Genomic DNA, 144,179 nt, shown 5'->3' on the forward strand with positions numbered 1-144,179 from the left:
AGAGGAAAGAGGGAGGAGCTCTCTTTCCACACCGTATGAGGATAAGGAAGGAGGCCATCTGCAAGTCAGGAATAGAGCTGTCACCAAGAACCAAATATGCCAGCACCTTAGAATTCCCAGACTCTGCCACAGTGAGAAAATAAATTTCGGTTGTTTAAGCTCCCCAGCCTAAAGTATTTTATTACAGCAACCTGACACAAGTACGTTCCAGGTACTATTGTGCTGTTAGGCTCCGAAAATACTTGAACTTCACACACCTGGGAGACAACACAGCCCCAAAAGAAAAGCTTTCCTGCACCTGCTGCTAATCCAAAGCCATAGCATGTTGCACAACGGCAATGCTCCAAGGCCCGGAGAGACAGCCTGGGCTGCAACCCCCACAGTGACACCTTGCTGGGGCCTTCTCTCTCTCTCTCTACTTGTATTTATTTCCACTTTCATGACACTTCCTCCAACAAGCTGGTCAATTCCATTCATCTCAGTCCTCTTGACTGGACTCTACTCCACCTTGATTCCTTGATGGGCAGTGGAGCAGAGCCAGTAACAGTATGCGAACTGGGCTCGGGTGGCCAGGTCTGGGATCGCAGCTTATGTGAATATTCCTAAGCCTCAGTCTTCTCAGGTAACAGCACTTATTCACATGTGGTTGTAGTGACCACTGCATAAGGCAATTTATGAAAAGCGCTTAGCACAGCCGGGCTAATCTGAAGCCCCCAGACGCGTGCTAGCTAGTCTCACTCCAGAAGCGCTTGGGGCGTCAACTACAGGTCCCACCCTCCTTGGTAGGCCCTTACCCCTCCCATTGGTTTCTAGCCTGCCAATCATGCACTGGCCCCGCCCCCCGTTCCAGAACGCTTTCCCGCTCCCGACTCGCCCTGCCCCTTTGCACTACAGCCCGCCGTGTTTGCGTTTCCACCAGCGCGTGCCCTCTCTCCTCTCGCTTCGCCTTCTCACACGGCACCACGCTCACCGTCTTCGCCCGAGGGACTGCTTCGCGAAGTCCAGGCCAGGGAGGAGTTGAGGAGTCTGAGCATAACGCTACGGAATTTGAAATCGCGGCGCCTCTCCCTCTACGTCGGCCTCTGGGAGGAGCGTGCTGCGTTGCCACGCCCCCGCACCACTGCGCCTGCGCACCCCTGAACTCGAAGGGGTGGGTGGGAGTTGGTCTCCTTTTGCTTCACTGCGCTTGCGCGGCAGACTCAGGGCTGGGCTTTTTTTCTGGCGCTGGGAGTCCTGGTCATGACAGACCCCTAGAGGCTGTGGTCTGAAATGCTTGCTGGGTTTTGGCCCTATCGCTTCAAAGCTCCACCTCCCTCCTCCACCTCCCCCACCCCCCACTCCTGGTATGAAGCCTCTAATTTAAGAAGCACCATTGGAGAAATAGAAGATGATAAGACATGAAGGTAAGTCGGGTCTGGTGGTAGAAGACTTTAAACAGCAAAATAGTACACTTAGACTTCATACTTGTTAAAAACAAACAAAATTCAAGTACATTTGGAGATCTAATTGGCTTTTTTAAACAGTTCTTGAATCCATAGCATCCCATGTAGGAAGCATAGGGGAGCTCCACTAAGTTAAACAAAAGAAAGGATTTTAAAGACAAAGAAGACTTTAAAAAAAAAATGAATTTGGGGGCACCTGGGTGGCTCAGTCGGTTAAGCATCCAACTTCAGCTCAGGTCACGATCTCACGGTCCGTGAGTTCGAGCCCCGCGTCGGGCTCTGGGCTGATGGCTCAGAGCCTGGAGCCTGCTTCGGATTCTGTGTCTCCTTCTCTCTCCGCCCCTCCCCCATTCATGCTCTGTCTCTCTCTGTCTCAAAAATAAATAAAAACGTTAAAAAAATTTTTTTTAAAAAATGAATTTGTTAGCAAGGAATTTCTTTAGGCAAGGTTGCCCACCACCATTCCCTTCCAACTGGAGCAGAAGGAGTATATCAGTAAATTTCCTAGTGGTTGACCAGGAAATTCCATGCTGACTAGTTAAAGGTTACAATTCCTGGAGGTTGAAACTGCAGTTAGGGTAGGTATTGAGTCTTGGTTTACTGACTTGGCCTAAGTGATGCATTTTGGGCCTGTGGTTTTCTTTTTAACATACTGTAGGCAATTTGCAAGTCACTAAAATGTTTTTAAACACAGAGGTTAAGTTGCAAAGGCAATGTCTTGGAAATATTAAACTGGAAGCAGTATGAAGGTGATGCCAACAGGCCAGGTCCCGGGACTCGGCAGTGCTGGCGGAGGGGCGGGGGGGAGGGGTGTCTTATTTGGAGGTTCTAGCAGGGGAGTGCAGCTACTTGTATACCCTTGACCGAAGAATGGTCCTCCTCTATCGGGGAAGGTTGTCCTCGTCGACCAAGCACGCATGCAAACTGGTGGAGCCACTCTGGAAAACAGTGTGGAGGTTCCTCAAAAAATTTAAAAATTTAAAATAGAACTACCCTATGACCCAGCAATGGCACTACAAGGAATTTATCCAAAGGATACAGGAGTGCTGATTCAAAGGGGCACATGTACCCCAATGTTTATAGCAGTACTATCAACAGTAGTCAAAGTATAGAAAGAGCCCAAATGTCCATGGATGAATGGATAAAGAAGATGTGGTTTATATATACAATGGAATACTACTTGGCAATGAAAAAGAATGAAATCTTGCCATTGGTGACAACATGGATGGAACTGGAGGGTATTATGCTAAATGAAATAAGTCAGTCAGAGAAAGACAGATATCATGTGTTTTCATTCATACGTGGAATTTTGAGAAACTTAACAGAAGACCATAGGGGAAGGGAAGGAAAAATAAGTTACAGAGAGGGAGGCAAACCATGAGACTTTTAAATACAGAGAACAAACTGAAGGTTGATGGGGGTGGGGAATTGGGACGGGGGGGAAATGGGTGATGGGCATTGAGGAGGGTACTTGTTTGGATGAGCACTGGGTGTTGTATGTAAGTGATGAATCACGAGAATCTACCCCTGAAGCCAAGACTACACTGTATACACTGTATGTTAGCTAAGTTGACAATAAATTATTTAAAAAAAAATCAAACCTGAGCCAGCAGGAAATGAAAGCAGAATTTATTGAAAGTATAGAAAGAGTACAGTTACAGACAAAGTGTCTGGGAGACTCAGAAAGGAAAGGAGAGAGAGTCTGGTCTATGTTTGGGGTCTGGGTTTTTATCCAGGAGTGTGGTCTGTTGTACGTGTCCTCAGGCATCCAGGAACCGGTTAGAACAAAGAGGAGGGCCCAAGTGTTATTACGTGGAGCCAGAGGGTCTTGGTGTCATGATGTCTAGTGCCAGTGGAACACATAGGATGGCTTCCTCCCGTCATTCATGCCTGGTCCTTCCTTAGATGTTGTCTCTTACGAAGAAGACATACATTATTTGCACTATGAGGCATGTGTAAGGTGGGGGTGGGTGCAAGTCCTAGCAAGAATAGAATCAGGAAAAGGAGAAAAAAGCAGATTTTTATGAAGTCCTTCAGTTTCCCTATCTCAAAGGGTGTTTAGGAGGGAGAGAGACCAGAAGCAAGCAAAGAAGCCAGGTTAGGTAGAAAAGCAGACAATGCAATAGGGACATGGACTTCAAGAGTGCCAGCGGTAGGAACGGAGGGGATGGAGGCAGTTACTGCTAGGCCATAAACCTGCATGTGACCCTCTGTCTTCCCCTCATCCTCACTCTATGGCTTATATACAAGATTGACACTCCTAATGTTGGACCCTGGGCTTTGTCCCAAAGGTAAAATCAAGACTGTTAGCCCTATGTAGACCACCTCTGCATTTCTTATTAAATAGCCTTAGATGGTGCCATTCACTGAATTAACTCCAAGACCTTCTTAACAAACTCCTCCCAAACTCAAATCCAGGGAGAAAAAATTGCCTATTCACGTACAAATACATTTTCTATAACTCAACAGTGATAGCTGCTTAAGCCCATTATATATGCCTTTTTGCCTCTGCTGCTAATAACCTCAAAGCTATATGTGTGCTATTTTAGTTTTTCATTGACCAGCATTTTTTGATACTTTTCTTTTTCTGTTCTTATTACTTCTTGATCATTTTAAGTCCATGCTCTAGTAAGTCAGACCATCTGGATTCAGATCCCTGCTCCACTATTAACAACCTCAATGAACTTGCAAGCTGTTTAAGCACTCTGAGCCTTAGTGAGCCTCAGTTTTCTCAGCTCTAAAATGGAGATAGTGACAGAACCGACCTTACAGGATTCTTGTGAGATAAGGTGCTAAGGTACCTTGCATGCCACATTATAAAAGCTCAACAAAGGTTAGCTGTTACTAATATTAATTTAGCATTCCTGTGCTTTTTTTTTAATGTTTATTTTTTGAGAGAGAGAGACAGACAGAGCACAAGCAGGGGAGGGGCAGAAAGAGAGGGAGACACAGAATCCAAAGCAGGCTCCAGGCTCTGAGCTGTCAGCACAGAGCCCGACACCGGGCTCACAGGGCTCAAACTCACACAGACTGCGAGATCATGACCTGAGCCAAAGTCGGACACTTAACCCACTGAGCTACCCAGGCACCCCTAGCATTCCTATGCTTTTATTTTAAGTTTCCTTAGATCCCCTGTAGATACAGCTGTGCTCTAAATCTAACAGTAAATAAATAAAATCTAATAATAAGTAAACTTGGGTCCTAAGTGTAAATCAAATTTTGAGATTTAGGCGTTTGGCAATTGGAAGTAGAGCAAAAATGAGGAGGTCAGGAGTAATGATGCATTTTGAAGGGGGATAGGAATATTCTGTCTTTGTTATGCAGTTTCATGGGGTACACATTAGTTACATGCCATGCTTCAGGCAGAACCAGGATTTCTCAAAGGCATCTTTTTTCCAAGGTATAGCCTGGCCTTAACATTCATCCATTCAGTAAATACCAACTGAGCATCAGTCCAGAAGCTGAATTATCTTAGTAAACTCAGAAAGTGTCAGATAACTGGGACACCTGGGTGGCTCAGTCAGTTGTGCCCAACTCTTGATTTTGGCTTAGGTCATGATCTCCCTGTTCATGGGTTTGAGCCCCACATCAGGCTCTGCATTGACAGTGTGGAGCCTTCTTGGGATTCTCTCTCTATCCCTCTCTCTCTGCCCCTCACCTGCTCATTCTCGCTCTCTCGCTCTCTCTCTCTCTCTCAAAATAAATTAAAAAAAAAAAAATGGGGGCGCCTGGGTGGCGCAGTCGGTTAAGCGTCCGACTTCAGCCAGGTCACGATCTTGCGGTCTGTGAGTTCGAGCCCCGCGTCAGGCTCTGGGCTGATGGCTCAGAGCCTGGAGCCTGTTTCCGATTCTGTGTCTCTCTCTCTGCCTGTCCCCCGTTCATGCTCTGTCTCTCTCTGTCCCAAAAATAAATAAACGTTGAAAAAAAAAATTTAAAAATAAAAAAAAAATGTCAGACTACAAATGCATGGTCACTAAATTTACATCCATACCAATGGATTCCTTTATAACAGAGCTATTTCCAGTGAGTGGAAGCTAATTTATCTCTTTCTATTCAGGAAGCCAATGTGAATTGGAAGATTTCTTGGTAAGCATAGAATCAGAACAAGGAAAACATAGAAATTTGAGTGAAATGTATCACCTACTTACTGGGAAAATCCCATGAAATGTGCCTGTCATCTAAGAGAAAAACTCTAGAGACCAGATTTCTCCCATCCCCAAGAATCCATGTGCCTCTCCTGGAACAGTGGAAGATGAACCCTAATATTATTTCTCTGAGCCCTAGTTTATTTGATTACTATGTCCAGTGCATATCTAGGTGTATGACTTTTCCTCATTAAGCCACACTCTCGTGGACATGGGATACACTCTGTTTCCTTACATAATAGGTTGATCTAATTCATTGGACTGAATTTATAGGCTACCCCATCAATGTTTCCATGAGGTATTCAGCAGTGTTTGAAAATGGAGGACTAGAGTTCAGGAAAGGGATAGAAGCTCGGTATATGGATTTGATCACCCCTGGGTAAAAGAACTAAAGCCTTGGTAAGTGATAAAATTTCTGAAGATGTGAACAGTTAAAATGCAGGGGGGAGGGGAGGCATTGACATGCAAAAAATGATGTCTGACCCTTACCTTATACCATATATAAAAATTAACACAAAATGGGGGCACCTGGGTGGCTCAATCAGTTGCACATCTGACTTTTGATTTCAGCTCAGGTCATGATGCCAGGTTCATGGGATCAACCCCTGCCACACTTGCTCACTCACTATCTCTCATAAAAAAAAAAAAAAAAAAAAAAAGTTAAATTTTAACACAAAATGGATTTAAATGTAAAAGCTAAAAGTATAAAGCTCTTAGGGGCGCCTGGGTGGCGCAGTCGGTTAAGCGTCCGACTTCAGCCAGGTCACGATCTTGCGGTCCGTGAGTTCGAGCCCCGCGTCGGGCTCTGGGCTGATTGATGGCTCAGAGCCTGGAGCCTGTTTCCGATTCTGTGTCTCCCTCTCTCTCTGCCCCTCCCCCGTTCATGCTCTGTCTCTCTCTGTCCCAAAAATAAATAAACGTTGAAAAAAAAAAATTAAAAAAAAGTATAAAGCTCTTAGAAGAAAACAGAGGGGATTTGGATTTGGCAATGATTTCTTGGATAGGATACCAAAAGCATAGGCGCAACAGTAAAAATGGATAAATTGGACAACAATAAACATTAAAACTTCTGTGCATCAAAAGACACAATCAACAGAGTGAAAAGGCCACCTACAGAATGAGAGAAGATATTTGCAAACCATGTATCTAATAAGGGGCTAATATTTAGCATATGTAAAGAACTTCTGCAACTTAACAACAGCAAAGACAAAACAGCCCAGTTAAAAAGTGGGCAAAAGGAGGGGTGCCTGGATGGCTCAGCTGGTTGAGCACCTGACTCTTGATTTTGGCTTAGTTCACAATTTCATGGTTTGTGAGATCGGGCCCCATGTTGGGCCCCTCAATAATAGCATGGAGCCTGCTTGGAATTCATTCTCTCTCTCTCTCTCTCAAAATAAATAAACTTTATAAATAAGTAAAGAAATGAAGAAAGAAAGAAATAAAAATGGGCAAAAGGATCTAAATAGACATTTTTCCGAAGACAAGATATAGTTGGCCAACAAGCACATGAAAAAATCCTCAATATCATTCATCACAAGGGAAATGCAAACCAAAACCACAATGACATACCACCTCATACCCATTAGGATGGTTACTATAAAACACACAGGAAAATAACAAGAGTTAGTAAGGGCATGAAAAAATTGGAACCTTTGTGCACTGCTAGTGGGAATGTAAAATGGTGTAGCTACTATGGAACACAGTATGGTGGGTCCTCAAACAATTAAAAATAGAATTAGCATATGATATAGCAGTTCCACTTCTGGGTGTCTACCCAAAAGTGGTGAGAGTAGGGAGTTGAACAGGTATTTGTACACGTTTATAGCCACATTATTCACAATAGCCAAAAGGTTGAAGCAGCCTGTGTCCATCAAGAGATGAATGAACAAAATGTGGTATTTATATACAATGGAGTATTTTTCAGCCTTAAAATGAAAGGAAATTCTGACATCTGCTACAACATGGATGAACCTTGAGGACATTATAGTCAGGGTTATCCAGAGAGATTCAATAGGATGCATATAGCAAAAGATTTATTTTAAGGAATTGGCTCACAAAGTGGAGGCTTTGCAGGCCCAAAATCTGGTGAGGTAAGCCAGCAGGCAGACTGGAGACTCGGGGAAGAGTTGCAGTTCAAGTACAAAGGGTGTCTGCTGGCAGAATCTCTTGCTCTGGGAATCCGTTGTTCTGTTAAGGCCTTCACCTGGTTACATGCATTATGGAGAATAATCTGCTCTACTCAAAGTCCACTGATTTAAATGCTAATCTCATCTAAAAACCACCTTCACAGAAACATCCAGAATAATGTTTAATCAAATATTTGGGAACCATGGTCCATCCAAGTTGACACATAAAATTAACCATCATATCATGATAAGTGAAGTAAGCCAGTCACAAAAAGACAAATACTGTATGATTCCACTTAAAGGAGGTACCTAGAGTAGTCAAATTCATAGAGACAGAAAGTAGAATGGAAATTACCAGGGACTGAGTCGAGTGGGAAATTGGAAATTATTGTTTATTGGGTATAGAGTTTCAGTTTTATGAGAGGAAGAGAGTTCTGGACATTGGTTGCCAACAAAGTCAACATACTTGACACTAAACCATACACTTAAAAATGGTTAATATGGTTAATCTTATGTTGTATATATTTTACCACACATTTTTTTAAAGAGAAGAAAACAGCAGGGAATGACCTTTAAGAAATGGCCACATTGGGGGAAAGGAAGGTGAGAGATTGATTAACTAGAAGAGTAGAATGCAAATTAGGGCCACCACGGAGCCAAAAGAGAAAATGATAAAAAATATTGGATACAGCAAGGTCAAGAAGGACAATAATTAGAAGGAAATTCCCTGGCAACTTAATAAGGGAGAGTCAGCACAGTAGTTTGAACAAAATCACTTTGCAAGGGTTAAGAAAAGTCTAAATGATGAGAAGGCTGGAGGAGCAGAAGTGCTCCACCCGTTCAAGGAGTCTGGAGGGGAGGAGACAAGGGGGAGATGCATGCTGGAAGGCAGAAGAAGGGGGAACCATGCAAAGGAAGACAGGGGTTGCTGATGTAAGGACCAAGTGAAAGGGCAACTCTTCCCTCTGCCATTGACCAGCTTCCTCTGCCAGGTAGCCTGATTTGGGCAAGATCTCCCTCAAATACAAGACTAAGGGCCCTACAGAATCCTGATACAGGCAAGGCAGCTGTCTTAGTACAGAATGGGCAGCCAGGGAGTGGTGGCAAGAAGTAGAGATCATGACAGGGTTGGGGGTATCCTGAGAAGTCCAAGTTTGAAGGAAATTGCAGTGAAAGTCAGAAAGCCAAAAACAGAACGAAAAGGTAGGCCAAAGGCCAGTGGGGCAAATGCCAATACACAAAGCAGGGAAAGTCTCAGTGCTTGGGTTCAGAAGCTAAGTCAGAGTAGTGTTTCTCCTTTAAAGTTTAGTTCTTCTGCCAACTCTCACCAATCACACCTATGTCATCCCAAATTGTTGATGCTGCTCTACTCATTCAGAGGAGACTGCCTAGTGTTAATTAGGGTTCTCCAGGGAAACAGAACCAATAGGGTGTGTGTGTGTGTGTGTGTGTGTGTGTGTGTGTGTGTAGAAAGAGAAAGATTGATTTAAGGAATTGCCAATTATGGAGGCCAGCAAGTCCAATATATATAGGGTGGCCCATTAGGCTGGAGACACAGGGAAGAGCTCATGTTCCAGTTCAAGTCCAAAGGTCATCTGCTGGTAGAATTCCTTCTAGCTCTCAGGAGGTCAGTTTTGTTTTATTTTAAGTTTATTTATTAATTTTGAGAGAGAGAGAGAGAGAGAGAGAGAGAATCCTAAACAGCCTCCATGCCATCAGCATGGAGCCCCTCATAGGGCTCAGTCTCACAAACCATGAAATCATGACCTGAGCCAAAATCAAGAGTCAGATACTTAACCAACTGAGCCACCCAGGCGTCCCAGGAATTTATTCTGTTCAGGTCTTCAACTGATGGGATGAGGCCCACCCACATTATAGAGGGCAGTCTGATTAACTTATTTACAATTGCAATGTTAATCTCATCCAAAGGCATCCTCATAGAAACATCCAGAATAATGTTTAACCAAATATCTGGGAGCTATGGCTCAACCATGTTAACACATAAAATTAACCATCATACCCAGATAATAATTATAGCCATTAGTAAACACTTATTTATATACAAAGTACACAGCCATCTCCTTTCAGTCCATAACACCCATAAGGTAAGTTTGATATTCTCATTTTTAAATAGGAGGAAAACAGTTTTAGAAAGATTTTATCTAAAAGTTCATAAAATTCAGAAGCAATCAAAACCATTCTCATCATGGTTAACTTCAAAGAAATTAATCAATTTGACCAGAGTGGGAACTAGTTCTTTGGTCTTTCCACATCTTTCAAACTTCAAAGAACCAAGTTCCAATACCTAACTGGCATGACCTTTGTCAAAAAAAAACAAACAAAAAAAATCATTGCCCTCTTACTTTGTGCCTGGCAAACTGCTAAGCACTTCATATTCATTACCCTCTCTAATCCCTACAGCAATGTTGAAAGTTTAAGTAAATCCATCAAGATTGGGTTTTGCCTGTGACAAAAAACTCAAATAGCATTGGGTAAGACAGATAAAATTTTACCTCTAACCCTCCAACCCCCCAGATAAAGTCTGAAGGTATCCAAACTGGTAAACAGCCCTACCGTCATAACTGGCCTAGGTTTTTTCTATCCTTGTGTTCTGCCATCTTCAGTGATCACTTCCTCCTGATGATCTGTGATAGCTATTTAGCTCCAACCATCATGCCTACGTTCCAGTCACCAGGGAAACATGACAAAGATGGATGGGCCCCTGCCCTTGAAGAACATGTCTTGGAAGTCATATATGCTACTTTCTCTTCCACCCACCTGGGTGGGTCAGACCTAGCAGCAAGGCAGGATAGGAAACATATTCATTTTTCTAGGCAACCAAACACACAGTTAAAAAAAAAGAAGGGGAGAAACAATACTGGAGGATCCACAGACAGTATTATCAAGGCCATTTCTAGATGAGACGTCAGACGCACAGCAGTGAAGTGCAGAGCTCTGAGGTAGGATAAAAGAACTAGTCACTAATAATGGTTATGTGGGAGAGGGAGCAAGGATTCAAGTCTGAGTTTTAGAGTGATTTTTAAGTGTTGTTTTCTAAGTTAACTTATTTTGAGAGAGAGAAAGAGCATGAGCAGGAGAGAGGTAGAGAGAGAGAAGGATAGAGAGAATCCCAAGCAGGATCTGCACTGTCAGCACATAGCCCGATGCAGGGCTCGAACCCATGAAACTGTGAGATCATGACCTGAGCCCAAATCAAGAGCCAGATGTTTAAGTGACTGAGCCACTCAGGCACCCCAAGTGTGTGTGTGTGTGTGTGTTTTAATTTAAGTAATCTCTTCACCCTACATGGGGCTTGAATTCACAACTCCAAGGTCAAGAGTCACATGCTCTTTCAACTGAGCCAGCCAGGCACCCCTAGAGTGATTTTTAAAAACAAATTAGAATGGACTCAAACTTATCCCCACAAGAATGTCACTTACTCTGTTGCAATCTGATGTGCTTTTTTAAGTGAGAGAGATGGGGCTGGTGTTACTGCCACTCCACTGCTTACACCCACAGCCTACCTTTTTCTGTTCCAACCTGAAATCTGAATGTGCCCATATAAGTGTGTCAGGCCTGGGAATTTCATCCAAGGTGTGAGGCGGTGGGGGGCAAAGGATCAGAAACCAGGGGGTGTGCTGTTCCACCATCCTACTCCTCTTCACTCTCGTCATTTGGAATTTTACCTGAAGGTTGAAGGAGATACAAAGCTGTCCCTGTCACTCAGGTTTATCCCCAATCCCCCAAAACTAGGATGAAAGTCACCTTGTCTTAGGATGAGAAAATAAGTTTTATTGACAAATGTATATGCTGATAGCCAACAATCCCCTAGGGAGAGACACATACTGTGCCTTCTAGGATCAAAACCGCCTCCTTGGGTTTAATCCCAGGTAGCCCATCCAGTTGGAAAAAGGTAGGAGAGCTACTGTGAATCAAAGTACTGCTTATCTGGACAACAAATGGAAAAGGCTTCAGTCCCAGAGCAATTAGGTGCAACTTATTTAGGGGCAGGCCCAGCTTCTGTAGGTGGACTTTCAGATGTTGGGACCTGTGACCATATTGATTATTTATCTGAATTGCCTATTATGAGTGGAGTAGTTTTCACCCTCCTATTGTGCCAGTTGCACAAGGAATTTAGAGGGCCTCGAAGCCAATTCCAGATATTCTTTTTCTGATTGTCATCATCATCTCTTTCCCGTTTGACAGTCTTAAACAGTCGCTTCTTTCTTTCTGAGGTTTTCATGCCAGTGACCTTGAAGATGTTATTGCTCAGCTGGCTCATCCTGGAAGCAGAGATAGACTCGGGATTAAGATATTCATCAAGGTTTTTCAGGGTAGTAGTGACCAAAGACCGGATAGATTCCACAGGATCATTCCTCAGACTTCCAATAGCTGAAACCAGAAAGGAGGTCACCTCAGATTCTCAATCTCCAAGGATGCCATTTTTTTCCACCCCACATGCCAGGTTATTATTCTATAACTTCATTTAGAATAATTTTTGTCACTGTAAAAGTAATACTTCTTTTACTGTAGAAAAAATGTTTAAATAGAAATCATTTTTTTAAAGGAAAGAAAGAAAAATCACTCACCCCTCACCCAGAGATAAGACTGTTAATATTTTTGTTCCTATCTTTGCAGTATATATTTTTTAAGTAATCTCTGTGCCCAACATGGGGCTCACACTTATGACCACGAGATCAAGAGTTGCACGCTGTGCTAAGCCAGCCAGTCACGCCAGTAGTATTTTTTTAAATACCGAATATGGACACTTCTTTTTACAAAAATATGATTTACATTTTTTTCTTCCCACAAAATATTCTGCTATACACCGTAATATCCAATCACATGATTCTATCATAATTTCTTTGATGAACTCTCTATTAGTGAATAATTAGGTCATTTGCAATTTTTCACTGTTATAAACAATAACTATTAATTCTTTCAACAGCTGTTACTGAGCGCTTACTATCCACTCAGGTGCTAGGGATACAGTGGTGAACAAGAAAGATTCCCCACCCTCAAGAACTTAACATTCTAGTGGAGGAAAGACAAAACAAACAAGCAAATGTAAATGAAGTATGAGGAAGGGAATTTAACAGAGTAATGGCAGTGAATACCTGGGAAGGAGCTCTTTAGATAGGCCAGTCAGGGAATGCCTCTCTGAGAAGGCAACATTTGAGCTGAGAAGTAAGAAGCTACATGAAGAGAAAGGGCAGAAGCACTCCCGAAGGTTGAAGGTTGGGATGGGGGCTTCTATTCACAATGTAGAAAGTAGCCAGTGTAGCTGCACCTTCTAGTGGGGGGGGGGGGGGGGATGGTGCTATAGGCTAAGGGTGGAGAGACAGTCAGAAACCAGATCAGTCAGGGCCTCGTGGCCAAAGGTAAGGGACCAGACTTCCACCTGAAGAACAATGGAAAGCCACTGAAGGGTTTTAAGCAAGGGGCAACATGATTCAATGTACATGTTTCAAAGAGAATCTGGCTTCTGTGTAGAGAAGAGACAGGGGTGGGGGTTGTTAAAATGGTCCAGTTAGGGAATGCCCTACAGGGGGGCTTAGATCCAGGTGGGAACAGAGGGATGGAGACTGGAAATTACTTAGCATGCAAAGAATAAAGAGAATAGGACAGGTGTTGGCTCAAAAGGGCCTTCAAGCCCATCAAAGTCTGCTTCATGTTGTTCTCATTTGTACTTAGCACAGGCGGAAGAACTGGGCTCAAGCTACACAGTAAATACATAAATCCTGTGAAGAGCCATCTCATGATCACAAGGTTTGTTAGGCACTAGATATGGGTGTAAACGTAACCGGAATTACTTTTGTTGGGGAAAAAAGTCCCTCCTGTCTACATCATTTAGGCAGTCTTTCTGAGAGGCTCGCTGGGATGAGGAAGGCAGTTCTCTGGTATGCTGAGGAGTCTAGGGTATTCATTCTAGGTGTACCTTCCCTGACATGCTCCAGTCACTGGGAATAGGGCTCTACTACCCAGTAGAGACCTCAGTTGTAAAAAAAAAATGAGGAGAAGGCAATAGAGGTACAAAACATTAGGGTCAGAAGCCAGGGTTAGAGCCCTAATGGGACAGATGCTGCTACCTGGTCACTGGGGCACAGGAGAAGGCATGGCTACTCTTAACAGCAGCTAACAAACTCATTCTTCCTTGACCAGAACTCTGAGCACCCTCTCTGCCAGCTGCTTCTGGCACCCTGCCTGGCCTCGGTCCAGAAGACTAAGCCAACTCAACCCAAAGGTTCTGTGGGACACGTCTGTGCCCAGCAAAGCACAGGTCTTTACATGCATCTGTATCTGATACTTAAACAATGTTTAAGATCAGCACTATTATCCTCACGATACTGATGAAGAAACTGAGGCACAGAGACAGTAAATTGCTCAAATTCACACGGCTCGTTATCAAGAGAGCCAGTATTTGAAACTGGGCTAGCCGACATTGGAGCCTGTGTTTTTCATTACACATTGACTTGGAAGAAAAGACCCTTAAAACTCATTTACCTCACCACTTTTTACTCTCTAGATAAAGAGCAGTGAATAAGCCAGAAAGGAAACAAAAACTTGTCTTTCTGCAGTGCCTGCTAGGCATTTCCTCTGAAAGATGAGCCACCATCCCTTTATTTATTTATTTATTTATCTTTTACATTTATTTATTTTTGAGAGACAGAAAGAGACAGAGTGCAAGCAGGGGAGGGGCAGAGAGAGAGGGAGGCATAGAATCAGAAGCAGGCTCCAGGCTCTGAGCTGTCAGCACAGAGCCCGACACAGGGCTTGAACCCATGAACTGTGAGACCATGACCTGAGCTGAAATCAGACGCTTAACCGACTGAGCCACCCCGGCACCCCATAGCCACCAGCCCTTTAAAAGCAGCATATCCAGAGTATTAGCTCGAAGCAGGTCCCAGGAAGGTAAGTGGGGTCCAACCAGAAGGCAGGTCCCTGAGGACAAGCATGTGCAGCACTAGAACAGTGACAACAGCAAAGCTGTGGCACTCGTGTCAGGCCGTTCTGACACGCACACCCACTCTTGTGTACACAAGGACCCACACACAGGGGCAGGGCTGTAAAAGCCAACATTCTCTCCATCTTGTCTCTGCATCAAAGGAAGCAAACTATGGCATGGAAGAATTCAAGCATCATTTCCATTTGGCACTGGAATGAATCACACAGGCACCACTTAGCACAAGCACCCTGAATCCTTCCCACCCCACCCCCCACCTTGGAGGAGTTGAGAACTGTGTTTCCTGAAGTATCCCTACCACCCACAGCAAAGTCCTAAATCCTTACCATGGCCAAAAAGGCTGGCAGGATTCTGGCCCCACTGCTGTTCTCTGAGCTCATCTCCTGTTCTTCCTTTTGCTCACTCCACATGAACGCGCTGACTTCTTGTTCCTCCTTGAACATGCCAGGTGCTCTTCCCTCAGCTACTCAGATGGTTCACTCCCTCACTTCCTCCAGGTCTCCGCTCCAATGCCTCTTATCGGTGGGGGCACCCCTGCCCCGCCCTCTGACCCTTGGATCCCTGGTCCTGCCTCACCTTCTCCATAGTGCCTATCTAACACATATGTACTTGGTTAGGGCTTCTCCCCTACCCCACTGGAAGGAGTGCTGTAGCAGGGTGGGGACATCAGTTTTGTTCGCTGCAATTTCCCAGGGCTTAGAAGAATACCTGGTAGACAGCAGGTCTTTAATAATTAAGAAACTAATTTAATTGAGAGCAAGTGCAGAAGTACCTCCTATAGCAAACATAGGTATAGCTGTTTGGCTATTTTAGGGACCAAAGGATTTTGCAGGGGAGGTAAAATTTCTCTTCTGATATACGTTGGGAATCTCAGCTCTTCTTCCTCCACACCCCAACTCCTGTTCCCTCTTTTTCAGGACTTTGATGAAATTAAAGGACAATGGAGTGAGCATTCATTAGTGCAAAGGTCCCTGAATTTGGAGGCACCTGGGTGGCTCAGTCAGTTAAGCGTCTGACTTCGGCTCAGGTCATGATCTCACAGCTCACGGGATTGAGCCCTGCATGGAGCTCCATGCTGACAGCGTGAAGCCTGCTTCAGATTCTCTCTCACTCTCCTTCTCTCTCTACCCCTCCATTTCTCTCTCTCAAAATAAATAAATAAATAAATAAACTTAAAAAAAAAAAGTTCCCTGAATTGGAAATTCTAGCTCTGGCTCTCCCAGTAATTCACTTCTATGATCGTGGACAAATGACTCAGCCTCTGAAATTAGGAGGGTTAGAGACTGGGACTAGGAAACACTTCTCTGAAGTACCCCTAACTTCAGAGGCAGAAGAGAATAAATGCGTAGCCTCAAGGGTCTGGATGAATTACCTCAAATCTCATATACTCCACAAATCTTTAGAACCTCTTTATCTTAAAAATTCATGTATAATTTGCATTCTACTCCAAAACATGTCTATTATTAAAACAGTTGTTTAATGTTTTAATTTTTAAAAGAGTATCATTTAGAAATATATACTAAAATATTTATAGATGAATAATATGAAGTCTGAGGTTTGGCTCAGAATAAGCTGGCAGGGAGGGGTGTAGGTAGAGAAACAGAGGAAACAAGGTAACCATGAGTTGATACTTGTTGAAGCTGGGGGACAGGGTTGGAGGGTTTATTATACTATTTGCTAGATTTTTTTTTAATGTTTAGCTATTTTTGAGAGAGCAGGTGGGGAAAGGGCAGAGAGAGAGAGGGGGACAGAGGATCAAAAGCCGGCTCCATGCAGGGTTCAAACTCACAAACTGTGAGATTATGACCTAAGCCAAAGTCAGATGCTTAACCAACAGAGCCACTCAGGTCCCCTATTTGCTATGCTAAAAACTAAAAGAAAAATCTTAAATTAGCTGGAGAAAAGGGATAGATTAACCTGCAAAGGAACAAAAATTAATGACAGCAGGCTCCTTTTAGCAGCAAAGAAAGCCAGAAGACAGTAGTATATCTTCAAAGTGCTGAGAAATAAACTGTTGGTCTCGAATTGTGTCACTATTAGGGGCACCTGGCTGGCTAAATCAGGGGAGTATGTGGCTCTTGATCTCCGGGTTGTGGGTTCGAGTCGCACATTGGATATAGAGATTACTTTTAAAAAATAAAATCGTTAATTAAAAAAAAAGAATTGTGCCACTAGTAAAGCTACCTTGCAAGAATGGTGATAAGAAAAAGTCATTACAAACAAGCAAAATCCAAGAGAGCATAACATCAAGATACTAGCACTAAAGAAACTTCTAAAAAGTGTACTTCAGGATGAAAAAAAATGAAGGATGGTTAGAGATAGAGAAAGGAATGGAGAGCATATAACGCTGCAGTAAGCCCTCGCTGTTTGTATAATGTAACAACAAGAATCATAGTATCTAAGTTCTGGGTTATAAAAAAAAGGAACTAAAATATTCAATAACAAAAGCCTGTAAATTGGGAGGGGTGGTAATTGGAACTCATGTCAACACAGGAAGGAAGGTTAAAATGTTTTACTCTAAACCCTGTTAAGCTCAATATGCATGATAAAAGCCTACTCTCTGGTATCCAGCCCAGAGAAACACTTACACCTGTATACAAGGAGACATATGTGTATACACATATACACACACACACACATACACACACACACACACACACACACACACATATATCTGTTGCAGAAAGTTATATATATATATGCATATATGTATGTATGCATATATATAACATTGTATATCCTATAATATATTACAGTATATATTATATGTTACATAACATATATATTCTATGTGTACACAGCAAAAGCATACAAGACTACATAACAAACAGGGGAAGAGGGTAGAGGAGCCAGACTTGAGGGTGAATAGAACTTTACCCCCCAAAAAAGAACTTTACCCTTATCAATAATGTTCCCTTTTTTTTTTTTGCAAACAGACTACATTCATGCATTTCTTCTGTAAATAAAAATTAACTTTAAAATATTTTTACTGCAATAAAAAAGAGCACAAAACTGCAAGTTCTTTAGGGGACAGGGGGTGTCTCCCTTGAACACCACTGTAGCATCAGCAACTGACAGCACATGATAAATTTTGAGGGACTAGAACATTTTGGTTAGCCTTGTTTTTCTCTAAGCAGCAACACAATGGATAACTTGTTTTCTTCCTCCTACTTCTCCCCATTTTCTCCTTGTCCATATAACATTTATAGTGGTAAAGACATACTTTATTTAAAGTAACAAAACATGTCCTTAAGGGATTCCCCTTTCTGTCTTGCCCCATGCCTTGTGGTACCCAGAACCCAGGTACAAGGCCCGGACTCACCATTCTGTAACAGCTCCACATCATCCTCGTGAATTCGTTTCATGGTTAACCTCTTAATTGTTAATCCTAAGGATAGGACAGATGTAAAGTCCTTTCAGAATTCCAGACCTTTGGGCCACCCTTTCCCCCCCTCTAGCGAACAAGGAAGTGTGTAAACCAGTTCTAGCAAGAAATGTTTCTCCAAGATTCCCTGTGGCCCACGTGTCAGTATTCTAGTGAAAGAGCAATGCTCAGAGCAGCTGTGACCCAGGAAAATGTTGTTGGCAGATGACAAGTAGGGCATGAATCCAGGGTGTCAAACTCCATGGGGTTCCCACACCAATTGGAAAATGAACAAAGGGCATGAGGCAACTAACTAATCTGCAAAAATAAAATATGCATTGTCAGTAAACATGGGAAAAATGTTTAATCTCACTACTGGTAAAAAAAAAATATTAATCAGAACAACAGCAAGCTACTCTTTTCACCTATCAAATTGGTAATGAACGTTAAAGTACTACCCAGGGTTAGCAAATATCTGCAACATGGATACATACATGCAGTACTGGTAACAATGGGAAATGATTGCAACTTTTTAGACGGCAGTTTAAGCACCAAAATCCTTAAAATTGTGCCTACCCTTTGGGCCAAGCAATTCTACTTATTAAGAAATTTATCTTGGGGCGCCTGGACGGCTCAGTCCATTGAGCATCCAACTTCAGCTCCGATCATGATCTCACACTTCTTGGGTTTGAGCCCCGTGTCCTGCTCTGTGCTGACAGCTCAGAGCCTGAAGCCTGCTTCAGATTCTGTGTCTCCCTCTCTTTCTTCCTGCCCCTCACCTGCTCGTGCTTTCTCTCTCTCAAAAACAAACATTAAGAAGAAAAATTTTTTGAAGAAATTTATCTTAAAATAATCATGATGGCATGTAGAGATTTAAGCACTGTCTCTCTGCTTATAAAAAACAAAAGATGACACAGTCTCAATATTCAAAAATAAGAACTGGTTAAATAGTTTCATAAATCTACCTGTAAAATGGAATTAATATTATGCAGTGATTTAAAAAAAACGTTGAAGGGTATGTAATGGCATGTATTTGTGATAGGCAAGGGAAAAAACAGTATACCAAACTTCATGGTTTTTAAAATGGCTATGTGTGTGTGTGTGTGTGTGTGTGTGTGTGTGTGTGTGTGTGTAGTATATTCTTAGGGGAAAATTCTAGAATGTTAGCAGTGGTTAAATCCAAATGGTAGAATTTCTGGCATTATTTATCTTCTTCTTTTTTGCCAATCTGAATTTTTTTAAGTTTTCTAACACAAACACACACTGTACTGCTATTATAATTTGAAACAAAAATATTTTTGAAAATCCATGGGGTTCCAGTGGAAGCAATACTTGTTTCCTTTTCAAACATGTATGGTTCTTTTCCCCACAAAGCAGAGTGCAGTCAGTGTGAGTGGACCCACACAGAGTGGGGCAAAGGCACAGAGCCTTCTCTTCTTCCTCCAGCCTTTCTAACATGGATTTCTTTTCATGCTTATTTATTTATTTATTTTGAGAGAGAGAGAGCCGGTGAACTGTGGAGAGGAAGAGAGAGAGGGAGAGAGAGAATCCCAAGCAGGTTCTGTTCTGTCAGTACAGAGCCAACATGAGGCTCTATCTCACAAAGAGTGAGATCAGGGCCTGAGCCCAAATCAAGATTCGGATGCTCAACTGACTGAGCCACCCAGGTACCCCTCTAACATGGACTTTGAGCCTGGGTCACAGGATAGCCTCTCTAATCAGGTCAGAGCTAGGAAAGGAAGTGACCTGTTTCACAGTACCATGGTTCTGGCTTAGCCCTTGTGGAAGGTCAAGGAGGGTCCCTTGCTGAAGACAAGAGGGAAAAGCTGCCAGGAGGAAGCATCTTACCTATGAAGTTGATGGCAGCTTCCCGTAGGAAGGACTGAGGGCTCGTCAGGAAGTCGAAGCTCTGGGACAGAAACTCCCCCACAAGCTGTATTTTTTTTGTGCCCACCTGCGGAGCCAAAGAGGGGTAGTGCTGACCAGGAGCTGGGGGGGGGGCGGCGCCTGGGAGCACTACTAGAGGTCCCCTCACCCCCCTCACCCTGTCCACAAGCAGCACTGTTCTGTCTTCAGTCAGCTGAAAGAGCTTCAATCTGGAACCTCAGAGATCCCTACCCCAGTGACAGGGCAGACTTAGCAGGAAGTTCATAAAGAGGATTTTGCTGCTTCACACCAACATGATAAGGGGAAACACAACTGGTGTGGAGCCAGGAGACCCAGGGCTGAATACTGACTCTGACACTGGCTCCAGTTTTCTTTTCTTTTTTTTTTTTTTTTTAATAGAATTTGTTGGCCAGTTGGCTAACGTACAGTGTGTAGTGTGCTCTTGGTTTTGGGGGTAGATTCCCGTGATTCATCCCTTACATACAACACCCAGTGCTCATCCCAACAAGTGCCCTCCAAAATGCCCATCACCAACTTTCCCCTCTTCCCCACCCCCCCATCAACTCTCAGTTTGTCCTCTGTATTTAAGAGTCTCTTATGGTTTGCCTCCCTCCCTCTGTTTTAAACTATTTTTTCCCCTTCCCTTCCCCCATGGTCTTCTGTTAAGTTTCTCAAGTTCCACATATGAATGAAAACATATGGTATCTGTCTTTCTCTAACTTATTTCACTTAGCATAATACCCTCCAGTTCCATCCATGTTGTTGCAAATGGCCCGATTTCATTCTTTCTCATTGCCAAGTAGTATTCCATTGTATTATACCCCATCTTCTTTATCCATTCATCAGTTGATGGACATTTGGGCTTTTTCCATGATTTGGCTATTGTTGAAAATGCTGCTATAAACATTGGGGTACATGTGCCCCTATGCATCACCACTCCTGTATCCCTTAGGTAAATTCCTAGCAGTGCTATTGCTGGGTCATAGGGTAGATCTATTTTTAACTTTTTGAGGAATCTCCACACTGTTTTCCAAAGTGGCTGCAACATCACTCATCATCAGGGAAATACAAATCAAAACCACATTGAGATACCACCTCACGCCAGTCAGAGTGGCTAAAATTAACTCAGGAAACAACAGATGCTGGTGAGGATGTAGAGAAACGGGAACCCTCTTGGTGGGAATGCAAACTGGCTTCAGTTTTCTGATCTTTAAGAGTGGATATATAAGACCTGCCCATCCTTCCCAGAATTGCAAGGCTCCAGTGGGATAATTGATATAAAAGTGCTTTGTAAACCTAAAGTGGTCTACCTGTGTAAGGCAATAAGAACCCAAGTCCATAATATTAAAATTACTGATGTTAATTCCTAATCTACTTGCTTAGCCCTTAAATATTTACTTTTCAACAAGGATTCCTGACCTCATCCCTATTCTTGACTTCGTAGGAGCCACAGACCCTAACACCATGACCACTAAAGCCCTGATGACTCCTGCCTGTATCTCTTCCTGCCAAGTGTCACCAGAAAACCTCTGCCCCATTGCCATCTACTACCCTCACATGACCTCCCTAGCCTCTGAAAGCAGACACTGGGATGCTAAGAGAATCAAATATGAAGAACCAAGGACTGGCCTCCCAAATGTGTGTTCTCAGATTTTGCTGATGGTGAAGAATGAGAATTGAGGAAGAAAGAATGTATCTTCTGTCAGCCCTCCCCTCCTTAGCCTCTTAGCCTGCCTTTGGGTTCCTGACATGAGTATTGTGGCCTGGCTTCTCAGAGACCCTCACTCACCAGGTACTTGCACGTTTCTTCCAATACCTGGATGTGATCACTGAGGGTGGTGTGCTGGAATGTCTGTGTGAGTGATGACCAGCCAATCACCTTAGTCCACTCAGTCAGGGCCCCTCCACAGGCCTATGGGATGGAGAGAAGGGGATCCCCAAAGCCTCACTCCTATGGCTCTGTGGAGCCAGGGCAGGAGGCTAAGTGGAAGACCATGAAGGTAGCCCCCAGGGGGCTCAGTTGAGGGTTTGGAGCTGGAATCCGGTAAAACGTGGGACCTTGTTCAGGACATGGGACATAAATAGCTTCAGGGAACAGAACCATATCAGGATGAGATCAATAGCACCCAAAAGAGAGGGTGAAAGTGCTCAGAGCCAGCCCCGAGGATGACACCAAAGATGTGGACAGGAAATGTACAGCCAAGGCTGGGCTCATGAAATAGAGTCAAAGGGAAGGGGGCTCTGCTCTAACAAAAAAAGGAGGGGTGGGAATCTGCCAGGACAAAGGTCGCCAGTACCTTGACTACCTCGGTGTTATTATCCTGAATGCTAAGCAGCAGCGGGACTAGAAAACTGTAGATCTCTCTTCGGGTGATGGCTCCCGGCTTGAATTTGTGAACTCGATGCAGCATGTGGCCCAGGGCAGAGGTGGCCGAGATCTTCACCAGGTCCCTCTCCTGCCACGAAGAGCAAAACGGAGATGGGCGGCTGTGCTTTCCCTCTGGCCCTGCCTGGCCTGGCTCCCTACTCCCACATCTCATTTCCACGTCCAAAGTACCCTGATGGCACTGTGTTTACCATGTAAAGGCAACACGGTTTGTGTATCTGAGTAATTCTCTTAGAGTCCAGAGCTAGTAAGTCCCTCTGTTAAGGCACAGGCTTAGAGAAGCCAAGATCATAGTTTCAGTTCTGCCCTGGGTCACAATGACAGCTTAATTTCTCTTCTAAGGATTTAGCTAAGGATTTGGCTAAAATTTTAGCCAAATTTTTAAAAATACCTATAGCTATCCTAGTTATACTGTGAATAAAATTGTTTAAATCGATATTAGCTTGTACTAATTAACAACGGTCATAAACAGCTAAACTGTACACTTTCAAGAGTATATTCTATGTTAATTGAACAAATGCTTATTGGGTAGCTCTCAGGAGCTAGGCATAGCACCAAATAACAGAGATGTGGTGGGACAAAACAGATAGTCCCTGAACTTGTAGGGTTTGGGAAGCAGACATTTTAACAAAATAGATATACATGTTGTTATTTTTTGCACAGTGAACATAATAACAAAACAGATGATTCAGTGTTAGTACTTTAACTAAAAAGTATCACAGGCAGTTTGGCTCAAGATCAGTGATTGAGTACTGCTTCACTTATCCCTTCCTGCCCCAAATCCCTGAAAGAAATAGTAGAGACATGTCTCTTTAAATCCATAATGGTTCTGAAATAGTAGATGGGATCCTCCCTGACAGAGGACTAGAATGTCCCTGAAATACACACAGCAGACAGGATTGGAATTAAAGTTGAAACCACAGCCCGAAGTGTGGGCAAGAACAGACTGCTGGAGGAGGTGGGCATGTTCTGGGAATGCTCCAAGCTTAACAGCTCTGAATGTGAGGAGCAGAAGCGGATGCTGGGCAACTGACAGGGTGGTCATTTGGAGAGGGGTAGTCCAGGGGCACAGCACAGTGTCTCCTTCCGTGCTGCCCTCCCAGTATCCTCCTTGCTAAATAGCAAGCAGGAGGGAGACATACCACCCCCACAGAGCAGGGAGTATGCTATCTCGACCAGAGAGAGGGGATGGGGCCCTGCGAGTCTGGCAACACCCAGGAAGAACAGGGAATCCCACAGTCAAAGACTGGCTATTGGTGCATCCTACTGGCCACATATCCCTGGACACGTCCCACAGTTACTGAAGCCAGGCTGCAGTCATAGGTATTACTTTCACAGAGGGCTGGCCAAGAGTCAGTAGTGTAAACTTTCCAGAACTCACCACCAAGACTCACCAAATGTTCACGAAAACCAGGACCACAAGAGAAACAAACAAAAACCTGCACCACCCGAGGATACAATTAATAATACAATGTAGGGGCGCCTTGGTGGCTCAGTTGGTTGGGCGTCCGACTTCGGCTCAGGTCACGATTTCACTGTCCGTGAGTTCGAGCCCCACGTCGGGCTCTGTGCTGACTGCTCAGAGCCTGGAGCCTGTTTCAGATTCTGTGTCTCCCTCTCTCTCTGCTCCTCCCCCGTTCATGCTCTGTCTCTCTCTGTCTCAAAAATAAATAAACGTTAAAATAAATAATAAATAAATAAATAATACAATGTAAACAAAACCTTAGAGACAGTATAATAGAATCATCCAGAAGATTTTGTAATATCTATCTATATCTATCTATAGATAGTTTGAAATTATAAATAAATGAGTAAATAAACTTTGAAATTATAAATAAATGAGTAAATAAATAAATACAGGCAAAAGTAAGGTAGTGTCTCTATAGAACAATGTAATAGCTATTCAGATACCACACCATCAACTAGAAGAGAAAAATAAAGAGGAAGGACCTGCTTCATAAAAAAATATTAAATAAAAATTCAATAGGTGGGTTGGATAGCAGAATAACCACAGCTAAAGTGTGAGTTAGTAAGAGGAGAATCAGCCCAGAAATTCTTCCAAGGTGGACAAAGAGATGGGAAATATGAAAGAAAAATGAAGAAACACGGAGAATAAATCTAAAGAAATTGCAAAGGACAGAACAAAAAGAAGAGAAAAAAAGAGGATATAGCAACAAAATAATAGAAGAAAATTTTACAAATGGTAAAACAACAGAGATTTACCTAAGTTCCTCTGGCTAGGTGAATCATAAAAGCAGCACCAGGAACCCAGATCCTATGACCCGAGGGTCAGTGTTCTTTTCATTCTGGCAGATTGTCATTGTGTACATGATAACCGTTTACTATTTCTTGATTAGACCATAAATCTCAACTTTCCATTCTAGCAATATGGGAGAAAAGATAACCTGATAACTTTACCACTATAAATGCCTTTAAATGCTAGATAATAAATACCCCTAAATTTAAAAAAAAATTTTTTTAATGTTTATTTATTTTTTCAGAGAGAGAGAGAGAGAGCGCGCGCGCGCGCATGAGTGGGGGAGGGGCAGAGAGAGAGGGAGACCCAGAATTCGAAGCAGGCTCCAGGCTCTGAGCTGTCAGCACAGAGCCCAACGCGGGGCTCGAACTCAGGAACTGCGAGATCATGACCTGAGCTGAAGTCAGACGCTCAACTGACTGAGCCACCCAGGTGCCCCTACCCCCCCCCTAAATTTTTTAATGTATAGCTAAGCTTTAAGGAAGTAAGAGAGATTCCCAGAAGCCAAAGATGAAGAGGTTCCTGATGCTCCAGCTACTGTGGGGGTAGGAGGATGCCACCAGTCTCAATAGCTGAGGGGCACATCTGTTCATACCAGCTGGTCTCCCTGGCTGGCCCACAAGGAAACCAGAAACTGGGAAGCAAGCACCCTGGGCAGACAGCTCCAAGAGAAGCCCTCTACTTAATGCACGAAGTTTCTTTTTCTTCCCTTGATTCTCTCATGTCACAGTTCCAAAACAAGCCCCATGGGAGTCTATAGGAGCCAAAACTCTGAGGGAGGGGAAGCTTACTCTCCATCTGAAGGAGCTGAGACCCCAAGAGGATGGATAAGCCCCCATTGCTTTATTTCCTCTGCCATCATGCCACTTGGCCCCGTTGTGGGCACATAGAGGTGCCTGGCACTGCAGAGTAACTAAAGTACCAGCTTTCTTGTGAGACAACTGGAAAAAGGGAGCCCCAAAGAACTGTAAAACCAGAGAGGTCACAGAGAGGGAGGAGCTAGGGAGAGTGACCCTATAAAGTTGTTTATGAACTCCTGTATTCACTCCATGCATAGATCTGACCCTAAACCACATACCATAGACTTTGAAAACTGAACTACAGGACAGACAACAGTCCAGGTCCCAGGCTGAGATGTGAAATGGATTGGTATTGGTGTAGGCAGTTCAGATTCCTGAGCCTTTGAGTCCTTTTGACAAGGTTCCTAGCATTCTAGGGTTCCTGTGTTATCTGGGAGAAGGGTAAAGTTGTGACTTGTCTCCCCGACTTCACTCCAGAACCAATTTCATAGCAGGGTGCCATTTTTTTTTTCCTTCAGTGGCTCCTGGTGAGAGAATGGGTAGATAACTGTGTGCTAGGTCTGTCTGTAATGGAGAATGCACTGGGGACAACCCTATGCATGGCTTCAGGTAGCCAAGTATCCTTTTTGCTACCCCTTGGTGACTTCAGCCTTCTGCCACAGTCCCACAGCCCTGCCCCAGTACCCTCCGCTCAGTTTCCAGGGCTCATCCTCAGTCCCAGCCCATACTGTTTCCAACTGATCCTAGGAACTTTGGCCCGTACATCATTGATGAGTGGACGCAGCTGCTTGGAGATGCTGCAAAATACCACCTTGGTGTTCTGTTGCTTCCCAAAGCAGATGATGTTCCGTAGGCTCTTTACTGCCTGCATTGTCACTCGTGCCTCATTCTTCAGGAAGTCTCGCAAGAATGGAACCTGGCTCTTCAGAGATTCTGACTATTTGGAAGAAGGCAGAGATCACTCACCACCTGAGGATCCTGCAACACCCTAGGGACAGGATTTTTAGAAAACAGTGCCTAAGAGGAACAGACATGGGGAATCTGAGGGCCAGATGTGCCCAGGAAGTAGAAGGCTGGTGTTCACAGGGTTTAGGAGGTCTGATGGCCAGTCTATGTAAGTCTACAAACTGGATGTTGTGCTGTCCTTGGATGAGAGGTTGGGGAATGTACTATGCCCTGGGTAACTAAGAGAACCAAGAGGTAAGCCCAATTCTTCAGGGAGTAGCACTCGATTCCCATTTGGTCCTCCCCACTCTTACTTGTCCTGGGTGCAATGCGAGGTTACTGATTCCACGGAGCCCAACTTCTTTCATAATGATGTTGGGCTCGTTGGTCCACTTGATTAGATTGCCCAAAAAGTCTTGCCCCACAGTCTGAGCCACTGATCGGTGCCAGAGCAGCTGTGGGTATGAAGAGACACAGCTATGGATGGAGAAAAGGTTATAAGTACCCAGTACTCCCTCAGTCCTCCCTTAGATCCCATACTCAGGTAATGTGTGTGTCCAGTTGAGCACAGTGGTAGATCTGTATACACGGGGTGGAGACTAAGTTTAGGAGGTAGAGGATAATGCTGAAAAGGTTTGAAGTTTGAGTCAAGTGCTAGGATCCATGGATCATTCTGGAGCACAAGCCGCTGGCCCCCTCCTCAGGCTTTCCTGCCTCCTTTAACCAGGCACCTGAAGTGCCAGAGAAGGGACCCCACTTTAAATGACTTAAGATTATCCTTTCTCTTTCTGGGGCTAGTTATTTAACATTTCCGTTAAATGTTCCTCAGCCCAGGATATGAATGGCTCAGGCTGTGGACCTTTCCCCACGCTTCACCTGTGCATAGAAAGTCCTGGCCAGAATCCTCCTGTGATAGTTGGAGCTATAGAGGATGTTCCTGATGAGGTTGAGGATTCGATGCAGGATGGCAGGTTCACAGTTCTTCACAATGCCACTGGGGTGGGACACAGGAAGCCAAGAGTTGCTGGGGGGGGGGGGGCAGGTGGCAAGGGACCAGCATGCATGGAACAGGGAAGACACGAAGGCAGGAGACCAAAGGATTGGGAGGTGGGGAAGGGGCCACTAAAGGCTGGCACTAGAGCAGTACTAGGGTTACTGGGGAAATAGCCTCACCTTGTCAGGTCCATGATCCCTATGTAGTAAAACTTGGGGCTGGACAGAAGGTCCCAGCAGTGATGCTGATTTGCATAGACCACCACTCCTTCATATGCAGCTGCCACGAACACCAGCTTCACTACCTCCAAGGCACAACTGAAGGTCACCACCATTGGGTGTGTGAAAAGAAAGGGAGAGAAGGATGAACAAGGCATTATGCCCCGGTCTGCATCCTGTGCTTGCAAACCAGGAGACAGTTTCCTGCTTGGGGAGCTGGGTTTTCCTTTCCTGCTGACAAGAATCAATGGCTCTATGAAAGCCATTTCCAAATGCCCATCCACTCCCTCAACTCTGGCCCTCATCTAACCACAGAGTCCTATGAAAGAGACTAGAGAGATATCTGAGTGCTATGGTTTTCCAATTCTGCTCTCTGGGGCACAGAATGGGGTTAGGATATCTCTTCAACTCCACACCCACCTAATCAGTATGTGGTTTTATTTGGTTTTGGTTTTATTTGTTCTCATTTTATATAAGATTCCATATGGATAGAATGTCCTGAGGTTTAAAAGAAAAAAAAAAAAGCATGACAACCACATATTTAGGAGTCCAGCCCCCATTTTTGAGATGCGAAAACAGAATTCCCAGTTGTGACTTGTGCAAGACAGCAAAGCTAGTGACAAAGCCAAGTCAAAGGCAGATTCAAATGCCACAACAGCATGGAGAGAATGACAAAGATGCGGGCTTGCCCTACCACCTACCATCTAGTTGAATCTCTTCATGGGCAGTTATGAATATGGGCATGAACTACTGAGTGAATCAGCTGAAGAATGCATACAAGAAGATGATAAATGAGAAGCTTGAAAATATGTGAGAATATTCTAGCACATGTGACCACAGTATGCACACCCGTGTTCTGTCTCCGCTCTTCTGTTCTCTTCCTTGGCATTCCTAGGGGGCCAGCATCCAGTTGTCCAGGGCCCTCTGGAATGGACTAGTCCCAGCTGACCGTCACAAGGCTGTTGGGCTTACCTAGTAGGATCAAAGGGCTTGCTTTTGCGGCCTGGGCCCTCCTCCCTGTTGTAGACCACCATCTTCTGGGGGACATTTTGTTCAATCACCCAGTAGAGATGATGCAGTATAGCCAGCAACAGCCGGGGGTAGAGCTCCTGGACAGCCTCCTGGCACAGGGACCCTGACAGCATCTCACACAAAGCACATGTCACCTGGCAGATGGTGGATGAAGACATAAAATGGTCCCACAGCCCCACACACTGAGTCCCACACCCTGCCCTCCCTATCACTGCCCAAAGGGCACAGCTCACTCTAACTCAGGCTTATAAGAAGCATCTAAGAACTGAAAGCCCACCACTCTTCCCTAGGAAAATAAGGGGGCCATACACAGGCAATCTGCTTTCTCTTCACTCTCTTGACATCAAAAACAAAATTGGAAGCAACTCTAACATTTTTAGGAGAAAAGGATTTGGGGAATACTTTGTCCATCCCTGGTAACCAAACCTCTTCTGCCTCTAACCCCCATGCCACACCCCAGCCCCTGGGAAAAGGAGTACCAGCCCCAAAATCAGGAGACAGAGAAAGCTGCTTAGCTTTAAACATCAGTTTCCTTGTCCATAAAATGGGATCAATCCCTGCTCTCTCTGCAACATGCAGTTCTTAGATATACAGGTACCAAGAGGAGGTACAAGTGTAAATCGAATGTACAGTATTAGTGACTGCTCCTCTAACACCTGCTCCCACCCTGCAGCTCTTGACCTTCAGCTCTGCCCCCAAGTCCCAGAACAGGAAGTCCTCGGCTCCCCTGCTCCCATGCTGACCGCCACAGGCTGGAAGGCCATCTCCCTAGATTCCTCTCTGGAGTGGAGCTTTTCCAGGATGCCTATGAGCAGCTGCAGGACGCTGATTGTGGTCTCTCGCCGGGTGCCAAATGCCTTCCAAAGGGCCAGATTGGTTCTGCGGGACCCAGGGGCAGCTATGTCACAGGCCCTGGTGACCAAGCTCCTAGGATTAGTCTGGTCTTGGGCCTTTGAAGGGCCAGTTCTCAGGGTCTAGACTTGGCCAGAGAACGCAGACAGGAAGTGTGATTGGTGTTAAAGAGAAAGCATCCCAATGCATTGATTTTTGGGCTGGGCTTGGGCTGAGGCAGGGGAGGGTGTACTGGGCTGGAGACTGTGTTCCCGGGCCATGAGAGGGGTACCTGTCCCAAGGCAGGGTCTTGTTGAGCAGCATGGGCACAACCCTGTGGGTGTTGTTGCCAGCCAGCAAGCACATGGCCCGCATTGTCTCCTCCTTCGTGTTGGGCTCCAGCTGTAAGTTGAGCCGTCCCACAATCCCCTCCACAATTTCTTCAATCTATAGGGAAGAGCCAAGAGTCTCAGCAAGTGTTTCCTTGCTACCTTCCCCCTTCCTTCCTACCTACCAACTCCCTGACTCAAGGGGCTACTTGCAATCCTGCCAGTGACTCTTAAGGCAGAATTCTAGGGTGCCAGAGGCTGGACCAGCACGGGTGACAAAAGGAACTCCAGAAGCTGGCACCAATGTCCACTAGGACAGATGTCTGCCTGCAGCCCAAAGTCCAGAGAGTTACTCCTAGGTGACTCAGGAGACACCAAAGGCTCTGGAAGGGAGACAAAAGCCCTATACACCCTTCAGGGCTTCTTCTCCCCACTGAGATCAACTTGAAACCCCTGAAACTGCAGGAACAGTTGGCATTGGATGTGGGGGTACCATAGACTCTCATCTGGCCCTTAGATTCCTAGTTTATGGCCCGCTGCCAAGTCCGTTTTATTGTAATACCTCAAGGACACCCTCAGAAGTATCCTTCCATTTCTGGCACCTAGGCCAGGCAAGCCACATAAGTGAGTGAAGGCAATAGGTGTCAGGGGATTCAGAGATAGGAAGGTCTAGAGAGCCCGTGCCATATATAAAAGGGACAGTGGCCACACAAAGAATTGCCCTATGTGACCTCATTTAAAAGTTTTTCTCAGTGAGGCGGGAAATGTGGATTTTTAGGCAAAACCTTCCTGTTTGTACACATTATCCTGAAAGAAAATGTACTCAAAGGTCAGTCATTCCATGAGCTTGCTAGTTTGTAATCCACAACCTTACCTTCACAGAAATCTAAGCCCCCTGACCACCCCCTCCCTGGGAATCAGAGTGAATCCCCCCTTCAGTGCTTCCTTGTGCTTCGGCCACTAGGCCCTGCAGCTGCCCACACCACTGCTTGTGGTTGTCTTTCTCTGAAGAACCAGCCCTGAGCTCAGAATTACAGATGTCCGAGCTCAGTGGGACCACAGAGTAAATTCAGCCCAAGCCTACATGTTAGAGGTGAGTGAATTAAGGCCTACGAGGAAAGGGACTTCCCAAGGCCCTTCAGCTGGTTTGGAATAGAGCCAGCAGAGAGCCCAGGCTCCTGGCGTGCATGACAGAGCTCCCACCACAGCACCACACTACCTTTATCATATCTCTGCCCCGTTCTTTCATGACAGCACTCATCAGCTGGGCTGCTGCCAGAGACACCGTGGCCTTGCTGTCAGTCAGACCCTCCATGGCCGTCAGCACCAGGTGGGTGAGCTGCATCTCAGTGAAGTACTCTGCAAATGCCTGTAAGGGTGGCATCAGGCCGCCTGCACCCAGGGCCTCCTGCTTGAGGTAGCCTGTGCCATCCTTCCTGGTTGGGGTAGGAGGAGAGACCTTCTCTTGGGAACATGATGTGCTTTTGTCCTAGGCCTGTGCTGTCTGCCTAGCTCCTAGAAGACCCTTTCACTGGGAACAGAGTCTTTGGGAATGGGAGGGAGAAAACACTGACCTCAGATGCACCAAGGGGCTCACAGGTCAGGGGCAGAGTGCTGGGAAAGAAGGGCTGAGACCAAGATCCTTAATGACATGTGTTTGAGGCATGGGCTGAGTCTACAAAATCATCATTAGTGTGAAGCAAACGCTTCTGGGTCACAGGTAAGAAAGAAGGATTAGGACCCATGATGCTTAAGAGGGAGCATACTGTAGCATGTTGAAAATTTCCCCAAAGTAAAAGTTCACAATCAGCAATGGAATGGGAAAGGGGATGGAATAAAGGAGTCCCACCGCAGGAGTCTATAATATGATGTAGGTTAGAGGCCCAGGCTCTTCCCAGTTTGTCTCTGGCCCTGCCCTCTCACCTTGGCAATCTCAAAGGTGTTGTTATAGAACACGTTGGCACTATAGACTTCACTCTTGCCCTCTTCTTCCCATAAGCCCTGTTTTTTCCTTTGCATCTCTGAAACAAAGACACCCGACCCCACCCCTCAGACACTCGAAAGGTGTCTTAGGTTCCCATCTGCCCAACCCAAACCACCTACTGCACTAAATCAGCTTGGGAAGATGTTTATCCCATGGGGAAGGGGAATGGGCTGTAAGATAAGGAAAGGTGAGAGCTAATGTCAAAGGAACCCCCATGTTGCCTGCCTCAGAGCAGAGACAGAATAGGGTCAGAGTATGGTGCTCAGCCAGAGGGGGAGAAACTAATTCAAAAGAACTGTTTCCTGAGTAGCTATTTTGTCCCAAGAGGGTATAGGTAGATGTCTAGGGGCAGGTTCCTCATTGGAAATGAGGTTGCTCAGGTAACTTCCTAGCTCTCACTCTTCCAGAACAGTATGTGGGTGGATGGCCAAACCTAAATGGGAGGCCAGAGCAGAAGTGAAAAGAGGAGATTCTCCCTACGCTTTTGCAGCAGGAGGATACGGTAGAGATTGTAGACTGCCTGTGAAGACAGGAAGCAGATGTTGTCCACTGGGTCCTGGCAGCGCATGGCCAGCAGCCTTACCAAGCACCCCAACCGAGAGAACTTGATCTCCACCTGGACAGGAGAGCGGGAAGTCACAAGTTATCCCAGCCATTCCCTTAGGCTGAGTTCAAACGAGAGGAGGCGGGGATTCAGGAGAGATATGAAAGGAAAGACTAGGTGAGGTTAACGGGAATGAAATTAGACAGGTGGGTTGTAGCTATTAAAAACTTGTGGGATCATAGTTTTGGAATGACCTTACACTGTCCCTCTTCTTTGCCCCTTGATATTGCACTCATTGTTCAGGCCTAGCTCAAATGTCTCCTCCTCTATGAAGCTTTCCCTTCACTTACACTTCATTTGTGTTTTGATCTTTTATTCCTCCTAGATTTGATTTGTACTTTCGTAATCGCCTTCTATTTAAGTTTGTTCTATGCATGCTTCTCTCCCCAGTGGACTATAAGATCCATGAAAATAGAAAAACTGTCTTGGTCATCTATGTATCCACTGTAACGCTTAGCATGGTGCCTGGTGAGTATTCAGTAACTGCTTGTTGAGATAGCTGGAATCAAACTGAACCAAGTGAAATGGAATTGAATTGGTGGACAGGGAAAAAGACAAAGGGAGGAAAGAGAGAAGGTGGGGTGAGGGTGAGTAATTGAGGCTAGGTAATATGTGACCAAGTTTGACATAAGGGTACAGATGAGGGCCCACACTCCAGGGCAGGCTCCTGCTCACTCCAAAGTTGTTCCATTTTGCAGTGAAGCCAAGAATACGGGCAGCACACCACATGGCCCGTTCCCTCTCATTGTCGTTCTGGGAATTCAGCCATATGTTCAGATGCTAGAGGAAGAAGAGAATGAAGGGAGAGACCTGTTAAGCTGTATTCTGGAGGGTAGAAATGTAACCTGAGCCTGGCTTCTGCACAGGATCAGGACAAGACTTCTGAGAACAGGACTTCTTTTGCTATCAGGCAGGTTATATGTGGCTCTGGCACCAGAAGCCCTCATACCTCCAGCCCCCAATTTACCTTATCTAAGTGCTAGAAACACCCTCATTTAACACCTCCTTTTTTTTCAAATTAAATCAGTGGCTCTCAAATTATATTGACTATTATTCATTTCAATGGGGGTCAGTGTCCCCCAGGGTCCCCCAATAATGTTTTCCCAGTCTTCAATAGAAAGAGAACTTGGTAGTAACAAAAAAGAGTCACTATATTCACAGATTCCTAGCTGAATTATGTATAAACCTGCTTGAGAAATATAATTATGGATGATTCCTATTTGAAACATAGTATGTCAGTGTATCACTATTGGTAAATTATGGACCCAAAATACCACCGATCCAAAGACGCATTGTCAATCTACAATAATCAATCTGATATTAATGGAACTAAACAAACAGCAATTTATAACTAAAAAAAAGAAGGGCAACAGATGAAAAATCTACAAGCAATGGAAGAGAATACTGATGCTGCATTGATAAGAAAACAACATTCTTCTTGAAGATTGGAAGAATTCTAGTGGGAGATCTGCAAGTCTTCCTTGCAGCCAGACTCTGATGAAATAGCCCCGTGCCAAGACTGTGATCTCTAAATACCATTTTTCACTAAGAGGAATCATTGGTCATTGGAGAAACGGTTTATCCCAGGAATGAGACAGGACATATACAAGATAATATACTGGAGAGCAAGGAAGCCATGAAAGACTATTGGCATTATATTAGAGGGATTCAGGAGCTAACCTGAAGAGGCTCCCATTGACCAAAGAAGGGACAATTTAAGCATCCATAAGAATAATAGTTGTAATTGATCAAAACATATGAAGCATTTAAAAATCCATTTTAGGGGCGCCTGGGTGGCTCAGTCGGTTGAGCGTCCGACTTCGGCTCAGGTTATGATCTCGCAGTCTCTGAGTTTGAGCCCGGTGTTGGGCTCTGTGCTGACAGCTCAGAGCCTGGAGCCTGCTTCGGATTCTGTGTCTCCCTCTCTCTCTGCCCCTCCCCTGCTCATGCTCTGTCTCTCTCTGTCAAAAATAAAATAAACATTAAAAAAAATTTTAATTCATTTTAAATTTATATGATACTAGAGAAATAACCCTCACTAGTTATCTTTGGATGACTAGGAAATAAATACTTACATTACCTTGACAGCTAATGAAGGGAAACCAGCATTTATCTTGTCTTTCCTATATGAGCTATACCTCAAAGTAACCAAACAGCTTATAAAGTTGATTTCTCTTTATAGAAGAATTCCAGGTAAAAATAAACAAGGAATGATAGAATTACAGTGTCATCACTTTGCAAAAATAATAGAAGTATATTGACTCAGTGGACTACTACATAGCAATAAAAAAATGATCTGATGCTACATGTAACAACATGAGTGAATCTCACAGATAAAATGTTGAAGCAAAATGATATAGACAAAAAAAAGTACATACTATAAAATTTCATTTATGTGAAGTTTAAAGAACAAGCTAAACGAATCTATGGTGATAGAAGTCAGAATAGTGGTTATCAGTGGTTATTCACTGGGAGAGGAAACTTTTGGGGGTCTTGGACATGTTCTATATCCTGATCTGATATTTACACAGATACATACATATATATACAAACATATATACATATATACATGTATATATGTATATATGTAAGAATGTATCTAAGTGTACACTTAAGACTTGTACACTTTATCATAGCAAGTGATATCTCAATAACAGGTCTTTTTTTTTTTTAAAGAATGTCACCAGTTCTCAGCCATTAGTGAATCTAAGCAGTGATCATCAAAAGCTCTAAACACCACAAGACATCATGTGGCTGTTGATAGAAGAAGACAACACTACTTGTGAAGTAATCTTGCCAAAAATTGATCAGGTTCATGATCTAGATCCAACAATTACAATTAGAATCTAACAGATTCTAGGTCTCGCAATTTATAGGACAGATTTAGGGGCGGCTGGGTGGCGCAGTCGGTTAAGCGTCCGACTTCAGCCAGGTCACGATCTCGCGGTCCGTGAGTTCGAGCCCCGCGTCGGGCTCTGGGCTGATGGCTCGGAGCCTGGAGCCTGTTTCCGATTCTGTGTCTCCCTCTCTCTCTGCCCCTCCCCCATTCATGCTCTGTCTCTCTCTGTCCCAAAAATAAATAAACGTTGAAAAAAAAAATTTTTATAGGACAGATTTAGACAGAGGAGTTTATTAAGTGGCCCCAAAAAGATGTAATTAGGACAACCCAGAATGTGGAAAATTTAGAGAACAAATGACTAGGTTTCTTCAACAAATAAATTTCAAGGAAAAAAATGATTGAAGGGCAATATATAGATTAAAAGAATTAAGAGACAGGGGCGCATGGTGGCTCAGTCCGTTAAGTGTCCAACTTCGGCTCAGGTCATGGTCTCATGCGGTTCATGGGTTCCAGCCCCATGTTGGACTCTGTGCTGACAGTGTGGAGCCTGGAGCCTAGAGCCTGCTTCAGATTCTGTGTCTCCCTCTCTCTCTCTTAAAAATAAACATTAAAAAAAATAAGAGAGACAAACCAACTGACTGGGATGTGTGAATGTTTAATGACACCAAGAAATGAAATTACTTTCTTTCATCAGTGTTTTATAGTTTTCAGAGTACAGGCCTTTCACCTCCTTGGTTACGTTTTTTCCTAAATATTTTATTTTTACTGCAATTGTAAGTGAGATTGTTTACTTAATTTCTCTTTCTGCTACTTTCTTATTAGTATATAGAAATGCAACTGATTTCTGTATATTAATTTTGCGTCCTGTAATTTTGCTGAATTCATTTATCAGTTCTAGTATTTTATTTTGGTGAGGTCTTTAAGGGTTTCCATATATAGTATCATTTCATCTGCAAATAGTGAAAATTTTACTTCTTCCTTCCCAAATTGGATGCTTTTTATTTCTTTTGCCTCTCTGCTGTGGCTAGGACTTCCAATACTATGTTGAATAAAAGTGGTGCGGGTGGATATCCTTGTCTTGTTCCTGATCTTAGAGGGAAAGCTTTCAGTTTGTTACCACGGAGTAATGTTAGCTGTGGATTTTCATATATGGCCTTTATTATATTGAGGTATGTTCCCTGTAAACCTACTTTGTTGAGAGTTTTTATCATGAATGAGTTTGTGCTTTGTCATATGCTTTTTCTGCATCTATTAAGAGGATCATATGGTTTTATCCTTCCTTTTATAAATTAAATCTTGCCATTTGCAACAAAATGGATAGAGCTAGAGAGTATTATGCTAAGTGAAATAAGTAAGTCAGAGAAAGACAAATACTATATGATTTCACTCATATGTGGAATTTTAAAAACAAAATAAACAAAAAGGAAAAAAAGAGAGAGGGAGGCAAACCAAGAAACACACTGATGGTTACCAGAGGGGAGGTGGATACAGAGATGGGTAAAACAGGTGATGAGGATTAAGGAGGCATTTGCTGTGAAGAGCACTGGGTGTTGTATGGAAGTGCTGAATCACTATATTGTACACCTAAAACTGATACTATACTGTGTGTTAACTAATTGGAATTTGTTTTATTTTATTTTACAGTGTATTTATTTATTCTGAGAGAGAGAGAGAGGGAGAAAAGGGGAGGAGCAGAGAGAAAGAGAATCCCAAGAAGGCTTCTCACTGACAGCGCAGAGCCTGATAATGGGGCTTAAACATACGAACTGTGAGATCATGACCTGAGCTGAAACCAAGAGTTGGACGCTTAACTGACTGAACCATCCAGGAGCCCCTAACTGGAACTTAAATAAAAACTTTTAAAAAATTGAAATAAGGGGCACCTGGGTGGCTCAGTTGATTGAACGTCCAACTTCAGCTCAGGTCATGATCTCACGGCTTGTGAGTTCGAGTCCCCCATCAGGCTCTGTGCTGACAGTGTGGAGCCTGGAGCCTGCTTCAGATTCTGTGTCTCCCTCTCTCTCTGCCCCTCCCCCACTCACACTCTGTCTCTTTCTCTCTCTCTCACTCAAAAACAAATAAACATTAAAAATAAATAAATAAAAATTTAAAAACTGAAATCAGTCTCCCAGAAATAATATATACTAATCAGAAGAGCACCCTTTGGGGGCACCTGGGTGGCTCAGTTGGTTAAGCATCCAACTTCGGCCCAAGTCACGATCTCATGGTTTGTGGGTTCGAGCCCAGCATCAGGCTCTGTGCTGACAGCTCAGAGCCTGGAGCCTGCTTCAGATTCTGTGTCTCCCTCTCTCTCTGCCCCTCCCTCGCTCATGCTCTATCTCTTAAAAATAAATAAACATTAAAAAGAAGAAGAACAACAACAACAACACCCTTTGGAAATTTCAAAGGAGTCAGACCTTGTGGTATATAATAAAAAGGATACATTGCCTTTCAAACTTATCAAACAAATTGATATTTTTTTCATTTCTTTGAGTTGCTAAGTATCATAGTAACTTTGTAGCTATCCTGCTGGATTACAAACAAAAACTCTGTGTGGTGGAATGGAGGGATGAATTTACACTAAAATGAAGTAGACTCATTCTGATTTATATGTAATGCACTAACGACACCAAAATGGAAGAAGCTAAGTGAATGCCAGTTATTGTTAAGCAATTTTATGGCCACTAACAGATGTTTCCAAAATGTAATTCTCCAAAGTTCCAACGGGGCACATTCTAAAGAATACATCTTGCATGAATTATCTTTTACATAAATGTGTAATTAGCAAGGTTTAACAATGCATATGATTGAACCCTGCAGCATGATCTGTACTTGGCAATATTGTCAACTCAAATTACTGTGATTCTTGTGATATTAATTAGGTGATAAATAAGCAAAGTGTTGCTAGGGAAAATAAAGTTTTCTATCTGAAAAAAAAAGTAAAATCATGTAAAAAGTATGTCTTGACCATAAAGGAATTAGACCAGAAATCAATAACCACAAGAGAATAGAAAATTCTCCAAACATTAGGAAATAACACGCTTCTAAATAATCCATTGGCCAAAGAGGAAGTTTTGAGAGAGATTACAAAATATTTTGAACTGAAATGATATTGGAGGTATATAATAAAATGTACAGGATGCTGCGAAAGTAGTGCTTAGAGGGAAATTTAGAAAACTAAATGTTTATATTAAAAAAGGAGAAAAAAAAAAAAAAAGGAGAAAAGGGGCACCTGGGTGGCTCAGTCGGTTAAGCGGCCAACTTTGGCTCAGGTCATGATCTCGTGGTCCATGAGTTTGAGCCCCGCGTCGGGCTCTGTGCTGACAGCTCAGAGCCTGGAGCCTGTTTCAGATTCTGTGTTTCCCTCTCTCTGACCCTCCCCCGTTCATGCTCTGTCTCTCTCTGTCTCAAAAATAAATAAACGTTAAAAAAATTTTTTTTAAATAAAAAAGGAGAAAGGGGTGACTGAAATGGCTCATACACTGGATTTCTGTACCATCTCCACTGCAGGAGGAAGTATAGGTGGCCTGATCCTTAGCCTCCAAGTGTCCCCTTCCTTCCCAGCAGTTGAAGTCCTGGGTTCCCTTCTTCCTGGAGGTATATTTTAGAGGATTGCTGGGAAGATGGCTCACCTTGTTTCACAAATACAACTAGATAACACTCACCTCAGTGTAAATAACCTAGAAAATGACCTGAAGGCTGGCAGAACAAACTCCACAACTAAATGTAGAAGAAGAGGGTAGGAAGGGGAGAGAGGTGGTGAGGAGCTAAACAGAGCTGGGGGACTGTCTGCCGAGAGGCTCATAGGCACAGGCAGGGGAGAGAAATAGTCTATCGATCTGGGAAGCCCACACAGTGAAGACAAATCCCTTTAACATTTGGCTGTGAAAACCAGAGGGGCCAAATTTCATCAGTTCTTACTGATGAATCCAGCAGACTCAAAACCTGGAATTTTATACATCAGCAGGCTTGGCTCTGGGAGAGCTGAGAGGGTGAGAGGAAACTGAGTCCCTGCCCTTAAAGAGACAGCACAAAAAAACAGCCCTTCAGAGATACAGCATAGAAGGAGCAGTTTGAAAAACATCTGGGGCATATGGCAGGGAAAGTTGTTTACTAATCTCAGAGTATGTCCTGGAGGGACAGAGATTGTTGGGAAGCTCCTCCAAGAACAAAAAGGAGCTGGCAGGTGCCCATGCCCCAGCATAAACACACAGCCATCTGTGGGAACCAAGGCAGCACCAAATCTCTACCTAACTTGCTAATACCATGAATCCTACACTGCCCCTCTCACATCTGCAGATCCATCCTCTCCAGCCAGGCCTGCCCTAGTCCCTGCACTGTGGGACCCCTCCCCCAGAGGACCAGCACACAAACCTTGCTAACACTGCACTTCCTGTCCCAAAACACACTGCAGATCCACCCCCTCCAATATGCTCTTGCCCTGAGCCTATCCAAAGCAGAGCCACAAGCCTAGCAGTGTGCAAGCAGCCCCAACAGGGACCACCACCACTCCAAAGTGACTCCTGCCCTAGGAAGAGGGAAAGATAACCAGACACACCAATCAAACTACTATCCCAGCAATGGGTTGGGGGCTAATGGTTAGCCCATCTAACTACAGGCCCTGCCCACCAATAAAACCTTCTTAGGGACAACCCAGGGAAAGTGCCTTGCAGTTTGGTGCTATTGTATTTCTGGAAAATGTCTGCTCTGACTCAGCTGAAGCCCAAGTTGGCCCCAGACTGATACACTAACCACACAGGGACCAAACTCTGCCTTCAACAAGCAAAGAAAGCCACTGCAGATGATTGGATTGAAGGCAAGAGTGACTCAGCCACAATAGTCGGGTGCACACATCACACATAGGAGACACCCTTGAAGCACCAGGTTCTGGTGAACAGGAGATGTTGCACCTCAGGGCACTACAGGACCTCTTCTTCACAAGACTACTACTTTCAAGAGCAGGAGATGTAGCTGACTTTCCTAACACAGAAACAGACACAGCGAGTTATATACAAATGAGGAGACAGAGAAATATGTCCCAAATTAAAGAACAGGACATAATTACAGAAAGAGACCAAAGAAAAATGGAGATAGGTAATATGCCTGATAGAGAATTTAAAGTAATGCTCATAAAGATACTCACTAGACTTGAGAAAAGAGTGGAAGACATCAGTGAGACCTTTCATAAAGAAATAAAAAAGAAGTAATTAGAGATGAATAACACCATAGATGAAATTAAAAATACACTAGAGTGTATTTAATAGCAGACTAGGGGAAGCAGAATAAAATTGGTGACCTGGAGGACAGAATGATGAAAAATAATCAGTACAAATGGGTAAGAGGGGAAAAAAATTATACAAAATGAAAATAGAATAAAGGAACTCAGTGACAACATCAAATGTAATAACATTTGTATTATAGTAATCTCAGAAAGAAAAGAGAGAGAAAGGGGGGAAGAAAATTCATTTGAATAAATTAATAGCTGAAAACTTACCAAATCTGGGGAAAGAAACAGAAATCCAGATCAAGGAGGCACAGAGATCCCTCAACAAAATCAACCCAAGGAGGTACACACCAAGATACATAGTAATTAAAATGGCAAAAGTAGTGGTAAAGAGAGAATTTTTAAAACAGCAATAGACAAGAAAAGTAACATACAAGGGAAACCCTATAAAGCTATCAGAGTAGTTTTCAGCAGAAACTTTACAGGCCAGAAGGAAGTGGCATGATATATTAAAAATGCTGAGAGGAAAAGATCTGCAGCCAAGAATGCTCTATCCAGCAAGGCTATCATTCAGAATAGAAGGAGAGATCATTTTCCAGACAAAAAAAAGTTAAAGGAATTCATGACCACTAAACCAGCCCCACAAGAAATGTTAAAGTAGACTCTTTGAGTGAAAAGGAAAGATCATAAGTAAGATCAAGAAAAGTAAGAAACACAAAAGCTGTAAAAATAAGTATATTTGAAAAAAAGAGTATATCTGTAAATCAGTCAAGGGACTCACAAAATAAAAGGATGCTAAATATGACACCATATACCTAAAGCATGGTGGGGAAAGCAGTAAAGAATAGGTTCAAACTTAAGCAACCAACAACTTAATATAGACTGCTATATGCAGATGTTATATACAAATCTAATGGTAACCACAAATCAAAAACCAGTAATAGATATGCAAAAATAAGGAGAAAAGAATCCAAGTATACCACTAAAGAAAGCCAACTTATTATGAGAGAAGAAAGCAAAAGAAAGGAACAGAGAAGAACTACAAAAACAACCATAAAACAAGTAACAAATGACAATAAGTACATAACTATCAATAATTACTTTGAATATAAATGAACTAAGTGCTCCAATCAAAGATATAAGGTGATAGAATGGTTAAAAAAACAAGAGTAGGGGCGCCTGGGTGGCTCAGTCGGTTGGGCGCCCGACTTTAGCTCAGGTCATGATTTCGCGGTCATGAGCCCACGTCCGGCTCTGTGCCGACAGCTCAGAGCCTGGAGCCTGCTTCGGATTCTGTGTCTCCCTCTCTCTCTGACCCTCCCCCATTCATGCTGTGTCACTGTCTGTCTCATAAATAAATAAACGTTAAAAATAAAATTAAAAAAAAAAACAAACAAGAGCAATTTGCATGCTGCCTATAGGAGGCTTGAGACTCATTTCAGACCTAAAGACACATGCAGATACAGACTGAAAGTGAAAAGATGGAGAAACATTTATTATGTAAATGGATGTGAAACAAAAGCCAGAGTAGCATACTCATATTGCACAAATTAGACTCTTGTGTGTGTGTGTGTGTGTGTGCGCGCACCCGTGCGCACAAAATAGACTTTAAAACAAAGATTGTAACAAGAGGCAAAGAAGGACACTATATAATCACAAAGGGGACAATCCAACAAGAAGATATAACAATTGTAAATAGTCATGCACCCAACATGAAAGCATCCAAATACATAAAACTGTTAATAACAAACATAAAGGAAGTAATCACTAGTAATACAATAAAAGTAGGGAACCTTAACACCCCACATATATCAATGAACAGATCATCCAAACACAAAATCAACAAGGAAACAATGGCTTTGAATGACACACTGGACAAGATGGATTTAATAGATATATTCAGAACATTCCAGGGGCACTTGGGTGGCTCAGTCAGTTAAGCGTCTGACTTCAGCTCAGGTCATGATCTTACAGTTCATGAGTTTGAGCCCCACATCAGGCTCTGCACTGACAGGAGTCTGCTTGGATCCTCTGTCTCCCTTTCTCTCTGTCCCTCCCCTGCTTGTGCACACGCTCTGTCTCAAAAATAAATAAACATTTTTAAAAAGAACATTCCATCCTAAAACATAAGAATACACATTCTTTTCAAGTGCACATTGAACATTCCCCAGAATAGATAACATATTAGGCCACCAAATAAGCGTGAACAAATTCAAAAAGATTGAAGTCATACCATGCATCTTTTCTGACTGTAATGCAACCTCAAGAAAAAATCTGGAAAGAGCACAAATACATAGAATTTAAATAACATGCTACTAAACAATGAATGATTCAACCAAACACATGGAGACAAATGAAAATGAAAATGAAAATACAATGGCCCAAAATCTTTGGGATGCAGCAAAAACTATTCTAAGAGGGAAATTTATATCAATACAGACCTACCTCAAGAAGCAAGAAAAAAAATCTCAAATAAACAACCTAACCTTACACCTAAATAAGCTAGAAAAAGAACAAACCAAACCCCAAAACCAGTAGAGGGAAGGAACTATAAAGATTAGAGTAGAAATAAATGAAATATATATAAAAAACAAACAAACAGTAGAACAGATCAGTGAAACCAGGATCTAGCTCTTTGACAAGATCAACAAAATTGATCAACTTTTAACCACATTCATCAAAAAAAATTTTTAATGTTTTTCAATTTAAGTTTTAGTTAGCATACAGTGCAATGTTGGTTTCAGGAGTAAAATTCAGTGATTCATCACTTACATACAACACACAGTGCTCATCACAACAAGTGCCCTCCTTAATACCCTCACCCATCTAGCCCATCTTCTACCCACCTCCCTCCATCAACCCTCAGTTTGTTCTCTATCATTAAGAGTCTCTTAGGAGCGCCTGGGTGGCTCAGTCGGTTGAGCATCTGACTTCGGCTCAGGTCATGATCTCACAGCTCGTGAGTTCAAGCCCCATGTCGGGCTCTGTGCTGACAGCTCAGAGCCTGGAGTCCACTTCGGATTCTATGTCTCCCTCTCTCTGCCCCTAATCCACTCGCATTCTGTCTCTGTCTCTCTCAAAAAACACATTAAAAAAATCTTTTTTAAAAAAGAGTCTTTGTGGTTTGTTTGCCTCTTCTCTCTTCCCTCCTTTCCACGTGTTCATCTGTGTTGTTTCTGAAATTACACACGAGTGAAATCATATGCTATTTGTCTTTACCTGATTGACTTATTTCACTTAGCATAATACATTCAAGGTCCATCCATGTCTTTGCAAATGGCAAAATTTCATTCTTTTTGATGGTTGAGTAATATTCCACTGTGTGTGTGTGTGTGTGTGTGTGTGTGTGTGTGTGTGTGTGTGTGTACACCACATCTTCTTTATCCATTCATCAATTGATGGAAATTTGGGCTCTCTCCATAGTTTGGCTACTGTTGATAATGCTGCTATAAACATTGGGGTGCACGTACCCCTTCGAATCTGTATATTTTTGTATCCTTTGGGTAAAAAACTAATAGTGCAATTGTTAGATCATAGGGTATTTCTATTTTTAGTTTTTTGAGGAAAAAAATTTTTAAGAGAGAGAACTCAAACAAAATCAGAGGAGAAATAACAACTAACACCACAGAAATACAAAGGACTGTAAAAGAATATTATGAAAAATTGTATGCCAACAAATTGGACACCTTAGAAGAAATGGATAAATTCCTAGAAACATATAACTCCCAAAACTGAATCAGGAAGAAACAGAAAATTTGAACAGACCGATTACCAGCAATGATATTGAATCAGTAATCAAAAACCCCTAACAAATGAAAGTCCAGGCCAAATGGCCTCACAGGTGAATTCTACCAAACATTTAAAGAAAATATTCCAAAAAATAGAAGAGAAAGGAAAATTTCCAAATTTATTACATGAGGCCAGCATTACAGATACCAAAACCACTACAAAAAAAAAAAAAAAAAAAGGAACTACAGGCCAGTATCTCTGAATATAGATGCAAAGATCCTCAACAAATATTAGCAAACTGAATCCAGCAATACATTGAAAAAAATCATTCACTATGATCAAGTGGGATTTAGTCCCATGATGCAAGGATGGTTCAATATTTGCAAAAACATGTTTTCAATAAGACACATTTATTCAGCATCATGATCAGACAATTACATTTAGCAATCAGCAGCATGAGTACAAAAAAAATCTACATTAAAACCCTTTGTTTTGAATCCTTTTACTTTGCACAGAACAGAAACTAAGATAACCTGTTATACAATTAGTCACAATACAGTCCTTGAGTTTTTTGTCCATACACATGAATTTGTCTAAAGCATGTCTGCTTTATAGCAGCTAGGCCCTGCCATCACTATGTTTGGCTGAGTTCACAAATCTGTTATAACCTGTAGCTTCCTTGTCACTTCTCTGGCTCTCCTCTCCTGCTAAGCTTTGTTTTCTGGAAGTAATTAAAACCATCTGCCACTACCATAGCTACCGCTGCTGCTGGAACCACCATAGCCACCTTGGTTTTGTGGTTTGGCAAAGTATTGGCCTCCACCACCACAGGGGCCAGAGCTTCTGCCTCCAAAACTTCCTCCTTTCATGGGTCCAAAAGTTGAAGATTGATTGTTGCAATTGCCAAAATCATTATAGCTTCCACCACCTCCAAAGTTGCTTCTATCATTACCAAATCCATTATAGCCATCCCCACTGCCACCATATCCACCACCACCTCGACTGCCACCAAAGGCACCTCACCCATAACGTTGTCATTCCCACCAAAACCACCTCCACAACCACCACCAAAGTTTCCAGAACTACTCTGACCTCTTTGGCTGGATGAAGCACTAGCCACCTCTTGCTTAGATAGAGCTTCCCTTACTTCACAGTTGTGGCCATTCACAATATGGTATTTTTGAATGACAATCTTGTCTACAGGGTCATGGTCATCAAACGTTACAAAAGCAAAGCCTCTCTCTTTGCCACTGCTTCAGTCAGTCATGATTTCAATCACTTCAATTTTCCGATACTGTTCAAAATAATCTCTTAGATGATGTTCTTCAGTGTCTTCTTTAATGCCACCCACAAAAATCTTTTTCACAGTTAAGTGGGCACCAGGTCTTTGAGAATCTTCTCTTGAGACAGCCTTCTTTGGTTCTACAACTCTTCCATCCATCTTGTGTGGCCTCACATTCATGGCTGCATCCACCTCTTCCACAGTGGCATATGTGACAAACCGAAAGCTTCTGGAGCTCTTGGTGTTTGGGCCTCTCCTTACCACACAGTCCATAAGTGTTCCCAATGCTCAAAATGGCTCCTCAGACACTCATCAGCTGTTTCAAAGCTCAAACCTCTGATGAAAAGCTTCTGCAGCTGTTCAGGCTCTTTGGGAGACTGACTTAGATATGATGGTGGTGGGAGGGGAGACTTCAACAATGCTTACTCCCAATATTTGCAAATTAATCAGTGTGATACAACACATCAACAAGAAAAAGGATAAAAACCATATGATCATTTCAATAGATGCAGACAAAGCATTTGACAAAGTATAACATCCATTCATGACAAAAACCTTCAACAAAGTAGGTTTAGAGGGAACATATGTCAACATAATAAAGACCATAATTGAAAAACCCACGGCTAACATCATATGCAATGGTAAAAAACTAGGAGTTTCCCCTTAACATCAGAAACAAGACAAGGATGTCTGCTCTCACCACTTTCATTCAACATAACTACTAGATGTCATAGTCACAACAATCAGACAAAAAAAAAAAGGAATAAAAGGCATCCAAACTGGTAAGGAAGAAATAAAAGTTTCACTATTTGCAGATGACATGATACTGTATATAGAAAACCCTTAAGACTCTACCAAAAAAAAAAAAAAACCCTACTAGAACTGATAAATGAATCCAGTAAGGCTGCAGAATACAAAATCAATGTACAGAAATCCATTGCATTTCTATACACTAACAATGAAGCATCAGAAGGAGAAATTAAGAAAAACTTACATTTACAATTGCACCAAGAATAATAAAATATCTAAGAATAAACTTATCCAAGGAGGTAAAAGACCTGTACTCTGAAAACTATAAACTACAGATGAAAGAAATAAAAAACAACACAAACATATGGAAAGATATTCTATGCTTATGTATTGGAAGAACCAACATTGTTAAAATGTCCATACTACTCAAAGCAATCTATAGATTTAATGCAATCCATATCAAACACTAACAGCATTTTTCACAGAACTAAAACAAAGAATCCTAAAATTTATATCAAACCACAAAAGATGCCAAATAGCCAAAGCATGCTTGAAAAAGAAAAATAAAAATTGAAGTATCTTAATTTCAGATTTCAAGCTATACTACAAAGCTGTAGTTATCAAAACAGTACGGTACAGGCACAAAAATAGACACATAGATCAACAAAAGAGAATAGAAAGCCCAGAGATAAGCCCACAATTATACAGTTAATTAATCTTTGATGAAGGAGAAAAGAATATGCAATAGGGAAAAGATAGTCTTTTCAACAAATGGTATTGGGAAAACTGGAGAGCAATGTGGAAAAGAATGAAACTGGACCACTTTCTTATACCATATATAAAAATAAACTCAAAATGGGTTAAGGACCTAAATGTGAGACATGAATCATAAAAATCCTAGAAGAGAGTACTAGTAGTAATGTCTCTGACGTCAGCTATTACAATATTTTTCTAGATATGTCTCCTGAGGCAATGGAAACCAAAGCAAAATTAAACTATACCAACAAAACAAAACAAAGCAAAACAAAACAAAACAAAAACAAAAAACAAAACAAGCTTCTCCACAGCAAAGGAAACAATCAACAAAACTAAAAGGCAACTTGTGGAATGGGAAAGACATTTGCAAATTACATATCTGATAAAAGGTTAGTCTCCAAAATTTATAAAGAACTTATACAACTTGATACATACAAAAAACAAATAATCCAATGAAAACTGGGAAGAAGACATGAACAGACATTTCCCCAAAGAAAACATGCAGATGGCCAACAGACACATGAAAAGATGCTCAAATCACTCATCATTAGTGAAATGCAACTTAAAACTACGATGAGATATTACCTCACACCTGTCAAAATGACTCAAATCAAAAAGACAAGGGGTGCCTGGGTGGCTCAGTCAGTTAAGTGTCCAACTTGGGCTCAGGTCATGATCTCACGATTCCTGAGTTTGAGCCCCTCATCGGCTCTATGCTGACAGCTCGGGGCCTGGAGCCTGCTTCGGATTCTATGTCTCCCTCTCTCTGCCTCTCACCTGCTCATTCTCTCTCTCTCAAAAATAAATACATATTTTTAAAAATTAAAAAAAAAAGACTAGAGACAACAAGTGTTGGTGAAGAAAGGAACTCTCAAGTACTGTTGGTAGGAATGCAAATGGGGGTAGCCACTGTGGGAAACAATATGAAGATTCCTCAAAAAATTAAAACTAGAACTAACCTACAATCCAGTAATTACAACTGGGTATTTACCCCCAAATTACAAAAACACTAATGCAAAACGATATACACACCCTTATATTTATTACAGTATTATTTACAATAGCCAAATTATGGACATAGCCCAAGTGTCCATCAATAGATGAGTGGATATAGAAAATGTACGTGTATATGTATATGTATATGTATATGTATATGTATATGTATATGTATATTTATGTGTGTATACACACACACACAATGAAATATTATTCAGCTGTAAAGAAGAATGAAATCTTGCTATTTGTAACAACATGGATGATCTAGAGTGTATAATACTAACCAAATTAAGTCAGTCAGAGAAAGGTAAATACCATATGATTTCACTCATACATGGACTTTAAGAAACAAAATGAGCAAAGGAAAAAAGAGAGATAAACCAAATAACAGACTCTTAGCTATAGAGAACAAACAGATGCACACCAGAGGAGAGGTGAGTGGGGGGATGGGTGAAACAAGTGAAGGGAATTAAGAGTATACTTCTCTTGATGAGAACTGAGTAACATATAGAAGTGAATCACTATATTGTATACATGAAACTATTATAACAATGTATGATAACTATACTAAGTTAAAATAAAATCAAAAGGAGAAAGGTTTCAAATTAAAAATCTAAGTTTCTACTTTAAAAAAAAACCTAGATAAAGTGAAATAAATTCAAAGCTAACAGAAGGAAGAAAATACTACAGATAATAGCATCAAAGAATAAAATCGTAAACAAAAACATAAAGATATGAAGAAAATTAATAGAGAAAAAATGAAACAAAAAGTGGTTCTTCAAGGAGGGCAATAAAACTGATAAACTTCTAGAAAGATGGACAGAAGTAAAAAGAGAAAAGGCACAATAATGAAAGAAAGTTCACATTAAGAGCATAATAAGAGAATATTACAAACAACTCTCACATAAATTCAATAATTTAGATGAAATGGAAATTGACCAATTTTTCAAAAACTAAAACTCCCAAAAATGAAACAGATAACCTGAATAGTCCAAAACTATTTTTTAAATTGAATGCATAGTTTAAATACTTCCCCAAAAAAGAAATCTCCAGGTCAAGATGTTTTCAATGGTGAATTCTACCAAATACTTAAAAAGGAAATAACATAGATTATACATAGTCTCTTCCATAAGATAGAAGAAGATGCACTACCTAGCTCATTTTATGAGGCCAATCTTAAATTGATAACAAAATCAGACAAAGACAACAAAAAAGGAAAACCACAAGTCTGTCCCTCAGGAACATAGATACAAAAATTCTCAACAAAATATTAGCAAATTAAATCCAACAAAATATAAAAAAAATAATACACCATGACAAAATGCAATTTATTCTGGGAACACAAGACTGCTTCAGCACTTGAAAATCAATCTAATCTTCTACATTAATAGTCTAAAGAAGAAAATCAACATGATCATATCAATTGATACAGAAAGAGAATTTCACAGAATTCAGCATCTATTCATATTAAAATTTTTCAGCAAACTAGGAACAGAAGCAAACTTCCTAACCTCATAAATGACACCTACAAAAAAATCTATAGCAAATATCATACTTAGTAGTGTATAACTGAATGCCTTCCCACCAAGACTAGGAATAAGGAAAGGATGTCTACTCTTAGCACTCCTATTCAATGTCATACTGGAAGTCCTAGCTAGTGCAATAAGGCATGAAAGTGAAATAAAAGGTATAAGATTTGAAATGAAGAAATAAAATTGTGCCTATTTATAAATAAGATGATTTCTACATAGAGAACTCCAAGGAATCCATATACCAAAAAAGTTCTAGAATACAAGTCAGTATTCAAAACTCAACTGAATTTCTATATGCTAACAATGAACAATTGAAAACTAAAAATTGTAAATAGTTGCAATTACAGTATCTCCTCAGAATGAAATACTTAGGTATATACAGGTTCTTCATGCTGAAAACTACAAAATGCTAGTGAATGAAAAAGAAGATCTAATTAATAAAGAGACATAACATGTTCATGGATTAGAAGACTCAACATAATAAAGCTTTCAATTTTTCCCAATGAATCTATCAATGTAATGCAACTCTATAAAAATCCAGCAGGATGTTTTATAGATATAGACAAGTTGATTCTAAATTAATATGCAAAGGTAAAAAGAAGAAGAAAGAGAAATTACATTATACAATTTTAAGACTTACTCTGAAGCTAGATTAATCAAGACAGTGTGGTATTGGTAAAGGAATAGACACAGAAGTTAATAGAACAGAATACAGAGTCCAGAAATAGATCTATGCAAATATGGCCAATTGATTGTGACAAACGTGTAAAGGCAATTCAATATATAAAGGATAGCATTAGAAGAACTGAACTTTCATGTGCAAAAAAATTGAACTTCAACCTAAAGCTCATACATTATACAAAAATTAATTCAAAATGGATCATAGATTTAAAGTAAAATGTAAAACTAAAAAGCTGTTAGAAGAAAACATGGAAGAAAATATTCATGACCTAGTTCTTAGATATGACACCAGTCATGATTCCACAGAGAAAAAAATATAAAATGGACTTCATCAAAATTTAGAATTTTTGGGGGTGCCTGGGTGGCTCAGTCAGTTAAGCGTCCGACTTGGCTCAGGTCACGATCTCATGGTCCATGAGTTCGAGCCCTGCGTCGGGCTCTGGGCTGATGGCTCAGAGCCGGGAGCCTGCTTCCGATTCTGTGTCTCCCTCTCTCTCTGCCCCTCCCCTGTTCATGCTCTGTCTCTCTCTGTCTCAAAAATACATAAACGTTAAAAAAAAATTAAAAAAAAAATTTAGAATTTTTGCTCTGTGAAAGACCCTGTCAAGAGAATGAAAAGACAAGCTACACATAGCAAACCATAGATATGACAAGGGACTTTTATCTAAAATATATAAACAACTCTCAAAACTCAACAGTAAGAAAACAATCCCATTAGAAAATGGGCAAAAGACATGAACTGATATTTCATCAAAGATGTATATAGCAAATATGCACATGAAAATATGTTCAACATCATTAGCCATAAGGGAAACATAAATTAAAACCACAGTGAGGTAAAATTTAAAAATTATACCAAGGATTTTATTTTCCAGCAAGGATGGGAAGAAACTAGACATCTCATACATTGTTGGTAAAAACATAAAATGAATGGTTCAGTCACTCTGAGAAATAGTTTGGTAATTTTCTGATAAGACTAAACATGTACTCACCATGACTCAGCAATTACACTCTGGAATATTTATCCCAAACAGTGAAAATGTATATTCACACAAAAGACTGTACATGAATATTTACAGGAGTTTTTTTCATAATTGTCAAGAACTGGAAACTACCCAAATGTCTTTCAATGGGTGAACGGCTAAACAAACTCTAGTATCCATACCACGGAATACTACTCAGCAATAAAAAGGAATAAACTAATGATGCAGACAACAACTTAAAGGATCTTAAGAGCATTAAGCTAAATGAAAGAAGCCGATCTCATAAAATTTTATATACTATTTGATTCCATGTGCTTAACATCCTCAAAATGACACAATTACAGAGATGGAAAACAGATTAATGGTTTTCAGGGAACAGGGACAAAGCAGGAGAAGATGTGACTATAAAGGGGCAGTACAAGAGTTTCTTTTAGTGAGGGAACATCGTATATCATGATGGTGGTGGTGGTGGTTTCACAATTTATACGTGAGACCAAATCTCATAGAACACACAAATAAGTATGTATAAAAACTGGCCAAAACTGAGTAAAGTCTGTAGCCAAGCAGTAATATACCGACGATTCCCTGGTTTTGATAGTTATTACTGTTATATACGATGTCACCATTAGGGGAAGCAGGGTAAAGCATTCAAGGGACTATATGTACTATTTTTTGCTACTTCCAATGAATCAACAATCATTGCAAAATAAAGTTAAGAAGAAAACTAGCAGTAGGGCGCCTGGGTGGCTCAGGCGTTTAAGCATCCCACTTTGGCTCAGGTCAGGCTCAGGTCATGTTCTCAGTTCACAAGTTCCAGTCCCATGTTGGGCTCTGTGCTGACAGCTCAGAGCTTGGAGCCTGCTTCAGATTCTGTGTCTCCCTCTCTCTCTCTGCCTTTCCCCCTCTCGCATTCTGTGTGTGTGTGTGTGTGTGTGTGTGTGTGTGTGTGTGTGTGTCTCAAAAATAAATAATCATTTAAAATTTTTTTAAAAAGAAGAAAACTAACAGCAAAATGATTGGAAACAGCCCAATGTCCGTCCATAGGGAACTGGTTGAGTAATTATAGTATATCCACACAATGTATAAAAACCACAAAGAAAATAAGGACTGTATCTGTGAACTGATTGTGGATAAGAGAAAAAAGTAAGATCCAGAGCAGTGGATAAAATGTGCTACCTACAGCACAAGAAAGGCAGGAAAATAATAATAATATATCATAAACACAGGTTTGCTTATTTTCACAATAAGAAAGACAGGAAGGTCAAACCAGAAGCCATTAAAAATGGTTATCTACAGGGGATAAGTGGGAATGAGGTTAAGAGAATCAGAGTAGGAGCAAGAATTCTTTGCATGAAACATTACAAAGTTTTAAGTTTTATTCTCTTTAATTAAATAAAAGAAAGGAAACCCTAAAATTTAACACAAATAAGTTTAAATTATCCCAATTTGATAATATAATCATATAGAAAATAATTATTTCAAGTAGCTTTTGAGCACAATAGTCTGACTATATTCCTTAGTGATCTATATTTTGACAACAAAAGAAACTACAAAGAAATTTTGAACCTCATGTGGTAGCTGGGGAACAGGATATTAGGAGAAGGCCAAAATATGATGACGATAGTATAAAGTAAATCAAATCAATTAAAAGACAAAATTTATTTTTTATTTTTATTTTTTAAATATAATTTATTGTCAAGTTAGCTAACATACAGTGTATACAGTGTGCTCTTGGCCCAGTGCTCATCCCAACAAATGCCCTCCTCAATGCCCATCACCCATTTGCCCCACTCCCCTATTCCCCCCATCAACCTTCAGTTTGTTCTCTGTATTTAAGAGTCTCTTCTGGTTTGCCTTCCTCTCTGTTTGAAACTATTTTTCCCCCATTCCTTCCCCATGGTCCTCTGTTAAGTTTCTCAAATTCCACATGAGTGAAAACATGATATCAAAAGACAAACAAATTTTAAATGAGCAGATGAGCCAAGCACTTTGTAAACATTATCTCATTCAGTTATCAAAATGACTGTGTTAACTACTGTCATCTCATTTTCTAGGAGAAAACTGAGGCAGATGGAAGTTAAATAATTCCCCAAGGCTATACTGTTAAGAGCAGAATCAGAATCTGGAATTGCAGCGTATGGCAGTCAAGAGCCCATGCTTTTAACCTTTAGCTCCCATGAGGGAGCAGAGGGAGCTGAGAAAGATGACCACAGCAATGACTGAAGGGGAAGAAAGAAGAAGGAAAAGATGTCCTCCAAAGAGCAGACCAATGTTATCTGGATCCTAGCTCTGGTTATCCTTTCCCTAAAAGGTCTGAATCCAACCTTCATCCTCAGACCTCTTACTTTTCCCCCCAACTGTTCTGCTGTTCTATTCCCAACTGTACTGCATTGATAGAGTCCCCCCCAAATTCATGTGCACCCAGAACATCAGAATGTGACCTTGTTTGGAAAATAGTCACTGGCAGATGAACTCAAGTAAAGGTGAGTGCATATTGGATTTGGATTTGGATAGGCCCTAATCTTATGACTCCTGTCCTTATTAAGAAGAAAAGACAGAGAAACACACACACACACACACACACACACACACACACACACACACACATATCCTCCTGCACCCCACAAATGCCCTGTGAAAATGGAGGCAGAGATTGCAATGGTAGGTCTATAAACCAAGGGACACCATGGGCCACCAGGAATCACCAAAAGCTAGGAGGGATGCATGGAACAGGTTGTCCCTCAGAGCCTCCAGTAGAAACCAACCCTGCTGATACCTTGATTTTGGACTTCCAGCCTTTACAACTGTGAAAGAATATATTTCTGTTGTTTGAAGCTACTCAGTTGTGGTACTTTGTTATGGCAGCCCTAGAAAACCAATACACCAACTTCAGGGGCTCCTTCCCACTGACCTCCAAACAGTACTGGATATGAGAAGGCATCTCAACAATAAGTGTCTCCATTAGCCTTAGGAGGGATTGAAGGGTCTCCATGAGCAAATCCTGAGGGAGAAAAGAGAGATCTCAAAGACTTGCTGAGCTATCAGTCCCACCCTTCCTTCTAAACTTAGCTCAGTGCTCCAGCTCTCCCAGGAAGCCTTCCTTGGGAAGTTCTGCTCCGCAAGTTTCCCCCTAACATTTCAAGTGCCACTTGTCCATTGCTAACTTGAAGAAATTTTTCTGTTGTTTTCAGCAGAGCACAAATATCTGCTTGATACACGGTTTGTCCTAGTGGATGGGGAGATCCCAGCTTGCCCCAAACATGGGGAAATCCTGTCAAAACCTTCCCTCTCTAACCAGAGCTACACTGAATAAGGCCTCATGGGGGTACAAGCATAGGAAACCGACCTCAGCTTTCTCTGTATGTACCAGTCCTTCCTTCATAACATAAATAAATATAAACTGACAAAGAAGGACCACCAGACATCTGATGAAAAGGCCCAACTAAACAAATAGACCAAATGGTCCTAAAGAAAACCAAACTAATTCAGTAAGTAATAGAAACCTTCATTTTTAAAAATTCTTATTAATATCCTCAAAAAAAAGAAGCAGGAGATTGTGGTATCAGTAAAACAAGAACAATCAGTCAAAATAAAGGAGTAATCAGAGAACATGAAAGAATTCCTAGGAACTAAACATATAAATGCAAATTGGAAAACTGGATCCCTCTTCCTTCCTTCAAGGAAACACTACAGACCCTGTGGGAAATGGACTCAGCTCTCTTGCTGACTCTCTTAACTTATTTACCCATGGGCCTTTAGTAAAATCACATTTGAAACCTTCCCGTCTGGTTTCAATTGTACAACAGTAAAAGGTAAAGAATTGAGTGTCCGCGTCTGGGCCAGAATATTAAAGTGGTGACAGTGGCAATCAATGAGTGCTCTCAAGAAGGAAGTACTTCTCATGAGTAGTGTTCAGACTATATGACCTAGTAATCTCTGATGATTATTATGTTTTTATCAAAGAGGTCCTTACATATAACTGCTGAACTTATACTTCTCATCCTCTCAAAAGTAAAAAATAAAAACAAAGAGACAAACATCAAAGAGTTAATTACTGGGGCGCCTGGGTGGCGCAGTCGGTTCAGCGTCCGACTTCAGCCAGGTCACGATCTCGCGGTCCGGGAGTTCGAGCCCCGCATCAGGCTGATGGCTCAGAGCCTGGAGCATGTTTCCGATTCTGTGTCTCCCTCTCTCTCTGCCCCTCCCCCGTTCATGCTCTGTCTCTCTCTGTCCCAAAAATAAATAAACGTTGAAAAAAAAAAATTAAAAAAAAAAAAAAAGAGTTAATTACTTCAGTGGCCTGGGCTTCCTGGGAACTGGATGCCTCCTTCTGCAAATCCTCTGTGGATGGCAGGCATAGCACACTCTGAAAACACGTTTGGAGTAGCTCTGTTCTTTCTTCCACCTCTGTGAGGGGATGGAGCTTCCTAAGATCCAGGAGGAAGGAGCAAAAATGTAACCAGAGAGTAATGGCCAGGAATAACCGCTGAGGAAAATAAGAGAGAGGTGGTGGAGACAGAGGGAGAAGTGGGAGAAAGAAGATACCAAAAGAAAAGGTAACCAAAAGAAGAAAAGGAGGAAACAGTAAGAAGTTTTAAAATGCCAGGAATATGGAAAGAAAGGGATAAAGGGAAAGAGGAACTATTACAGAAAAGGGTACTAATATTTGGGGATGATATATTACTGTTTGGTTCCCCGGATATTTTGAGGGAATGGGGGAGGCAGTCAGTGATGGAGATGGAGGTGTTTAGTCAGGGACATCCCTGTGAGCAGAAGAAAGACTGGACCAGAAACAACAGCAAGTGCCTATAGAAGATGGGAGAGGTGGTCTCTGCCACATGCTCCAAAAATCCCATCCAAAAAATCTTGGTAAAAAGAGGTGGCATACATTGTCCAACAGATGTCTACAACTGCCTGGGGCCCCCATACTAAAAGCAGAGCAGAAAATAAGGTGGGGATAGATTAGGGAATAAAGAACTGAAATCCAGTCAGAGGAAGGAGGACAGAATGGCTGGAACATTGTTACCTGAAATTAGTGATGAAGTTCATTGCCTTCTGCCTAATGGAACTGGAGATGGAATTCAATGGCTCCTCCCTGATTAACTCCTGTAACACACCCACCCCAATCCCCCACCCCAGAGAACAAGAGGATGTGAATATATCTTTCTTGCCTTCCTCCCCCTCCTCCCACCCAGGCTGTATTCACAGGAAACTGGGACCTAGAATTTTCAGAGACTTCCAAAGACTCTGAAGGATAGCACATCTCTCCTACTCCCAACCATACCTTCCCCACGGCACTCACCCCTACCTTGAGAATGGGAAAGGGAACAATAAGGTAGGAAAAAACAACCAGAAAATCTGGACTTTTATCCTCCAGGCCTAGTCTAGGAGCACTGCCAATGGTTTCCATGAATGAGGACCCATCCTCCCTCCTCTGTGCATTTCTACCTCCATCCTCCTGAGTTGTACTTACCATCATAAAGGTTACAATTTCTATTTTCTGAGGGAACTTGAATTGAAAGGCCATGGGCTGGCTGCTCAAGATGTTTATTAGCTTGGTCAGGGCATCCAGGTACTCCAGCTTCAGGTTCTTATCCTGAACCAACCAGTATACTCAGAGATTTCCAAGGTAGGAATGATCCTGGGGCAAGGGAAAACTACCTACACAAAATCTGGGAGATGAGGTGCTAAGGCTTCCTTAGGCTAAAACCCTGCATCTTCCTTCTGAGGGCAGCTTAGGAAAGCAAACCTCCCAAAGCTTCCATGTCTCTTAAGTTATTGTCTTTTTACCAAATAAGTTCTTCCGAAGGATGTCTAGTTGGATGGTAAATGAATAGGGAATGGGAAAGGCTTCTTCTCCTACCCTAGGGATATATGCTCTGAACAAATGGCAAAGGCAGAAAAATTATTTGGGACTCCCTCTTACCTCCCCTGAAACAACTGTGATCGCCCCACCCCCGAGTTCCATTCAAGGCCAGGCATCATTTTCTTGGAGGGGAAGGGCCAAAAAAGGCAGGGATGGGACACTGGAGAAGTGGAGAAAGCAGGAAGTACCTTTTCTACAATACAGTTGCGGTAGTGTTGCAGGACAATGGCCAGGATGTCATCTAAATGCATGAAGATGGCTCCCTTGCTCTCTGAAATAATCTTGCTATAGCTTAAGTAGATGATGTTACAGACCAGTCCCCATTCCCTTTGCTGATGTTCCTGTAGGGGGAAGGGGGAAACTTGCCTTCTCTTCATCTTATCCTCCTTGGCTGATGGGGAAATGGAGGTTCAGAGAGGAATGGATTGCCTGCATGACACGGAAGGGAAGATGGGGCTGTGGAATGGTGAACAGCTGGGAGGAAGGTGGTGCAGCTGGTGATACCAGGGCCTGATTCACGGCATAAAGGAGCACGGGAAAGGGACAAGAGGATGAAACTTCCCCACCGATGGCCGGAGGGAAATAGAAACATTTATAGGTGGGTCAGCACACCTCAGAGAAGTGGGGAGTCTGGGGTGACAGGGATGCCTTGGAAGGCTTTGTGTGGGAGGTTGGCAGAGCTCCCAGGAATGCCATCACCTTCATCAGTTTGAGGATGGATGATGAGTTCTTGTCAGTGAGTATAGCACTATATGCTTGCAGTTGGTCCAGGGTTACCTTCAGATGTTTCATGGACACGATACTGAGCGCCACAGCAATGCCCTGTAATAGGAATAGCCTCAACCTCATGCCCCAGCTCAAAGTGAGCCAGAACTTTATGTTCTCCCAGAACTATAGATTTAGAGAGAGGAAGAGAGAGGAATGGGAAAGAAAATAAATGGAAGGAAAATTTGGTTCCTCTGATTCAAATTACTTAAAATCAAGGGGGAGAACCAAAGTCCATACAAGAAATAATTTAAGAAGCAAATTACAAGAAACAGACTCTTAACTATAGAGAACAAACTGATGGTTACCAGAGTGGAGGTGGGTGGGAGGATGGGGGAAATAAGGGATGGGGATTAGAGAATACAGTTATCATGATGGGGGAAAAAAAGAACTCTAAAAGATGATTGATTGATTGATTGATTGATTGATAGATAGATGATAGAGTGGCACAGAGTTTATAAAAATTCAGGAGTCCTCATTTTTGTATTTTTCATACTAATTGACAACATCCAGAAAAGCCCTTCCTGAATATCATGGAGCAGAGGAACACCCCCCACACATACCCTGCCATAATATTTATGAACTGTGGGCCCTCATATGTACATGAATTCATTTGTGGATTCAGTAGAGTTTTGGTGCCTAAGGCATGGGGGTGGGGAAGCAAATTAACTCAGATTATGAAAAATTAGAGTCACAGATTTACAAAACCTTGGGATTATCAAATCCAACATTGCAGAACAGAGAATACTTACATGCACTAGTAATTCAGAGAAGGGTGGTAAGGAGGGGGCAAAGGGGAAGAACAAATCCAAGGCACATTATTGACAGGATTGGATCGATAATCAGAGAAGAAACAGAAGAGAGAGACAACTAACAGACAGTGCCAATATTTCTAACCCTGAATAACAGGAAACAGCAGTAACTGACCAATAATGGGAAGGTGGAAAAGGGGGGCCTGTCTAGAGTTGGGGAGAGAGGAATGAGGAACGTCCTGCATGTGTTTTGTAGGACATAGAAGGACAACAAAGTGAAAATGCTATCAGTGGTTAGTGGATCTGGGAACAGATGACTGAGTGGGAGACAAGAGCAAGGGAAACTTGGGGATTCTATAATTCCTGCCAGGAACAGCATTTAATGTAAATCCCTCTGCCTCATAACAGGCCCTTTGACTTAAGTGTCAGCCAAGTGTCTTCCAGAGCTTATTCAACAAGGATATCTGGGCACAGAGCTAAAGGAACATCTAACACAGACAAGCAGGTGCCAGCTATTTGCCAACTGGCTTGTTTATGCAGGACAGGCCACCGTTAAGATTCTGCAGTAGAGGAGGCAGAGTGACAGGGACCTGGGGACAGTTACAGTTGCTCCAGGACACAGATCTTCAAGAAAGGCTGAAGTATTAGTGGGACTTACAGACTTTTGACCTCCAAGTAGATGAAGGGAAAATTTTGCCTAGTTGTAAAGCAGGGACTAGTTGAACATCAGAAAGGGGGTTTATTCTGTCCCTCTTCTTAGGCCATCCCTTATCCATGGCTTCCAGTCATCCTGGTCATTCATCATCATCATCATCATCATCCATCATCATCTTCTTCATCACTGACATCATCAGAGTATTTACTGCTTAGTTTTTACCAAACTTAACACATGCTATCTCACTGATCCTAACCCTAAAGATTTGAGGTAAATATTACCAATCTTATTTTACAGAAAGGGACAATATAATTGTTCCCTAACGTAGCCATCCAGCCCAGATCTGAGCTCCAGATCTACATGGCTACTGAACATCTCCACCTGGCTATACCAAGGGCACCCTTTTCTCTCCTGATCAAAAACTGAATGCATCATCTTCCTCCCCATTTTGCCCTGCATTCCTGGTTTCAGTGAAGGATACTATTATCCTCCCAGCTGACCATGCCAGAAACCCAGGAAACATCCTGAACATCCTCTTCCCTCTTATCTTTATCCTTTGTATCCAGTCTGTCCCCAGGTGACAGCAGAAGGGTCATTTTCACTTCCCGTCAAAGAATTCTGCATTCCAGTCCCACCACACGACTAACAGTTCTGTAGACATGCCCCCAAAAGTTCTTGCTCCTGAGTCTTGTCTTGGAATATTATGTCAAGTGAGAATACCCACTTCACTCCTTCTCCTAATCTAGACCCAACTAGCCCAAGTCCCCACCACCCCACACAGCCACTGTATGTCTCTGTGACCACTCATGTAAGGCTATTCTGTGTAGTCGCTGTTTTCTTCCTATATGTGTCTGTCTCTTCAACGATACTGTTTGCATCTTGGGTTTGGTAAATACCTGATGATATAGTCATGATGATGGTGGATGTTCTGAGAATCTGGCAGGGAAGAGGCATTGGAGAGGGGAGGCCTGAGAACATGGGTACCAACTCTACCAGTAACCAACACCTAGAGAGTGCTTGTGTGCCAGGCATTGTTCTAGGAGCTTTTAATTTTTTTTTTTCAACGTTTATTTATTTTTGGGACAGAGAGAGACAGAGCATGAACGGGGGAGGGGCAGAGAGAGGGAGACACAGAATCTGAAACAGGCTCCAGGCTCCGAGCCATCAGCCCAGAGCCTGACGCGGGGCTCGAACTCACGGACCGCGAGATCGTGACCTGGCTGAAGTCGGACGCTTAACCGACTGCGCCACCCAGGCGCCCCTAGGAGCTTTTATATATTTAATCCTTAAAACCATCCTTTGACACACATACTCTGTGGTATTCCCACCAAAATACATAATCCAAACCTAATCATGAAGAAATATGAGACAAACCAAAAATGCCATATGTTCTACAAAATAAATGGTCTATACATTTAAAATGTCATGACTGCCTTTTGCATCTTTCCCAGACCCACGCCCTGTGGAGACATTCTCTTCCCCCTTTGCCCCCTGTCTGGGCTACATCTGGCAGGAGGCTTCTTGGAAGTTGACACATCATCCCTAGGTACAAAGGAATCAGATTTCAGGAAGATCAATTCAAATATTTGTTTGGCATTTAAAGGAATTTCAAGAAAGTTGTTACAGCAAATACTTGGCACACAGGAAGAGACAAGCGACACGCACTCAGAGACTCAGAAAAAACTTTCTTTCACACCAGTGCCAGCCCAGCAGAGTCCTCTTCAAAGGTTGAGCCCCCCAGCCCTGGTGCTAGCCTACTTTTATGCCTGACCAGCTTTCAGGGCTGAATGAGTGCCCAATTTGCCCTTTAAAACCATCTCAGCCAGAGGAGGGAGGAAGATGGCGACGTAGGAGGACACTGGGCTCACCGCATCCTGCTGATCACTCAGATTCCACCCACACCTGCCTAAATAACCCAAAAACCCACCAGAAGACTAGCAGAACAGATTCTCCAGAGCCCAGCATAGACGAGAGGCCCACAGAATTGGGTAGGAAGGGCAGAGAGGTGATGCGCGCTACACGGACTGGAGGGAGGGAGCTGGGACAGGGGGGCAGCCCACCGGCCAAGCAGAGCCCCCGAGTCTGGCTTGCAAAAGTGGAGGGGCCAGACGGAGTGTGTTCTGACAGCAAGTGGGACTTAACATCTGGAAGGTTATAAGTTAACAGCTCTGCTCAGAGAGCGGGAGGGCTGGAGGACAACGGGAGGGAGAGCTGTTGAGCCCCAGACGAAAGAGCTCAGCTTGGTGGGGAACAAAGGCACTTGCCAGCACCATCTCCCTCGCCCATCCCCCAGCCAAAATCCCAAAGGGAACCAGTTCCTGCCAGGGAACTTGTTTGCACCACGCAAACACCCAACACTGTGCTTCTGCGGATACATCCCTCCTGCGGGTCTGACTCCCTCCCAGTGCCACAGGGCCCCTCCTGAAGTGGATCACTGAAGGAAAAGTGAGCTGAGCCTGCCCCTCCTACCCCTGTGCACCTTGCTGATCTACCCCAGCTAATACGCCAGATCCCCAGCACCACAAGCCTGGCAGTGTGCAAGTAGCCCAGATGGGCCACGCCACCCCACAGTGAATCCTGCTCCTAGGAGAGGGGAAGAGAAGGTACACACCAGTCTGACTGTGGCCCCAGCAGTGGGCTGAGGGCAGACATTAGGTCTGACTGCAGCCCCGCCCACCAACGCAAGTTTTTCAAGAGAGCACAGGGGAAGTGCCCTGCAGTTCCACACCACTCCAGGGACTATTCAAAATGACAAAACGGAAGAATTCCCCTCAAAAGAATCTCCAGGAAATAGCGACAGCTAACGAACTGATCAAAAACAATTTAAACAATATAACAGAAAGTGAATTTAGAAAAATAGTCATAAAATTAATTGCTGGGCTTGAAAACAGTATAGAAGACAGCAGAGAATCTATTGCTACAGAGATCAAGGGACTAAGGAACAGCCAGGAGGAGCTAAAAAATGCTATTAATGAGCTGCAAAATAAAATGGAGGCAACCACAGCTCGGATTGAAGAGGCAGAGGAGAGAATAAGTGAACTAGAAGATAAAATTATGGAAAAAGAAGAAGCTGAGAAAAAGAGAGATAAAAAAAATCCACGAGTATGAGGGGAAAATTAGAGAACTAAGTGATGCACTAAAGAGAAATAATCTACGCATAATTGGTATTCCAGAGGAGAAAGAGAGAGGGAAAGGTGCTGAAGGTGTACCTGAAGAAATAATAGCTGAGAACTTCCCTGATCTGGGGAAGGAAAAAGGCATTGAAATCCAAGAGGCACAGAGAACTCCCTTCAGATGTAACTTGAATTGATCTTCTGCACAACATATCATAGTGAAACTGGCAAAATACAAGGATAAAGAGAAAATTCTGAAAGCAGCTAGGGATAAACGTGCTCTAACATATAAAGGGAGACCAATAAGACTCGTGATGGACCTCTCTACTGAAACTTGGCAGGCCAGAAAGGAATGTCAGGAAATCTTCAATGTGATGAACAGAAAAAATATGCAGCCAAGAATCCTTTATCCAGCAAGTCTGTCATTTAGAATAGAAGGAGAGATAAAGGTCTTCCCAAACAAACAAAAACTGAAGGAATTCGTCACCACTAAACCAGCCCTACAAGAGATCCTAAGGGGGATCCTTTGAGACAAAGTACCAGAGACGTCGCTACAAGCATGAAACCTACAGACATCACAATGACTCTAAACCCACATCTTTCTATAATAACACTGAATGTAGGGGCGCCTGGGTGGCTCAGTCAGTTGAGCGTCCGACAGCTCAGGTCATGATCTCGCGGACTGTGAGTTCAAGCCCCACATCGGGCTCTGTGCTGACAGCTCAGAGCCTGGAGCCTGCTTCAGATTCTATGTCTCCCTCTCTCTCTGTCCCTCCCCTGCTCACATTCTGTCTCTCTCTCTCTCTCTCAAAAATAAAGATTAAAAAAATTAAAAAAAAATAACACTGAATGTAAATGGACTAAATGCGCCAATCAAAAGACATAGGGTATCATAATGGATAAAAAAAACAAGACCCATCTATTTACTGTCTATGAGAGACTCACATTAGACCGGAGGACACCTTCAGATTGAAAGTGAGGGAATGGAGAACTATTTATCATGGTACTGGAAGTCAAAAGAAAGCTGGAGTAGCCATACTTATATCAGACAAACTAGACTTTAAATTAAAGGCTGTAACAAGAAATGAAGAAGGGCATTATATAATAATTACAGGGTCTATCCATCAGGAAGAGCTAACAATTATAAATGTCTATGCGCTGAATATGGGAGCCCCCAAATATATAAAACAATTACTCACAAACATAAGCAACCTTATTGATAAAAATGTAGTAATTGCAGGGGACTTTAATACCCCACTTACAACAATGTATATATCATTTAGACACATGGTCGATAAAGAAACAAGGGCCCTGAATGATACATTGGATCAGATGGACTTGACATATATATTTAGAACTCTGCATCCCAAAGCAACAGAATATACTTTCTTCTCGAGTGCACATGGAACATTCTCCAAGATAGATCACATACTGGTCACAAAACAGCCCTTCATAAGTATAGAAGAATTGAGATCATAGCATGCATACTTTCAGACCACAATGCTATGAAGCTTGAAATCAACCACAGGAAAAAGTCTGGAAAACCTCCAAAAACGTGGAGGTTAAAGAACACCCTACTAAAGAATGAATGGGTCAACCAGGCAATTAGAGAAGAAATTAAAAAATATATGGAAACAAATGAAAATGAAAATACAACAATCCAAATGCTTTGGGATGCAGCGAAGGCAGTCCTGAGAGGAAAATACATTGCAATCCAGGCCTATCTCAAGAAACAAGAAAAATCCCAAATACAAAATCTAACAGCACACCTAAAGGAAATAGAAGCAGAACAGCAAAGACACCCTAAACCCAGCAGAAGAAGAGAAATAATAAAGATCAGAGCAGAAATAAACAATATAGAATCTAAAAAAAACTGTAGAGCAGATCAACGAAACCAAGAGTTGGTTTTTTGAAAAAATAAACAAAATTGATAAACCTCTAGCCAGGCTTCTCAAAAAGAAAAGGGAGATGACCCAAGTAGATAAAATCATGAATGAAAATGGAATTATTACAACCAATCCCTCAGAAATACAAGCAATTATCAGGGAATACTATGAAAAATTATATGCCAACAAACTGGACAAACCTGGAAGAAATGGACAAATTCCTAAACACCCACACACTTCCAAAACTCAAACTGGAGGAAATAGAAAGCTTGAACACACCCATAACCAGCGAAGAAATTGAATCAGTTATCAAAAATCTCCCAACAAATAAGAGTCCAGGACCAGATGGCTTCCCAGGGGAGTTCTACCAGATGTTTAAAGTAGAGATAATACCTATCCTTCTCAAGCTATTCCAAAAAATAGAAAGGGAAGGAAAACTTCCAGACTCATTCTATGAAGCCAGTATTACTTTGATTCCTAAACCAGACAAAGACCCAGTAAAAAAAGAGAACTACAGGCCAATACCCCTGATGAATATGGATACAAAAATTCTCAATAAGATACTAGCAAATCGAATTCAACAGCATATAAAAAGAATTATTCACCATGACCAAGTGGGATTCATTCCTGGGATGCAGGGCTGGTTCAACATTCGCAAATCAATCAACGTGATACATCACATGAATAAAAGAAAAGATAAGAACCATATGGTCCTGTCAATCGATGCAGACAAAGCATTTGACAAAATTCAGCATCCTTTCTTAATAAAAACACTTGAGAAAGTCGGGATAGAAGGAACATACTTAAACATCATAAAAGCCATTTATGAAAAGCCTACAGCTAACATCATCCTCAATGGGGAAAAACTGAGAGCTTTTTCCCTGAGATCAGGAACACGACAGGGATGTCCACTCTCACTGCTGTTGTTTAACATAGTGTTGGAAGTTCTAGCATCAGCAATCAGACAACAAAAGGAAATCAAAGGCATCAAAATTGGCAAAGATGAAGTTAAGCTTTCACTTTTTGCAGATGACATGATATTACACATGGAAAATCCAACAGACTCCACCAAAAGTCTGCTAGAACTGATACATGAATTCAGCAAAGTTGTAGGATACAAAATCAATGTACAGAAATCAGTTGCATTCTTATACACTAATAATGAAGCAACAGAAAGACAAATAAAGAAACTTATCCCATTCACAATTGCACCAAGAAGCATAAAATACCTAGGAATAAATCTAACCAAAGATGTAAAAGATCTGTATGCTGAAAACTATAGAAAGCTTATGAAGGAAACTGAAGAAGATATAAAGAAATGGAAAAACATTCCGTGCTCATGGGTTGGAAGAATAAATATTGTCAAAATGTCAATACTACCCAAAGCTATCTACACATTCAATGCAATCCCAATCAAAATTGCACCAGCATTCTTCTCGAAGCTAGAACAAGCAATCCTAAAATTCATATGGAGCCACAAAAGGCTCCGAATAGCCAAAATAATTTTGAAGAAGAAGACCAAAGCAGGAGGCATCACAATCCCAGACTTTAGCCTCTACTACAAAGCCGTAATCATCAAGACAGCATGGTATTGGCACAAAAACAGACACACAGACCAATGGAATAGAATAGAAACCCCAGAAATAAATCCACAAAAGTATGGCCAACTAATCTTTGACAAAGCAGGAAAGAACATCCAATGGAAAAAAGACAGTCTCTAACAAATGGTGCTGGGAGAACTGGACAGCAACATGCAGAAGGTTGAAACTAGACCACTCTCTCACACCATTCACAAAAATAAACTCAAAATGGATAAAGGACCTGAATATGAGACAGGAAACCATCAAAACCCTAGAGGAGAAAGCAGGAAAAGACCTCTCTGACCTCAGTCGTAGCAATTTCTTACTTGATACATCCCCAAAGGCAAGGGAATTAAAAGCAAAAATGAACTATTGGGACCTCATGAAGATAAAAAGCTTCTGCACAGCAAAGGAAACAATCAACAAAACTAAAAGGCAACCAACAAAATAGGAAAAGATATTTGCAAATGACATATCAGACAAAGGGCTAGTTTCCAAAATCTATAAAGAGCTCGCCAACCTCCACACCCGAAAAACAAATAATCCAGTGAAAAAATGGGCAGAAAACATGAATAGACACTTCTCTAAAGAAGACATCCGGATGGCCAACAGGCACATGAAAAGATGCTCAATGTCGCTCCTCATCAGGGAAGTACAAATCAAAACCACACTCAGATATCACCTCATGCCAGTCAGAGTGGCCAAAATGAACAAATCAGGAGACTATAGATGCTGGAGAGGATGTGGAGAAACGGGAACCCTCTTGCACTGTTGGTGGGAATGCAAACTGGTGCAGCCGCTCTGGAAGACAGTGTGGAGGTTCCTCAGAAAATTAAAAATAGACCTACCCTATGACCCAGCAGTAGCACTGCTGGAAATTTACCCAAGGGATACAGGAGTACTGATGCATAGGGGCACATGTACCCCAATGTTTATAGCAGCACTCTCAACAATAGCCAAATTATGGAAAGAGCCTAAATGTCCATCAACTGATGAATGGATAAAGAAATTGTGGTTTATATACACAATGGAGTACTACATGGCAATGAGAAAGAATGAAATATGGCCCTTTGTAGCAATGTAGATGGAACTGGAGAGTGTTATGCTAAGTGAAATAAGCCATAGAGAGAAAGACAGATACCACATGTTTTCACTCTTATATGGATCCTGAGAAACTTAACAGAAACCCATGGGGGAGGGGAAGAAAAAAAAAAAGAGGTTAGAGTGGGAGAGAGCCAAAGCATAAGAGACCCTTAAAAACTGAGAACAAACTGAGGGTTGATGGGGGGTGGGAGGGAGGGGAGGGTGGGTGATGGGTATTGAAGAGGGCATTTTTTGGGATGAGCACTGGGTGTTGTATGGAAACCAATTTGACAATAAATGTCATATATTAAAAAAAATAATAAATAAATAAATAAAATAAATAAAATAAAATGTCAAGATCATGAAAGACAAAGACTGAGGAACTGTTCCATATTAAAAATTGTTAAAGATAATTGATAAATAAATGCACTATTTGATTCTAAATTAGATCCCAGACCAGAGGGGGGTAAAATGTTTTTCTTCTGCTCTAAAAAAATGTTGGTGGGACAATTGGCCTTTTTCATAGATCAGCTGTATAAATTAGATAATTAGATAGATAATTTGCTAGTACTGTAGCAATGTTAACTTCCTAATTTTGATCACTGTGCTTTGATTATATAAGGGAATATTGTTATTTTTAGGTAGTACATCCTGAGGTATTTAGGGGTAAATATGCATGCATCATGACTGCAACTTCCTGAAGTGATTCAGAAAATAAAATAATAATAGTAAGTAACTTGCCCAAGGGCACACAGCTATAAAGTGGTAGAGCTAGGATTCCAGCCCAGGTTGTCTAGCTTGCCAGGTCCCAGCTTTTAACCACTTTGTCATCCTGCCTCTTAAAGTAAAAATGCTCCCCCCACCCACCCTGCTTTGCCAGTTCCTCCACCTCACCTCCCTCTCCTGCAGCTCTTCATGGACAGTTTGTAGGATGGTGGAGAGCATCATCTGCACCATTTTTATATTCCTCGAGGTCCGCAGGGTGAAGCCAAAGAATTTGTATAGAAAAGCCTAGGAGAGGTGAAAGGGTAGAGGTGAAAGGCTATGCATAGCTTGGAATAAGCTTAGGGTAGCCTGGGGAATAGACATTTCCCAAACTGGCTTTGTAACTGTCAGCCAGCACCTTCCCCCAATGCCCCATCCTCCACACAGGCCCTCTTGTTCTGGCGGGGGGGGGGGGGGGTGGCATCTGGATAAGGTAGTAATCCTACAGAGTAGGGACTCAAGCTAGAGTTAAGAGAAAGCTGTATTTCTAATTTCTCAAACTCTTAGGGTATGGATCATCCCTTTAGGGACTTTCCCTGATCCACATACTTCCCATTTCCAGCTAGGAAATGAAAAGTTCCTTACTTCAATGTTTTACAGTTTTCACCTCCTTGGTTAAGTTTATTCCTAGCTATTTTATTATTTTTGGTGCAATTGTAAATGAGACTGTTTTCTTAATTTCTCTTTCTGATGCTTCATTAAGTGTATAGAAATGCAACAGATTTTTGTATATTACTTTTGTATCCTTTACTGATTTCATTTATCAGTTCTAGCAGTTTTTTTGTGGAGTCTTTAGGATTTTCTGTGCATAGTATCGTGTTATCTGCAAATAGTGAAAGTTTTACTACTTACTTGCCAATTTGGATGGCTTTTACTTCTTTTTCTTGTCTGGTTGCTGTGGCTAGAACTTCCAGTTCTAATGTTGAATAAAAGTGGTAAGAGTGGACATCCTTGTCTTATTCTTGATCTTAAGGTAAAAGCTCTCAGTTTTTCACCATTGAGTGTGATGTTAACTGTAGGTTTTTCATATATGGCTTTCATTATGTTGAGGTATATTCTCTCTAAACTTACTTCGTTGAGAGTTTTAGCCATGAATGGATATTGTACTTTGTCAAATGCTTTTTCTGCATGTATTGAGATGATCATATGGTTTTTATCTTTTCTTTTGTTAATGTGATGTATTGTTGATTGATTTGTGAATATTGAACCACTCTTGCATCCCTGCACTAAATCCTACTTGATCATGGTGAATGATTTTTTAAAATGTATTGTTGGATTCTGTTTGCTAATATTTTGTTGAGCATTTTTGCATCCATGGTCATCAGAGATATTGTCCTGTGGTTTTCCTTTTTTGTAATGCCTTTATCTAACTTTGGTATCAGGGCCACAAACAAATGGAAAGATCTTCCATGTTCATGGATTGGAAGAACCAATATTGTTAAAATGTCTATACTACCCAAAGCAACCTACAAATTTAATGCAACTCCCATCAAAGTACCAACAGCATTTTTCATAGAAGTAGAACAATCCTAAAAATTGTGTGGAATTATAAAAAACAAACAAGCCAAACCAAATAAAACAAAACCCTGAATAGGCAAAGCAATCTTGAAGAAGAAGAACAAAAGGTATTACAATCCCAGGTTTCAAACTTCACTACAAATCTGTAGTAATCAAAACAGCATGGTACTGGCACAAAAAGAGACACATAAATCAATGGAACAGAATATAGTCCGGAAATAAACCCATGCTTTTATGGTCAATTAATCTATGACAAAGGAGACAGAAATATACAATGGGAAAAAGTCTCTTCAACACATGAAATTGGGAAAACTGGATAGCTACATGTAAAAGAATGAAACTGAACCACTTTCTTACACCATACACAAAAATAAAATAGGTTAAAGACATAAATGTGAGAGTTGGAACCATAAAATTCCTAAAAGAAATAATAGGTAGCAATTTCTTTGACATCAGCCATAGAAACATTTTTGTAGATAGGTCTCCTCAGGCAAAGGAAACAAAAGCAAAATTAATCTACTGGAAATACACCAAAACAAAAAGTTTCTGCAGAGTGAAAGAAACCATCAACAAAACAAAAATTCAGCCTATTGAATGGGAGAAGATATTTGCAAATGATGTATTTGGTAAAGGGTTAATATCCAGAATATATAAAGAACTTATACAACTCGACATCAAAAAAGCAAATAATTCAATTAAAAAATGGTCAGACGACCTGAATAGACATCTTTCCTAAGAAGACATATAGATGGCAAGTAGACATATGAAAAGATGTTCAACATCACTAATTATCAGGGAAGTGAAAATTCAAAACCACAAAAAAATATCATTTTACACCTGCCAGAATGGCTAAAATAAAAAACACCAGGAATAACAAGAGTTTGTGGGGATGGGGGGGGGGGGAGGGGAGAAGGAACCCTTGTGCACTGTTGGTGGGAATGCAAACTGGTGCAGCCACTGTGGAAAACAGTACAGAAGCTCCTCAAAAAATTAAAGATAGACTAACCATATGGTCTAGTAAGTCCACTCCTGGGTATTTACCGAAAGAAAATGAAAACACTAACTCAAAAAGATATATTCACTCCTATGTTTATTGCAGAATTATTTATAATAGCCAAGATATGGAAGCAACACTGTCCATTGATAGATGAATGGATAAAGATGTGGAATAGAATATTACTCAGTCATAAAAAGAATTAAATCTTGCCATTTGCAACAACATGGATGGACCTAGAGGGTATAATGTTAAATGAAATAGAGAAAGACAAATACCATATGATTTCACTCATATGTGGAATTTCAGAAACAGAACAAATGAACAAAGAAAAAGGAGACCAACAAAAAAAACAGACTCTTAAACACAGAGAACAAACTGCTGGTTGCCAGAGTGGGGGTGGGTGGGTGGACAAAGTACACTTATTGTGATGAGCGCTGAGAAATGTATAGAATTGTTAAATCACTGTATTGCACACCTGCAACTAATACAACACTGTATGTCTATTATACTTGAATGAAAAAATAAATTAAAAAACAACAAACAAAAAATAAAATAAATTTTGATAACAAAGTCTCACTTGAAAAATTATAAAAATAAAAACAGTTCCTTAAATTTGTGTAATTTTAAAATTAACATAGCATAATCGAAAAAGTATCTTTATGTAATGTTTATCTCTCCCTCCTCTGAATTTCAGTAGTCTTTATCCCTGCTTACTGTGCATTGCCTTTGTCTACCTTGTAATACTCATATTTACGTACTCACCCACTTTCCTGCCTCAGGGTTTCTATATTTCCTATTTCTCTGTCTGGAATCTTCCCTGGGCTCTTCAAAATGCTGTTTCATTCTCTTTCTGATCCTGGCTCAGTGAGCCTTCCCTGACCTCCTAAATTCCTCTCCAGCTCACCATCCTGCTTCTTTCGTTCAAAGCTTCATCACAGCTGCTAATTATCTTGTTAATGTATTTGTTAGGTTAGTTCTTAACTTGCCCCATGCTCTCATCTCCAATGAGAATAAAGCTCAGGAGCAGTGCGTGTCTGGTTCATTGCTCAACTCCAGTGCTAACACAGTGCCTGACACAGTAGACAAATAGGGTATACCAGATGTTCAGTGAATGTTTCAACTCTCCCCCTAAAACCTCCTGTCTGTGGGCACCTTTTCTTCCCCTAGCAGATGCCTTTAGTGCTTTGGCCAGACTCAAGGGTTCCTTCCCTTCCCTGACTGCAGGCGCCATCATGAGCAGTTCCTACCTGCAGCCTTTTTGGGCCTCTTTGCCTGGAGGTGCCTGAGAGTTACATTCTTCTCTCTCCCATCCCTGCCCCATACCAACTATGGAAGTGACAGAGAGGTGGAGGGGTGGGGAAGTACAAAAGCCCCCCTCACCTGTCTCTAACAGGGTAGACTCTGCAGTATAGTTTCCATCCAGGGCTCCCCATATCCTTACTTAACCTCTCCCCTTCGTATCATGCTTCCTTTACTTTATCAGCTTCTCCTGAGAGCACTTTCTTGCTAAATCACTTGACAAGGACCCCCACCTTAGGCTCTGCTTCTATGAAACCTGACCTAAGGTAAACTGCTTCTCTGCTCAGCTGACAAATGATTACTCTTCCCAGACCTATTTATTCTTCTCTAGAGTGATGATCTTCTCAGTTTTCCCGGGACTGAGGTATTTCCTAATATGCTGGACTTTCAGAGCTGAAACCAGAACAGTCATGAGCGAACTGAGATGGTGGACTGCCTTTGAGAAAGCTTCTCTGGCCAGTGCCCACAGGCCAAGTAAACAGCTGCCCTCTGTGTTCCCAAGCAAACAGTGCACATTTTGATCCTGATGCTTACCACACTTATTGTAATTGTCCACTCTGTCCTCTGTTTGCTCAAGCAGACAATGATTTCCTGAAGGCAGAGTCTGTGTCTTTTATATGAGTACTCTATGCCTGATTCATGCCTCCTGTGCTGTGAGCATTTAGTACATATTTTTAATAACTTTATTGATAAGATCAGAATTCCTGCTTGCTTCATTTTACCACCCACGAAACTTTGCATATAGCAGGTGCTTCATAAATATTTATTAATAATTAGAGAGCTAATAATCAGTCTTGGAAATAGGGCCTCTTCCCTGGAGACCCCCCAAAGCCCAAGTAAAGTGTTGCTCAGTGATAGGAAAATAAGATTAAAAATCAAGAAACCTGGAATCAGGTGCCAATTTTACCTATAATTTGTGTAAAACTCTGAGTCCCTCTGGATTGAACTGTCTGGTTATTTGGTCTGTTGAATTTACAGAGCAACTGCACAGATGTTGTTGTCTATATTCACCCACTCTCCTGTGCTGTAGGAGTTATTGCTACTTCCCAAGTGAGTCAACTGAAATTTCACGAAGGCTGAGACACCTGACCCAGATTACACCCGGAACACAGGAAAAGCCGGGACAGAAACAAAGCCTTCACCAGCACAGACCTTGAACTCTGTGAGCAAAGGAGCCCTTCCTCCTTACTCAGCTCTGCAGCCCCAACATCATGCACAGTGCCTGATCCATGGTATGCCCTCAAATATTACTTGAATTAACTTGCTTAAATGTGACTGTTAGGTCAATAATCTTTCCACTGCACCCAAATACCAGATCTAATCTGTTACTTCTGAACTACTGGGAGGTTTAATTAAGACAACAAATGGCAAAGTTCTTAATAAAACCCAAAACACTAAGCAAATGTAAGACACTGATATTTCTGCTGTTCCTGTGTGACCACCAGCTCCATGTCCTCCCCAACCCTCCCTTCCCCAGGACCAAGAAACATGGGTTTGCTTTTCCCCCAAGACCTGTACTTCATGTACATTTCTGTATTCCCTCCCCCCAAGCTCCACCCCCCCATTTGTCTCTTTGCAACTACCACCCCCAGCCGTGTGGTGTGCCATGCACGCAGACACACACACACACACACACACACACACACACACACACACCTACCTTCTCCTCCTCATCATCATCGCTGAAATAATTTATCCTCTCCAAGACAACCTTAATGAGTTGCTCCAGCCAGCTGTCATCATCGATAGCCAATAATGACTGACTTGAAAACTGAGTAAAAAGGGAGAAAAGGACCACACAGAGCAGTGGGCGGGATTTTCTGCCTCATGGAAGTGGGTCAGAAAGAAGCAAGAGACAAGGGGACATGGTCTGTAAATATGAAAAAAGAGCTCAAGAAATGGGGAGGAGCTGAAATATACAGAGGGTGTTAGTCAGGACTGAGAATGACAATATAGCAACAATGATGGTAATGCCAATTATGTATGTGAAACTATAGTCTACAAGGCTCTCTCTCTCTCCTGTATTATCCTATTCAATTATGAGAGATAGGAGTTATTTCTATTTTACAGATGAAGAAGCTGAGGCTGGAAAAGGCTAAATAACTTGCCCAAGATCACAAAGCTAGGGCCCCATTTCCTTACTCTCTCTTGACAGTCGGACTTTGAGGGTGTGGAAGGTAAATTAAGGTTTAGGATATAGTCAGAGACTCTGATGCAGAGGCCAGGAGCCAAGGATTCCCCAGAAATAGGTTTTCTTGAGTAGGGAGGTCTCTTGATCATGTCTCAGTCTCTGGGGGGTCTCCCTCAGGATCCTAAGGAGGAGAAAGAAGGCAAGTGTGGAGGGAGGAATGTCTCATACGGTGCTCACCTGGAGCAGCCTGCCTTCCCACTCCTCCTGATTCAGGCTCTTCTCAGTGTGATCTAGGAAAGGAGAAAGCATGATCTGCCCGACCAGAAGGCCCCAGATAGGGAAAAAGAACCAACATCTGGACACTATTCCAGGGGCCTTATGCCCATCATCGCATTTAATTTTCACCATGACCCCACAATATAACTATTCTCCCACTTTACAGAGGCTCCAGGAAATGTATGACTTTTCAAAGGTCAAACGTACCCAGCAGGCAAGTGTTAGAACAAGGATACCAACCTGGGTCTCTCTGGTTCCAAAGCCCACACTCTTCCCTGATCCTCTGCCCACAAGAAGGGGTATTCTGGGAACTCTGGAGCCACAGAATTCTGGACTGCATATCTACTCAGTGAAGAACATGGTCCAAGAAGCAGACCTACCCAAATGGCATCTCAGAAAGACAGAGAGACTGGTCCTGGTTCTCCTCACCCCAAGGAAGATCCATCCTGTACCTCGGGACTTCATCTCTTCTGGAGTCTGCCCCCCTGCCCCAGCTCCATTTCTCCCACCTTGCAGCCAACCCCTCACCATCCAGCATCTGCAACATCTGTGGGATCTCCGTCATCCACAGCTGGCCCACATTCGAGTTGATAACGGGGTGCAGGGAGGTGATAGGATGCAGGGCATATAGTAGCCTTAGAGAGCTTACACCAAACTCCCCTTCTCTATAGGGCTTCAGGGAAAACATCTGAGAAACAAGAGAAGCGAGCAGGAGGCAGAGAATGGATTTAAGGGAAAAGAAGGAAGAAAATAAGAACAAATCCATTGAATGGTAGAGCTGAAGCTTAGACCTTCCCATTCTTTTCCACCTGTGAACTACATGTTCTGCAAGATGCTCTCAAAACGTTGCCTCCTCTGTGATGCCTTCTTTGATTCCTGGAGACCAAATCAGCCCATCACTCTTCTAAGATCCCAATGCACCCCATGTATTCCTCTACTAACATTTATCACACTGCATTATGGGTAGTTATTCCCAGGCTTGTCTTTCCCACTAAGACTGTGAACACTTCAAGAGCAGTTCTACACCTTGTCTTTCCAAGTATACATAATGTCTATAACATAATGTCTGGGCAAATAGAGAAACTCAAAACATACTTGCTGAGAAAATGAGATCCAGAAAGCCATGTCTAAGATCAACAGAGAACAGCTCACAATAAGGCCACATAGAATACAGGCCAGGTCTTCTCCAACCCACATTCCTTCCCTCCTCCAAGCTGTTTGGCCTGGATCACCTCTCCCCAAAGTCTCTATGATCTTTGGCCCTACCCTTTATTCCTTGCCCAGCACAATGCCTGGAATAGAGTGGTACTCAACTATTTGTAGAATGGGGAGATGGACGGATAGATGGATGGATGGAAGGATGGATGGTAAGGTAGTATTCATCCCATTCATTCATCACTTACCACAAGATGGGTCAGGAGTTTCTGTGGGGAGATGAACTGGGTAGCTGAGTTAAAAGAGGATAAGAGAATAGGACAGAGTCAGTGCCAGCTCCAGGATGCCCAACCTCCAGCCCCCCATTCCCAGCAGCCCACCATCCATTCTTTAGTGGAGGACAAAAAGCAAAGTGGAGAGTGAGCATTGGTGCCACTGCCATGGGGATTTTGACATTTTGACTCAGCCTCAAAACAAACCATTTCCAGCAGAAAACAGATGCGTGCGCACACGCGCATGCACACACACACACACACACACACACACACAGAGGAATATTATTCAGCTATAAAAAAGAATGATTATCTCGCCATTTATGACAACATGGATGGACCTAGGGGGTATAATACTAAGTGAAATAAGCACAACAGAAAAAGACAAATACCATATGATTTCACTTTTATGTGGAATCTACAAAACAAATCAAATGAACAAAGAAAAATAGAAACAGAAACAGAATCATAAATACAGAGAACAAACAGATGGTTGCCAGAGGTGAGAGATGGGCAAGATAGGTGAAGGGGATGAAGAGGTACAAACTTCCAGTTATAAAAGAAATAAGTCATGGGGATGAAAAGTACAAAGTAGGGAATATAGTCAACAATATTGTAATCATACTTAATGGTGACAGATGATAACTATACTTATCATGGTGAACATAATGTATAGAATTGTCACATCACTACATGGTACACTTGAAATTAATACAACACTGTATGTCACCTATATCACAATTTTAAAAGTTTTTTTTTTTTTTTGATAGAGAGAGAGAGAGAAACTAGGGAAGAAAGGCTGCTATGTCAGCCTGGCATTGTCCAGCCAGAGCATGGTGAATGGTCATTACCCATGAGTGTATTCTATTAGTGGACACCTTGAAAACATCTCCCACTATTCTAAGTTGTAATCCAGGTATACATTTTATTGAGTGTAGACTTTCATATTTGAAAATCCTAGGTCCATATTTTAAATATCTATTGTTCATATGGATTATAATCAGAACTCTCAACACTGGGAAAGTAATTTGTTACCTTTCCACCTTTTAAACCCTAATAAAGAATGCTTATTTTCCAAACACACAAGCACACATACATACCCCAAGTAATGTGCTGAACAGATATCCTCACCCCAACTCTGACTCCCACTGGGACTCGAGGTCAAGAAGGGGTGAACAAAGAGTAATGCTCAGAATCGGGGCAAAGGGTCAGGAATGTCTGTGTACACATTACTTTGTAATTAACAACAATATTCTTACATCTCTACTCCAGTGTTTCAAGATGAGGAATAAAGGCAAGAAGGATTTGTGTCTGGGGTTGCCTGTCTCCCAGAGAAATCCCCTTTTCATTCATGTGAAGGGCCAAATGGCATCAATCTGCTGTGCTAACCCTTTGCCTACCTCCTCCATCATGGCTCAGGCTCACAGCCATAGCCCTGCAGATCTGCACCCTGTCCCTACACCCACCGCCCCTTCAGAATCTCACCCTGTCTCCTGCCCCCACTCTCCCTGCCTGTGGCAGCCTGTGCTTTCACAGTTAACCTCTCTCCACAGTCTTCCCCACCGTGTACTTACGCCTGAGGTGAAAGCTGCTGAGGTAGGGAACCTGGCCCAGGGAACGGGCCCTCAGAGCCATTTTCGTGGCCATCTTACTCAGGGGCACGAAGGCCAAGGTGTTGCTGGGCTGGCATACCAAGGTGATCAGTTTGGGCAAGGTTACCTAGTAAGATGTGGCAAGGGATTCAATGTCAAGCCCCAAATTAGCCCCAACCATAAGTTCTCCAACCCCATGGCTTTGTCTTCCTTTCCTGGAGGGGCATTTGAGACCTTATATACACAGTCTGCCCATTCCCTGCCCTTCCCTCTCACCCTCTTTCCCTTTCCACTCCATGTTGGTAAAACATAACCAAGGTCCTGATTAAAATTACAATAGGAAGGACTTGATTAGATAGAGGGGCTTCTTGAAATTTGGAATTGTGTGACTTGTAATCACCTTCACTGGGGAACATCCCAAGGGTAGAAGACATGCTAGTGATCAGGAGACAGCTTTGCTGGGAGAGGGGGACTCTGGGAGGGAGAGTAAATCACAGCTTTTCCTCCCATGGCCCCTGACTCAACTCTGACCCACACAGCAACCCGTAGGAGTCTTCAAGAATCCCTAGAGATTGCTAAGACCAGCAAGGGTGAATAATCACCAACTTTTTTACAGAAAGAGAAACTGCAACCTGGAGAGCAATTTACTCAAGATTTTACAGCCAGAAACTGGCTGAACAGGACCCAGGCTCAGGCCTCCAGGTTTACCATCTAGTGACCCTCTTCTGCTCCACTGAGCCACTTCTTAGAGAAGTCCCAGGCACTTGAGTGGTTTCAGACAGAGGTGGGGAGGGTGGAAGAGACAGTACAAGGGGTTATATGGAGTTGGGAGGGGGTGGAAGGCAGGCAGAGAGTATGCAATCTGGGTGTCAGGGTAGTGATCTGGGGAGTCAGGGGAGGAGGAGATGAAGGGGCCTCTTTGACCCTAGTTGTTTGTACCATCTGTAGGATTTTGGAACACGTTAGTTGGATGTCCTCTTCATTCTGGAATAAGAAAAGGAAATATTTTAATATGAAACCAGTGCTAGCTGAGTCTTCTGGCTCAAGGCCTCCCCTGGCTCACCTCTCAGAGTTTAAGATGTCAAAGCCCATTCCCATTGTGCCAACCATACCCTCCTCTTCTTTCCCTTCTGCTCCCAACCTGCCCTTCTCTTGCTCCCACCCTCTGTCTGCTCCCTGCCTGGACCCTGCTCACTGAGCAGTCAGACTCGCTGAGCTTGATGACATAGTTGATGATGATGCTCCCCTGGGGCGGGGCCAAGTAGTCATGCTGGATCAGCATCTCGATGAAGTTCAGGAGGGCCCTTCGCACCTGTGGGGGTTATAGACCATCATGTGGCAACATAGGAAGGCACATCAGTATGACCCTTCGTATTCCAGGTGAGGACACAGAGGACCAGAGCAGGTGAGGGGTATCTTCAAGCGACTCAGATCTCCTGACTTCAAACCCAATGTGACTCTTCAGTGGGCTCCAGGGGATGACAGCCACCGACCCTGACCACCTTACTCCACCCTCAAATTCTAGCCCATTTCAGCTGCTACCAGGATGCTACCATCCTCCTGAAGAACTGTAAGCACTTAGCTTGCCCACACCTTATATAAGATAAGAAATTGGCAGAAGTATTGGGTAGGGAGAAATCGGAGTCCAGGAGAAGTACCATGTTCTGGCCTTCGTTGAGAAAGCCAGGAATGAATCCCTCAAGTCCTGAGGGCCCAGCCCTCATGATCCCAGTATCTCCATTAACCTTCTGAATATTTAGGACTTTGTTTTTAGGGATAGTGTCATTGTTGTCCAGTTGGCACCCTAAACCACTGCTCCTCTTCTCCCTGTCCTGCACGATTCAGAGCTGGGAGCAGTTTCTGCCTCTAAGCCTGGCAGAGCTTGTTAAAACCATGGCTTCTCAGACCCCATGCTAGATATAATGTTTGAGGTCTTCTTCCCCTCTGAATTTTTAGTATCCTTTAGAGCTCTGTGTCCCCACTGACAAGGCTCAGAAAATAGCTGGAACCACCTGTCCACTTCTCAAATCCTTCTCAGGTTTGAAGAGCCCAAATGTAACCATGGGAATGTCTGAGGCCATGAAGAGCTTGGTAAGAGTGCCTTACCTCTCCCCTCATCCATGAACCTCCCCCTCTCCATTTTATACAACTTCGAGGTCTCATAAAACCAATTGCCCTCCCAGCCCAAACATTTAGCCTTTCTGCTCACTGGTTTGAGATCCTCCTGAATCATGATTATGACTGAATGCATCACCTCATTCTTCAGTTGCTCTGTCTGGGGCACTAGAGAAAAGACAGACATGCAGCTGGGGGTCAATTTCCACCCTTCTCTGTTGTTTTGGGAGGCACAAGAAGATAGACAGCTGGGAGGAATTCTAGGTACTGTCCTGGTATTCAAGGGCCAGTTAGAATCCCTAGAGGTTATTTCCACCATACTTTTGCTTCAAAGCAGACTGAAGAGTGACCTAAAACAGTATTTTCATCAAGCTGGCATTTGAGCTCCAGCCCTTTCCAGTTTCCTATAACTGCCCACACAAATCCACCTCTCCAGCTGCTCCCCCTGCCCCATATATATCTCAACCTTTAGAACTATGACCACTGTTCTTCTGTTCTTCTTTATGTGAATTCCCTCTCCTAACTTGCTGTTACAACCTCCTTGCCTGCATCTCCTGCACAGAGCCCATCTCATCTCTGGATTGACAAGCTTCTCTGTTTTCCTATTGCACATCACCATGCTCACATTTAAACAACCTATCACATATTATCTTGCATTGTTTCACTATCTGAACAGCTTTATATTCCCCGCTTGATAGTGAACTCTTTTGAGAGTAGAGACTATGTTTTATTTAAGTGTCTATTTTCAGTACCTTGCACCGTGCTAGGCACAAAGCAAAGGTTTGGCAAACACTTGATTGGAGTTGAAGCCTATTCCCCCAAGATAACAATCATAGACTACATCACTATGAAACTGACTGCATAGTGGGAACTGGTCTAAGCACCTCCCATATGTTTTTCTCATTTAATCTTCACTAAAAACCCTGAAAGGTAGGTATTAATATTACCTCCATTTTCAGATGAGGAAATAGAGGTACAGACTAAAAGCAACCTGTTACAGTTTGCACGCTAATAAGAAGTGGAGCCAAGATTTAAACCTATTGAGTTTACTTTGAGTTTACATTGAGTTTAAAACCAAGTTTTTTTTTTTTTCAACGTTTTTTATTTATTTTTGGGACAGAGAGAGACAGAGCATGAACGGGTGAGGGGCAGAGAGAGAGGGAGACACAGAATCGGAAACAGGCTCCAGGCTCCGAGCCATCAGCCCAGAGCCTGACGCGGGGCTCGAACTCACAGACCGCGAGATCGTGACCTGGCTGAAGTCGGACGCTTAACCGACTGCGCCACCCAGGCGCCCCAAAACCAAGTTTTTAACTACTACATGGGACTGTCTCCCAGAGAAAAGAGCTCTCATAGGAAAGAAGATCCATAGGACCAGGCCACTCACCTTTCTGGAGCACATCTGTGAAAATTTGAATGGTTGATACTATCTTGGCTGGATCCTTGGATTCCACGTTCTCTCGTATTAAGGTTACCACCCGATCATTATATAACTTGGCTATCAGAAGGGTGCGAATACAAGGGAATCAAGTGTATGTTTAAGTAGGAAGTGGTAAGTAGAAGTAAATCATGTTTAGCAAACCACGATGCCATGAACTAGATAAACTAGTGTCCTTTAGGTTGGAGAAAGGAAAAAGGGAAAAAGAGAGCCAGTGTTTACTCAGCATTTACCATGTGCCAAGCACAGGGCCAGATCATTTTCCTGAGCTGGGCTCTGTCCCTCCACGGCCCCACCACATGCCCTCCCATAGGTCAGCACACTTTTCATGATGATTAGTGTTGTAATTACAGGATCACCTTTCTTTTTTTTTTTTTTATTTTTTTTATGTTTATTTATTTTTGAGAGAGAGAAAAACAGAGCATAAGTGGGGGAGGGGCAGAGAGAGAGGGAGACATAGAATCCAAACAAAGCAGGCTCCAGGCTCTGAGCTGTCAGCACAGAGCCCAATGCGGGGCTCAAACCCACAAACTGCAAGATCACAACCTGAGCCGAAGTTGGACCCTTAACTGACTGAGCCACCCAGGAGCCCCTACAGGATCACCTTTCTGAGCTGGGAATCAGTGAAGGAGAAAGAGAAGTCAACTTCAGGTAAAGGGAATGGAGCTATGTCTATACCCTTCGAGATTCATTGAATTTCAGGCAAAGCTCACATGGATCACTTTGCATTTAATCTAGAAGAATGGAAGCCTCTTATGGGAACTTAGGCCCCTGCTCCAGTCCAAGGAGACAAAAAAATGATCCTGAGTGCCCACCCACACAAATACCTGGGGTTAGGGAACTGTGGTAACTTACTCAGGATATAGAAGGCCTTCAGGGCAAGGCTGTGGTTCTGTACAGAGTGATGATTTGAGTCCTCAACTGTTTCACTCAGCTGTGGGGAGACCAAGGCCATCAGACCTAGGAGGACTGAAACTAAGGGCCCTGAATGTGGATGAGGAAACCAAGGCATGTATCCATGGAAAGTGTGGTGCTTAGCCATAAGGAGAACAAGAAAACAGAACCCAGGAATCTACATTCCCAGCCCCAAAGGGAAGAAGACAGTGGGAAGCAAATTAAACATACAGAAGGTAACCCTTTTCTGCAAAATGTTCAGTTTTCCTCTTCCTACTCTAGGCTGCAAAACAGAGGGCCTGACATTTCGCACAGGTATTATGGAGTGGTTTGAACTTTCTGCCTTTTGACCAGAGATTAGGGGGAAGCAGCAAAGGTCTGTGACCTTCAAGAAACATGTAGAATGTACCCAATTTACCTCATGGAGAATATCCCACTCAGTTCCCGGAATCCAGGCATTTGCCTATTCCAGGGAAACCTGATGTGTATGGTTAAGGTCACCATGTGAAAGACACCTCCATCGTGTGGAGGTTGTGACCTGAGCTGGGGTAGCCATCACCTCCAAAGAAGAGAGAAAGCAAGCCCATAATCCTTCTAGCCCCATAACACTCACCTGTTTGAACAGCATGCCTATAATATTTCCCAGCTGGGATTCCAAGTTTATACCTCCACAGCCACTAAGAGCCAGAGCATCTATAAGTTGGAAGATACACTGTGTGCATAAGGACAGAATAAGTACAAGTCAGCTCAGACTTTCCACAGCCTCAAAAGAAATCCTCTGTCCTCACATCTACTCTTCAAGGATGGCCCAAGTCATCATTGTTTCACACTTCCCTCTTGGACATTTCCAAAAAAGGCTCAGGGTCTAGTTCTTTCATAGCCTAACACAGTCATGACCTGCCCTTCCACTTTGCCCAATAAGCTATACTTATTTTCATATAATCTCATTATTCCACAGAAACCTATAGGGAAATTCAACATTGCAAGTATTGGCTGCCTTCAAAGGAGCAGGATAAATTTTAAAAAATCAACATTTCCTCTCCTTTGGTCTACCTGATGGATTTCCAGTTAGGGCCAGCTTGCTTAAATAGAGCTGGCTAGTGCTAGTTGATGTCCAAACAAAATTATACTGTGGGCTGATAACTATCTTGATTCTTGACCACCATTCCTTGGAGAGAGGGAGGAGGAGGAATGAGAAGGAGAAAGGGAGTAGTCAAAACATTCCCACTGTCAGCCAAGACATGAGGTGAAATTTCCACCTGAATAATCTTCAGACTAGTAGTTGGTATACAAATTTCAGCCTTCAACTGGCTAATTGGCTACATAGAGCAAACCTTTGTTCCAAATTCATAGACCGTACACCAGGCAACATGGAGACATGTGCCAGAAGGGAGATTAAACAAGAGATTGTGTGGCTGGTCCACTAATGTGGAAAACTCAGAGCATATGTGTGAGAAAGGCCATCCCTTCATATACCAAGGAAAGTGTATTTGAGGTGGTAGCATAACAGTAGACTGAACACTGTAGTCACTGGAAACTTGATGCTAATGTGTGTTGCACTCAAAAAAAAAAAAATCCTCCTCTTTGAAATTCACAAATGCACATTAGCATATTTAGTAACCCTGAAAAATATGCCTCTCAGATGCGTATTGGTGCATAATTGACCAATATGTGCAGCTACCATGCTCTAAAATCCATCACTGTGTTAAAACTGAAGTCAGATTCCCACAGGTTTGTCCCAGCCAATGACTGAATATGGCAGGTCCACTAAAGCGGGCCTATTAGTCCTTCAAGATATAGGACTTTTCTGATGGGTAACTTCGGTTCAGTGACTCCCTGTTGGCTTTACTAAAACTTTCTTACAACTGCACTATAATCTAAAACCTTCCTCTCTTTCCTCTCTCCTTCCCTTCCTTCCCTCCTTCTCCCTAGCCTTATCAAGGGCCAGACATACATCATAGTCTGATGGCTCTCCAAATCCTCTCTGGTTCTATCCCTGTTTTCCCTCACAGGTGTTTCTCCAATAAATCTCTTGCACCTCTAATCACATGTTAGTATTTGCTTCTTGGAGGACCAGATTAGCCTACATACTGAAAGCTCTGAGAAGTCCTGCATTTAAGATATTTATTTAATTTTAACTCAGTATTTCCCACCCATTTTGCTAACTAACACATCTTCTTTTTGCAGAATCCCCATTAAAATTTGAAAGGAAATTGGTTTGAAGAATGCCATTGAAATGGAAGAAGGACTTAAACAACAATCAGAAAATTTGGGTAGTGGTTCCGAGTCCTCTGCTCCTAAAAATATCTAATATTGGTGTAACACTTCTAAGGTAGGCAGAATATAGCAATGGCCCCCCCAAATTCCAGAGCCTTTCTCCCAGTTATTCAATCAAGCAGTCATGTAGGTGTTTATATGAAGAGATTTTGCAGACATAATTAAAGTCCCATACCAGTTGACCTTAAAATAGGGACATTATCCAGGTGGGCTTGATCTACTCTGATGAGCCATTTAAATCTGAGTCTAGAGGTAAGAGGAAAGTCAGAGAGATTCAAAGTGTGAGATGAATTCAAAATGGGAGTGGCAGAATTCCAACAAAACCTCACTTTACAAAAACAAGTTTCAGGCTGGATTTGGCCTGTGGGCCGTGCTTTGCCAACCCCAGCATTAATTACTCAGTAAACATGGAAAGCATAAACCCATTAAATTATCTTCTCACCCCATTCCAATCACCTGGGAAATGTAGAAAGGTGCCAGTTTTGCAGACATCAAAGTCATTAACCATCGGGTTAAACGGTTCACTTGATTCTTGAGTTTGGATGGTGGAATGAGGAAGAAGAGATGGCCAATTATCACCAGAGCTTCCTCTGTCACCTGTGCCCAAGGAAACACAACAAACTTGCCTCACCTCAGGGATGAAGGCAAGATAATCCTTTAGAGGCTTTGCCTTAGTCCTCTTTGTATCTGCAAGGTTTAGCACAGTGCCTAGCAAATGATGGTAATCAGTAAATGTAAGGTTGCTTAATTGCATACATATTATGTGAACAGACAGTGGAGTTTTCTGACAGTACCATTTTAAGGAGAATGGGAAGAGGAACCTGAGGAGAATCACCCTGCTCTTTTGGAAGAGCCATTTAAGTTATCCTCCCACCAATAAGTGGCTAGACATGGCCCTGTCCCATCTTTGATTCAAGACTTACTCCTTCAGCCCATGCATCCAGCCCCTGCTATCTACAATCCCACCTTGTTGTTGCTCCTCAGGGACCAACGATTGAAGAGAACCCGAAGGGTGAGGTAAGCCTTGATGGACAGCGCCTCTTGTGTGATGTCCATTATTTCATCATTCTTAGTACCCAGATCCAGATGTTTCCGGGCACTGATGACCAATCCTTTGAGCACTATGAGGGTTACAGGGAGTTTGAGCTGCACATCACCTTTCCTTTCCCACAAAACGAAACATACATACATGTGGGCACAGTCTTCTCATCCCCAACTCTAAAAGGGTCTGTGGTGTCCTGTGCTGGGAAACACCAACCCATTCACCATCTCCCCAACTATCTCTCTTTTCTGACCACACTTTGTCCACACAGCAGGGAAAGGGAAAGTGGTTGAGGCTGTCTACACCCACAGCATCCCTAATCAAACTTGGTCCTTGCCCCAGATCAGGCGAAGAAAAGTCAGATGGAGAAAAGCAGCTGCTCTCAGACATTTCCTGCCCCTCCCCAGCCTTCTGGGATCCATATTCAGAGGGACCCAGTCTCATTCTTCCCTTCTTTCCTCTCTCCCTTATTCCAGTAGAGTCTTCCCCAGACCCTCCTAATCCTCACCATGACATACTGCCAACATGTCATCCTCCTTTTGGGCCATCCTCAGAAGGTGCAGGATATATTCCCATGTGACACCAATGTAGGGGTCTGCACCTAAGAGAGAGAGTACAAGAAAAACATCCCTAGCCCAGGGAGGGGTGCATCCTAGCCTTAGTGTAGGAAACTCTATAGATTGGGAGGCAGGAGACCTGGGTTCTGATCCTAGATCTGCCTCCAGAGTCTGGGCAACCTGGAGCAAGTTACTTAATTTATCTGAGTTTCAGCTTCTTCAACTGTTAAATAGGACTACAATTCCTGATGTGACTGCTGCACAGGGCTGCTGGAAAGATTAAGCTCAATAATGGATCTTAGCACAGCATACAGATACAAGATATTGGTACAGCCTAGGCATGAACACTCCCTTCCAAGGACCCTTAAGGAAATAAAGAGTGATGATGTCTGAAGTGGATGTGAAAACATTTGTCCTGATTATATCAGGATACACATTTCCAATTTCTGTTACTGTGTCCTCTGAGCTTGCTGTGCAGCCTAAACCACATGCCTTGTCATTTTTATCTTAATGCCCAGAAGGTCAGCTGACTTCCCCCAGATTCTCTTTGGCCCCAGTTCCAAGTGGTAAAGGGAAGTCACTGTCATAGGCCGGTGACTTGATTATTTTTTCATACTTTGTGATTGGGAGAGGGGAGTGGAATGAGTAAGAGAGCCACTGCCATCACCAATAGCCACCAGGATAGAGATTGTATGGTGATTCTTGGCTTCATCCTGCTACACTATTACCTTCCAAGCCTCTAATCAAATTCAAAACTTAAGGTTCCCTTAAGTAAACCACTCCTTGCTTCCTCCTTTGCCCCACCCCACCACTCTATTCTGCCTTCTCTCTCCACCTGGAGTCTTCTCTCCAGCTCCACAGTCTCTCATGCCCTAATATGTCCTACTCTGCCATTCTTGGTCTCCAGAAACTCCCTCCTGAGTTCCCAGCAGCCCAATAGGGACCTAGTTTGTCCCCTTCCCATCTACACATACACCCCATGACTGAACTAAATGGAGATGTCCAATGAGAGGAATCAGGAGGATAAAGCTAGTCTAGAATAAATACAATGCCCCCACCCCCTGCTGGCCCTATCCTCTTCTCAGACTAACTCTTCCACAATAGGGATCTATACCCTGGCAGAAGATGAGTCTCCCCACTGCAACCAGGAGACCGTTTGGGGGCAGGTTGTTCAAATGCCATCTGTCCCACAGCTTGAAGATGACTATTCCTGGAGACTGGAACCCCAGAGCCAATAGGACTTCAGTGCACAACTCCTCCAGTTCTCCCTCTGGCTTCTGAAAAGAGAAAGACTAACTGTTCCAAGGCTAATCCCCTAGATGAGTCCCACAGCTCTGAGAATCAGATTTGGTCAATAAGTGATTCTCCTCCATCGAATAGGCAGGAACTCACCTACCACCCATCCAACAGACACCTTCCCAGTGATGGAGGGCAAGAGCTTCCTAAAGTGTGCAAAGAACAGGAAGACAAGAAATCCGCACAATCTGTGTATTGGGGTGGGAGTGGGGATTAAGGTTTCCAAAGCACAGAGGTTTCACTGCAGCAGCAAGTGAATCATCAGGAAAGTGGGTACATTACAGAAGCAACTTTGGAAGTCCCTGGAAGGTCAGTGGTCTTGATCAGAAGACAGGCCTGCCAAAGAAGGCAGGCAAACTGGAAGGAAGATACCCCATAGGTAGGTAGTTAACAAAGAAAATAAGGAACCAGATTAACCCAATGTCAGGGAAGTAAGTACAAAGTATGTGAATAGATGGATAAGTAGATATCATGAATGTTCAGTCTAAAGGTGGGTTAGCATACAGATATGTGGGTTTAAATAAGTTAGTAAATAGACTGAGATGCTTAGTTGAGTTGTAATAACAAAGGTGACCACCTAAGGAATCCCAGGACACAGTCTGAAAACCAGGTCAGGCTCTGAGATCAACAGCCCAAATCCTTCCCCCTTTCCATTTCACTCCTCCTGCCTCACCACTTCACTTCACTACTGTATCTTCCAGTTCTGTCTATGTCACAGTTCTTGAGATAGGCTCACAGTACAAGATATGGACTCCAGCAAACTGTTTAGAAATGAGATACTCATATCCAAGTTCTCACATAGTTTCCAAGTGTCATCATCCACCAGAAAGAACTCTTGGGCTCATACCTGGGGTGCTTTCTTTCCCCAAAGCTCCCAACCCAGAGGCACAGCTCCTCACCATGGTCTTCATGTAGTCAACGATGATATCTGTCACCTTCTGGCATCGTGGAGTTGCCATCTTGTTATTTAGGATTTTGACTTTCAGCAACTTGAGCGTTTGTAAGACATTATCTGCTGACAACTATAGGAGAGAGGGGACTCAAGGAGAAAGGAAGGTTGAAGGGTAAAGATAATAAAGAGAATAATGATCCCTGGTCAAGAAAGGAAGAGGAAGAGTGAATCTAGAAAGAGGATTAAAGCTGGATCAGAGGTTGAGGAGTGAAGAATATGGGTCAGACTAGGAACACTGGAACTAGACCTGGAGCTATGAATGGACTGGACCAAGTAGTGCTCTGCTGACTGGAAATTTTCCCACTCTCCTGGCACAATGGGTGTGTGCCCAACCAAATACCTTGATCGAGATGGTCCTATGCTGGCTGGAGCCAGGAAGATGTCTGAGATGTCCTCACCTGACCAGCAACTTGGAGTGCCTCCATAAAGTCCTTGATTTTCTTTTCTGAGACATCCAAGTTCCTGTCCGTGATCTCTGAAGAACCTACCATAACTATAAACATCTCTATAAGAAATAAAAATGGTGAGGAGGGGGAGCTGTTTGTCTCTTGCTATAGGTGGGTATTTCATTACAGGTGGGTATCATGGTATGATGAAAACATGCAAAGAATAATTAAGAATCAGAAGACACAAGTTTGCCTCCTGACTCAGAGTCTGTCCCCTACTAGCAATATATCCTTAGGCAATTTATTTAACTCCTGGAGACTCTATTTATTCATATGTAAAATAAGTATAATAAAAATTAACATGAGAGTCAAAAAAGATGAGATAGGTACTATTAGGTATCACTTTCAGCATTTCAGCCTGCCCTTTGGATCACATCTTTTCCCTTGACATTATAAAGTGCTTTCTATGGGTGAGAGTTGGATAGAGATTTGGAGTAGGAGAGTACTTGTCTATAGGACTACAAAAATTTCATAGAAATAAAATAATTTCATATTAATAAAATTGACTATTATAAACTACAAACTTATATTCCAGTGACATATACCCATAGTTTTGGTTAATAATGATAGGGAAAAAAAGCCAGAAAATTAATTTAGTCTGAGTTCAGTCTATCTACTACCAGCAACAATGGATTAGTTATTCATTCATTCATTCATTCATTCATTCAAATGTTCTGGTTTGTCTTCACTAAAGGCATTATGTAACATGCCTTAATTTACTCATTTGTAAAAGGGTCATCATTGTGGTAGTGATAGTAGAAGTAATAGTCATAGTAGTCGTAGCAATAGTAGTAGTAGTATCTAACTCATAGAACTGTTAGGAATGTTATATGAAATAATATATGTAGAATAGTGCCTGGCATATAGTATTAACTCAGTAAATATTGATTATTATTCTCAATTAGAAACTGTTGGCACTCTACCTGAATCCACAACATCCCCATATCTCTACAGGAGAAGAGCCACTTATTGTCATTTTAAGACCAGGCTCTGGACATTAGATCAGGAGTAGGGGTGCAAATGAGACAGTCACAAAAAGCAACTAGAAAGGAAGTGTTTTACACAGAAGGAGAGAAAGAGGGAAAGGAAGAGAAATAGAGAGATGCTACTTAAAATAAACAAACTCAAGTTTCCAAAGACATGTAGAAATCTAATGCTACAAAAGATAGACAACATAACAAAATCAACAATTGGAATAGGAAATTACTTCAGAGGAGATTAATTTTGTAAAACAGTCTCTCAAAGACTTTAATAAAATAATAATAATGATAATCATTGTCACCATCCTCTTCTCCTCCACCTCCTTCTCCTCATGATCATCAAATCAATGTGCTTAGGGTGCTAAAAAAGTGAAGAAATAATTTCCATCTTAAAAGAACAAATAAAGACCGAATGAAATAATTTATAGGTAGATATGAAAAGAACCAATTAGAAAACTTGGAAATGAAAAACATAGGCATCAAAATTTGAAATCTCAACAAATAATATATAATCAAGACTGAATACAGTTAAAGAATTAGTAAATTAGGGATGCCTGGGTGCCTCAGTCAGTTAAGCGTCCGACTTCAGCTCAGGTCACGATCTCGCGGTCCATGAGTTCGAGCCCTGCGTCGGGCTCTGGGCTGATGGCTCAGAGCCTGGAGCCTGCTTCCGATTCTGTGTATCCCTCTCTCTCTGCCCCTCCCCCGTTCATGCTCTGTCTCTTTCTGTCCCCAAAATAAATAAACGTTAAAAAAAAAAGTTTAGGGGCGCCTGGGTGGCGCAGTCGGTTAAGCGTCCGACTTCAGCCAGGTCACGATCTCGCGGTCCGTGAGTTCGAGCCCCGCGTCGGGCTCTGGGCTGATGGCTCAGAGCCTGGAGCCTGCTTCTGATTCTGTGTCTCCCTCTCTCTCTGCGCCTCCCCCGTTCATGCTCTGTCTCTCTCTGTCCCAAAAATAAATAAACGTTGACAAAAAAAAAAAAAAAATTAAAAAAAAAAAAAAAGTTTAAAAAAAAGAATTAGTAAATTAGAAAATAGTGAGGAATTCACCCAGTGTGCAATGTAGGAAAATAAAGAAAATAATTTTTAATAAAAGAACAAGTAGCAGGTGTGTTGGATGGACTGAGAGGAGTTCCAAAAGAATGGCAGGATGGTAATATATAAAGATAACTGAGACTTTTCTAGAATTGAAAAAAAAAAAAAGACAAGAATCCTCTGATGGGAAGTGTAACCCAAGTACTCACCAGGACAAATAAAGATAAACTGATGTTTCAGTGACACTACAGAACATCAGGGATAAAAATTAAAATTCTAGAGCCACTAGAATAAAACACAAATTACCTACAAAAAATAACAATCAGCTAGTTCCTTAACAGCAACAAGAGATGCTAAAAGATAGTAAAGAAATATCAAGATGGATGTTGTACTCTACCCTATAGAGTAAGAGTCTAAAATAACGACTGTAGGGGCACCTGGATGGCTCAGTTGGTTAAGCGTCCAACTTCAGCTCAGGTCATGATCTCATGGTTCATGAGTTCAAGGCCCATGTCAGGCTCTGTGCTGACGGCTCACAGTGTGGAGCCTACTTAGGATTCTGTGTCTCCCTCTCTCTGCCCTTCCCCTGCTTGCACTCTGTCTCTCTCTCCCTCAAAATAAATAAACATTAAATAAAGTTTTAAATAACCACTGTAGTAAATATAAAAGAATGTGTAAATAATTAGGTAATCGAAGGGGAAAATAGAATGATTTTTTTAAAAAATTCAATCCAGGGGTGCCTGGGTGGCTTGGTCGGTTAAGCGTCTGACTTCGGCTCAGGTCATCATCTCACAGTCTGTGAGTTCGAGCCCCGCGTCGGGCTCTGTGCTGACAGCTCGGAGCCTGGAGCCTGTTTCGGATTCTGTGTCTCCCTCTCTCTCTGCCCCTCCCTGTTCATGCTCTGTCTCTCTCTGTCTCAAAAATAAATAAACATTAAAAAAAATTCAATCCAAATAAAGGCAAGAAAATAGAGAAATTAGAGACATATAACAGGTGGCATATTCAGAAAATGCTTTTAAAGAGGGTAGATTTAAGCCCAGATATACTAGTAATTACATTCAATGTAAATTTATTACATGTTCCAATTAAAAGAAAAAGATGTCTAAACTAAATTAACAAAACCAATCATATGCTATCTACAAGAGACACATCTCAAGCAAAGGATGCAGAAAGACTGAAAGAAACGGAAAGGCAAAGATATATCAAGCAAACATGAATCCAAAAAAAAGCTAGTATAGCTAGATTAGCAGCAGATCTTCAATAGATCTTAAGGCAAAGAGCAGTACTAAAGAACATCATTTCATATTAATAAAAGATTTAGTTCACCAAGAAGATACACTCTTACATTGGATGAGTTTAATAACATAACCTCAAAATGTATAAAGCAAAAATTGATAGAACAAAAAGGAGAAACTGATAAACCCAGGTTTAAAATGTCAGGTTTTTTAACACCTATCAGAACTGATAGAACAAAAAGATAATCAGTAGGAATATAGATTTGGAAACTATTATTAACAAATTTATATAATGAACCTACAGAACACTGTCCCCAACAACTGCAGAATGTATATTCTCTTCAAGCATACATAAAACATATAAAAGTCGATTGTGTGCTGGGCAATACGGCAAGAATGCACAGATTTCAAACAACTAAGTTCATATACATGTTTTCTGTCCACATGTGATTAAGCTAGAAATAATAAAAATATAACCTTAAAATCTTCATATGTTTGAACATTAAGAAATATACTTCTAAATAAACAATGGAACAAAGAAGCAACCTCAATGGAAATTAGGAAATATTTCAACTGAATGACAAAAATATGACATGTCAAAATTGCTATGAGGCAGCTAAAACTCTTTATAGGGGAGTTTACAGCATTAAATATAAACATTAATTTGAAATAAAGTAAATGTTTTGTATAAGTGAAAAGTACAAGTCAGAAATAGAGTAATCCTCAAAAATCGAAAACAAATTGAAACAAACAAAGCTCATTGCATATTGTTAGTGAAATCAGAAAGAAAAAAATCAGGAGAGAAATTATTTCAGGTGATTTTAAAATCCAGTATTTTGTTTGTACAATCATAATGGTGTATATTCTAAAGACAAAAAGAATCTTGAACTGTGTTCAATAGTCTCATTGTCAGTAATAATATTGGTATAACATTCCGAAAATGTCATATGTATATTTTTAGCTTAATGTAAATAAGACATGTTAAAAACTAAAGGAAGTAAAACCCTGTGTTCTAGTTAATCAATTTGTTGCCTCTTAGCTTCAAATCTACCCCTTCATGCTTCACTCTGTAATACAGAAACTGGACCCTGAAACATTTCTTCTTTGCTAGTTGACATGATGATGTTAAGCTTTATTAGTAGACGGAGCTAGAAAAATCTGCAAGATGAGCTTCTACTCTTCCATTCCCGTGGCATGGTATGTTTGTGGGACATGCAGTGGTGCTCACTATCCAGAAAGTTTTGTTGCCAGTCCCACCTCCTCATTCCTTAATCACCATCCTTGGCTTGCCAGCAACCCAGCAAAAAAAAAAAAAAAAAAGAAAGAAAGAAAAAGTTCAAAAGAGCTTTATTAGTAACAGCCAAAATGTCCTCCAATACATGAATGGCTAAATAAACCATAGTACATCCATACCATAGAATACTACTCAGCAACTAAAAACAAAACAAAACAAAACAAAAAAAACTATTGGGGCATCTGGGTGTTTCAGTCGATTAAGAGTCTGATTCTTGGGGCGCCTGGGTGGCGCAGTCGGTTAAGCGTCCGACTTCAGCCAGGTCACGATCTCGCGGTCCGTGAGTTCGAGCCCCGCGTCGGGCTCTGGGCTGATGGCTCAGAGCCTGGAGCCTGTTTCCGATTCTGTGTCTCCCTCTCTCTCTGCCCCTCCCCCGTTCATGCTCTGTCTCTCTCTGTCCCAAAAATAAATAAACGTTGAAAAAAAAATTAAAAAAAAAAAAAAGAGTCTGATTCTTGATTTCGCATTAGGTCATGATCTCACAGTTTGTGGAATCAAGGCCCACATCGGGTTCTGCGCTGACAGCACAGAGCATGCTTGGGATTCTCTCTCTCTTTGCCCCTCCCCCTGCCTCTCTCTGTCTTTCTCTCTCTCTCAAAATAAATAAACGAAAGAAAGAAAGAAAGAAAGAAAGAAAGAAAGAAAGAAAGAAAGAAAGAAACTATTGATACATGCAACAACCTGGGTAGATCTCAAGAGTATTATGTTAAATGAAAAAATCAATCTCAAAAGGTCACAATGTTATGACAAATTTAAAGGTTTTCAATAAATTGGACAAATTCCTAGAAAAAAAGGATGCTCTATTAAAACTGACATAAGTAGAAAAAACTGAATAGTCCCTGCTCCTAAAGAAATTTAACTTGGGGCGCCTGGGTGGCTCAGTCAATTGAGTGTCCAACTTTGGCTCAGGTCATGATTTTGCAGTTCATGAGTTCAAGCCCTGCATCAGGGTCTGTGCTGACAGCTCGGAGCCTGGGGCCTGCTTCAGATTCTGTGTCTCCCTCCCTCTGTGCCCCTCCCCCACTCATGCTCTGTCTCTCTCTCAAAAATAAATAAACATTAAAAACAAATTTTAAGTATACAAAAAATTTAAAAAGAAAAAGAAATTTAACTCATAATTAATAGCCTTGCACAAAGACACTCCAGGCTTAAACAGCTTCATCAATAAATTCTACTAAACATTTAAAGAAAAAATAATTCCACTTATACACAAAATTTCCAGAAAATCAAAAAAAAAAAAAAAAGGGAAGGGAACATTACTCAACCTGCATTATGGTGATACTAAAACTTTAAAAAGATTGTACAAAAACAGAACACTGAGGCCAATCTTTCTCATGACTATAGATGTGAAAAACTTTTTTTTTTAAGTAAAAAACTAAATCAAGCAATAATATATAAAAATTCGGGGCACCTGGGTGGCTCAGTCGGTTAAATGTCTGGACTTCAGCTCAGGTCATGATTTCACTGTTTGTGGGTTCGAGCCCCACATCGGGCTCACTGCTGTCAGCACAGAGCCTGCTTCAGATCCTCTGTCCCCCTCTCTCTGCCCCTCCCCTGATTGCTTGTGTGCTCTCTCAAAAATAAATAAACATTTAAAAAATTAAATAATAATAATAATATATAAAAAATTATAACCCATAAAAACCCATAAAATACCTAGGAATAAATCTAACCAAAGAGGTAAAAAATCTATACACTGAAAACTATAGAAAGCTTATGAAAGAAATTGAAGAAGACACCAAAAAATGGAAAAAGATTCCATGCTCCTGGATAGGAAGAACAAATATTGTTAAAATGTTGATACTACCCAAAGCAATCTACATATTCAATACAATCCCTATCAAAATAACACCAGCATTCTTCACAGAGCTAGAACAAATAATCCTAAAATTTGTATGGAACCAGAAAAGACCCCGAATAGCCAAAGCAATCTTGAAAAAGAAAACCAGGGGCGCCTGGGTGGCGCAGTCGGTTAAGCGTCCGACTTCAGCCAGGTCATCTCGCGGTCCGTGAGTTCGAGCCCCGCGTCAGGCTCTGGGCTGATGGCTCAGAGCCTGGAGCCTGTTTCCGATTCTGTGTCTCCCTCTCTCTCTGCCCCTCCCCCGTTCATGCTCTGTCTCTCTCTGTCCCAAAAATAAATAAATGTTGAAAAAAAAAATTTTATAAAAAAAAAAAATAAAAAAAAAAAAAAAAAGAAAAAGAAAACCAAAGCAGGAGGCATCACAATCCCAGACTTCGAGCTATACTACAAGGCTGTAATCACCAAGACAGTATGGTACCAGCACAAGAACAGACACTCAGAACAATAGAATAGAATAGAGAACCCAGAAATGGACCCACAAACGTATGGCCAACTAATCTTTGACAAAGCAGGAAAGAATATTCAATGGAATAAAGACAGTCTCTTGAGCAAGTGGTGCTGGGAAAACTGGACAGCGACATGCAGAAAAATGAACCTGGACCACTTTCTTATACCATACACAAAAATAAACTCAAAATGGATGAAAGACCTCAATGTAAGACAGGAAGCCATCAAAATCCTTGAGGAGAAAGTAGGCAAAAACCTCTCTGATCTTAGCCACAGCAGCTTGTTACTCAACACGTCTCCAGAGGCAAGGGAAACAAAAGCAAAAATGAACTACTGGGACCTCATAAAAATAAAAACTTCTGCACAGCGAAGGAAACAATCAGCAAAACTAAATGGCAACCGACAGAATGGGAGAAGATATTTGCAAATTACATATCAGATAAAGGTTTAGTATCCAAAATCTATAAAGAACTTATCAAACTCAACACCCAAAAAAACAAATAATCCAGTGAAGAAATGGGCAAAAGACATGAATAGACATTTCTCCAAAGGAGACATCCAGATGGCCAACTGACACATGAAAAATGCTCAACATCCCTCATCATCAGGGAAATACAAATCAAAACCACAATGAGATACCACCTTACACCTGTCAGAATGGCTAACATTAACAACTCAGGCAACAACAGATGTTGGCGAAGATGTGGAGAAAGAGGATCTCTTTTGCATTGTTGGTGGGAATGCAAGCTGGTGCAGCCACTCTGGAAAACAGTATGGAGGTTCCTCAAAAAACTAAAAATAGAACTACTCTACAACCCAACAATTGCACTACTAGGTATTTATCCAAGGGATACAGGTGTGCTGTTTCGAAGGGACATATGCACCCCAATGTTGATAGCAGCACTATCAACAATAGCCAAAGTATGGAAAGAGCCCAAATGTCCATTGAGGGATGAATGGATAAAGAAGATGCGGTATATATATACAATGGAGTATTACTCAGCAATCAAAAAGAATGAAATCTTGCCATTTGCGTGGATGGAACTAGAGGGTATTATGCTAAGTGAAATTAGTCAGAGAAAGACAAGTATCATAGGACTTCACTCATATGAGGACTTTAAGATACAAAACAGATGAACATAAGGGAAGAGAAGCAAAAATAATAAAAAACAGGGAGGGGGACAAAACAGAAGAGACTCATAAATATGGAGAACAAATTGAGGGTTATGGGAGGGGTTGTGGGAGGGGGGATGGGCTAAATGGGTAAGGGGCACTAAGGAATCTACTCCTGAAATCATTGTTGCACTATATGCTAACTAATTTGGATGTAAATTTTAAAAAATAAAAAATAAAATTTAAAAAAATGTTAACCCATTACAAGGTCTACACACACACACACCAGCAACTTAAACCACACCAAGGGGGGCGCCTGGGTGGCTCAGTTGTTTAAATGTCTGATTCTTGGTTTTGGCTCATGGTTCGTGGGTTCCAGCCCCACATCGAGCTCTGTGCTGGCAGCATGGAGCCTGCTTGGGATTCTGTCTCCCTTTCTCTCTCTCTGCCCCTCCTTTGCTTGCTCTCTCTCTCTCTCTCAGAAATAAATAAATAAACATTAATTAAAAAAAAAAAAACTACACCAAGATCCATTTCTCCCCTCATCAGATTGACAAAATTTTCAAAGCCAATAAAGCTTAGAAAAACAAACTCTGCCATACATTGCTGGTAGGTGTACAAAATGGCATGACCCCAATGGAGTGACGTATTGCAACATCTAATAAAATCACATACACATTAACTCTTTGCTCAGCAAATTCCATTTCTAAAATTTACCTGGAAGCTTCTCTTCTATAAATATGAAACAATATGTGGACAAAATCACTCATCATAGTATTGCTTGTAACAGCAAAATACCGGAAACAAAATGCCTATCAATTGGAAACTGGATGAAGAAACTATGGTACCTTCCCCAGTGGGGGAATGTGCAGCTAAAATGTGAGGAAGATCTCCACAAAATGATATAAAATTATGCTACCTTTTGTGTAATAAAATGATAATATATGTGTACATTTTTGTGTATGTATATATTCTTATGTATGTCTATAGTTTTGCTTATTTTTTTTAATGTTTATTTATTTGCTTTTGAGAGAGAGAGCATGGGGGGTGGGGGCAGAAAGAGAGGGAGACACAGAGTCCAAAGCAGGCTCCAGGCTCCGAGCTGTCAGCACAGAGCCTGACATGGGGCTCAAACCCACGAACAGTGAGATCATGACCTGAGCCAAAGTTGGACGCTTAACCAACTGAGCCACCCAGGTGCCCCTAAGTTTTGCTCCTTTTTGAAAAGAAAACGCAGAGAAAGGATAAAACCAGAAACTAATAGAAATGGTTACTTATTGGTGCGTGAGGGAAGAGAAAGAGAGAAATATGGGATCAAGACTCCTTCAGCTTGGAGCACATGGGTGGCTCAGTCGGAAGAGCCTGCAGCTCTTATCTCAGGGTTGTGAGCTCAAGCTCCATGCTGGGTGTAGAAATTACTAAAAATAAATTAATAAGCTTAAAAAAAGACCTCTTTGGCTTTACCTCTTTATAAAGTTTTGACTTTTCAACCATGTAAATGATTCATGTATTCAAAAATAAGCTAAATCCAAAGGGGACAAAAAAGACAGACTCTATAAATGAATAAAACAGAAAGAAGTGAACCTAACTGCATATGAAAGTGATTATATAACTACACAGAAAAGTATTCCAGTAACTTTTAAACACAATACCTTAAGCATATGCCCTTATTGGGATATATTCTAAAGATTAAAAGACCTGCAAAGAAGCCTTGAACTTTACTTACTGAGTTTGTTATTGGTAGTGTTATTGGGGTAGTGATTCTGAAACTATTCTGTATATTGTAGGAAACAAATTGTTTTTCAGGAAACAGGACTGTTATCATGGAAAAAGGCAGATGCAAATATGGAATGGGAGCCCATGATGTTCAAATTTTAATTAATTTTAAATAATTTAATTAATAATTCATGATTTAAAGTATCACTGTGTCCACTGAAGAGGCCTAGAAGCAATGACCACACCTACTACCTAAAATCTACTTTCTACATACTATTCATAGCCTGGTCTTAAAAAAAAAAAAAAAAAAGCTTCTTGGAGAAATGGTTGATTACTGATTGGGAGTAGGAAAAGTACAAGATAAGTCTCTACCTGTTTGTGCCAGAAACAGGGAAGTGCTCAAAAACTAATGGGTATGCATTAAAAGGACAGAAGATCCAGATTAAAGGTTTCTCTCACTATCCAAATGAGCAGCAATTTGAACATCAAAAAAGAATCATAATAGATTTAAAATCCATTTAAGAGGGGCGCCTGGGTGGCTCTGTCGGTTAAGCGTCCGGCTTCGGGTCAGGTCATGATCTCATAGTTCCTGAGTTCGAGCCCCGCATCGGGCTCTGTGCTGACAGCTCAGAGCCTGGAGCCTGCTTCAGATTCTGTGTCTCTCTCTCTCTCTGCCCCTCCCCTGCTCATGCTCCATGTCTCTCTGTCTCAAAAATAAATAAACATTAAAAAAATTGTTTTTAAATAAATTAAATAAAATCCATTTAAGAAAAAAGAAAAAGGAAGGAATCCATGGACCCAAATTGGAGCTAAAAAATGCATGGTAGTTATAGTGGGGGAGAGAATGATAGAAATACAACTACAAATGAAATAATTGATGCAGTCAAGAAATATCAAAGAACAAAATATTGACAAGGCCTCAAAGCATCACCATACATGTCATGTATTAATTATAACAGGAAGAAAGTACTTTCACAATAGAGAGATCTGATGGATACCACTACACCAAATGATCAAACTTAAAATTATCAATAATACAACTGATGTTATGTGTTCCTGATGATGCCATGGGAAATGCATATCACCATGTAGTATTTTTGCCCACTTTGTTTAACCTGAATCTAAAATGGGAAACAGTTAGTCAAATCCAGATTATGGGACATTCTACAAGACAAGTAAAGGCAAAAATGTTGAGTGGACTATTTTAGGTGAAAGGAGAATACGATGATCATCTTTTTTTTTTTTTTAATGTTTATTCACTTTTTGAGAGACAAAGACACACACAGCATGATCAGCGGAGGGGCAGAGAGAGAGGGAGACACGGAATCTGAAGCAGGCTCCGTCCGACAGGAGGGCTCGAACTCACAAACAGTGAGATCATGACCTGAGCCAAAATTAGACACTTAACTGACTGAGCCACCCAGGCGTCCCTGCAATAATCATCTTTGATTGGATCTTAGCTGGGGAGAAAAAACAGCTAGAAAGGAAATTCTAGCTATAAAGAAAATTTCAAGGATACTTGGGGAAATTTGACCATAGGCTATATGACAATAATAATATTGTATCAATATTAAGTTCCTTGAGATAATAAGGTTATTAGAATTTCCTTTTTTTAAATGTTTACTTATTATTTTGTGAGAGAGAGAGAAAGAGGGAGTCAGCATGAGTAGGGAAGGGGCAGAGAACAGGAGACACAGAATTTGAAGCAGGCTTCAGGCTCTGAGCTGTTCAGAGCCCAATCCAGGGCTCGAACACACGGACTGCGAGATTATGACTTGAGCTGAAGTTGGATGCTTAACTGACTGAGACACCCAGGCGCCCCCTCCTTTTTTTTTTAAGGGGATACATGCTGTAATACTTAAAGTCTATAATATAAGTGTGAAATTAATTTGGAATGATTCAGATCTTTATGTGTGCGTGTCTGTGTATGGATTGAGAGACAGAGACAGAGACAATATGAGATGAGCACAAATATGGCAAAATATTTTAGCAAACTGGTGAATGTAGGTTGAAGAATAATAAGTGTTCATTACATTATTCTTTCAACTTTTCTATAGGTTTGGTATTTTATTAAAATAAAATGTAAGAGAGAAATTAAAATTCACCAGTCATCAAAAGACACCATTAGGTGAGTAAAAATGGTAAAGCTCAGAGTGAAAAAAGATACATATCATCCATAAGATCAACATAGTAACCATACCCAAAATATATAACAATCTCCTGCAAATCAGAGAAAAACACAAATAAAAAAATAGGTAAGAGACTTAAGCGGAATTTATAAAAGAGGATATCCAAATGGTCCATAAACACATGTAAAGGTTCTGCTCAGCCTAACTAGGAATTGGGGAAGTAGAAGTTAAAATCACAAAAGTATATTGCAACACACCCACCAGAATGGCTTAAATTTAAAGGTTTACAATAACTAGTGTAGCAAGGATTGGAACAATGGGGATTTTCACATACTACTAGTGGGATGTAAAATAATACAGCCACTTTGGAAAACAATTTGTTATTACCTTCTAAAGCTTAAAATACGCATACTCCATGATCCTTTCCTGGGTACACACCTAGTGGAATGCATGCTTACTAATAGCAACAGATATGTGCATAGCGACATAGCGCCATTATCCATAATAGCCCCCAACTGCAACTCATATGTCCAATATCATCCTAATGGATAAATTGTGATATATTCATACAAATTAATATAATAGAATGCTATATAACAATGCAAATAAACAAACCACAATCTCCTGCAACAATATGGGTAAATCTAACAAATACAAAATAAGTGAAAGATGCCAGAGACAAAATAATACATACTTCATTATTGTATTTATAAAAAACTCAAAACCAGACAAATATAAACTACTGTGTTTCAGGATGCAAATTTAGGTAGTAAAACTTTAAAGAAAAGCAAGAATGTGATTTTTATTTAAAAAAATAACCATTTCACTTCTATGTGGAATCTAAAAACCAAAACAAATGAACAAACAGAAACAGACTCATAAATACAGACAGCAAACTGGTGGTTGCCAGAGGGAAAGGGTGCAGGGGAAGGATGGGTGAAGTAGGTGAAGGGGATTAAGAGGTCCAAACTTCCAGTTATAAGATAAATAAGTCACAGAAATGAAAAGACAGCATAGGGATATAATCAATAATGTTGTAATAATGCTGTATGGTGACAGAAGGTAACTATACTTATTGTAATGAGCATTGCACAATATATTGCATTGTCAAATCATTCTGTTGTACACCTGAGATTAATATAACATTGTGTGTCAACTATAATTCAATAATAAAATGTTTTAAATTAATGATTATCTTGGGAGTAATGACTAGGAAGGATCACAATAGGGAGATCTGGATGGTGGTGACAGATATTTGATTTATGGTAAATCATTGACGTCTACTTACTCATTTCATGCACCTTTCTATGTGTTTATTTAACAAAATAGGGTTTTTTTTTAATGTTTATTTATCTTTGAGAGAGAGACAGAGCGTGAGCAGGGGAGGGGCAGAGAAAGAGGGAGACACAGAATCAGAAGTAAGTTCCAAGCTCTGAGCTGTCAGCACAGAGCCCCACACAGAGCTCAAACTCAGGAACCTGGAGATCATGACCTGAGCTGAAGTTGGATGCTTAACCAACTGGGCCACCCACGTGCCCCAACACAATAGTTTTTAAATTAAGAAACAGGAACTGTAAGGGATCCTGGCTGGCTCAGTCAGATAAGCATCTGACTTCAGCTCAGGTCATGATCTCTTGGTCATGGGTTCGAGCCCCATGTCAGGCTCTGTGCTGACAGCTCAGAGGCTGGAGCCTGCTTCAGATCCTGCATCTCCCTCTCTCTCTCTCTGCCCCTCCCCCACTCACTCATGCTCTCTCTCTCTCCCTCCCTCAAAAAGTAAACATTAAAAAAAAATGTTTAATAAAAAAATAGGAACTGTAAGAATACAGGGGGTGCCTGGGTGGCTCAGTTGGTTAAGCATCCAACTTCGGCTCAGGTCATGATCTCACGGTTCATGGGTGCAAGCTCTTCGTCGGGCTCTGTGCTGACAGCTCAGAGCCTGGAGCCTGTTTCAGATTCTGTGTCCCTCTCTCTCTCTCCGGCCCACCCCTGCTTTTGCTCTCTCTCTGTCTTTAAAAAATGTGTAAACATAAAAAAATCTTTATAAAAAGAATACAGGATTTTACATAAAAGAAACAAGAAGTTATATTTTTATTTATTTTTTTTATTTATTTTTGCGACAGAGAGAGACAGAGCATGAGCAGGGGAGGGGCAGAGAGAGAGGGAGACACAGAATCCGAAGTAGGCTCCAGGCTCTGAGCTGTCAGCACAGAGCCTGATGCAGGGCTCGAACCCACAGACTGTGAGATCATGACCTGAGCCGAAGTCGGACGCTTAATCGACTGAGCCACCCAGGCGCCCCAAGAAGTTATATTTTTAAAAGATAATGCATGGGGCGCCTGGGTGGCACAGTCGGTTAAGCGTCCGACTTCAGCCAGGTCACAATCTCGCAGTCCGTGAGTTCGAGCCCCGCCTCAGGCTGTGGGCTGATGGCTCAGAGCCTGGAGCCTGTTTCCGATTCTGTGTCTCCCTCTCTCTCTGCCCCTCCCCCGTTCATGCTCTGTCTCTCTCTGTCCCAAAAAAAATAAATAAACGTTGAAAAAAAATAAAATAAAATAAAAGATAATGCAGAAAGAAAAACATAGACATCAAACAACTCAGTAGATAGGTTTCATAGTAGACAAGATACTGCTAAAGAGTGAGTTAGTGAATTGGAAGAAAGAGTAGCAAAAGTGACCCAGAATATAGCACAGACATATAGAGAAGAAAATAAAAGAGAAGTTTAGAGAGATGGATGAAAAACTCCAATATACACTTAAGGGGAATTCCAAAAGAATAAACAGGCAAGAGCTAATAGTTGAAGTGAAAATGTCTGCAGTCTTTCAGAATTAAAGGAAATATGAATCCTCAGATTGAAAAAGAACACCAAGTCTTTCACAGGATAAAGAAAATCAATCCATATCTAGATGCACTGGAATAAAATAAAAGACCAGAGAAAGCAAAAGAATACTAAATGCTTCAGAGAAAAAAGATTAACTACAAAGGAAAGACTACCAGACAGACTTCTCATGAGCAACAACAGAGAAGACAGTGCAATAATAGCTTCCAAGTTTTGAAGGAAAATAACCATGGGGCACCTGGGTGGCTCAATCAGTTAAGCATCCAACTCTTTTTTTTTTTTTAATTTTTTTTTCAACGTTTATTTATTTTTGGGACAGAGAGAGACAGAGCATGAACAGGGGAGGGGCAGAGAGAGAGGGAGACACAGAATCGGAAACAGGCTCCAGGCTCCGAGCCATCAGCCCAGAGCCTGACGCGGGGCTCGAACTCCCGGACCGCGAGATCGTGACGTGGCTGAAGTCGGACGCTTAACCGACTGCGCCACCCAGGCGCCCCAAGCATCCAACTCTTGATTTCAACTCAGGTCATGGTATCAGGGTCATGAGATTGAGCTCCATGAGATTCTCACTCTCTCTCTCTTTCTCTCTCTCTTCCTCTGCCCCACCCCTGCTCACTCACACACACTCTCTCTCTCTCTCAAATAAATAAATAAATAAATAAATAAGGTAAAATAACTATCAATCTAGAAATTTATACTCAGCTATATCATGCAAGAATGAAAGCTAAATGAAGACATTTCCAGATAGGCTAAGAAATTTTTTATTTGTAAGCCCCCAATGAAAGAAATACTAGTATATTTCCTTATTTCAGCAAGGAATAAAATAAACCTGGAAAGGAGGAGGAGGATTCAAGTAATGTATTAGTTATGTACTAAGAATTAGTAAAACACTTGGTATCCTGAATATCTTCTGTTGGCTCTCCAGATCTTTCCTACACTCTTCTACACTCTGCTAAATGCTTTGGAGGCTACATCAAATAAACTCCCTTGTCCTCTGGCTTGGAACTGGGTTTTGCCAATGGGGAGCCCTAATAGTACACTGCAGAAAGAAAAGATGTCAGATCAGAGTATATATTTTTGTTTCCTCCTACCAAGGTAGTCTTTGGCTGGGTGTATACCTTGAGGTCACTATTTCTCTCAAGATAGCCCTATATGTATTACTCTCCTTTCAGCTTTGCATGATGGCTCCCTCCCCAGATCCCTTCAGGTCTAGGGGTGATAAAACTCTGGTTGCTATCAGCTCCAGCATATTATACTATCTCTTGTGGGTTTCTTTCTTTCTTTTTTCTTTTCTTTTCTTTTTTTTTTAAGAGAGGGAAGAGTACACGCAGGGGGAAGGGGCAGAGAGAAAGAGAAAGAATTTTAAGCAGGCTCCACGTTCAGTGTGGAGCCCAACACAGGGCTCGATTCCACTACCTTGAGATCATGACCTGAGCCAAAATCAAGAGTCAGATGCTCCACTGACTGAGCCACACAGGTACCCTAATATCTTGCGGGTTTCTTAATCTCTATTCACACATACTCATTAGAAATAGTTGCTTTAATTTATTTGTTAAACTGTCCTTGAATTATCCTAATTTGAGTGTGTAATTTATTTTCTGTTAGGAGACTGAGAGGTTGGTAAGTTTAAATAAGTATTGACTATGAAATATAATAATAACCACTAATTTGAGGGAGTTAAAACCATGATGGAATGAAAACATTAGACAACACAGCTCAAAAGATGAGAAGGGTGAGGTTGCAGGCTAATTAAGGAGTTTAAGATCCTTATCTTCTTTAGAAGAAAAATAGAGAATTGGTGAATTTTAAACTTTGTTAGAAAAATATAGAGTAATTTCAGGGTAACAAAATCTGTCTCCCTAGGCCTTAAGTTGCAAATAGTTATTTCTATATTTTAGACTTCTTCATTTCTTGTAGTATTTAAAACTCAGCACATCCAACATTGAACATATTATCTTCTCTCCATCCCAAAATTAGTCCCTATCTCTGGGCAGAGCTTAAGTCTCAGTCATCTTTGACTTCTCTCCCGCACCATCCACAGCCCTGCCAGGACAGAGAATTTTACTTATTAAATGTCCCCTGAATGGGGCACCTGGGTGGCTCAGTCAGTTAATCGGCCAACTCTTGGTTTCAGCTCAGGTCATGATCTCACGGTTTATGGGTTCGAGCCCCGCACTGTCATCATGGAGTCTGCTTGGGATTCTCTCTCTTTCTCTCTCTCTCTGTCCTCCCCTGCTTATTCTCTCTCTCTCTAAATAAATAAATAAACTTTAAAAAAAAGTCCCTTGAATCCATTCCTTTCCCACCCCTGTCCTAGTTCATTTCTCATGTTCAGACTCACCTTCTCTCTAGGCCTGACCCTGCTCCAGTCCCTGTTTCTCTCCTTCTTGCCCACACCAGATGGACAACAGCACTATGAGGAAGCAGTTGAGATGGCATAGAAGTGTCTCCTGGGAATACTACCCAATTATTGAGAAATAATTACACCTTAGCAACCAAACCTGGAATGTGTACCCTGGAACTAACCCACCAGCTCCTATTCTAAAGAACCGAAGGTAGAATAGAGCTTCCCCTCCCCCAATTATGACTCCTGGAGAGAAATGGCTTTATCATAACTTCTTTAAAATACCTGCTGCATAGTAACTATTCAATAAACTTGTTATGTTGAACCAAAGGTGTGCACAGGGTTTATATACAAAAATATTTACCATGGCATTATTTGTCTATAAGTAAAATTTCAAAATTTTCTTGACACTCAACAATACATAGATATTTACATCACAGTACATACATATATGTACAGTAATTAAAAATAATTTTGGGGGCACCTGGATGGCTCAGTCAGTTGAGCATCTGACATTGGCTCAGGTCATGATCTCACAGTTCATGAGTTTGAGCCCTGCATTGGGCTCTGTGTGGACAGCTCAGAACCTAGACCCTATTTCAGATTCGGTGTCACCCTCTCTCTCTGCCCTCCTCTGCTGATGCTCTCTCTCTCTCTCTCTCTCTCAAAAATAAATAAACATTAACAAAATTGGGGATACCTGGGTGACTCAGTCAGCTAAGCATCCAGCTTCGGCTCAGGTCATGATCTTGCAGTTCGTGAGTTCAAGCTCTGTATCGGGCTCTGTGTGGACAGCTCAGATCCTGGAGTCTACTTCAGATTCTGTGTCTCCCTCTCTCTCTGCCCTTCCCCTGCTCACACTCTGTCTTTCTCTCAAAAGTAAATAAATATTAACAAAAAATTGTTTTAATAATTTAAAAAATATTTTAAAACATTTTTGTAGGAGCCCCTGGCTGGCTTAATTGGAGGAGCATGCAACTCTTGATCTCAGAATTGTGAGTTCAAGTCCCACATTGGGTGTAAAGGTTACTTAAAATAAAATAAAACCTTTAAAAAGTAATAATCATTTTGTAAAATAATATTTAGTGACAATGTAAAACATTAATATTACATTAAGTTAAAAAAGACAGGCTACAAAAAGTATGTATCATACTGTTTTATATATATCCATATATATTCATATATATTACACATACACATATGTGTATACATATACACATATATACGTATACATATACACATATATACGTATACATATACACATATATACGTATACATATACACATATATATGTATATATTAATATATATACACATACATATCTCAATTCTGAGATCAAGAATTGCATGCTCCACCAATTAAGCCAGCCAGGGGCTCCTACAAAAATTTTTTAAAATATTTTTAAATATATGAATATATACGTATATATTCATATATATATATACGTATATATTCACATATATGTATATGTGTAATATATACGAATATATATGTATTTGTGTATATTATATAAACACACATGTAGTGGCACCTGAGTGGCTTAGTTGGTTGGGCGTCTGATTTCAGCTCAGGTCATGATCTCATGGGTTCGTGAATTCAAGCCCCCATCGGCCTCTCTGCTGTCAGCACAGAGCCTGCTTTGAATCCTCTGTCCCCCTCTCTCTCTGCCCCTCCCCCGCTTGCACTCTCTCAAAATAAAAAATTATAAACACACACATATATTATACACACACACACACACACACACACACACATATATATACACAAACATATATGAGTCCACAGAAAAAACTGGAAGAGCTTACATCAAAATGGTAACATATCCAGATGGTAGATTTATAAAGAATTTTTATTTTCTTCTAAGGACTTTTCTATAAATTCCATTCAGTTTAAATAAACACATGTTACTTTTCTCATCTAAAAAAATGTTATTTTTAAGTATGTTCTTTTGAAAATATAAACAGTTTGTCAATTTAGAAAATGGTCTATTAAAAGCAAGGTTTATAGAAAGAGCCTAATTCAAGTAAGCTCAACAAAAATTTTTTGGCATTGTCTATATGATAGGTATTGTAAGGGTATTCAAGATAAATCTAACATGATTGCTGACCTCAAAGAACTTAGTAAAGAACACATGACAATTATAGGACAATACGTGCAATACTATAGGCATGTACAATGTTCTGAAAAAAATAGAGATGAGCACATAATTAATTCTGTAAGAGTTAGAGAAGCTTTAAGAAAGAATGGGCTGGTGAGTGTGGTTTCTCAGGATGAAACAGAGTAGAGGGGATGATATGGAGGGAGAAGGAACAAGATACACAAAAAGCCCTGAGGCATGAGACAACATGATAGGTAAAGGGAAGTACACACAGAACCCATCAAAAATGTATAATATCTCCAAATGATGTAAGTGTCATGTAGCTGTTAAAATTGATATCTTAAAGTACATTAATGAGTTCAATATTTGGTGGAAGTGTACAAAATGAAACTGAGGAGGAAAGACTTTGTTTGCCATGCTATGGCAATGGGGAATCTTTGAAGGGTTCACATACCAGAGGATCTGTGATTTAGAGAAATCACCCTTTGGGTAATGTGGAAGGTGGATTTGAGGAGGAGTGAGAAATAATAGTCACCTGATCTAAGGTAGTAGCAGTGGAGATGAAGAGAAAAGAACAGATTACAAAGATACTTTGGAGGTTAAAATAGGCAGAACTAGGCAGTTGATTAGAAAAGGCAACAGGAGGGGCGCCTGGGTGGCGCAGTCGGTTAAGTGTCCGACTTCAGCCAGGTCACGATCTCGCGGTCCGTGAGTTCGAGCCTCGCATCAGGCTCTGGGCTGATGGCTCGGAGCCTGGAGCCTGTTTCCGATTCTGTGTCTCCCTCTCTCTCTGCCCCTCCCCCGTTCATGCTTTGTCTCTCTCTGTCCCAAAAATAAATAAACGTTGAAAAAAAAAATTTAAAAAAAAAAAAAAAAAAAAAAGAAAAGGCAACAGGAGGGGTGCCTGGCTGGTTCAGTTGGTTGAGTTTCTGAATTCGCCTCAAGTCATGATCTCACAGTCCGTGGGTTCAAGCCCCATGTCGGGCTCTGTGCTGACAACTCAGAGCCTGGAGCCTGCTTTGGAATCTGTGTCTCCCTCTCTCTCTGCCTCTCCCCCATTCGCACTCTTTATCTCTCTCAAAAATAAATAAACATTTTTTTTTTAAAGAGAAAGAAAGAAAAGGCAAGAGGAAGGAGCACCTGGGTGGCTCGGTTGGTTAAGTGTCCCCACTCTTAATTTCGGCTCAGATCATGATCTCAAGGTTCATGAGATCGAGCCTTGTGTCAGGCTCTGCATTGACAGCATGGAGCCTGCTTGGGATTCTCTCTCTCTCTCTCTCTCTCTCTCTCTCTCTCTCTCTCTCTGTGCCTCCCCTGCATGTGCATGCACAGGCATGGAAAATAAATAAACTTAAATAAATAAACTTATTTTGCACAGGCATGCAAAATAAATAAGTAAACTTAAAAAAAAATAAAAAGGAAAGGTGAGAGGAGGGGCCAAGGAGAAGCACTCCCAGGTTCAGACTTGAATAGGGTAAATGGAAAGGAAGAAGTAAAACAGTCTTACCCACAAATGACATGATCTTGTATATTGAAAATCCTAAGGGGCGCCTGGGTGGCGCAGTCGGTTAAGCATCTGACTTCAGCTCAGGTCACGATCTCGCGATCCGTTAGTTCGAGCCCCGCGTCGGGCTCTGGGCTGATGGCTCAGAGCCTGGAGCCTGCTTCCGATTCTGTGTCTCCCTCTCTCTCTGCCCCTCCCCCGTTCATGCTCTGTCTCTCTCTGTCTCAAAAATAAATAAACGTTAAAAAAAAAATTTTTTTTAAAAAGAAAATCCTAAGAAATCCACTAAAAAAAAAAAAGCTAGAATTAATAAGCCAGTTTGGCAAGTTCACAAAATCAATACACAAAAACCAACTGTATTTCTATACACTAACAATGGACAATCTGAAAATTAAATTAAGAAAATTAATCCATTCACAATAAGATAAAAAAGAGTAAAATACTTAGGAATAAACTGAACAAAAGAAGTGTAAGACTTGTACAATGAAAACTATAAAACATTGCTGAAAGAAATTAAAGAAGACTTAAACAAATAGAAAGACATCGCATGTTCATGGATCAGAAGACGAAATATAATTGAGATGAATATTCTCCCCTAATTGTCTACAAATTCAACATAATCTCTATCAAAATCCCTGCTGTCTTTTTTGTGAAAACTGGCAAGCTAATCATAAAGTTCATATGGAAATGCAACGAATCCCAAAACAACCCTAAAAAGAAAGGTTGGGGCACCTGGGTGGCTCAGTTGGTTAGTATCCAACTTTTGATTTTGGCTTAGGTCATGATCTCACAGTTCATGGTAACCCCACATTGGGCTCTGCACTAACAGCACAAAGCCAGCGTGGGATTCTCTCTGTCCTCTCTTTTTGCCCCTCCCCCTGCTCATGCTCACTCTCACAAAATAAATAAATAAACATTTAAATAAATAAATACATAAATACATAAATACATAAATAAATAAGAAGGGTTGGAAGACTTATACTTCTTGATTTCAAAACTTACTACAAAGATAATCAAGACAGTGTAGTACTGGCATAAATATAGACATACAGGTTAATGGAAATGGACTGAAAGTCCAGAAATAAACTCTTACATTTATAGTCAAGTGATTTTCTACAAAAGTACCAAAATTCAATGGGAAAGAAATCATATTTTCAACAAATGGTGCTGGGACAATTGGATAACCTCAGAGAAAAAATAATTTGGGCCCCTACCTCACACCATACACAAAAACTAGCTCAAATAGGTCACATCTAACCTAAATGTTAGAACAAAAACTTAGGAGAAAACATAGGAGTCAATTTCTGTGGTCTTGTATTAGCAAAAAGCAAAAGCACAAGGAGAAAACAAAATGGCAAATTAAAAACTTTGGCACTTCAAAAGACACATCAAGAAAGTGAAAAGATGATCCATAGAATGGGAGAACATATTTACAAATCATATAGATATATGTGACTTGTATCCTGAAGAACTCTTACAACTCAATAATAAATACATATAACTCAATTTAAAAATGGGCAAAGGATCTGAATACACGTTTCTCCAAAGAAGATATATTAGTGACCAATAAGCACATAAAAAAAAGCACTCAACCTCATTAGTCACTAGAAATCAAGAAGAAAATAAAAATAACTCCTTCTGACCAAAGATGAGACATTTTGCATATTAACAAAGTTAATAATTGCAATGTATTAAAATACATCAAATGCATTTAAATTCCTGAGTTCATAATGATTCTTTTTTTTTTTTTAATTTTTTTTTCAACGTTTTTTATTTATTTTTGGGACAGAGAGAGACAGAGCATGAACGGGGGAGGGGCAGAGAGAGAGGGAGACACAGAATCGGAAACAGGCTCCAGGCTCCGAGCCATCAGCCCAGAGCCCGATGCGGGGCTCGAACTCACGGACCGCGAGATCGTGACCTGGCTGAAGTCGGACACTTAACCGACTGCGCCACCCAGGCGCCCCTGTGCTTATGTTTTTTAAAGAGACCTTATCTTTTACAGATACATACTGAATATTTATGGATGAAATTATGTAATGTCTGGGATTTGCTTCAAAATAATAAGCAAGGGGAAGAAATGGGTGGGAGTATATGTGAAACAAGAATGGCTATGAGCTAATAAACAGTACATTTAGTGATGGGTACAGGAAGGCTGACTACACTATTTTCTTGACTTCTGTATGATTAGAATTTTCCACAATAGAAAGTTTTTCTAAAAATCTACTTCATGACTTTGTAGTAATAATTATCTAGAGGGCTTATCACCATGGCTGACAGATAACCTCTAAACATTGTTTTTCACTTTTATATTCCCTTTCAATTAATTAATCACACCTAAAAGTACATTACTTAGACCAAGACCCATGGTTCATATGACTTTATCCACCTAGTAGTAATTTACTGAAGTTTCAAGTTTAGAATTAGGAAATGCCAACCTTCAGAGTCCCAAACCTACCCTACAACAGCAGAGGCAACAATCCCAAATGCCTCCCTATCACTACTAATAAATTATTGCTTTCCTCTCACCTTGTAGAAATACTTGCAATCATTCATTTAGTCATTATTTTTCATTAATTTATTATGTGTCCAGTATTAGGTGTAAGGATACAAACAAATACTAATACAGTAGACCCTTAGGGCACCTGGCTGGTTCAGTCAATAGAGCATGCGACTCTTGATCTAGGGGTGGTGAGTTTGAGCCCCATGTTTGGCAGAGAGATTACTTTAAAAAAATACAGTAGCCCTTTGATTGAACGCTAGATGAATATTTTTGAGTGCCAAATACATTCAAGAAACAGTGCTAAGTAACTGTAACAAATACACAACCTAACTCTCTCCTAAAAGGCAGCTCTACTGGGCACATAAAAATGAACAGAGATGGGAATGCAAGCTGGTGCAGCCACTCTGGAAAACAGTATGGAGGTTCCTCAAAAAACTAAAAATAGAACCACCCTATGACCCAGCAATTGCACTACTAGGCATTTATCCAAGGGATACAGGTGTGCTGTTTCAAAGGGACACATACACCCCCATGTTTACAGCAGCACTATCAACAATAGCCAAAGTATGGAAAGAGCCCAAATGTTCATCAATGGATGAATGGATAAAGAAGATGTGGTATGTGTGTACACACACACACACACACACACACACACACACACACACACACAATGGAGTATTACTCGGCAATCAAAAAGAATGAAATCTTGCCATTTGCAACTACATGGATGGAACTAGAGGGTATTATGCTAAGTGAAATTAGTCAGAGAAAGACAAAAATCATATGATTTCACTCATATGAGGACTTTAAGAGACAAAGCAGATGAACATAAGGGAAGGGAAACAAAAATAATATAAAAACAGGGAGGGGGACAAAACAGAAGAGACTCATGGAGAACAAACTGAGGGTTACGGGAGGGGTTGTGGGAGGGGGGATGGGCTAAATGGGTAAGGGGCACTAAGGAATCTACTGAAATCATTGTTGCACCATATGCTAATTTGGATGTAAAGTTTTAAAAAAATTAAAATAAAAAAATAAAAAATAAAAAAACTCTCAGTAAATTAGGAAAAGAAAAAGCTTTCTGATAAAGGGTATTTATGAAAAAATTATCACTGATGAGCACTGGAAAAATAAATAAACAAACAGAGATGTGGTACTCGCCCTCACATAGTTTAAAAACTGATAGAGCCCATGAGACAAGAACCCAAACAACCAAGAATAGAAAGCTGAATGTGATAAATGGTCGCAAAATGATTCAGTCACCAAAGTGGGAAGTGGTGAGTAGTTAAGATTGGCGGGAGCATTTAAGTGTCTAGGTAGAGTTGGAAACTAAGGCTGGAATGGTACAATAGAGCCATTATGTGGAGTTAGGTTAAGGGATCTGAATTTTATTAGGCAGCAACAGAGAATTGTTTAATGTTACTGAGCAGGGCATGACACGCACAGAACTGTGACTTGGAACAATGCCTCTCGCAGCAAGTGGCAGAGCCCACAGACCACTCGTGGAAGACCAGTTCAAGCCTGAACTACATCTCCAGGCTCACAGCACACTCCCACATACATGTGAACAAGCTTAATGACTAACAGATTTATAGCACCTGAGATGCACTTGAAGCTTTTGGAGACCTCGCTCCAGAGTACAGCACCCAGACCAGCACTGAACTGCCTCGGAGAAAACTTCCAGCCACAGCCTAGAGCAAAGCTTAGCAAACTTTTTTCCATAAAACGTCAGATAGTAAGTGTCTCAGGTTTTGCAGGCCATGTGGTCTCTGTTGCAACTACTCAACTCACTAACACAACCAATGACAACAACGTGTAGATGAAGGGGCTGAGTTGTGCTCTAATAACATAGGACTTGGCCCTTGAGCCATAGTTTGCCAACTCCTAGCCTAGAGTTTGGAGCCTCTTCCAGAACCCAAGTGACCAATCCAGTTACAGACCAACTCCAACTCCTTCCAGAAAACTAGCGTCATTCATCAAAGACTAAGAAAGCTCCTTCAGAAGTACAATCCCTCTAGGCCTGAGAGTCCCTCTGCCCACTGAAGAACCAGGGAAACTAATTCTCTGCCTAACCTTGTGACAGCTAAACCCCATCAGGCCCACACCACTGTTATCCTTGCTTACCCCCCAAGGATACAAGCCCTTCCAAACGTCTTACTCTCCCACATCCTCTTTGCCTTTGCTCTTACTGTCTCCTCTCCCTAGAAGGGATGCTCACCTCCTACTCAGCTCACATGTCAATGCCACCTCCTCAGAGAGGTTTTCCCTGGTCCCCCAACCTATTAAAGCTCCCCTAGTCACTCTCAATTACATTTCCATTTTCCATTCTTCATAGCACTTTGTACTATCTGAAATTATCTTATTTCTTATATGTCTCCTCCCACAAAAATGTAAGTTCCATGAGATTGGGAAACTTGCTCATCTTGATCGCTACTGTATTTCTGGCCTAGTACCTGGTCCTCAGTACCTACTTATTAAATAAAATGAACAAATAAATGAGTTGCCCTATATGCTCTGTGCTTCTTCCCTCCAACTACCCCTCTGCCTCCACCCCTTCCAACTTCTCTCCAACGCCTTTGGAAAAGCCTCTGTATTACAAAAACTTCCTTCTCTCCTCAACTCTTTTTTTTTTAAAGTGTATTTTGAGAGAGAGAGAGAGAGAGAGAGAGAGAGAGAGAGAGAGAGAGACCCAAGCAGGGATTCCACACTGACAGCGTGGAGCCTGACAAGGGGTCATGAGATCATGACCTGAGCTGAAATCAAAAGTCGGTCGCTTAACCGACTGAGCCAGGATATGGACCACCCAGGTGTCCATATCCTCAAATGGAAACCTGAGAACATGATTTTTCCTGCATGCTCTCAAGTGGAGGCTGCTTGTTTTCTCCTGTGCTGCACACCTTAGGGTCAGACACCACACATACTCCCCCCCTTTTTATTTCCAGTCTTGTTTAAACACTTTCTCTCCAGTCCCACCCCCACTGCCACCCGCTCCCTCATTGGGTAAGTCTCTACTCATCCAGTTGAGCCCTGATGTCATTGCTCTAAAAACTCTGCCTGGGTACCTGGCCCACACTGCTGTCATCCAGATAATGTGCACCCCCCAGCCCCTGGAATGTTCTCATTTATGAGAGCATTTTCCATACTGTATTGCAACGATCAGCTTAAGGTATCTATCTCTTCCTTCACCCTATCCCGCAGAACTAGGCCACAAGCTCTGTGGGGGAAGGAACTTATCATCGTGCCCGAATGTAATGGGCTATCCATAAACATTTATTAAGTGAAAGAAGTCGTGGGGCACCTGGGTGGCTCAGTCAGTTGGGTATCTGATTCTTGATTTTGGCTCAGGTCATGATCCCAAGGTCATAGGATCGAGCCCCGCATCAGGCTCCACGATGAGCATAGAACCTACTTAAGATTCTCTCTCCTGGTTGGGACACTTGAGTGGCTCAGTCAGTTAAACGTCCAATTTTGGCTCAGGTCATGATCTCATGGTTATGTGGGTCCGAACCCTGCATTGGGCTCTGTGTTTATAGCTCAGAGTCTGGAGCCGGCTTCAGATTCTGTGTCTCCTTCTCTCTTTCTGTCCCTCCCCACTCACACTCTGTCTCTCTCTCTTTCAAAAATAAGTAAACATTTTTTAAAAATTAAAAAAAAAAAGATTCTCTCTCTTGGGGCACCTAGGTGGCTCAGTCTGTTAAACAGCCTACTCTTGATTTTGGCTCAGGTCATGATCTCGTGGTTCGTGGGTTCGAGTCCCACATCTAGCTCTGTGGGATTTTCTGTCCCTCTCTCTTCCTTTCCCCCACTAATGCGCGCTCTCTCTATATAAAATAATAAATAAATAAATAAATAAATAAATAAATAAATAAATAAATAAAGTCATAAGCTACTCCAACAGTGAGAGAAACTAAACATGGTGAGACCTAACAGGAAGCCTCTGCCAGTGAGAAATGCTAAGGGTCTAGATTGGAGAAGTATGGCAGGAATGAAATGTAGAGTGGGACATGATGCCCCATACTTGTCAACGACATGCCATCTTTCTCACCAGATCTCTCCTCCTCCCTTCTGTTCATCTCATCAGCTGCCACCAGCACTCACCCCTGCCACTGAAGCCAGAGAAACCTGGGAGACATCTGCCCCCAACCCACTCCATCTAATCAGAGACCAAACCTCATGTCCAACTCTCCTTCCCCACCCCACTGCTTCCATCTTTGTTCAGAGCACCATCATCTCGCACCCCTGCCTGTTTCAGGTAAATCAGTCTTCAGGTCTGCCCTTCCTACAACCCTACAGTATCCCTCCTCTGCAGACCTGGAAGAGTGAACTTTTTAATTAACTATTTATTTTTTATTTTTTATTAATTTTTATTTATTTTAAGAGAGAGAGTATGCACATACACACATAAGCAGGGGAGGGACAGTAGAAAACGGGAGAGCGAGAACCCCAAGGAGCCTCCACACTGTCAGCACAGCACCTGACAGGGGCTCAATCTCATGAACCACGAGATCATGACCTGAGCTGAAATCAAGAGTTGGTCACTTACCCAACTGAGCCACCCAGGCACCCCTAAAACAGTGAACTTTTTTAAAGTGCAAATCTGAGTGTGTTATTCTCCTGATTAAACCCCTATGATGGCTTTCCATTTCCTTCATGGCTCTAGTTCAGGCTCCTTAGCATGGCAGCCAAGGATAGCACTGCATGATCCATCAGCTTCCAGAGGCTCTTCTCCTGCTCCCTCCCCAGCACCTTTTGCCCATAGTCAGTGTTATGCTCACCCTGGCTTCCCTGCGTGGGATGCCCTTCTTGGCTGTGTATGGACACACACATATGACTTCGTTCTTTCATTTATTTGTTTATTTATTTATTTACTTATTTATTATTTTAGAGAGAGTGTGTGTGCATTAGTGGGGGAGAGGCAGAGAGAGAGGGACAGAGAATCCCAGAGAGTTAGCCGTGGGGCTCGAACCCACAAACCATGAGATCATGACCTGAGCCAAAATCAAGAGTAGGCTGCTTAACTGACTGAACCACCCAGGTGCCCATCATCTTTCAAGACTGAGTTCAAGCATCTCCTCTAAGGAGGTGCTTTGTAATGTCTCCCCATCCTTCCTTGAGACACTGCAGTCCTCCAAGCAGCCTTCTGCCTTAGCACCTCACGCCATATCTGGCACTTTATGTGTCTCCATTGGCTTCTCCAGAGCAGGGTCCCATATCTTAGTCAGCTTTGCATCCCCAGTGCCCAGCACACAGTGGGCAGTCAGTAACCATCTGAAAACTGAATGGAATCCAAGGAAGCTCTGATCACCTGGGTGATGGGGGAAATGATCTGCTGCCCTCTCCTGACAACGTGAGGCATTGTCCTAACCACAGACACCATCCAACCTTGCAAAAAAAAAAAAAAAAAAATTGGAGGAGGAGTAAGCTGGAAAAGGGGAGGATGGAGAATAGAATTGGATTGACGTGTTGGTGGGACACTTTCGTCCACTCCCACACTGTTCCCATGTCCATGCAAGCTAGGGTGCAAAAGCCAGGTCAGTGCTTCCAAAGGAGGGCATATCCTTAGAATGGGTCTGTCCCTGACACTGAACTGTAAACTCTAAGTTATACTGTATTTGTTTTCCACTCTGTCCTGTTGTCATTGTTGTTGCTATTCCTGCTGTTTCCATTCATTTTAGTAGGCAATCACTAATTTTTTCCTCCATTGTTTTAAAACATGTTTTTTGGGGCGCCTGGGTGGCTCAGTCAGTTAAGCATCCAACTTCAGCTCAGGTCATGATCTCACAGTTTGTGAGTTCGAGCCCAGCGTCAGGCTCTATGCTGACAGCTCAGAGCCTGTAGCTGCTTCAGATTCTGTGTCTCCCTCTCTCTCTCTGCCCCTCCCCCACTCGTGCTCTGTCTCTCTCACTCTCAAAAATAAATAATAAAACATTTTAAAAAATTAATAAGTAAAACATGTGTTTTGTTCTTGTACATAGAAAGACTGAATTTGACCACTAGTTTCTCTTGATTTTAATTCAACTTCCCACTGGTCTAGTGTCTAGTGTTGTGTCTAGTGCTCTGGGTGTCTCTGCTTTCTGCCAAACTACAAATACCAGTTAGGATCCCCCACCCTTCACCCCTTCCCACAGCTTCAACAAGCCACGTGAAGTCATGGCAGGGGAGGGTGGCTTTCGGCAAGGAGAATCATTACCTTGCTCCTCTTGGGGCCATAGTCTTATTGCCTGCATTTTGACATGTGGAAAATTGTCTAACACCTAACATGAGAAATCGACTTGGTGAAGGAGCTTGAGACTGGAGACAGAAGTTGGTGAGTGATGTGTATACCCAGATAGGTAAAGACTCAGAGCAGCTAAGATAGCCACCTGCAGAGAAACATCATCTCTTACTCATCTTTGAGTCCTTAATGTTTACCACACAAGGTACTCAGTAAATATCTAATGTTTGTTGAAATATTGAAAGGAGAGTACACACACACACACACACACACACACACGAAAGAAAAAAGGGACAAGGATGAGAGGCCCAACTTTTTATAGTGTGAATGATTAGAGCTGCCTGATAGATTTGCCCTAAATTTAGGGATTCACCCCACTAGAAAGGAAATGCCTTTTTCAATTAACAAATGATCTCTTCTGGGCTTCCAAAGAAGGCCTCCTCATCTCTTACTTAGTTCCGGTCCAATCATCCTACCCTTGAAGAGTTTACTGAACAACTTTGGAATGGCATCATAAACATTGTCTCCATATAAAACTGTACCTGCCTTCAAGTGGTTTACAATATACTTGGTGAGACGTAGTGCAAATGAAGAAAATTGTTCCCTGTCCTCAGGAAGGGAACAATTGAGTCACCAATTCCTAAGTCATCTCACTGGAACACAAGGCATCCATCTGCACCTGCCTTTTCAGAATAATTAGAGGACCCTATAATACAGGATGAAATAGTCAACCAACAATCACTGGGCGCTAAAAACATGCACTGTAGAAAGTAGTATTCAGGTGGAGCTACCAGGGAAAGCTTCCTGAAGGAGGCTGGGTTTGAACTCTCCTAGACTAGGTAGAAGTAGTAAAGAGAATGGAAAATTCCTTGTCCAGGGGTCTGGAGGCATCCTGGGTCTGAGGGACAGAAGTCTCATCAAAGCTCCAGAGGTGGGGAGACAGTGTAAGCCCGCCCGCGTTCTCAGCATGGAGTGTGCCACCAGGGCCAGAGAGAGAGGTGGAGAGGACAAGTGCATACCTCTCAAGATCCCAAATAGTGTGCTTTGGTGCCCTTTGAATATGGCCCCCCTCCAACAAAACCCATGCCCGTACAGAGTGTAGTGAAGTGCTGGCCAAGCTGACAGCGCCACCTCAGAATGTCATCAGGGAGGCCTGCGTTAGTTCAGAGACGACCGATGGGGTGGGGCATGCTGGGCAATCTGGAGAGCCAGAGTGTCTCAGACAGATGAGGTGGCCGTGACTCCCAGACCCCCCAACCTCCATGAACAGAGTCCCTTTGATTCGCAGAACTGTGTGACGCTGTTCTGGAATAACAGTCAACAGCATGCCAGGTTCGCCCTCCCACCAGGTGGAGTGAGAGAGGCTGAGTCTTTTCTCCCCCTGCTCATTGCATCCCAGTCCAGCCAACACTCCCCCCCCAAACTTCCAATGAACCGCCTAAACACTCCAATCCGAGTGGTCTCTTATCAGCGGAGGGCCAAATTCCTCTGCTTCCACCTAATAATCTCATCTCCCACTCTCCGGCACACTCTACCCCATCCAAGGCCCATCTACCCTGTGCAGCAGGTGCTCATGTCCATTTTAGGGCAGCTCTCTCATACTGTTCTCACCTCCTGAACACCCTGCCCCCTCCACTCAGAACAGTATGGCAGAAACAAAATCAAGACTGGACACGGAAGCAAAGAAAAAGGCTCCGAATCGTTCCATAAACACTGAGTGCCGATACACCTCTGCTCTAGCAAATCACCGCAGATGTGGGATTTCAAACAACACAAAGTGGTTATCTTACAGTGCGAGGTCAGAGGTCCAAAATCAGTCTCACTGGGCTAAAATCAAGGTGTCAGCTGGGCCACATTCCTTCCGGAGGCTCCAGGGCGCCTGGGTGGCTCAGTCGGTTAAGCGTCAATTTCAGCTCAGGTTGTGATCTCACCATTTGTGAGTTCAAGCCTCACATCAGGCTCTGGGCTGACAGTGTGGAGCCTGCTTGAGATTCTCTCTCTCCCTCTCTCTCTGCCCTCCCCCACTTGCGTGCATGCGCTCTCTCTCTCTTTCTCTCTCAAAATGAATAAAGTTAAAAAAAATAAAAATAAAGCAGTGCCTGGGTGGCTCAATTGGTTAAGTCTCCAACTTCTGTTCAGGTCATGATCTCACAGTTCATAGGTTTGAGCCCCATGTTGGGGTCTGTGCTGACAGCTCAGAGCCTGGAGTCTGCTTTGGATTCTGTGTCTCCCTCTCTCTCTCTGCTCCTCCCCTACGCACAATCTGTCTCTCTGTCTCTGTCTCTGTCTCTCTCTCAAAAGTAAAAAAAAAACAACAAACAAACAAAAAAACATTTAAAAGAATTAAAAATAAATAAAAATAAAAATAGCATTTATAATAGCACCAAAACAAACAAAAAAAATCCTAGGAATAAATCTAATAAAAGATGTGTGAGACCTCTATACTGAAAATAAAAACACAAAACATTACTGAAATAAAAGTAAAGAATATCCAAATAAATGGAGGAATATATCATGTTCATGGGTTGGAAAACTCAGTATTAGATGTCAAATCTCCCTGATTTATAAATTCAATGAACTCTCAATCAAAATCCCAGCATTTTTTGAAGACATTGACAAGGTGACTATAAAATGTATATGAAAAAAATCAAAGAATAGAAAATCCAAGGCAATCTTGAAACAGAAGAACAAAACTGGAAGACTAGTACCACAAGATATGAAAACTTATTTTAAAGCTAGAGCAACTAAGATAGTGAGATATTGGCACAAGGATAGATTAACAGACCAATGGAACAAAATAGAGTACACAAACAGATATAAATATATGGTCACATGTGACAGATGACAAAGGAGCTATAGAGCTACAGTAGTAATCAGGACAGCGCGGTATTGACAAAGGAAAAGACAAACAGATCAATGGAACACAACAGAGTGTGCAGAAACAGATCCACATAAATACAGTCAACTGATTTTTCACAAAGGAGCAAAGGAGATACAACGGAGCAAAGACCGTCTTTTCAACAAACGGCACTGGAGCAATTGAACACCCCAGTGCAAAAAAAAGAATCCAGACACAGACCGTAACCCCTTCACAGAATTAACTCAAACTGGATCACAGACCTAAATGTCTATGGGCAGAACTACAAAACGCCTAGAAGGTAACACAGGAAAAAAACCTAGATGACCTTGGTCATGGCAATGAGGTTTTAGATACAACACCAAAGTCACAATCCATGAAAGAAACAATGGATAAACTGGACTTCATTACAATTAAAAACTTCTGCTCTAAAAATCAATGTCAAGAGTATGGGAAGACAAGACACAGACAAGAAGGAAGTATTTGCAAAAGACACATCTGATAGTGGACTGCTGTCCAAAATATACAAAGAATTCTTAAGACTCAACAAAAAGAAAACAAACAAATCTGATTTTTTTAATGTTTATTTTTTTTTTAATTTTTTTTTCAACGTTTATTTATTTTTGGGACAGAGAGAGACAGAGCATGAACGGGGGAGGGGCAGAGAGAGAGGGAGACACAGAATCGGAAACAGGCTCCAGGCTCTGAGCCACCAGCCCAGAGCCTGACGCGGGGCTCGAACTCACGGACCGCGAGATCGTGACCTGGCTGAAGTCGGACGCTTAACCGACTGCGCCACCCAGGCGCCCCAATGTTTATTTATTTTTGACAGAGAGACAGAGTATGAATGGGGGAGGGGAAGACACAGAGGGAGACACATATTCCTAAGCAGGCTCCAGGCTCTGAGCTGCCAGCACAGAGCCCGATGTGGGGCTCAAACTAACGGACCACGAGATCGTGACCTGAGCTGAAGTTGGATGCCCAACTTCAAACAAATGTGATTTAAAAATGGGTCCAAAACCTTGACAGATATCTCACGGAAGATACACAGATGGCAAATAAGCATACAAAAGGGTGTTCTACATCATACACCACAGGGAAAAGAAAATTAAAATGACAAGAAAACACTACACACCTACTAGAATGGCCAAAATCCATAACACTGACAAAACCAAATGCTGATCAGGATGTGAAGTATTAGGAAAGAGAGTTCCTAACTGTCACTGGTGGGAAGGCAAAACACCCACTTTGCAATATAGTTTAGCGGTTTCGTACAAAACCAAACATACTCTTATCATACAATGGTTTACCCAAAGACGTCTAAAACTTATGTCCATACAAAAACCTGCACACAGGTGTTTGTAACAGCTTTATTCAGTTATTGGTATATGGTATGGTATATGGTACATACATGTCATTACAAATTTGTCCAAATCCACAGAATGTACTAGACCAAGAGGGAACCTGGGGTGCCTGGATGGCTCAGTCGGTTAAGTGTCCAACTCTTGATTTCAACTCAAGTCCATCTCGTGAGTTTGAGCCCCACGTCAGGCTATTTGCTAACAGTGCAGAATCAGCTTGAGATTCTCTCCCTCTCTTTCTGCCCCTCCCATGCTCATGCACTCTCTCTCTCTCCTCTCCCCTTTCTCTCTCTCTCTCAAAATAAATAAACTTAAAAAAAAAAAAAAAAAAAGACCAAGAGTGAACCCTTATGTAAACTATGGGCTTTGATTGGCGGTAATGTATTGATGCAGGTTCACTGATTTTAACAAATGTACTCCTCTGGTGGGGGGATGTTGATAATGGGGAGAGGCTATAGTGGGTGTGAGGGTAGGGTTCTAGGCGAAATCTCTGCGCCTTCTGCTCAGTTTTGCTTTGCACCTAAAACTGCTCTAAAAACTAAAGTCTATTAGAGAAAATCACCAAGCATAAAAAATACATTAGTAAACTGAACTTCATTAAAATTAAAATGTTCATCGAAACATACCATTATGTGGAGTGCCTGAGTGGCTCAGTCCGTTAAGCATCTGACTTCGGCTGAGGTCATGATCTCACAGTCCATGGGTTCGAGCCCCACATCGGGCCCAGCGCTGGCAATGGAACTTGGGATTCTCTCTCCTCCTCTCTCTCTCTGCCCTTCCCCACTCATGCTTTCTCTCTCTCAAAATAAGTAAACTAAAAAAACAAAAACACACATATCATACCATTATGTGAGTGAAAAGTCACACTACAGACCAAAAGATTATTGCAATATATCTGTCAAAGCAAATCATACCTATAATATATAAAGAAACTCCAAAATAACAAAAACATAGACAATGTAATCTTTTAAAATGGGCCAAAGATACAAACAGGTACCTCACAAAGATTTGAACGACCCATACAGATGGCCAATAAGTATATGAAAAGGTGTTCAATTTCATTGGCTATCAAGGAAATACAAATTACATAGCACTACTTCCCCCAGATAAGCTAAATTTAAAAGGACTGACAATACCATGTTTTGGCAAGAATGAGCAAGAACTAGAACTCTCAGACACTCTTGGTGGGAGTGTAACTTGATACCATGACTTCAGAAAATTGGCAGTACCCACCAAAGCTAAATATAAGGAAAACCCATGACCCAGCAATTGTGTTTCTTAGGTATATACCAAACTGAAATGAGCACTTGTGTCTCCAAAAGTCATGTATAAGTATGTTCACACGGTGGCTGCGTGACTCAGTTGGTGAAGCGTCCGACTTTGACTTAGGTCATGATATTGCAGTTTGTGAGTTCAAGCCCCACACTGGGCTCTCTGCAGTCAGCGTAGAGCCTCCTTCAGATCCTCTGTCCCCCTTTCTCTCTGCTCCCCTTCCCTCTCGCTCTCTCTCAAAAATAAATAAACATTTAAAAAAAAAAGAATGTTCATAGAAGCTTTGTACATAATAGCTCAAACCTGGAAACAACCCCAGTATCATCAACAATTGAATGGGTAAGAAAATTGTGATACAGTCACAGGATCAAATATTATATAACAACAAAAGGTAATGAACTACTCCTGCATATAACAAAATGGATGAATTTCACACACAATGTGGAATTAAGGAAGCCAGTCAAAAAAGTACATACTGTATGATTCCTTTTGAATAATGTCCAAACACAGAGAGAATTAATCTATGGTGATAGAGGTCAGAATAGTGGTTACTCCTACTCCTAGGGATGATTATTGCCCAAGCAGGGGACATGAGGGAGGCTGCTGGGGTGCTTAAATGCTCTATATCTTGATCTGGGTGGTAGTTAGGTATATATATATATATATATATGTGTGTGTGTGTGTGTGTGTATTTATATATATATATACACACACGTGTGTGTATACATTTATATATATATGTATATATACACCTATATATATATATATATATGGGTTCATATATACACATATATATGTATATATATACACATATATATGTAACAATTTATCAAGCTATACATTTACGTATTTTTTAAGTAAATAGAGAATACTACCCATCTTTCAAGATCTTCCTTAAGTTCTACCTCTTTCTGAGGCCTTCCCAGCATACTTTCCCCCTTACCAGATCTGGGCATTTTGCTCTTTGAAACAGTGCCACACTGATTCGCCCTTGGTTTTGCTCTAACTTCTCTGTGTGAGCATCTCAAGGGTAGGGTACTTCTGTCATAGACTCTAGGCACCCTACAAACCCTAGTGATGACCTTGGAACTCAATATGTGTGCAGTAAATAACTTTATACCAACTGGCCATTTATAGGAAGTAGTAGCAGCAAGCATTAGTGGGCACCAGTCTTGAGGAAGGGCTGAGGGATGTTCTCCATAACCCTATCTTTCCTTCCCATGGGAAAGAGAGGACAGTTGGGATGTCGAATAATTGATCAATGAAGGAGCAGACCAAGAACCCCTTTATAAAAGGATACCCTTCTCCCCCAAAGGTGTATGAGGCTCTCTTTTTCTGGTCTATCCCAGAATCTATGTGAGTATTTCCAACCTTGGTTAGGGTTCCCAGTATCATATGAAGTAATTAAACCTGAGGAAGCGAGCCCAAGGAAATACCAGAATAGTTTCCCTGGAGGTGGCTAGTTGTGGAGAGAACCCAGGTGAAAGGTTAAAGACAGAGATGTTCTGAATACACATTCTGAATAAATGCTAAAAGAATAAACATTAAGCCAATATTTGACTAACTGGTAAAGCTACTACCAATATAGAACAAACTTCTGGAAAATAAGAATAAATCTGAACTGGGGCGCCTGGGTGGCGCAGTCGGTTAAGCGTCCGACTTCAGCCAGGTCACGATCTCGCGGTCCGTGAGTTCAAGCCCCGCGTCAGGCTCTGGGCTGATGGCTCAGAGCCTGGAGCCTGTTTCCGATTCTGTGTCTCCCTCTCTCTCTGCCCCTCCCCCGTTCATGCTCTGTCTCTCTCTGTCCCAAAAATAAATAAACGTTGAAAAAAAAAAAAAAGAATAAATCTGAACTTTCACATAAATTTTTTATTATTATTACAATTTAAACACTTTAATTTTTTTAAATGTTTGTTCAATTTTGAGAGGGAGAGGGTGAGTGTGAGTGGGGAGGGGCAGAGAGAGAATCCCAAGCAGGCTCTGTGCTATCAGCTCAGGGCCCGATGTGGGGCGCGAACTCACCAAACACGAGATCATGACCTGAGCCTAAGCCAATGCTTAACTGACTAAGCCACTCAGGTTCCCCCAGAACTTAATGTAAGCAGACCAACTATAGAAGTTTGACACTATACTGAAGGAAAAATAATTTCTTAATTTTTCAGTAATGACAGCTACTGGGTTGCTCCTGTGGTCACTACAGTGCACATTTATGATATTAAATATACATTTACTTTCAAATGAGGACAATAGAGGGCAAGATTGTATTTTTCCGAAATGAAAATCTCCATTTTAATTATGTTAATTAGACATGATGACAACCACGACAAACACCTGATCTTCAATCACACTCAAGTTTGGGAAACTAGAAATAATACCAAAGTAAGTACTTGGCTATATGACCCTCTGAAAAACAAGGCTGAAGCCATATTTCAGTGCATTCATAGATACAGGGGATGAAGATTGGCTACTTTTTATGACCTTAGGAGCAAAACAAAAAAATATATATTTATCTGTGGTGGGAAATTTTAGTTTTAAAAGGAAGAAAAAACTCTTTACTTAGCAGGATAACCACTAAATATCCTGTCCTCCTGTCCCCAGAGAGATCAGATAATGGTGGAGCCCAAGGAAATATTAGGACCAAATCTTTACCATCACAGGATTCCAGGTCTCTTTGGAATGACACATTATCAGCACACAAAGATACTATGAGCTAAAATTAGGTAGATTCATAATTGAGTGTTAAAGAGCAAAAGGTACAGATATGATTTAACATCAGAAGAGAGCACTCCTCTGGAAATGACAGAGCAAACCCAGTGGCTCTCAACCTAAAGGCCAGAGCCAGGGTCCTCCAGGGCTTCTATTCCATGGTCCAGCAATCGACAGGCTGAATCAATAAAATGGGGCACTAGGATTATTACGACTTACTTATTACCGTGTGCCACGCACTGCTTTGAGTACTTCACACATAATAATTCATTTACTCCTCCCAGGAAAACCCCTATCAGGTAGGGACTATCACGATTCCCAATTTAGAGCTCAGGAAAACTTGCCCAAGGACCCACGATGTGTTCAAGGATGAAACCGAGATTTGAACCCAATCCAGAGCTCAAGAGCTTAACCTTTACACTATGCAGATCTCTCTTATGTGCAAACTTCACACAGACGTCTACCACTTTTCAAGTGTATGAAAATGGACCAGTAAATAAATAAGTAAATAAATGTATGCTTCATGAACTATGGAGCAGCTGTTTTGGTCAGCAGTATAGTTTGTATTTTCTCAGTCAAAAGACACCAAAAGTAGCAAGAAATGATGTAAGTCCTTAACATTTTTAGTATTACATTTTTTAAATATTCCAATATAGTTAACATACAGTGTTATATTAGTTTCAGGTGTACAATATAATGATTCAACAATTTTTTTTAATGATTCAACAACTCTATACATTACTCTAAGAGTACTCAGCATACTCTTAATCCCCTTCACCTATTTCATTCATTCTCCCAACCCACCTCCCCTCTGGTAACCATCAGTTTGTTCACTATAGGTAAGAGTCTCTTCTTTGTTTTTTTTTTCTGAAATCCCACATATGAGTGAAATCATATGGCGTTTGTCTTTCTCTGACTTATTTCACTTAGCATTACACTCTCTAGATCCAGCCAGGTTGCTGATAATGGCAAGATTTCATTTTTTATGACTGAGTAATATTCCATTGTGTGACTATACCACATCTCTACCCATTCATCTATCAATGGACACTTGGGTTGCTTCCATAATTTGACTATTGGAAATAATGCTACAATAAACCTAGGGGTGCAAATATCCCTTCGAATTAGTGGTTTTGTATTCTTTGGGTAAATACCCAGTAGTGTTTGCTATTCTATTTTTAGCACAAATCATATTGGTGATATTCTAATTCTTAGGCTAAGTGGTATACTCCCAAGGTTCGTTATGTTGGTATGTTATATAAAGTGTGCATGTGTACATGTATAAACACACACACATACTCAACTCACATAATTTTAAGTGATTCTTATGTGTATATATATATATATATATATTTTTTTTTTTTAACATTTAAGAGCATTGGCAGTCTAAGGTCAAAATAGCAACTTTAAAAAACAAGGGGGGTATTTGGGTACCTGGGTGGCTCAGTCGGTTGAGCATCCGACTTCAGCTCGGGTCATGATCTCATGGTCCGTGAGTTCAAGCCCCGCGTCGGGCTCTGTGCTGACAGCTCAGAGCCTGGAGTCTGCTTCAGATTCTGTGTCTCCCTCTCTCTCTGCCCCTCCCCTGCTCACGTTCTGTCTCTGAAAAATGAATAAACCTTAAAAAAATTTTTTTTAAATAACGGGGTCTTTATGTCTGAAGGATGGGCCTAGCATTACAAAGATGAACCAGATGAACTCAGGAAGGCTGATTTTGGTAATAACACAGCTTCTGACCACAGCATGAGTCATGTACAGTATAAAGTGGATTATTAAAAAAAAAAAAAAAAGTATGTTCTCTTCTTCAGCAAAAGGGGAAAATTTTGGAAGGGTTTTGAATGAGTGAATAATACCAGTGAAAATAATTACACTGTTAAACATCTTTAATGGGAGTACTAATTTAAATGGGCTGGGACAAACGGGTAAGTCAGGGGAGGGAAAGAACAAAACGTCTGCACACTTTCTACATTAAGTATGTGTAAGTTTTACAATCAGAAGAATATAATGTAAAGGACTGGGGGAAAAATCTAGAAACAATAAGGCTCTGGTCTGGGAATTCAAAAATCCAATGCCTATTGCTTCTCCCTTCTCCTTTCCATTCCCTAGCTCCTCTAATACTCAAAAGGGGCCAGAACTTTCTCACTGGAAACCTGTCCCTCCTATCCTTCCCCTTTCCCTTCCACCCCATCGTTCTCCTCTCTAATAGACCTCTGTATTCTTAGCACTCTGCCCCCATCTCTACCATTACACTTATCACATAATGACCATTGTTTAGTAACCACCCACTTGAAGGCAGGCACTGTGCTAGACACCTGCCATGTGTTTCCTCTTTCCTAACCATCACAACTACTTCCATTGACCAATGTTACTATCCCTATAACCTGCCCCAAATCAGATAGTATGCCAGTGACCCAACTCTCTGCTTACTCCAAAGCACATGCTCTTTCTGTTATTATGTGTTCAGGCGATGGCAGGTGCATCTTAAGCACTCAATATGTACTGACAAGAACTAAAAGACGCAGACTTATGCTGTTTGCTTCCAATTAGGAAACAGATGCAAAAAGCAGTCCTCTAAAGGTGAACTTTTCTTTTCCATCCCAACTGGTTCTTCCAGATAATACCCAATGAACCTAGCATTAAAAGAAACTAGCACATGATGGGATAGCCCTGTGCATAAACCAACAGCAAGATAACTGCCAACCCAGCAAGCCAGCACCTTCCCCACCACCTCTGTCTCCTGGAGTTTTGGAGGACCTCCATTCACACTGTTATTTCCTCCTCTACTGAGGAAAAAAGAAAAAAAAATTTAACCCCCCATACCCTCCCGCTGAGGGTATCCCCAGTCATCTAATGAGAAATGTCTTAGTTGTGGCTAAAGTCATTTGCTGTAGGCATGCCTGGGTGGCTCAGTTTGTTAAGCGTCTGACTTCGGCTCAGGTCATGATCTCACCATTCCGGAGTTGAAGCCCCATATCTGACTCTGTGCTGACAGCTCAGAGCCTGGAGCCTGCTTCAGAGTCTATGTCTCCCTCTCTCTGCCTCTCCCACACACACACCCCTCTAAAATAAATACACATTAAAGTCATTTGCTGTAAACTGCTGGAGGAGACGGTTTTATTTCTTCTGTATCCCCTTCCCCTCAAGTTCCATCAGAAAAGACTACAGTGAATTATCAAATTATGTTATGGTATTAAAATTCATCTATAATAGGGCAAATTAAATTCGTACCTAAATGGGAGAGTTTGCACAGGACCAGGCACATAGCAAGGATTCCAAAAAATAAATAAATAATTATTATTGGAATACAAATTTATGCAGCCAATAACTGCTCACCAGGCACTATGTTAAACGGTTGAGTGCTGAGCAAAACCGACTCTCCCTAGATGGATCTTTTTGTCAAAGGCTATTTAGCTCTGACTTGTCACACAAATGCTCGGTACTCCACAGGCAGTCGCTAAATACTTCGGAACCAAGTATTAAGAAAAGATTCCTTCCCACGGGCCTTTGATAAGATGGAATGACTTTTTTCGTGACTTGAAACCATTCTTATTTTTAAATATTAACCTAAACGGTCGTTTTATTATTGCCGGGTTAGGTCCCTTTAATATGTGCCCCATTTAAAGAGCCCTCAGCTCAGCGGGTCATTTCTTGCAGATCTGCTGCTTGTAGCATTTTAAAGAGCTGAAGGCGGCACGTGTTGCCGGCTCTGGGGCAATCAAGGCTGCTTTCCCCAATTCTGTGCACTGGGGTTACATCTTTTCACTCACTTTCTCCCCAATTCGTTAAGTATATACACCGAGTAAAGATGGAGAGATCATGCCGTCCGCGCTTACGACCGGCTTTTATAAAAATGCGCGTCTCGGGTCCCGGGGAGACGGACGCGCTGCCACTCACATCCGGCTACAAGGCTCTAAGCAAACCACGCTGCAAGATGCAATGTATAGGGCGGATCTGGGGCGGCTGGCAGGCTCGGTATTGGAGTGATGTAGGGGGATGGAGAAGGATCTGGAAGAATCCGGTTAGACCGGGAAACGGACGGGGGAGGGCCGGGGAAGGGCGCTGGGCCGGAGGGGAGCAGGAGTAGTGAGTGGGGGAAACCCCCAGAGTCCTAGAGTTTCAGGAGTGGGGGCAGGGGAGAGCCAAGCAGCTAGGAGAAGGAATGAACCCCCCCCCCGTAAAAAAAAAAAAAAATTAATATAAGCACCCTTAGTACTACAGCCCGAACGGGCTTAGACGCCGCCGTCTCTAGAAAGTTCTCCACCTCCTCCCCCTCCGTCCGTCGCTCCCGCCCCAGCTCCTCCCAGCCCCTCCCTCCGCGGCGGGGTGGGACCAATCGCTCCCCGCGGCCGCTCATTACCCACCTACTCCTGCTCCCGCGCCCGATCCGCCGCGGGCTGCGAGCGCGCCGGTAGCCAGAGGTGCTCGAGCCTTCGACCGGTTCGCAGCTGGGTGGCCGCCGCGCTAGCGCCTTCCCGCCCGCACGCCCGTGCAGACAGGCCCGGACGAGAGGGCTTGGCTCGCGCCCAGTGCTCCCGGAGTAAACGGCGCACCGAGTGGCGATGACCGCCGAGGAGATGAAGGCGGCCGAGAGCGGGGCGCAGTCGGCGCCGCTGCCCCTCGAGGGGGTAGACATTAGCCCCAAGCAAGACGAAGGCGTGCTGAAGGTAGGGGGATGGGGGGCACGGCAGACGCCCATCGCAGCCGCCCTTCCCGCCGAGCCTGGGAGCCCCGGGCCGCCTCTGCAGCGTCCGGGTGGGTCGTTGAGCCGGGCCGGCGGCCGGTTGCATCGCCTTCCTGGATCTAGCTGCGTTGTTCGGGCTGGGAGGGCCGCCGCACGCTCGCAGCGGGTGGCCGATGTGCGCGGGCCTCCCCACGGCCGTTCTCCGGCCCCCTAGGGGGGGCCCGCGATGCGGGTGAGGCCCCGGCCCCCCAGCCCTGCGGCGCCCGGGCCCGGGACTGCAGCGCCAACTCCGGCGTGCGCGGTGCAGCGCGGAGGGAGGGGCGGGGCCGCAACGCTGCACGCGAGCTGCAGCTAGAGGGCCCCGGGCGGCATGCACCCGGGCCCGCTCCGGCTCCTTTCCCTCCCCTCAGCTCTCCGCGACCCTGCGTCCCCGGCCAGGCCGCCCGCCGCAGCGGGAAGTCCCTGGCCGCCTTCGCTGGCGGTGCTGCGAGAGCTCGCCCACCCCACCCCCCGGGCAGTTAAACATTAGCTAGGACCTGAAGCGGGTCACCAGAGTTATTTCCTGGCCCAGAGGCCTTTGTACGACTTGGTGTCCGGGGCCTCGCCGTGAAAGAGGTTCTGGTGCCCTCCGTCCCCTTGGTTACCCTCTTCCTAAAGGCTGGGACTCAGCTAGGTCACCCGCTCGGCCATGCTGCCCCCCTCCTCCCGGCCCCGGGAAAACCAGGGAGCAGTGCATGCCGGGACCTGTAGTTCCCCTCCCACCTCGCCCTCTGCCGTCTTGATTTGGGGCATGGGGTGTGGGGCCGGGAGGAGGTGCTTTGCTGGGAGCCTCGGAGGAGGGAAAGGGAGGGATCTGGCATTCGGGGAAGGGCATCTTGACCTGGGTCTGAACGACTGATGGTGCTTCAGAGCAGGTTTTGCAGAGTACAGGATGGCGAAATCAGCCTGAATTTCATACCTCCTCCTCAACCAGTGTTTCTTTTCGTCCTGGCCTCCCATTGCTCAGTTCCAGTGTGTGTGTGTGTGTGTGTGTGTGTGTGTGTGTGTGTGTGTGAGAGAGAGAGAGAGAGAGAGAGAGAGAGAGACCTGAGCAAAGCTAGAGATCTCGGCGAGCCCTTATCTGGTCCAGAAACGCTCCTGGTTTTGCCCCACATGTTCGAATCTTAAGCTGTTCTCCCAGTGGGCATGTGGCTTCCCCTTCTTTCCAGCATTCTGGTGATTTCTACAAGGTTATTCATCCCAGAAGGGCCATTTCCCCTTTTTTTCCTCCAGTCCTTCCCCTTTGCCTTTCTATTCCTCAAGTCATTTGTCCTTTTCCTTAGAAGGTATACCTACCCAGGTGATCCATGGAGTCTCCTTGTCACCTCTTTTAAGTGTTAAAGAAGAGGAGCAGAACTTAAGTTCCTGAGAAATGCTCTTAGCCCAGAAATAAAAGACTTAATTAGCCTACCAGTCAGGAATGGTGGTGTCCCAAGTCAGTTTAAGGGCCCGAGTGAGAGCCCCTGTGCTTATCAGTGACCTCGTGTTTTAGGACTGCTGCTATCCTGTTCATTATTCATATTCTCATCCTTGTCTTATCTGCAAACCAGATCTTGATCTGACGACCACTGGCATTTCTTTGCTGCTGCTGATAATCATCTTTAACTTTTTACCAATGTAATTCTCCAACCCTGATAGGGATTATTATTGCTAGTTTACAAATAAGGTCTAGAGAGTTGGACTTGTACAAGATCATACAGCAAAAACTTGAACCTTGGGTCTTTTGGCTCTAGTTTTCAAACCAAGTTGTTTTATGTTCCACCTCAAGTAAAATGGGGGGAGGGGGTCGGAGGTCAGTTGACTTCTAGCCAAACTCCATATCAGAATCATTTGAGGCTTAGTCCCTTGGCTTACAAGGAAGCAGACGATTCCTTCTGGGTTTCCATCAGAAGTATGCAGGTAGTGTGGGTGCCTCTTTCTGCCCCCATGCCTGGGTACTCACCTTCTCCCCCTTCCTCCCAGGTCATCAAGCGAGAGGGCATGGGCACAGAGTTGCCCATGATTGGGGACCGAGTCTTTGTCCACTACACTGGCTGGCTGTTAGATGGCACTAAGTTTGACTCCAGTCTGGACCGCAAGGACAAATTCTCCTTTGACCTGGGCAAAGGTAGGCATGGTTAGTGGGTTGGTAGTGTAGGCTCTGTGGAGGGTATAAGCTGTCACAAACAGAAACTATACTCTCAGAAGTTTAAGGAGGAATGGTTTGTTACACTCTGTTAATTTTTCTTCTGTTACTCTTTTTTTTTTTCTTCTACTCTTCTGTAACTATCGATCTCTGATCTCTATCTCACCTTCCCTGATCATCTCTGAACACCTCAGTTCCTGTTCAGGGATGGACTGCCTTATTCCTTAAACTCCTTTGTTCCAGAGTTGAGTGGGGTTTTTTTTGTTTTGTTTTTCCTTTACTTTTCTCTTTTTAAGAGGTCTGAGACCTGACAGCACTTATTGCAACTAAGTTTTCTACTTTTCTAAAGAGTGTCTAGCCTCCCCTTGGGCGTGGTATAATAAAAGTCTTTTGGAGCCAGTGTTTGAACCCAGAGTCGGATCCCTGCCAAAGAGGACCTGTTTGCTTTCTGTACCTACAGGGGAGGTCATTAAGGCTTGGGACATTGCTGTAGCAACCATGAAGGTGGGAGAAGTGTGCCACATCACGTGCAAACCCGAATATGCCTACGGTTCAGCAGGCAGCCCTCCAAAAATACCCCCCAATGCCACACTTGTGTTTGAGGTGAGTGTCCAGGAGCAGAGAGCAAGGCGAAGAACCAGCCTTATCTCGCCTGGGTCCTGGCTGCCCTCCAGCCCTTCCTGCCGCTTGGAGACAATGTAGCCAAGGCTAAGGGCCTGGCCTTAGAGGAGGAAGAGACAGGGAGAGGGCAGCTCACTCTGCTGTGCACATAGCATGCTGCTGCCAGAGAGCAGCGGCTGATGGAGGTCTCGGGTGGGGAGAGGTGGCCACAAACCCCTCTTCGGACCTGAAGCAGGGTGAGGGTTGAGGCATATTTTATGTCAGGAGCAGCGCCCAGAGATTGGTTATAATTTTGACTGGAAGAGGTCAGGAGGTCTATACATTCTAAATGACAGTATGGAATACCAGTGCTTTAGGATCAGAGGAGAGGAGGGATGCGCCCCGTGGGTCAAGGGGATGAGGAAAGCCTTCACTGAGAGGTGGAACTTCATTCATTTCGAGGATGGCTTAGCCCTCATTAGTGGATACTTGGAGAATGTTCAGAAGACTACTGAAAGATATTGGGTCATTTCCAATGCCTACCAGATTGGCCTTCTCAAGTAGCTGATTAGGATAGGCTGGAACGTGGATAGGATAGGCTGGATCTTCTGAGGTCAACAAAAGCCATGGGACGGGCCCACCCCTACCAGAGTTGAGACTAGAGCCCCCGGGACTTAGAACTTTTGCTAAGTGCCACTTTGTCCACTCCTGGTCTGGCAGTTACTAAGGACTGTTCTGAGTGAGGGAGAAGTTGCATCTCACTGCTGATGGAGTTAGTGCCCAAAGGAGTCGTGTTGCCTTATGTGTTGTCCCACAGGTGGAGCTCTTTGAGTTCAGGGGAGAGGACCTGACAGAAGAAGAAGATGGCGGAATCATCCGGAGAATACGGACTCGGGGTGAAGGCTATGCCAGGCCCAATGAGGGCGCTATCGTGGAGGGTGAGACAGTATAGTCTGGGATTTCCGTTCTGATTCTGGTACTTAGGCCCTGGGTGGTTCTGGGCAAGTCACTTCCTTTTTAATTTATTTATTTTTTTCAATGTTTATTTTTGAGGAAGAGACAGAAGATCGTGAGCGGGGGAGGGGCAGAGAGAGACAGAGGAGACAGACACTGAATCCAGAGCAGGCTCCAGGCTCTAGGCTCTGAGCTATCAGCACAGAGCCTGACAGTGGGGCTCGAACCCACAAGCTGTGAGATAATAACCTGAGCCTAAGTCGGATGCTCAACCAACTGGGCCACCCACGCACCCCATGTCACTTCCTTTTCTGATCCTAATTTCTTGTCTGAGAGACAAGGGATTGGACCATTTCCTCTTAACGTCCCTCCAGCTCTGAGAACACGACAAAGACATCTTGGGGGCAGGAAGTGATGAGGTGATAGAGGGAAGCTGGTGGCATCCTTCCTCAATCCCCTGCCTGCTCACATCCCTGACACATTGCCTCTTTTTCATGCCAGTTACACTGGAAGGGTACTATAAGGACCAGATGTTCGACCGGCGGGAGCTCCGCTTTGAGGTTGGTGAGGGGGAGAGCCTGGACCTGCCTTGTGGGCTGGAGAAAGCCATTCAGCGCATGGAAAAAGGAGAACGTTCCATTGTGTACCTCAAGCCCAGGTGAGGAGTGGGTGCTTTGTATAACAGATGGGTGATCAAAAGTCCGAGATCCACATGCCCACAGTTAGTTGTGTAACTGGACACTTGTATCTTTTCCTCTGTGTGTGTTCACTACTCCCACAGCCTCAGTAGAGGGCCCTGCAACTCTGCACAGCAAACGTGATCTCCATATTTAGGAGCACGGTCACAGTTGTCCACATCTCAAATCAAAGGCTAACCTTTTCAGTCAAGGCTGCTCAAGATTCCCTCCTTTACCAATGTCAGAATTTTTATTTTCCATTAATGTTCTCCATCATTGTGATATTTATTAAAACATGCCTATTATGTGCCAGGTATAATGCTGAAAATTCCCAGGCATTCAAAGACCTTATTCCTGCCTTCTAGTGACTCGTTGCTCAGTGAGCTTTAGCAATTAGTAATTGAGTAATCATCCCAGTGTGTAGTGTGCGTGAGGAGGATGTGGAAGATGCTAAGAGACCAGCTAATTGTGTGAAGAGGTCAGGGAAGATTTTGCCAAACAGGAAACATTTGAACCAAGTCTCAAGGGATGGGAAGTTACTCTGCAGGAAACAGACAGGAAGCCTTTTCAGTAGGGAGCGGGTTAAGCATGGCAGCGGTGACCTAGATTTTTTTTGCCCCCCTTCTTCCCCCCAGCTATGCTTTTGGCAGTGTTGGGAAGGAAAAATTCCAAATCCCACCAAATGCTGAGCTGAAATACGAAGTACACCTCAAGAGTTTCGAGAAGGTGAGCTTGCTCGAGGTCTTCTCTGTCCCGGAATCTGGTCGCAGTAGGTGGCCTTGAGGTAGCTCACAGCTTTGTTTCTGTCTTGGGGTTAGGCCAAGGAGTCTTGGGAGATGAACTCCGAGGAGAAGCTGGAACAGAGCACCATAGTGAAAGAGCGGGGCACTGTGTACTTCAAGGTGAGCCAGCATCTGGGGCCTGGGGGAAGGCCCCTCTGGGCCCATCCTTCCTCCTGATGCCTGAAGTCCTTTTCTGCCAGGGAGAGGATGGCGGCGGCGGGAATGCCTATAGTCTTCACCTAGTAGATCTAAGCTAGCTGCTCTTGCTGGAGGAGGAGGGGAGGCAGGACTTCTCATGCCCATACATCACTGATGTCTACAGAGTCTGACAGCCTGGTGCTCCTGAACCTGTGTCTATTGCCTAAGCCTCCCTCCCTCTCTAGGAAGGCAAGTACAAGCAAGCTTTACTGCAGTACAAGAAGATTGTATCCTGGCTGGAATATGAGTCGAGTTTCTCTAATGAGGACGCACAGAAGGCACAGGCCCTTCGCTTGGCCTCCCACCTCAACTTGGCCATGTGTCATCTGAAACTACAGGCCTTCTCAGCTGCCATCGAAAGCTGTAACAAGGTGAGGCCCTTTTAGAGAGGGCATGGGAGCAATGTTCACGGATTTGGCTGGGTAGCTGCCAGCAGGTCTGAAACTTGGTCTCAGTGACTAGGGTAGGGGTAGGATAGTAAGTGGGCTAGTGGAAGCTCAGAGATAAAGGGCCCAGAGGCAAGGGCTCTTGGCTTTAGTGGTAGGAGAAGCAAGCACCTTGGCTTTAGTGGTAGGAGGCAGCTGACACAGGTAGAAGGTAACACTGGATGGGAAAAACCGCTATGGCATTTTCTCGGCCCTGGTTCCTAGTCTGTCCCTCTTCTATACTTGCTTTATTCTAGAGAAAACGAAAATGTTGTCACGGGTCTTTCTCTTTCACCTAAAAAGCTCTGTTTTCCCTTTGCTTCTTGGACTAACGGATTCTTTCTTAAACCTTGGTTTGTTCATTTAGTGCGCCAAAACTCCTTTCTGGGGTGGAGCCAGCCATTTCCATTCTGCCTCATCCTGCGGAGTGAGGACTACCTTTGGAACCCAGTCTTGGCCACAGGCTGCAGGGACTGACGTCTCACTGTTGCTTCCTTAGGCCCTGGAACTGGACAGCAACAACGAGAAGGGCCTTTTCCGCCGGGGAGAGGCCCACCTGGCGGTGAATGACTTTGACTTGGCACGGGCTGATTTCCAGAAGGTCCTGCAGCTCTACCCCAGCAACAAAGCCGCCAAGGCCCAGCTGGCTGTCTGCCAGCAGCGGATCCGCAAGCAGCTCGCTCGGGAGAAGAAGCTCTATGCCAACATGTTTGAGAGGCTAGCTGAGGAGGAGAGCAAGGTAAGGATTGGGACAGGGAACAGTTGGGATAGACAGAAGAGGAGGCTAGGCCTAACCCACGTGCCGTGGCTGTTCATGCCTCTGGTTGTATGGGTCACTCCTGGAAACCAGAAGCTACCCTTGTCTCTGGAGGAAGAACATGTATGTTCCTTCAGCACAGAACCCTGTTGTGGGGGCCACACTTCCTCAGTGATCAGGGCTAAAAACCCACTCACAAGCCCCAGAGGTGGGGAGTTGGTTACTCTGTGTGTGCTTCCCAACCTGTACCTTTTTAAAGCCTAGGTTTTATCTGTCTGTCTATCCATCTGTCTGTCTGAAAGAGAGAACATGGGGGGCGGGGGGAGCAGAGAAAAAGAGAGAGAGAATCTTAAGCAGGTTCCACACTCAGTGCATGACCCTGGGATCAAGACCCGAGCCGAAACCAACCAACTGAGCCACCCAGGCACCTGCTAAACCTAGGTTTTAAAAGCCCTATGTTGGGGCGCCTGGGTGGCGCAGTCGGTTAAGCGTCCGACTTCAGCCAGGTCACGATCTCGCGGTCCGTGAGTTCGAGCCCCGCGTCGGGCTCTGGGCTGATGGCTCGGAGCCTGGAGCCTGTTTCCAATTCTGTGTCTCCCTCTCTCTCTCTGCCCCTCCCCCGTTCATGCTCTGTCTCTCTCTGTCCCAAAAATAAATAAATGTTGAAAAAAAAAAAATTTAAAAAAAAAAAAATAAAAAAAAAAAGCCCTATGTTTAAATAGATAATACAGTTACGTAGTTTTATTTAATTTTTTTTTTTCAACGTTTTACCTATTTTTGGGACAGAGAGAGACAGAGCATGAACGGGGGAGGGGCAGAGAGAGAGGGAGACACAGAATCGGAAACAGGCTCCAGGCTCCGAGCCATCAGCCCAGAGCCCGACGCGGGGCTCGAACTCACGGACCGCGAGATCGTGACCTGGCTGAAGTCGGACGCTTAACCGACTGCGCCACCCAGGCGCCCCTACGTAGTTTTATTTAAACAGCGCAGAGGCACCTGGTTGGCTGGTTAAACATCTGACTCTTGATTTCAGCTCAGGTCATGATTTCACAGTTGTGGGATCGAGCCGCACTTCAGGCTCTGCACGGGCATTGCCAAGCCTGCTTGGGATTCTCTCTCTCTCTCAAAATAAATAAACTTAAAAAAAAAAAAAAAAAAAAAAAACTTTAAACAGCACAAAAGAACATGTAGTAAAAAGACTGCCACCCCCAGAAGCAATTGGTATTACCAGTGCTTAGATCATTCGTACATGCACAAATAGACCGTTTTCTCCTTTTTCCCTAAATAAAAGGCCACATGTTCCACCTCTTTTCTGCATTATGCTGTCTTCAGATCATATGTAGAAGATTGTTTTGTACCAACATAAAAAATAGCTTTCACATTCTTCGCTGTACTTAACATGGTGTAGCATTGGACACATAACCTATATCCTCTTACCCAGTCTGATTAGTCTTCCAGTGTTCTAAACCAGCTCTGATGGGAATATAACGGAGTCTACACAGTGATTTTAAGTTTTCTGGTGGCCGTGTTAAAAAAGTGAACAGAAAAAATAGAGTAGTGGGTAAATTTTTTTAATTGCATTTGTTTGGGGTTTTTTTTCTTTTTTTTTTTTTTTCCAGACTAAGTAAATCTCTTAAATATCCACTGTTCTGTTATACTTAAAACCCATCCATTTGAACTAGCTGTATTTGAAGCACTCAGTAGCCAATGTGGTAGTAACTGCCATGTTGGATGAGTACAGTTCTAAGTAGCACCATAGTGAACGATTTTGTAAATTTACAATTTCATGTGTGTGTGCCTTTAGGACATACCTGGAAAGGGAGTTGGCTGTGTTGGGGTAATTCTGTTGAAAGCTAGCATGTTTTGTTTTGTTTTTTTTATCTTGGGATGAGTATTTGTGGTACAGACCCAACACAGTGTCAGCATGGTGGTAGGTGAATATAGCTGTGTCCCCAGATCAGTGCAAGCAAATGGGAGTGGGGACATGAAGTAAAAGTCCCCTTTCTCATCAGAGGGATTGGGCCAGATGAGAACTGGAACTCATCCCCTTCCTGTCTTCCTTTCCGCAGGCCAAGGCAGCAGTAGCTGCAGGAAACCATCATGCTGACATGGAGATGAAGGATGACCAGAAAAATGATGTGGCAGGGAGCCAGCCTCAGGTGGAGACGGAAGCATAGCCTCTACCCAGCCCTACTCCTGCGGCTGCCTGCCTCCCCTGCTCCCTCCCCTCCTCCACCCTGTTAGTTTTGTAAAAACTGAAGAATTTTGAGTGAATTAGACCTTTATTTTTCTATCTGGTTAGATGGTGGCTTTGGGGGAAGGGGGAAAGGAGTAGGCTGGGGGATCGGTTTAGGTGATGTCACCCCCTCTTCCCTTCCCCCTTCCCCCATTACATGTGAACGAATGTCCATCCACACGCACACTCATCAGAACGTTAATTTATTTTGCTGCTTCTGTTTGCTATGTCCATTTTTCAAATGGTAGAAGGGAGTGAGTGGTAGGGATACTTGCGGGGTCTGATGTGAAACCAGGGTGGAGAGGGAGACTCCTGGGCAGCCATTTTCCTCGTCCTTCCTTCCTCCCGTTCTGTTCCCAAACATGTGGCCTCCATGTGGGTGCTAGGGGCATGGGGAAAACCACTGCTGTGCCCGCTACTGCTCTCTGTTCCCGTCCTCGCCCCAGATGGTATGGCTGAGATGTCTTCTGGTGTCCTGATGACCGCCTCTGCTGCCCCCCCCCCAATATTTCCCTTTTGATCTGTTTCCCTTCTCAGCCAGGTTGTGTCCCCAACCCCCTCAGCCTTTTCTCTGCACGTTGCTGAAGGTCCAGGCTTGCCTCAAGTTCTGTGCTTGAGCAATAAAGTGGAAACGAAACCTGAGTGTCAGGCAACCTTTTTCTCTTTGGCCTCAGAGGGTGGGCATGGTGGCTGTGCAAGTGCAACAACGATGGAGGAGGATTCTTTGAGCATGGAGTGGTGCCTGCATACGGGGCCTCCTGGGTGCTGCCCAGACCACTGCCACCACCGCCACCCCACTCCCCACTCCACCCCCCACCCCCACAGCCTGGTGGGTTTTCATAGCTCTGCTTTTGTTCCCTAACACTTAGGAAAATATAAACATGTAAAATACTGGGACCAATTGTGTGTGTTTTGGTTAGATTTGTCTACTTCTGCCTAAGTGATCTAGCAGAAAGCACAGCTTTCTTGGTTTCTCATCAAGGTAAAATTCCTGTTAGCCATCCCTCCAGTTAGACACCTTTTACACAATTAAGGTGAAGAACAGTAAAGCCAGGGAACATGCGCTCAGGCCCGCTTTCCAGCTTCCTCCTTGACCTTAATAGAAAAAGGCTTACGCTTATGCTTCTAACTATGTGTTGACATTTGGCTCCTATAGCATTATGGGGCCCTCCGAGAAGCCAGGGGGCACAAATCTGTCTTCTCCAGATGATCTTGCTTGTAGGCTAGAGCCTCTGTCTATAGCCTTACCCTCTTCTCTCCAATGTATGCCGGCCTGCACAGTGGTAGAGGTAGTCTGCCTACCTACATGCCTATACAGTTCCTCCCAGAAGAAATTTCTCCATGCTTTTCTATGGAAGATTCATTTCTGTGTGAAGATTTCACCCAAGTCCTACATCATGGTTGGTGCCAGAGCCAGAACTAATATTTGTTTTAGTCTCCTGAGTGCTCTTGCTGAGTTCACACAGTCTGTGCCTCTGGGTCTTTTTGACATTTCAAGATCTGTCATGCCCCTATAGCCAACAACAGTAGCTAACTCACTAAGCACCTAGAACATAAGCCTAGCATTAAACCAGGAACCTCGTGTGAATTAACCTTTGTTTCTTTTAATGTTTTTGAGAGCAAGCGCACGTGTGCTTGCACGAGAAGGGGAGGGGGTGGGGGGGGGAATATAGGATCTGAAGTGGGCTATGCACTGACAGAAAGCCCCATGTGGGGTTTAAACCCATAAACCAGGAGATCATGACCTGAGCTGCAGTCAGACACTTGACTGAGCCACCCAAGTGCCCCTCATGTGAATTAACCTTAATCCTTGGCAAAGCAGTTAATGCCCCATTTTACATAAGAGGAAACCAAGGCCCAAGTTCAATAGAAAGGGGTCTGCCTGGAATAGGAGCTCTCTTGAACAAACCCAAACTCTTAAATATGAGGTTTACGTGACCTTCCTTATCTGCAAAAATAGAGGAGTGGATGAAATGCACTCCTGAGGTTCCTAATGCCCCTGAATGGTTCTGTGGGATTCCGGGAATTTCAAACAATTGCACTTCTATGGAACTGGACAAGTCTTTTATGTAACATTAAAACTGTCTTGTGAAGATGTTTAAGTGGCCAGAAGTCTTTAGGATTAAAAACAGACCCAGCATGTACTTACACTCTGCTCTGACCCACGTTCAAAGTTCATAACCTAGTCCGTTGACCCTCACCAACCTTTAAAATCTTCCCATATGGAGACAATGTGCTTGAATAAAGGAAAACCAGTAGTGACCAGCACTGCTAGCTGTTCTTGCAGATTTGCAGTCTCTGGAAAATGTAAGATAGGGTTCATCTTGTCCTATTGCTGATCCTAATGTCAAGTTCTATACAGTTTATCTCCTGAGTATTTCCCATCTCCATTCCAGCAGCCCCTCTCCAACGTCACCAGGCACCTCCAGCCCACTCTCCTGTCCTGCAAAAGGTTCCTCCTGTCTTGCATCCTCTCTTGCCCCAGGTGCACTTGACTCTACACTGCATCCAAATCCTACCTCTCCAACTGCTTAAAATCCTTTCCTATCCCATTTAGTCTGAAGGTTACAAACTTTACTGTAGTCCACAGCCACTGTGGGGCCCAGCACAACCTTGCCAACCTTACACCAGCATCAGAGCACTGGACTCCTTCACTCTACACTGGCCACACCACCTGAAGAGTAGAAGGGGGAAATTGTGCATGTCATTTCACTTACAAGAGTGGAATCTCACATCTTACTCCTGTCTTCCATGTTTCTTCCATTCCCTTTCCAAGCGCAGATCATCTCAGAGCCTTGTAACCATTAAGCTGAAATGAAAGAGGCTAAGGGCAGTGCTGAATAAAGCCAAAGGAAAGATCTACGTAAGAGAACTTGTCCTCTTTCTGGAAATCACTATTGCTGACTTTATGGCTGTAGTTCCCCAGCTGCTTGCCAACCTCAGATAACTTGGATGCACCCACTATCCTCAACTATAAAATCTAAGGCTCATAATAAAACCTTGTTTAGTGTGTAATGACACAACACTAAATACACCAATTTGGGAGGCAAAGTAAGAATGAAAAGATTCACAAAGTGGTTCTGAGGAGAGATGATCAAGAAAAAAAACAATGCCAGGGCACCTGGGTGGCTCAGTAAGTTAAGTCTCCGACTCTTGGTTTCTGCTCAAGTCATGATCTCACAGTTTGTGGGATAGAGCCCCCACAGCAGAGTCATGGTCTGCACTGACATCATAGAGCCTGCTTAGGATTCTCTCTCTCCCTCTCTCTCTCTGCCTCTCCCCTGCTTGCTGTCCCTCTCTTTCAAAATAAATAAACATTAAAAATAATAATAGTAGGGGCGGGTGGCTACTGGGTGGCTCAGTCGGTTAAGTCTCCAACTTTGGCTCAGGTCATGATCTCACAGTTCATGAGTTCGAGCCCCACATCAGGCTCTGTGTTGACAGCTCAGAGCCTGGAGCCTGCTTTGGATTCTGTCTCCCTCTCTGCCCCTCCCCTGCTCATGCTCTGTCCCTCTCTCAAAAATAAATAAACATAAAATAATAATAATATTAATAACGCCTTCATGAACTTTCAGACTTCTTTGGCTAGAAGAGAGGACTGGGCATACCCCATCCCCCTCCCCCAAGACATGTGGGCTCCAGGATCACCAGTCTCCTGTGCCCCTGTTAGGAGTGCTTCACACATAAAATTGTTGTTTGTATATATATATATATTTTTTCTTAATTGAAGTGGAACTCACATAATATAAAATTAACCATTTTAATGTGAACAATTCAGTGGTATTTAGTCTAATTACAATGTTGTACAACTGCCACTTCTGTTTAGTTCTAAAACATTTTCATCATCCTTTGTGTTTGAAGCCCATGTCCTCATGTTTTGACTTCAGAGACCATGAAGGACCACTCTTCATCCTTAAGTGAATGGCCAGAGGAGTCTTTTAACAGGCAACAACCCTGGGGTGCCTGGCTGGCTCAGTTGGTAGAGCATGTGACTCTTGATCTCAGGGTTGTGACTGTGAGCCCCATGTTAGGTGTTGAGATTACTTAAAACATCAAAAAACAAAACAAAACAAAAACCAGACAACAACGCAGACAGGCTCTAGGATCAAAGCTTCCCAGAGTGGGTGGTCCCTTCTAACGGGCCAAACTTGTGAGGGAGGGGGTGGGACTCAAAAGGAGAGCAGCAAATAACAGCATTTCACTCAGAGCAGGGCTGCCCACACTGTTAATTCTACCTAATTTCTGGGTCAAGTCAGTCTGAGAAACAGGTTTCTGTCTTTGAGGACTTCTCAGAACCTTTAGTATGCTAAGGTGCACTGTAGATCACGAAGGAGAATGAGGAAGTCTCAAACTGAGCCCATTAGGAAGCCCTAGGCCCTGCCCCCCCAGGATGGTGAGTGACTCTGGACTTCACGTATAGAAAGCTGTGTAGAAAGTTTTAAAGGTCCTATTTCTTACCTGGCCTTCCTAAGCAGACAGAACTTGGACCCCTCTACTGGGGTCTACTCCTGGAGGAAGAAGTGGACAAAGAATCTCCCTAGAAATCCTTCCCACCTAACACCTCCCCGCCACTCCCCACTCCCATAGCAGGTTTCTACTGAAGCTACCATTTGGCTGGTTGGTAAAGACTATGCCACTACCCACACAACTGTACCATGTCATCTAACCAGGAAGATGGCCTGGTTAGGCAGTTCTGGGGAGTAAGCCAAAACTGATACTAGAAGAGTGCTTGACTTTAAAAAGGCGAGCTCTAGATGGTGCCGGTGGAGACCCACCAATCATCCCCCTAGAAAGGGTCAAGAACATGGGTGCTCCTTGTGGAACCAGGGCTCTGTCCACATGGCTGTGCAACCCCTGTGTTCCACTTACTGTGAATATAACACAAGGCAGTTACAGTAATTGACACACAGTGGGGAGAGGGACTTGGTCCATGTCATATTTCCTGAAGACTTATCTTTCCTCCCTTTCTAAATTCATTTGGTTCTCTTGACAAAAGCTAAAAGGCATGGTATCCAAGTTGCCATGTAACATAATATCATAATGACATGACCTACAGGACAAACATTAGCAGGTGCCCCTTGGCACAGAAAGGTCAAGAACAAGAAACTCAAGTAATGGAGAAGATAAAACTGAGGCACTGCAAAGTGCTGGGTCAGGGTATAATTTCAGAAAACTGGGTCAGGCCAGGGCACTTGGTGGCAGAAGCAGTTTTGCCCTGGGTTATTTATGAATTTATTTATTTATTTTACAATTTCATTCAAAAGGCTGGAAGAAGAGAAAACAATGAAGAAATAACAGTGAGAAGAAACAGAACCCAAAACATTTTAACTTTACATAGAGAGGTAAACATTTTTAAATTGGCTTTTTATTTTCCTACCCCTTAAAACCAACAATGA

At 42.5% G+C, this 144,179-nt stretch overlaps 2 protein-coding genes and 1 pseudogene across 2 annotated transcripts; 1 reads left to right on the top strand and 2 right to left on the bottom strand.

The window, feature by feature from the left end:
• Positions 1-11,519: 11,519 nt before the first annotated feature.
• LOC124502354 (maestro heat-like repeat-containing protein family member 1) lies at positions 11,520-87,984 on the bottom strand. The gene is made up of 40 exons (XM_047066978.1): positions 87,755-87,984; positions 87,304-87,426; positions 86,223-86,385; positions 85,060-85,152; positions 84,476-84,630; positions 83,966-84,106; positions 81,846-81,944; positions 81,194-81,272; positions 80,288-80,398; positions 78,995-79,068; positions 77,981-78,097; positions 77,725-77,769; positions 76,768-76,912; positions 75,170-75,213; positions 74,295-74,454; positions 73,728-73,780; positions 73,020-73,130; positions 67,675-67,791; positions 57,646-57,768; positions 57,135-57,287; positions 56,554-56,676; positions 56,107-56,186; positions 55,372-55,507; positions 53,992-54,081; positions 32,984-33,088; positions 32,185-32,320; positions 31,644-31,741; positions 30,940-31,089; positions 29,684-29,838; positions 29,304-29,439; positions 28,501-28,694; positions 27,490-27,627; positions 27,193-27,310; positions 26,631-26,771; positions 26,135-26,308; positions 22,226-22,384; positions 21,718-21,840; positions 19,890-19,995; positions 18,000-18,065; positions 11,520-12,105 (listed from the first exon to the last, which is right to left on the bottom strand). Exons 1-40 carry the CDS (start codon positions 87,857-87,859, stop codon positions 11,777-11,779), a joined length of 4,968 nt encoding a protein of 1,655 aa, XP_046922934.1. The 5' UTR covers positions 87,860-87,984; the 3' UTR covers positions 11,520-11,776.
• LOC124501170 (heterogeneous nuclear ribonucleoprotein A1-like) lies at positions 44,670-46,098 on the bottom strand (annotated as a pseudogene).
• A 41,713-nt stretch (positions 87,985-129,697) lies between the features above and the next one.
• On the top strand, positions 129,698-140,375 carry FKBP4 (FKBP prolyl isomerase 4). Its single transcript, XM_047066450.1, has 10 exons — positions 129,698-129,973; positions 131,992-132,136; positions 132,615-132,757; positions 133,572-133,692; positions 134,210-134,366; positions 135,021-135,111; positions 135,204-135,287; positions 135,551-135,736; positions 136,290-136,529; positions 138,617-140,375. The coding sequence occupies exons 1-10, from the start codon at positions 129,869-129,871 to the stop codon at positions 138,722-138,724; spliced, it is 1,380 nt and encodes a 459-aa protein (XP_046922406.1). The 5' UTR covers positions 129,698-129,868; the 3' UTR covers positions 138,725-140,375.
• The last annotated feature ends 3,804 nt before the right edge of the window (positions 140,376-144,179 follow it).

Source organism: Lynx rufus, unplaced genomic scaffold, assembly GCF_022079265.1.
Source record: "Lynx rufus isolate CCGP_SWC_20201006 ecotype Redwood Valley unplaced genomic scaffold, mLynRuf1.p SCAF_7, whole genome shotgun sequence".
NCBI lineage: Eukaryota > Metazoa > Chordata > Mammalia > Carnivora > Felidae > Lynx > Lynx rufus.

Bases quoted from the DNA above. Each gene is read 5' to 3' on its own strand.
- LOC124502354 (XM_047066978.1), bottom strand. From the start codon at position 87,859: ATGTTTATAGTTATGGTAGGTTCTTCAGAGATCACGGACAGGAACTTG. The intron at 76,913-77,724 runs GTACAAACAACT...ACATCTTACTAG, and splicing joins GTTCCAAAATCCTACAGATG to GTAACCTTGCCCAAACTGAT. The intron at 31,742-32,184 runs GTAGGGAGAATC...TCTTTGTTTCAG, and splicing joins TATCCTCCTGCTGCAAAAGC to AGATGCAAAGGAAAAAACAG.
- FKBP4 (XM_047066450.1), top strand. From the start codon at position 129,869: ATGACCGCCGAGGAGATGAAGGCGGCCGAGAGCGGGGCGCAGTCGGCG. The intron at 132,137-132,614 runs GTAGGCATGGTT...CTGTACCTACAG, and splicing joins CTCCTTTGACCTGGGCAAAG to GGGAGGTCATTAAGGCTTGG. The intron at 134,367-135,020 runs GTGAGGAGTGGG...TCTTCCCCCCAG, and splicing joins ATTGTGTACCTCAAGCCCAG to CTATGCTTTTGGCAGTGTTG.